This window comes from Ictalurus furcatus, chromosome 25, assembly GCF_023375685.1.
Source record: "Ictalurus furcatus strain D&B chromosome 25, Billie_1.0, whole genome shotgun sequence".
In the NCBI taxonomy this organism is placed as follows: Eukaryota; Metazoa; Chordata; class Actinopteri; order Siluriformes; family Ictaluridae; genus Ictalurus; species Ictalurus furcatus.
This window is the reverse complement of record NC_071279.1, coordinates 7653927-7775822: the sequence shown is the minus strand read 5'-3', so window position 1 is coordinate 7775822 and position 121896 is coordinate 7653927. Positions and strand designations below refer to the sequence as shown.

Below are 121896 nucleotides of genomic sequence, written 5' to 3'. Positions count from 1 at the left end.
ATGTCTATATTTGGTTTTGCCTGACTGCACACAGTGTATAGACTATGGGTGTTACATAACAAGTTTTTTAACACTACAGCAGTAAAACAGCCGAGAGGAGGAGTGTGTGTGTGTGTGTGTGTGTGTGTGTGTGTGTGTGTGGTGTGTAAGAGAGAGAAAAGAGGGGAATGGGTTCAGTTTTGCAGTACAATGGAGAGTTGCTTTGCTCAGTGGGGTGGGTTAAGTAATCTGGGACAGCCAAACCATGTGATTGTCGCCATGGCAATGGCGACGGCTAGAAGGAGAAGAGGCTATGTGTGTGTGTGTGTGTGTTTGCGCATGTTTTGCTTGCTGTGATAAGTAGACACGCCACATTTCATTGACGATGTAAATTTGCGTAATGGCAAATAGCATCGCTACACTGTGCCAGGAAATTCAGTGTTAGAGTTCAGTGATATAATGGCATGGTTGCTAGTTTTCTGTCTTAGTAATTAGTTTAGTATGGTTAAAAAGTGCAAAGTGCTTATGAGGCTGTGTTTGTTATAATGATATCCATAACTGAGACATAGCATCAACGATATAAAGCTCAGCTCTTACAGATCGTTGAAATATATAGATTTGGCCAACATATATACAGTGCTGCCTTCATCCTGATTTCTTCTGTTTTTGTGTATATCTCATAATAAATAGTTTTAGATCTTCAAACGAAATACAACATAAAACAAAGGCAACCTGAGTAAACACATGGTACAATTTTTCTTTTTTTCTTTTTTATTGAAGCAAAAGAAAGTTATCCAACACTTATCAGCAATTTGAAGAACTAATTGCTCCCTTAAACTTAAAACCTGGTTGTGGCACCTTTAGTAGTAATAACTGCAACCAAACGCTTCTGATAACTGGAGCTCAGTCTTTCACTCACTTCCAGGACTAGGACTTACTCCTATGCTTTGGATCATTGTCTTGTTGCATACTCCAGTTGCGCTTGAGTTTCAACTTAGGGATTGAAGACCAGACATTCTCCTTTAGGATTTTCCTGGTGGAGTTATATGAAAAAAAATCTGAAAATAATAATCCCCAAAGTTTATATAAACAGGATGTCTTTCAGTTGTCTTTGAGAAGGGTGTATTAGTCAGGAGTTAGTTTTTATTAGCCAGTTTCCTCTTCACCTCTGAAGCCTAAAAAGGAGCAAACGACAAGCAAAGTACTCACTTTTAATTGTTGTTCATGTTTATCACACAAAACAAAATCTCTCATGTATATCTACACAACACAGCTGTTAGATTGGCAGCTGCTACCTACAACAGTCCATCATGAGGTCCATCCTCACTGTCCACCCACAACAAAATGCAGGATCAGGGAGAGGACGGATCCTTTATGACCTCAATACAGGACCATTGGAATGTAATAGTCGTTTTTTTCTTGTACTTGAGTGATTTATTATTTCCTAGAACATGAACATTTCAATGATAAAACTCTGATACGCAGTCTAACACTATTGTAATTTACGGCCTGCTCTGTCTGCTGGCTGGGTTCCGGGGGCACCATGTCCCCAAATACAAGTGACACTTGACGGTTGTGGTATCCATCAAACCATCATTGAGTTGCCGGATCTGTCTATCCATCTCAGCAATTATGCAGGAAGAAACAAACAACCTGTTTACAGCAGATAATCGATGACATCCGGCTCTAGTTTGGATAAATACCGTGAATAAAGCGCATAGAAACAGAGCGCCCTCTGCTGGTCAGCATTAAATACATTGTAGCACATTTTGATGCAGGGGTATACTGTAGGGGGTGCATTGCTAACAATAAAATCCTATCAGGCAGAAAGAAAAGAATCATTTTACCACTAAAAGCATAGTGTCTCCGCACGCCTTCCAACAATACCAACAGTATCGTAAAATTTCAGTGGTGCTTGAAAGTTTTCGAATTTTCTAAATTATATCTGCATAAATACGACCTAAAACATCATCAGATTTTCACACAAGTGTATCATGGCATGAACAAAGGAGATTTCTGAGGACCGCGGAAAAAGAGCTGTTGATGCTCATCAGGCTGGAAAAGGTTACGAAACCATCTCTAAAGAGTTCTCAACTTAAAGACGACTCCACCAACCCACAGTCAGACAGATTGTGTACAAATGAAGGAAATGTAAGACCATTGTTACCCTCCCCAGGAGTGGTCCACCAACAAAGATCACTCCAAGAGCAAGACATGTTTTAGTCCGTGAGGCCACAAAGGAACTCAGGGTAACTTCTAAGCAATTAAAGGCCTCTCTCACATTGGCTAATGTTAATGTTCATGAATCCACCATTAGGAGAAAACTGAACAACAATAGTGTGCATGGCAGAGTTGCAAGGAGATAGTCACTGCTCTCCAAAAAGAACATTGCTGCCCCTCTGTAGTTTACTAAATATCACATGGACAAGACAGAAGGCTACTGGGAAAATGGTTAGTGGACGGATAAGACCGAAATAAAACCAGGGTTGGGAGGTTACTTTAGAATTTTATTCTGTTACAATTACAAATTACTTCATAAAAACTGTAATCAGTAACATAATCCAAGAATCACAACATGAAAGTAATGTAAGCTGATTACTTTTGGATTACTTCAGTGTCACGTATGTAAATAAAGTCAAGAGAAAAGCAATAGCATCTAAAATACTTTTATTAAGAGCTTATTTTAGAGCTTAAAAACAGGTTCAGTGTTTGGATTCGTTTTAATAAAATGAATAAAAGATCACTGTCCCTGATGCGGGAAACATTACATCAGAAAAGTTAGCGCGACCATATTCCGGTTTTCCAAAAAGAAGACTTAATAGCGTTTAAACTGTGTTACTATGAATGCAGACTTTAATACACTGAAAAAGACAAACCGTTAGCATCACATAAATATATATGAATAAAATTGGTTTCACTCTGCCCATGTTTTATATTTGTTCCTACATTCTTCTGAATGTCCATGGAATAAAATAAAATATCAGACGCCACGAGTGTACCTTCTGCCATTATTTATACATTTAAATGAACATGCAATACGAAGCAATGTGGTAATATGAAATTTAAAATGACCTTATATGGCCATGGGCATTGTTTCGACTCAGGAAGCTTCAGTTGTTGCTATTGTCAAGCAACTGTACACAACAACACTTTACCTTCGCGCACTCGCTGAGAGTAGACTAATGGTTGAGAGGAAGGAATTTAGTTGCGCGACCAATTGTTGTGCGAGAAGGCGGGAATTACGGAGAGGGGTTAAAGCAATGCAAATATGCGCACACGTGATGCAGTATTAGACCATAAGCACATCAAAATGAAACTAAAGCCGAATCCCTGACATTTTCTCAAATTTAGACACTTTTTTAAGGTCAGAGAAAGAGGACATGTCCGGGGGAAAAAGAGGGCGTATGGTCACCCTAACAAAAACATTTCAAAGAACAATTTGTGTTCATTTCTACCAAATTAACTTTGTACAAAATTTATTGCATGCACCAGAAGGTTGCTCATGTGAGTCACGACTGGCCAGAGAGAACCAGAACTATAATCAAGCAACTGTCTATATTGTGTGATGTCAAAAGATTAATTTCTTGGGCGTTAAATGAAAATAAAAAATTTAATCCTGGTAGTATTCCAATTTTTTTTACAAAATGTACCTGCAATCTGATTACTTGTTATTATTTGATGTAACTGTAAGGGATTACAGTTACCAGTTACTTGTATCCTGATTACGTAACAACATTACCTGTATTCCGTTACTCCCCAAGCCTGAATATAACTTTTTGGTTTAAATGAGAAGCGTTTTGTTTGGAGAAAGGAAAACCCTGCATTCCAGCATAAGAGCCCTATCCCATCTGTGAAACCTAGTGGTGGTAGTATTATGGTTTGGGTTTGTTTTGCTGCATCTGGGTCAGGACGACTTGCCATCATTGATGGAACAATGAATTCTGAATTATACCAGTGATTTCTAAAGCGAAATGTCACAACATCTGTTCTTGAAGTTTATCTCAAGAGAAAGTGCATCATGCAGCAAGACAATGATCCTAAACACACAAGTCGTTCTACCAAAGAATGGTTAAAGAAGAATAAATTTAATGTTTTGGAATGGCCTGACCTTAATCCAACAGAAGTGGTATGGAAGGACCTAAAGCAAGCAGTTCATGTGAGGAAACCCACCAACATCCCAGAGTTGACGCTGTTCTGTACTGAGGAACGGGCTAAAATTCCTCCAAGCCGATGTGCAGGACTGATCAACAGTTACCGGACATGTTTAGCTGCAGTTATTGCTGCACAAAGGGGTCACACCACATACTGAAGGCAAAGGTTCACATACTTTTGCCACTCACAGATATGTAATATTGGATCATTTAACTCAATAAATAAACGACCAAGTATGATTTTTTAGAATTGGGTTCTTGTTGTCTACTTTTAGGAGTTTCATGCAAATCTGATGATGTTTTAAGTCATATTTATGGAGAAATATAGAAAATTCTAAGGGTTCACAAACTTTCAAGCACCACTGTATGACTATCTCTTACAGTATCTCGAATTTATTACTTTTTATTATTACACTGAAGATTGTGACTTTTTTATCTCACAGTTATTACTTATCTCATAATTATGAAATTTACTTTTTTATATATAGATTTTATTTCAAAATTATGACATCTCAAAATTGGCTTGCTATAATTATGACTTATATCTCGTAGTTATGACTTTATCTAAGAATTTTGACTTGGTATCTGGGATTTTTTTCAAGTGGAGGAGATTTGCTTCTGCAGTATATGGGCTTTTCTGTCAGGCACATTTTATTTGCTTCGTCTGACCATTTATTTCTTGGAATAAAAAAACAGGAAAGTGTAGTTTCAGTATCAAACATCCACACTGTACAGCTAAACCATGGATTTTGGCACCTCTGTCGATGTAACATGTTTAGTTCTCTACAGAACTTTATGCTTTCATTTTCTGGTGTGTTTCTTTTTACTGTGCTTTCTTGTTTTATTTATACATGATCTTTTGGACAAAAAGAAGCCATTTTGAGGTAATTCACTGGAATTCCCCCTGGTCTGCTCCTACACTGACCCTCTGGAACAAACCCGGGACACACTGGAGGGATTAGATCTCACAGTTGGCATGGGAATGTCCGGCGATCCCCAAGGAGAAGCTGGAATATGTTCGTGGATTTAATGTTTGGACTCACCTTGGACTCACTGTTGCCAACATGATCCTCACCAGAAGGAGTGAACAGAAATTGAACCGATTAACGAATATTCAGTGGTGCTTGAACGTTCGTATACTGAGCAACGGGTTAAAATTCCTCCAAGCCGACGTGCAGTACTGATCAACGCATACCCGAAATGTTTAGTTTCAGTTATTGATGCACGAGGGGGACACACCAGATACTGAGAGCAAAGGTTCACATGCTTTTCCCACTAACAGATATGTAATATTGGATCATTTTCCTCAATAAATAAATAACCAAGTATAATATTTCTGCCTTATTTGGGTTCTCTTGGTCTACTTTTAAGACTTGTGTGAAAATCTGGCAATGTTTTAGGTTTAATGCAGATATTCGAAAGGGTGCACAAACTTTCAAACACCACTATATTTTTCAGTTTTTTAATCCTTTGTGAAGCTGCTTCGTGAATTTTAAGTGTGATTAAAATTGGATTTTACTGGATTAGTACTCAGACAGGAGTTTAATGAAATATAATAACAACTATTAAAATAAAGTATAATTTACTGACAAAATCAAAGATACACATAGACAAAAACATTGAGTTTACTTATTCTATTTGTATTCTACTGGTGCAATAAAACACCACAGATTTGTGTAATTATTTGAATATTTCTCCTCAGATAATGGAGTCCATCACCGCCTGAGAATCTCTCATTCTTTGCTCTAATCCTTTGTTTAAGTTGACACCGCCTGAGACTATTCGACGACTCCTTCTCGGGCTATTCCTTTAACTCCTTCTTCCCAGACTCCACACAGGCAGCTCGCCCGAGCCAGATGAGGAGCAAAAACCACCTCTAATTCGCGAGCAGCGCTGGTCTGCTCCCCTGATCTCAAACAGCGTTCCTGTCTCCTCAGCATGAGACGCACCATCACCTGATTGGCCCAAATAATACCCAGAGCAGGGAGCACCTTACTTTCCACCAGGCTGAAGGGGGCATAAACAAACAGGCATGTTACACAAACACAGGTCTTTTAGCTTACACTTAAGGGAAATCAACAAGAGGACAGATAGAATGTATTTCCACACACAAAACACTCACCCATAATCACAGCGGCTTGGGTTTGGGCCGTCCACAACATCTGACACCTAGTAAATGAGAGTAACGGTTACAATTTCTCTAAGCCAATATTGTGTCTTTGATGTGCTGTACAAGATGTAGTTTAAAATCTAATAACTGAACAAATATTTAGTATTTGAAAAACGCCATACATATACATATTAAATTTTAGCAGTAGTGTGGACACAATATGATTTCCTTATAAACTTTAATGTCTCTGATTTTTTTTTTTTAATTTAAAACTTCCACTCTTCATCCTGCAGGAATCTTTTTTAAAGCCCCTTCAACACAGTTATGTAAAATCCCATATAGAATCCTGTACACTATATATGCTTACTACATGGGGTGTCATCCAAGTGACTTTTGGAAACAGTTTTAGGATCAATGTTAGGACACTTTACTGTTTTTTTTTTCTTCATTTAATTAGAGAATCGATACATAATTTAAAAATATATATATGTGTGAAAACAAATCACATGCATTTATTCAAACATTAGATCAGTTAAAAACATCTAGAAATTGCATGTGTAGATAAATTTTGTAAATAAAAGTAGAACATGCAATCTCGCACATCAGATTGTGGATTTCAATATGTAAATACTATACGAATCTGTGTGTGTGTGTGTGTGTGTGTGTGTGTGTGTGTGTGTGAGAGAGAGAGAGACACCTGGTTAATGCAGAAAACAGGTGTGCTGTATGTATGGCTGAGTCGATGTAGTGTGGCAGAGAAGGCCAGTAGGTGACGTGCTCTCTCTATGGCCTCATCAGCCTGGAACTCACTACGAAACAGAGCAGCCACTGAGTCCACCACGATGAGGCGTACTAGACCTCGCTCCAGCAGCGTGCGCAATCGCTGTGTCACACACCTCTGCAGGGCTTCCTGTAGACACACACACACACACACACACACACACACACACACACACACACACACATCACTGTGATCAGAAATATTAGTGCTTATTTATTTGCACATGCTTTCATATCTTCTGCAGAAATATCTTTATTATTGTATTGTCTGTATTATTGTTTGTTTATGATCATTATTATTGTTGTACATACTGTACAGCTGTACATACAGTAGAACATGCACAACCAGGATCACGGTTTTTACACCAAATCGGATTACTTTTGTAACAAGTTTGTGGGTGGAGTTTTCGACTAGTTCAAAAATACTCCATGCCTGGCATGATCATGTTTTATTACAGATATTCAGAATGAAATGTAATATATTTCTGTAAACAAAGGCAATGTGTAAGTGCAGACAGTGTGCAGATGATGTACAGAAATATTTCTATTCTGAGATATATTTAAAAGAGGGAGAAGTGGATTATGGAGTGGGTAAGGCCTGGACATCAAAATTCCACATGCCCCATGGTGACCTTGTTTCCCACGCAAAGGCTGAGAAAAAAATGTACTCCATTTTCCAATGCCTGATTTTTTTAGGCTAATTTTAGAGATGTACTTGAGGAACCCTAGCAACCCGGGACAGCTCTTCTTACCAGGTCTGCAGTGTGTTCAATATAGATGTTGTCACTGAAGCGGATGCTGCGGATCAGAGCCGGTGGAACATCTGGGCGAAGCCGAGACTGCTGGGTAATTAGCTGCCTCAACCGTTTGATGGGAAAAGGATCTTCAGTGCAGATGTATACAGCTCCTGTTCATGGATTGCAATCAAAGATATTTGTCAAATTGTCCACTGATAAATCAACATAAGAATGATTTACAGAAACATGACCAGGCCTGAGAAATGAATCATGACCAACATGTTTGATTTCCTCAACTAATTATGCATAATTAATAGTGACATTGCTGAGCTGAGCAAAAGACATTGCTGTCTTTGCTGACTCTGTCTGTGTGGATGCAGTTGTTTTAAGGTATACTTTTGTTTATATTCAATGTATGTACACACTGATAAGGCATCTTATTTTGATGACATTTTAGATTCTGGTCTACAGGTTTGAAAGAAGACAGGCAATTTTCTAAGATTTCAATATTAAGTAAACATTCCAGGTAAATGATTAGTGATTACTAGACTAGCCATTATTATTATTCAGTCCTATGAAAGACCAAGTAAACGCTACATTTTATCCTCAGCCTCAGTTCTCACAGCACAGCCTTACCTGCCCCGAGTCCCCCATGCTCGCGTGAGTACTGGACGGACAAAGAGAGCTGCAGACCGAACTGGGTCTTTCCAGCAGCACTCTCGCCTGCTAACTCCGTTATCCCATGCAGTGGAAGGCCACCATGCAAGAGACCATCCAAAACAGGACAAGCAAATGAAAGCCTATGTCCAGGCTCCAACGATGGGAATTCTCCACGTATCAGCTGTAAAGCTGTAAAGAGCATGTGAGAATATGTACTTCAGAAGAAGAATATTTTGCAAGAGCCTGTATGGTAAGTCAAGTAAATGTATGGCTTCGTGTTATTTAACTGCATTCAGAAATGTATTTCTCCTAAATGTGCTGCATGAAACCACATGAGATTATAATAGTTATTTACCCTTCTTCAACTTTCTTCAAGACATTCAACCATTTGTAACGGCTGCCAAGAGTAGAGTATCACTAACAAACACTGAATCAAACACCTCGTTTGTTGTGTTTCTTATATCTTAAATGGGTCATTCCATCTCAAGTGGTCCAATACGGGTCGCTCGACCAATTTAAAGTTTCCTAATTTTTTTTTTTACTTCTATGTATTGGCATAGCAACATCATTAGTTTTTATTTTATTTTTATTTTACTTGGCTTAATTACGACGGCCATCTTTGTGTCATGGCACACAACAAATTTTGGTTATACAGCTGTTTACAGAAACCTCAATATCTCATATATAACAATTGCCAATCATAAACATAATTACTGTAAAATACTGTTTCTTTCAATCTGTTCATTTCTCAAAATAAAGTGGGCTTTTCCCTAGATTTCTACTAGCCCTAAATTTGTAACCAGTGGAATCTCAAAATTTTAACAGCAGAATGCTACTATAGAGGACTTATTTCTGTGAAAATTTCAGGACTGTATCTGGTCCCCCACCAGAGATATTCAACCCAAAAATTAGGGTAATTTTTTTAAATTGCAGTTTCTCACGCCCATTTAAAAAAAAAAGAAAAAAAAAAAGATAAGTCTCAAACCTGAAATGTTCTGCATGCGCACTATACTTACCTATTCTTACCTACCACTATACTTTTGTGCTGAGCTGGTCTCTACTTTCTTATACCTTCGCAATTTTATTTTATAGAACATAATATTTTATACACACACACACATAGACAGTTTCACTTCTAGTTAGATGCTAACTGCATTTCATTGGCTCTGTACTTGTTCTCTGCATAGTGACAGTAAAGTTGAATCTAATCTAATCTACTGTCAGAGCTGCTGTTATAGAAAATGCATCCTGCATCAGAAGATTAAAAGTGACAGCTTTGTTACAAAGCTTTGACGTGATATCCATAACTTATTAGAACGAGGGCAGTAATATGAACCTGTGATTTGCCTGGCTGTCAGCACTACCATCAGAGCTGCCTTTATAGCAAATACATCAGCTGACCAATCAGATTCGTATAACGTGCTTGAGGTAGAAGGGGATGTAGCTCAGTGGTAGAGCGCATGCTTCGCATGTATGAGGTCCAGGGTTCAATCCCCTGCATCTCCATGTGGGACCTTTTTAAAGGTCACTCCATAATTAAGGCTTTGACCTGTTGATCGTTGTGAATTCAAATACAAACACCGCAAAGCTGCCATGAATTTTAACCTTCGACTGCTCAGTTGTAGCCGGTCTCGATTGTAAGTCAGGTAATGAAATGAGGTAAAAATAAAAGTACAACAGTTAGCTGTGTGGTATAATTTGACCCTACAGTGTTATTTTATCACTCATGCTTTAAATAAATACACAACAAAGCACTACTATCAGAGCTGCTATATACGTATAGTATGACAAATAATTAACCGTACTTAAAGCCTTCGTAAAAAAAAAAAATTAAAATAAAAACACCCAAAACTGCATACAGTACCATAACGAAGACGAACTGTATGTTGATACGTGAAATTCTGGAGGGACGTCGGACGGCGTGGTGACGTAATGACGCTGGTTGTTAATCTAATTATGTTCTATAACATGTAAAACGGGTACATGAAAGGAGTATTCTAAAAGCGACTCATGTAAACACCTTAATCACAATATTATCTTACTCAGAGTAAGGTCAATAATTAGATTAGTGCTGTCCATGTAAACGTAGTCAGTGTGTTTACCTGTAACAGGTGGGACTGAGCGGTAAAGAGCTGCTACTGCAGTGTGCACCAGCTGGACCTCAGAGTCAGACAGGTGAAGGAGTCTCTGCAGATCAGGAGCCGGAAGACTCAGAATCTTTTCTGCTGAGTTCACATTGGCTGAGAAGATTCAAACCATATTAATCAACTCAAAAAGCATTGCCTCTCCCTAAAGTTAATCACAGAAGCTACTTCATTTCATCTCATTTGTCTAGCTGGACATGTGGTCACCTCTTTTTAAAGCAGCAATAATCTTTGGATTCAGTTCAAGTTTCTCCCAGTCCATTGTATCTCATGACTCTCCCTTAAAGTCTGCTGTTCCGCATATTTACAGTCACAAACCTTAGAGAAATATGTTACATTATTATAATATTTTAACAGCTGAAAGAAATTGCCGCGGTTGGTTGGTAATGTTTACTATTTCCAGGTTTAGAATTAACCTTACAACACCCGCCAAAATAAAAGCGCCAATAAGTCTTAACTTTAAACGCACTAAGTTTAAAAATATATATATAATTCTACTAACCAAATAAGATTTATTAAAACGTATTTGGGAAAAATATATTTTTTTCAAAATATTCATAAGTTTCCCTTGAGTACTGATGTACTCAATCAATCTTAAAAAGAGCGCGGTTTACAATTACGACGAAGAAGTGCTCTGGCAATGGTACACGCCGGTATAGGGGTGTGCCTTCCTGTTAATTAATTACATCGCCACTTAGGAGCACATCCATATTAAAGAAGTAATGTTTTTACAAACAGTAGTTATTAATGTCAATAAATAACGATGTGAAATGAATGAAAAAACGATTCCATGTAACTGAAAAAGTCCTCCTATTTCCTTGTACACCCCTACTAAGGCAAATTTCGAGCACTCCTTCTTTATCTGTATAGCGGTTGAGAGTCAAAACAACCTACTGTTAATAAAACAAAACGTTCCAACGACCCAGAGTTGTTTTGTTTTGAGTTTATGCAGGATGGAGTAGCATTGAGGATAACTTGCTTATCAATAAAGTCTCTCGAAGACACCGCTTTGTAGCCTTTACTTCTGTGCTTGGTGAGTGACTAACTAGTGAGAAGAGCATCACGACATATAATGTTAGCAGGCTAGGAGGAGAAGCTAACCGGCAGCCAGGTGAGCCTTGGCTGGGGTGAGATGTGTGCACTGCGCGCCAGGGTGATCAATAATAGAGGATACGAGCAGATAAGACCAACGGAGCGGAATAAGGTGGAGTTTCGGAATAGGATTAAATTAGCTAAGGTTAAAATAAATTCCAGCTAGCTTCAACTATGGCTATGTTTCCAAACACTGCTAATAGTAAAGCACACGCACAATGGTCAGAAACAAACATTATAAAGGGCTCCTAATATTCACCAATAAACCATACTAACGGACATGAAGTGTGTGGGTGTATACACTGGGGTCAGGACTAGTCATACCACTTCAGTGTAGCAGATAGACTGTTACCCAGAAGTCCTGTAGCGGAGCGGGACAGGACAGTTCAGTTTCCGGTATAGTTAGAAAGCGGCAAGTCGCGGGTTCGAGCCTCAGGCGCTGCATGTTCGGATAACAACTAATGCTTTACAAGAAAAAATGCTTTGTTAGGTATCAGTATGTCTTTGATTCTGTTACTCTTAAATGCTTTTAGTTGACATGCTTTCTGTTTGTGAAAGGAAAAGCAAAGGATGCAGCAAGTATATAGTACTGGTATTGGATATCAGTATCGATATATATAGTACTGTTATTGGATAGCAGTATTGATATATAGTACTGGTATTGGATATCAGTATCGATATATAGTACTGTTATTGGATAGCAGTATCGATATAAAGTACTGGTATTGGATATCAGTATCGATATATAGTACTGTTATTGGATAGCAGTATCAATATATAGTACTGGTATTGGGTATCAGTGTTGGATTATTATGGGTATTTTCCACTACCTAGCTTTTGACATTAATCAGATATAACATTTAAACTGTCCCATGTGTTTCAAACATTATCCATCATTTCTATACTTACATATGAAGTGTAGCGTGTAACTTTTACATGTGTTTATAAATCTATAATAATCATATTTTGTCAAATATCCCACCTACAGTGATAGATTTTCAGCGATTCAAAAGTACATGTATTATATATACTTTGCTTCTTTCTCAGGTGTACCAGCGTCTCCACCGGAGTCAGGATGAGTGCTAGGCAGTGTAAGAGCTGTGGTGGAGCGGATATAGATATCGACCAGGCGCGTGGAAGTGCTGTGTGCACCGCCTGTGGATCTGTGCTCGAGGATAACATCATCGTGTCTGAGGTGCAGTTCGTAGAGAACAGCGGAGGAGGAGCATCTGCTATCGGACAGTTTGTGTCCGCTGATGGTACGTCACTGCTCTATGTCTTGGAATAAAACATGCTGTTGTAGGAAAATAATCAACGACGTGGTGCTGTGATGTACAGTACCTCAGTGCGAACGGCTTGTTACCACACTGAAGATGATTATTCCCCAATAACAGAAGGTCCTTCCGTACGATTAGAATTTTTTTAAATTAATCAGCGAACACCACATAATACTTTTTATTCATTTATGATGATTTTTAATGTTGTGGAACGTTTGCAGATCAAATGAGTTCCTTTTACAACGTATATTTTATTTGCTCTAAACAGTCATTCCCGCTCCAGCATCTCTTTTTTTCTCTCTCACGAAAGAGAAAAGATGCAGTTTGTCATGTTACCAAAACACTGCAAAGCCGTCTGGCATGAAGACTTTCCCGTGTCAGAAGATTAAAAGTGACAGCTTTATTTCTGACTGTTACAAAGCTTTGACGTGATAACCGTAACGTATTAAAACGAGGGCATTAATATGAACCTGTGATTTGCCTTGCATTCAGCACTACTATCACAGCTGTGTTTATTGAGAATAGATTAGCTGACCAATCAGATTCGTATAAAGTACTTGCAATAGATGGGGATGTAGCTCAGTGGTAGAGCGCATGCTTCGCATGTATGAGGTCCAGGGTTCAATCCCCTGCATCTCCATGTTTGTTTTTTTTAAAGGGTATCTCGGTGGTTAAGGCTTTGACCTGCTGATCAGAAGGTCGTGAATTCAAATCCCAACACCACTGTTGGCTCTTTGGCCAAGACCTTTAACTTTCAATTCGGTCTCGATTATAAGTCAGGTAATGAAATGAGGTAAATGTACAACAGTTAGATGTATGACATAAATTGACCTTACTGTGTTATTTTATCGCTCATACTTTAAATAAAAAAAACAATAAAGCACTACTCTCAGAGCTGCTATTATAATGCACACATGAACTGACCAATCAGATTTGAGCACACAGCACTGAGGTTTATAGGATTTCTGACAGTTGGGGATGTAGCTCAGTGGTAGAGCGCATGCTTTGCATGTATGAGGTCCAGGGTTCAATCCCCTGCATCTCCATGTATGGATTTTAATCAGGTAATGAAGTAAGTGTACATCTGTTATTTTTGTCATTTTATCGCTCGTGCTTTAAATACATACGCAATTAAGCACTACTATAAGAGCTGCCTTTATAGAAAATGCATCAGCTGTCCAATCAGATCTGAGAATTCAACAACTCTGCAGTATGATGTCTGTCAGGCAGATGGGGATGTAGCTCAGTGTTGGAGTGACTGCTTTGCATGTATGAGGTCCTGGGTTCAATCCCCGGTATCTCCATGTGTGACCTTTTTAAGGGTATCTTGGTGGTTAAGGCTTTGACCTGCTGATCAGAAGGTCATGAATTCAAATCCTAACACCACAAAGCTGCCACTGTTGTATCTTTGGCCAAGACCTTTAATCTTCAACTCCTAATTTGTATCCGGTCTCAATTGTAAGTCAGGTAATCAGAATCAGAATGAGCTTTATTGCCACGTGTGCTTACACACACAAGGAACTTGTCTTGGCAACAGGAGCTTCTAGGGCAGAAAAAAATGGAACATCATACAATATATATATATATATATATATATATATATATATATATATATATATATAAAATAAAGCAATAAAAATTTAATATGAGACAGTACTAAAGACATAGCAAAAATAGACAGGATTATGTGTGCACAGATATGCTATTTACAGATGTACAGTTATGTGCAAATGGAAGTATAGAATGAGTATATAATATAATAATAATGTAGCACTGACCAGAGGGCAGTAGTTCAAAGAGAAAGTGGGCTGGGTGCGAGCGTCTAACGTCATGTTCTTAGCCCTTTTTCTCACTCTGGAGGTGTAAAGTTCTTGGAGGTTGGGCAGTGGGGCACCAATACTTGTCTCAGCAGTCCTGACTGTCCGTTGTAGTTTCTTTCTGTCAGATTTGGCGGCTTAACCAAACCAGAAAGTTATAGAAGTACACAGGACAGACTCAATGACGGCTGAGTAAAACTGTATCAGCAGCTCCTGGCAGTACAGCCTCTGATGGGCGTTTTTCAAAATGGAGTCTATGTGATCGTCCCACTTCAGGTCCTGAGAGATGGTAGTGCCCAGGAACCTGAATGACTCCACTGCTGTTACAGTGCTGTTCATGATGGTGAGTGGGGGGAGTGCAGCGGGGTACCGTCTGAAGTCTACTGTCGTCTCCACTGTTTTGAGTGTGTTAAGGCTGTTGTGACCGCACCAGGCACCAGCCGTTCAACCTCCCGTCTGTACGCAGACTCGTCACCGTCGTGGATCAGGCAGATGACTGTGGTGTCATCTGCACTTTTCAGGAGTTTAACAGAGGGGTCCTTAGCAGTGCAGTCGTTTGTATACAGGGAGAAGAGCAGAGGAGACAGAACGCTTCCCTGAGGAGCACCAGTGCTGACAGTGTGAGGGTCCCGGATGAGAGTTTCCCCAGTCTCACTTGCTGTCGTATGTCTGTCAGGAAGCTGGTGATCCAATGACAGAGACGGGTGGGCATGGAGAGTTGGGTCAGTTTGTTTGAGGTTGAAAGCTGAATTGAAGTCCACAAATAGAAGCATTGAATATGTCTCTGGTCTGTCGAGGTGTTGCAGGATATAACGTATCCTGTGTCCCATGTTGACTGCATAATCCACAAACCTGTTGGCTCTGTAAGCAAACTGAACAGGGTCCAGCAGGGGTCCAGTGATGTCCTTCAGGTGGGCCAATACCAGTCTCTCATATGACTTCATGACCACAGACGTGAGGGCGACAGGTCTAGTCGCTCAGACCAGTGATTTAGTTTTTTTTGGGGACCGGAATGATAGTGGAGCATTTGAAGCAGTTGGGAACTTCAGACTGCTCCAGTGATCTGTTTAAGATCTGTGTCAAGATGGGGGCCAGCTGGTCAGCACAGGCTTTCAGACAGATAGGTGAAACACCATCTGGGCCTGAAGCTTTCCTAGTCTTCTGTTTTTTAAAGACACAGCCCACATCTTCCTCACAGACCAGAAGTGCAGGTTGAACAGCAGGAGGGGGGAGGAGGGTGGCTGCAGGAGGTGTTGATGGCTGCATGAAGTGCAGATCAGAGTGGGGGAGGGGTGTGAGACCGGGCTTTTCAAACCTGGTGTAAAACAGATTCAGTTACTCAGCCAAATGCTGATTCTCCACAGAGCAGAGTGATGGTGTCTTGTACTTGGTGATGTTCCTCAAGCCTTCCCACACAGACACAGGGTCGTTAGCCAAAAACTGGTTTCCCAGCGTATCCGGGGAGCTCCTTTTAGCCACTCTGATCTCCTTTATTAGTGTGTTACTGGCCTTATTGTACTAGACTTTATCCCCACTTCTGTAAGCATCCTCTTTGGCATGACGAAGCTTTCTGAGTTTAGCTGTAAACCATGGTTTATCTTTATTGTATGATAAGAATGTCTTAGTAGGGATGCACATATCATCACAGAAACTGATATATGATGTTACAGTATCTGTGAGCTCATCCAGGTCTGTGGCTGTAGCTTCAGAAACACTCCAATCAGTGCAGTCGAAGCAGGCTTGTAGATCCTGCTCTGCTTCGTTAGTCCATCTTTTTACAGTCCTTATTACAGGTTTAGCTGATTTCAGTTTTTGCCTGTAGGTCGGTATAAGATGAACTAAACAATGATCACAGAGCCCGAAAGCTGTGCATGGGACAGATTGATATGCATCTTTTACTGTGGTGTAGCAGTGATCCAGTATATTACCGCCTCTGACGGGACATGTAACGTGCTGTCTGTATTTTGGCAGTTCATGGGAGAGATTAAAATTCAACTTAAATTAATTTACTCTGCTACACTTATAAACCTGCAATGTACTACATAACTTCTTGTCTCAGACCTCAAGCTCCATGTAACACCGATTTTTTAAATTATTTTTTATTACAATACAGTCATTAGCTTCTTATTAGACTGCTGGTGTTCCCTAACAAAAGTCAGGTTTCTCACAGGACCTCGGATGTCCTCAGCCTCACGCTGGCTCTAAGACCCAGAAGCTTCACACAAAGCCAAACGGGACTAAGCCATGGCAGTGGTGGACAATGGAAGCCTATCAGGCCTCTTTTGTGTAATGGCATACACTCAAACAGAATAATGAGGGCCCCTTTGTTCCACTTGATTCCCTTTATTAAAATCCCCAAGAATGAACCAAGGTAATGAAATGAAGTAAATGTAAAAGTATAACAGTTAGCTGTAGGACATAATTTGACCTTACTGTGTTATAATAAAGCACTACTATCAGAGCTGCTATTATAGTGCATACATCAGCTGACCAATCAGATTTGAGCACACAGCACTGAGGTGTAATGTCTCGCAGATAGTTGGGGATGTAGCTCAGTGGTAGAGTGCATGCTTTGCATGTATGAGGTCCAGGGTTCAATCCCCTGCATCTCCATGTGTGGATTTTAATCAGGTAATGAAATTAAGTAAATGTACATCTGTTAGTTTTGGTCCACTAATTTGATTGGATAATAAGCAGTGTTACGAGAGTGCTGATTATTTAGTATAACAGTACTGGGACATCTCACTGTCTGTATCACTCCACTTGTCTGTGTTTGCTGCATAAAATTACAATTTCAGCAACAGCTGGAAAATTACAATTCCAGCAACAGTATGTTACATTGTTATGTTACTATACTTACTACAGGCTGTCAGTCGGTCTCTGTGTTGGCATGGCAACACACAGTGCTCTATTCTGCAGTGGAGTCTTTGGGGACTATTTTCACAGATGGAGCAAAAAAAAAAAATTGGCTGTTGTATAAAAGTAATATCACACATGCAATCGTGTTGTTGTAGTCAATGTCAGCACGGCTATGATTACCTGCAGCACTCGTGCTTATGGCCGAATTACAGCTCGTTTCATATTGCTTAATTATAAAACCAGTCTAATAAACCAGTCCTTAGCTAAAACGAATTACATTTAATTAAGCTTACATGTGGTAACCAATATTCATTATGCTTTTGAAAACCAGATATACCTGATACATCAGTGTAATAACAGTATATATTTGCATATTGGAACACGATAGGCTCTTATAATTTATGATGCAATAACACTTGCCTATTACATGTTTAATGCGCGCTGCTCAGTTGTTTTTGCTATACCATTTCTTAAACAAACTCTTAAACAAAAATGACTGATTAGGTGGGAAGATCATGTCCCACTTATATTCTATATAATACCCTTTAAACTTAGTAATAAAAACTGTGGCTTTGGTTGAGCTAGCGCAAAGAGAGAGAGAGAGAGAGAGAGAATGAATTAAAAGCCAAAAACAGTCTTGGTTTTTAATATTTATTTATTTATTATTTTAACAAATTATTCAGAAGCATTGCAACGTGTAATTTTGTCTGGTTAAAGATCGCAGTGACAGCATATACCAATTTTGCTTACAGAATATTTGGATAGTTTCATAAATATCAGAACCCTAACCCTCAACTAGTCCGGCACTGGAGCTGTTCCTTTAGCATCATGACATCCCATACATTATTATTCAGAAGCTTAGACACACCTGATTGAATGTATTTGGTACGATCTTAAAAACATTTGGATCTTATTCATAAGATTTGGGTGGCATTAACACATTTTCATGAGTATATAAGATCCAATTGCAGCCAGGCTGGTTCTATATAGCAGAACTAGCTTCATTATATATTATACTAACTTTATTTCACTGTGTTGTTCCAGGTCTACACAATTATCATTAATTGGCATATTGGAGTAAAGCCAGTTACTTGCATAGCATCTCTTGTTGTACAGCATATTGATCCACATTAAATATCACTTAGGTAAACAATTATGTATGTATGTATGTAACGATGTATATGTATTTGGTGTTGTTAATGAAAATATCACTAATAGAGTAAGCAGAGAGTAAGAGACTCCCTTTTCTCTTGGGCAAAGTGTTTTTCTGCCTCTTTAACATTATTATTATTATTATTATTATTATTATTATTATTATTATTATTATTATTGTGATTACAATAAAACACCAATTACCTTATGTAGCAGCCTTATCATACCTTATCATATTAACCTTGGCTAATATGAGTGTTTTTAGCACTTCCACGAGATTTTTGTTTGCTGTTTTAACCATATCTTGTGTTTCTTTTAATCTACGTTTTTGGTATTTTCTGTAAATCCTTGCACTCATATAAAGATTGAGAAAATAACTTAATGCTCAGCATCAGAATAATCAGCTTTAGGCATTAATATAAGCACATTAAGGCAATTTGTCAATTTGTTGTAATGTCAAACACATCAAAGCTAAAATGAAAAGCCCCAACAACAACAACCAACAGTTCTTTTGAAGTAAGAAAGACTTTTCTGGTCTCCAGCTTGTTAAGCAGAGTGGCTGATTTGTCCATTAGTAAATTACCCATATCTTCAGTCATGTCTTTATGTACTGACATTTTTTTCTGTAAGTAGCTGGTTTCCTTGTGAACACTGTTCACATTATGCTCTCCCAATGTAATTATCCACCATGGCTTCAGTACTAGATTACTGTGTTGAAGGTTGGGGTAGCTATTCATTTTGCACAGTAACAGACACATATTGTATAAAATGTATAAAACTATTACTACTATTACTACTACTACTGTTAGTACTACTACTATTACTACTACTTCTATTACTACTGTACTACTACTACTATTACTACTACTACTATTACTACTATTACTACTGTTACTACTATTACTACTACTACTTCTACTTCTATTACTACGACTACTAGTATTACCACTATTACTACTACTACTACTACTACCACCACCATTACTGCTACTGTTACTACTACTACTATTATTACTACTACTGCTACTACTGTTACTACTATTACTACTACTACTATTAATACTACTACTATTACTACTACTTCTACATCTATTACTATGACTCCTAGTATTACGACTATTATTACTACTATTACTACTATTAATACTACTTCTACTTATATTACTACGACTACTAGTATTACCGCTATTATTAGTACTACTACTACTACTAGTACTACTTCTATTACTACTACTACTACTACTACTATTACTGCTACTGTTACTACTACTACTATTACTACTACTACTTCTATTACTACTATTATTACTACTATTGTTACTACTAATACTACTATTACTACTACTACTACTGTTACTACTACTACTATTACTACTACCACTACTACTACTACTACTACTACTACTACTACTGTTACTGATACTACTACTGTTACTACTATAATTATTACTACTACTACTACTACTACTGTTACTACTGTTATTACTACTATTGCTAGTATTGTTACTACTATTACTACTACTCCTACTACTACTACGATTACTGCTACTGTTACTGATACTACTACTATTACTATTACTACTATTGCTAGTATTGTTACTACTATTACTACTACTACTGTTACTACTATTACTACTACTACTACTGTTACTACTATTACTACTACTACTGCTGCTGAAACAATATTTGAGCCAGAACACAAAGGGATTGTACTTTATTAATGCTATATGTTTTTTAAACTGAACAACATCTCCTGTTTTTCTCTGCCATTATTGTTCACTGATGAATTGTCAATAAGGGTATGTTAATTTAAGTTACTGTATTCAAAATGGATGCCTTATGTCTATGCCAATGATCAATATGTATAAATCAATGTTCTGCTACGCATACAAAAACTTTTTGGATTTCAGTGAGAGAGAAAACAGGCTCCTTGACAGTGTAACCTCTCTGGAGCTGGAGCTGGAATGGTCACAGTAATGGGTGTCGGAGATTTGAGATCGAAATATCTGCAGATTTGTTCAGTAACCATTAGGAAGCAGAGTTTGTTATATCTCACCGCTTTTCCTGCTGAGAGCCACCAGATGGAGTCAGTGCAAAAGCACAGCCCAGTTAACTCTATATGTTCAAGTTCAAGGTCACTTTATTGTCATTTCAGCCATATACAGCTGGTACAGTACACAGTGAAACAAAACAACGTTCCTCCAGGACCATGGTGCTACATAAAACAACACACTAACCACATGAGATGACACAGAACTAAATAAGAACTACACATTTTTACATAAAGTGCCCGTGCTCGTATTGTAGTGAATGAAAACCTACATAGTAAATAATGACAGGCAGGTGGCCCTGCTTCTGGAAGTGGCTTGGATTGCTCTCTTATAAAATATGTTTTTGTGCAAATTTCCGCTGCAGGTCCTGTGAAGGCCCCAGTGCTTGGAACCGGCTTCCACACAAGTCTTGGGAAGGAGTCACGAGCTCAGACACTTCAGAATGGTGAGCAGTTAGTCCTTTATTACTCAGGCCCGATGTTCTTACTGTTTTTGATTGGATTTTTACCTTATTATACAGGTTTCATGTTGATTTCTTGCTATACATTACATATTTCCTACTATATTATTCTGCACTACAATAATGTACTTATCTACAGTACTGTGCAGAAGTATTCACCCCTTTCTGCATTTTGTAGTGTTTCAACCTGGACCTGAAATGAGTTTAATTATGATTATATGCTCATTAATACAGCCCATCATATTGAAGTTAGTGTGAGCAAATCGAAAACATAAAACTTATGACTGAACAAGTATTCATGTGTGTTGCTGTGAGACCTTTATATTAGCTATTTTACAACCAATTGCCAGAAGTCACCTAATAAGTTAAATGGAATTCACTTCTGTGCAATGAAAGTGTCACATGATTTCAATACAAATACATCCGTTACCTTGGGTAGGCCATTCACCAAAAGTCATTGACCAGGTAAGGAGGACATCAGTCAGAGAAGCAACCAAGAGGTCAAGGGTAACTCTGCAGGAGCTGGAGAGATCCACAGCTCAGATGGGAGAAGCTGTTTACGGAACAACCATAGTCCTGACACACCACAAAGCTGGGCTTGATGGGAGAATGGTGAAAGGAAAGCTATTATTAAAAAAAAGAAGAATACTAATTAGAGTTTGCCAAAAGGTGTGTTGGACACTCAGAAAAAAAAAGTTCTCTTGTCTGATGAGACAAAAATGGAACTTTTTGTCCTTGGAAACCCAACACTGCCCATCACCCTGAGAACACCATCCCCATTGTGCCCTTTTCTTAAACAGGGCCTGTATTTGGATTAAGCCAAATACAATACAATCCTAGTAGAAGACCTGTTCCAGTCTGCAAGACTTGGGCAGAGATTCACCTTCCAACAGGACAGCAAAATATACACTGGAGTGCTTCAGAAAAGACTTTGAATGTGTTAGAAAGGTATTTATGTAAACATACATATTGACTGGGCTTTTCTAAGTCATTCAAATATTAATGAAAACCTTTCAATTCTTTCCCCCAGGTGCATGCTAAATTCACAGCTGTTATTTATTACATAAGATTTAAGTTATATTTAGTTGAATGACTGAGAATTTTGTTCCACTTAGAAAGTCAGAGTGAGAGTGCAAGAGAGAGAGAGAGAGAGAGAGAGAGAGAGAGAGCAATGGCCAGGGTCCAGACAGAAATCCAAATTTACTCCATTGTGGTGATGTAATCCTCCTGCTACATTCACATGTGTCCAGGTTGCAGCGGTCGAGTCCGCTAATCCTGTGGCACGTGCAGCATGAAAATCACTCCGTGCTCTGGCTGGCCCGAGAAGTGTGAACACATGAGAGGATGGGGTCAGCAAATAGAGGCTGCAGAATAGAGGGATTACGCTCTTCAAAGCATTCTGGGTTATTTTTGGTGTTTGGCACGTTGATGCTACACTGGGGAGCTGAGGCATGGATTCCACCTCTTCATCTGTCTCTGTCTATTTCACATCTGCTTTAAAGCTCGGGTATGATACCTGGTTCCTACTACCAGGGACAGATGCTTTAGAGGCCTAGCACCACAGTGCTTATGTGTTGGTTTTTTTTTTTGGAAGAAGCATATGCAAATCAAATTACTGACCAGATTGTACACCATACGTTTAAATGCTAATTTCAATAAACTAAACACACACCACCATACTGTGGGATTACTGTGGACTGATATGTTAGACGTGTCAAATGAATTACAGCCTGGTGTGGTGAGTGTGAGAGCAATCGCGTGAATATCTTGAGAGAAAGCGAGACAAGGTTGCAGATGGTCTCACTCCAGGGACTAAAACAGCTGTCTCTCCGCCCAGAGAAGCTCAGGGAGCCTGTCTAGATGTGCGCCATTCTCATGACATCAGTGCTACTGGAAAACTAAACACCTGCATGTGAAGTCATGCGTCAATGTGTATGTGTGTGTGCACGCTCATGTGTTTGACTAAACTCATGTACACGCGTGTGTCCTGTCTCTAGGGAAACGGCAAATACACAGCCTGGGCAGCCAGCTGCAGCTGAACCAGCACTGCCTTGACACAGCCTTCAACTTCTTCAAGATGGTGGTGAGCAAGCATCTGACAAGAGGGCGCAAGATGGCCCATGTCATAGCTGCCTGCCTCTATCTGGTGTGCCGGACAGAGGGCACTCCTCGTATCCTTATTAAATGTCATGTCGTGGTTTTTATTTTCCATTCGAATCATATTTCATGAGCATAATTGCATTCGTAGCTACCATGTTTCGAGCAAGAGGTTCACATGCATCCATTTCAGCCTTATCATCAAAAACGACACCAGGAAATGGATACACCACTCAAAGTGCGTTTCAACCTAAACACTGCATCTGTAGTGTATGACCTGATAATCCACTGAACAGAAACCTACTTATTGTGTACTGTGAAAATGAATTAATGAGACATGAGAGAATCTGTGCGCGAGAAATCTCATATTGTGACAGTACCTACTGCATTCGATTCAGAACCTACCGCTCGTCTGTTGATACAGTACTTAGGCTACTGATCAGTATATGCATGTAGTATGACATACTACATCTTCCATGCTGGAATTGCCATGTGACCTTCGACAAGTTAACAATTTACTCGGGTGTTGTTAGACAAGTATGGGAACAACGTTGAATACCTATAGCACTTACACTTGAAAAGAGCTGACATGCTGCCTTCCACCGTTTTTTATTTTATTTTGACAGGTCTTCCATGCCAGTCCCGTTGCCTTATGGGATAGCGCAGTGTGCACTGGTTTCCTCATGTATAACCTCGGCTGAAACATCTGGGTATTTCTCACCTACTGTTGTAAGAATACTGAGAATTCGGTCATACTACTCCTTCGGCGTACTGTTTTTTGCCTACTGTATAGTAGTAGTAGGGTAGTAGGGACACAGCTGATGTCCTACCCAAGCTGCTCTTATGTATTTTTATCAAACTTACAAACCCTGTAACACAGGGGTATCAAACTCAAATTCTGCCCAGACCACATCAGTCTATTCATTTTGGAACAATTTATATATTCTATTAAATAACATCAATAACCTAGTTTCTGAGAGTAGAATAGGATGTTTCTAGGAAAAAGACGGGCTACCGGAAACTGTTCTGTAGGCCTATGCACTATTAGGACTTAGCTAATGACGTTTGTTAAACTGACTACAAAATATATAACATTGAACATGTATAACAATAAGAAAGAGATTTAAAATCTCACAAGGGCTTATTTTAATAAAAACACACACTATATGGCCAAAAGTATATGGACAACTGACCATCATACCTATATGTGGTTCTTCATCAGACTGTTGCTACAAAGCTGGAAGAACACAATTGTCTAGAATGTCTTATATGGTGTAGCATTACAATTTCCCTAAATTGCAACAAAGAGGCCCAAACATATTCCAGAATGACAATGCCCCTGTACAAAGTGAAGTCTGTGAAGACCGTTTGCCAAGTTTGGAGTGGAAGAACTTGAATGGCCTGCACAGAGCCCTGACCTCAACCCCCACTGAACACCACTGTGTTGGATGAACTGGAATGCTGAGTGCACACCAGTGCCAGTAGGTGGGAACAAGCACATATGGGTGTGATGGTCAGGCATCCACAAACCTTTGGCCATAGTGTAACCTGTCTTTCTTGTCCTCAAACTTTTTTGGTCTCTACACCAAATGATACATTTTGGAATTTTGAGTCGGTCATTGAATCACACTAAAGGCCAACACCTTTGAATCTTTTATTAGCTCAAGATCTGTCTTGCATCAAATGCAGCAGATAGGTGCTTGTTTTTCGTTTACCAGCATTTCATCCCCATGAAACGTGAGCCCACATTGGTGTTCACTACCATGTGGGTCTGGTGTAAATTCTAGATAATGTGAAAATGTTCCAATATGATTTTATTTGCAAGTTTGAGCAGGCTAAATGAAACGAGGCACTGGGGCGTGTTTAGCCTACAGGCCCCGAGTTTGACTGACACCTGTGCTGTAGCATTGCAATAGCAATTCCTAACATTTTGTTGCATCCATGCGCAATCAGGTGGAAAACAAAACACTTCCATGTATAATTTGATCCGCGTTGACTATGTTGATAATCCATAACAGCCAATTCTTTCCTCTTAGATTAGATGAAACTAGATTTAGAGCTTAATTTACCAATAAATTTGATGGATATATGAGTGTTGTATAATAAATTGTTTTAACAATTCATTGACTGCACCGTCTGCCCTTAGGCTTTCATTGTAATTGAGTTGCAAGTAAGCAGGTTTATCTTTCTTTTATCGGTACATGGAAACGTCAAAATTATTGTCCGTGGTAATTAGAAAAAATAGAGATTAGTTTGAAAAACACCGGTACTTTCCTCGAATGATATATGAAGGCGTGCTGTTGAGTAAACTATGGCGCACAGACCATCTGCTCAGTTTCAGAACTCTCTTTCCTCTCAGGAATGATCACAGTGGTGGTCTTCTCTCTGATGCACCACAGGGTTACAACAACCAGAGTTTACCAAGAAACTGCAAAGTCCTGACTATACTGTGTCAGAAAACTCATAGTTACAGTTTGACCTGTCTGTTAAAAAGCACTGATACTGGAAACTCCTTCTGAAAATATGGACAATTACGCATGTTTTGAAATCCATTCATGTGGAGGGTCCACTGTAGAACTCCCTGTGTATCTGTACTATAGAAACGATAACATATTAGAAACAGTGCATTAATATAAGCCTACGAATACATCTGCAGAAGCACTGTCTGAACCATGCTGGTAAAGAAAATGAATCTACTTCTGCTGACTAATCAGAATCAAGACTTCAACTATGCTGCACTGTATCTTTGGTCTGTGGTATTCTGTTGGAACAGTTTGTCTTCATTGGCCAGATCATTTAGCAGAGTGCTTCCATGTGTTCTGTCAGTCACTAGCTAATTACTATACCCTTCAGAAATAGAATCAGGTGTAATGGTGCAGGTAAAACATTGAAGTCTAAGATATTAATGAATGATTTATTCTTGTTTTTGTTTTTGCACCAAACATATACCCACAATATATGTGGTATGGGATGTTGCTTGTTCATGAAAAAAAGGCCTTACAAGAACAATACGAGAAATTGTAGTCACATGTAGAAAGTGATGAGTACTTGCCAGATATTTCTGCCGCTCCTTTAATATTAGGCTAGGTCTCTTGGTAGCCTCGTTGATACCTTTTCATCTTGTCCTCGATGACAGTCGTATGATAATTAATTTTGAACGTGTTTGAATGTGATGGGTTAATTCTGAGCACAGTCACATGACCCTTTATAAAAGGATGTGCATACTTATGCAACCAGGTTATTGTAATCTTTTTCTTTTTTTCCCCCCTAAAATATTATTATTATTATTATTATTATTATTATTATTATTTTTGCGCTTGAATTTTGTTGGTTGCTATGTCACATGGAGGGTAGAAAAAGATATGCTGTATCTTGGATTCAGATTTTAACAGCTGTGTGTAGACCTTTTTATGCATTGTGTATAGCATATGTATCTTATATACTATACTACACATATATACACTTTCTATATTAACCCTGGACTTGGGTAAATTGCATTGATTAATCTAAAAATAGATCTTTTAATGGGCATTCCTAGTCAAAAGGAAAAGTTATTTGAAAGGGATATTGTATGTAACCAAAATTGTTTTTAATATCGTGAATTATAGTACAAAGTAGAGAATAATGTATAACTGATGGCTTCTAGTCAGGAAGATCATCCTCCGTTTATCCGGTTTGCTTCATTTTCTATAGCAGAACTGCTTTTCTTTTTTTATGGAAAGCCTTTCAGTTGTTTCACAATGCCAACAAGCCTTTCTATTATTCCGCTGCACACCTGCTCAGTGTTGCATCACACACGTGCACATGCTCATATGCACGCAATGCCCTGTATCTCTGTCCCACCCTGGTCCCTGAACTGTTGTGATGAAGCAGAGAGCTGGATTTGTTTACATCAGGGTGAGGCTGCCTGCCCCTGAGGCCTGGGCAGGACTCATTCAAGAGAATGGCTTAACCTCAGCTAAACGCAGCTTTAGCATACGCCACGGTTGCATAACTCATATCTAAAGTTATCAAACTCGCTGTATTTGCTTAAACATTATGCAAAGTTCCATTGATAGCTCTAAACAGCACCCTAGTGAAGTAGTGTGTTATCCTTATCAAGATCACAGTGGTATTACAGCCCTTAGGCTGATCGCCTTCACTATTTCTCGATAAGACAGGATTAGCCTTTCGCTTTCACTGGTACTAATCTCTCGCTAATGTCCTTAGAGGGCATTAGTCACCATGGAGACATGCCACAGGTGTATGTATGATTTTGTGTATGCAGGTCAGGTGAGCTGTGGCAGATGGACAGGAACAATCCTTCCTCACTGTAAGAATCAAATTTTGCCTCAGGCCTCAGTGGGTGCGGTGGCGATTTAGAAAAGATTAAACTAAATTACAACTTAAGCTAATGTGACAGTTAACAAAATCAGTTAATTGTCACAGATTTGCATTAATGACTGGGTAAAGACAGGCAGTGAAGACATTTGAAAGGAATGAAACTTGTCAGCCCTGTCTCTTAATCAAGAGCACTGCATGTCTCCTCATGTCTGTAGTAGTTTTTAAAATTTTTTTATTCCTTCCTTAATTCATCTGCAGACATGCTCCTGGACCTGAGCGATCTCTTACAGGTTGGCATTCACATTTTTATAAGCCTTTGATGAACCAAATTAAAATAAGACTAGACTCAGGGATATAGTCATGCAGCTTATACATCTTCTGGTATTTTAACACGCATTACAATATTATGAAGTATCTTTTCATAAATTTCTTTTTGTCTTATTATTAAGACCACTTTTAGTCAGATCTTGCTATTTAAATGACAATGGGTACTGCTTTATACACACACACACACACACACACACACACACCAGTCACTAACAGGTGAAGTAATTGATCTGTGTATATAGTGATGAGTGACAGATTGCTGCATCTGTGCACACACGCATAAAATGTTTTCTTTATTTTCAAAATCGCTTTACTTTCTATATTGAATTTTAGAACAGTAGTCGAGACATCACACTAAAAAAAAGGGAACATGGAATTAATCTGCAACCAAAAAGAAATAAAAACTGTTTTTGATGACAGCTATGCACACTGTAGTCACCTGGGGAGCTTTTACAAAAGCTCCCACATATGTTGAGTGCTCGTTCACTTCTTTTCCTGAGTTTTAGCAGAAAACAATTTTCGAGGAGCAGTATTTAAAAAAAAATAATAATTCAATATTTCATCTGCTGCTAAGGCTGTGCAGTGAATGGTGCACACAGGATTGATTTGGCAAGCAACTATTTGATATTGCAGTTTGTTTTCAGACTATAAATAAACTATAATAGTAATAGCAAATGGCTGTTTGCCGAATCAGTCCTGCGTGCACTCGACCCTGCATAGCCCGGCACTGGTTCCAGGGGGAGGCATTTCAGGGCTACACGGCTGGTGTTGCACTTATTTTTACTCCTCCAGCTGTCGTAGGAGTATGGACCCTTCAACCCTGTCTGGCAGTGAAGAGACGTTATAAGGGTGGGTTACAGCAAGGATGAAATATGCAATGAATCTTAAGCAAGTGCAACCACACCCCGGCCTTGAGAGCACCACACCCTGCTGGGCCTGCCAAGCTAACTAGAGACCTGCTGCTAAGGGTTTGACCTCTGTACTTTACTGCGTTGCCCAAAGTGCTCTAAACATACTGTATAACTGGTCATAGCCAGACAAAGCGAACATAATTCTTAGTGTGCATATCATGGACTATAGTGCAATAAAGACCTACTTACAGCGTAAATGATATCAATTGGAACATGGCACAAGACGCTACCATGTTCATATCACAGTCATGCATACTTAGATCTCTGAAATAAATGTACAGGTATATTATCTAAAACCTTGGTAATTATGTCCGTAAAGGCTCATATGCTCCATATATCGTCCTCAGGTGAATGTGTATATCCTGGGAAAGACTTTTCTGCTGTTGGCCAGGGAACTCTGCATCAATGCACCTGCTGTCGGTAAAGTTGGATTTTATTTTACTCACTGCAGAAGAGGTGGTTCTTTTAATAAATAAATCATATATCCAGTATTACAGTGAGATAAATCTTATATACTGTATGTCCATGATTGTGTATAAGAATATAAAATATATATCCTGACCTGTTAGGGAGTTTTTGCTGCTAACTGCCTGGAACATGTTATACTAACGTGACTTGTAGTTGTAGTCATATTCTCTGCATGGATCATTGCACAGACCTTTATACAATTCCTTTAACTCCAGCATATTAGGCTAATGACTGAAAATTAATTACCATTCTGTTTAAAAAGATTACATACACAGAGCTGCAGTCTGGCTTGAGGTACATAGGGGGCACCATCATGTCTAAAATCAATTCAGTTCCATCACGCAATCATTCTAAACCAAGGTTTTTTTTTTTTTTTTTGCTTCGCTTCTCTTCTTACAGATGAGATAAAACATGTCTTTTATTCCTTAGATACAATCAAAGTAAGCACAGCGAAATTTTATCCAAATATCAACCTTCATATTAATGCGCATGGTGAAATTTCAGGCACGGGACTGATTAAACGCTTTCCATGTGTTCCGATTTCATATTCAGCTGCTCGTCTGTCAGAAAAATCTGCCATTTTATCATCTTGCATCTGCTGCATGTTCACCAAATCCTCACTTAGAATGCAAACGACAGCGCAGCAAATTCTTTGGGCTCAATTCAAACAATCTCCCTATTCAGTTGCCCCTGCAGCCTGGCAAGGAAAACGGTTTCCTAATGTGGGCTATGAAGATATTTCTGCACTACACAGCAATCATTATCTTACAAATACAGTTCAAGTTTGCTGTGGAAGTTTTTTTTTGTGTGCGTGCGTGTGTGTTTTTTTTTTTTTTACAAGGAGTTCATACACCAGTGTCAAAACCCAAATGTTTGTCTTCTTAACCCTAAAAAGACAACGGAGATCTTTTATGCTAATGTGTCTGCATCTGTTTTCAGACTCTTTCAGTACAGACTGGTGGGGTTTTTTTTTTTTTGCATTCCAGTTATTAGACAACACAAGTCAAACAATAAGGAGGTCGACCATTTAGCAGTTTAAGTGACAAAAATTTATGATCTGCAGTTTAGTAAGCTGCACACTAATACAAGACATTTCATCAAGCTGTAAACAAATTAGACTCAGGTTATTTACAACAACAAAAAAAAAAAAAAAACACTAGTGGTAACACACCACCAGGAGTGCAATACATCGATTTCTTTTGTTTATATATATATAGATTTATTTATTTCTATATTTATGTATAGGTCTGCATGCCGCAGCAGCAATAATTAAATCAAATATACTTTTCTCAATAAATAAAGCAGAGGAGCATTCTTTCACTCAAGCTTCGTCAGAGAAGAGTCTGTTTTATAAACAGGCTGTCATTCGATTGTCCTCCACTGCTATACTGAAAAGAAGGCAAAAGTGTCTCGGGACCCTGTACTCCCCCATGTGTTCACTGCATCTAAATACAGTGGGCGGAATGCACTACAGTATCGCTGTCCTCACACCTTTCATGCGTAGAAGACCAGCTCTGGGATCTGACCCCCCTGCACACCAGTGCCATTCGTACTGTCTGAAGAGCACTGAAACTGAAAGGTCACTTTCCCACACTGCACTTCTGTCATTCCCTCTTGCCCAAAGTAGCTGAGCTCATTCCCATCCAGCACAGCACTGACTGTGTAGAAAGCATCTTGCTCCACCTGAACTGGGTGCTCAAACCACACTGAGAAGGTGCTGCTGGAACCATCTGAAACAAACTTAGTCAGATTCTGGGCCAGGATGACTCCTTGGCGCTTCAGTTCAATCTTAACACTGTACTCAGCCTTTCCGCCACTGGAGCCATACAGGCCGAGCCCAGCGATGAAGATTCGCTTGTCCACGGCAAACTGGATGCTGTCACAGCGTCCACGGTAGCGCCACTGGTTGCTGCGGTAAGCCGAGGACTGGAAGCGGTGGCAGCGCTGCGGCGTCAGTCCTTTCCTCTGCGCTAAAGGAAAGTCCAACGTTGGCTTATTGGCCGCTGTGTACCAGAGAAAAATGTCATGAGTCTCTTCCAGTGTCAGCACGTCCGACTGCGCCGCTCCATCTGCAAACTCCTCTAGGGTCATGGTAGGGATGCGCACCAAATACAGGATCTTGCCCAGTACCGACCTCTTGTTGCGAGCTGTTGGCCCAAGTCCTTGTCGTTTACATTCGGCCACGGCCCATTCCAGGACAGCCTGGAAGACCACAGCCTCCCTGGTGTTGAGTGTCTCCCGCTTCAGGATGATCTCCAGGGTCTGCAAGTCAATTTCACAGAAGCCTTCTGAGCGGAGAGCCAGCTCAGCCTGGGCATCAATGACTTCCCAGCAGCGCTGGGTGAGCTCTGGCTCCTCAAAAAGCCGGCTCTGAGACAGCAGTACGCAGGCGTTCTTGGCCTCCAGGCTGGTCTCCAAAAAGTTGACGCAGGCCTTGGCAAGCGCAGGCACAATATACTTCTTGGCAGCATACAGAGTGGCCAGCACTGTGTCCGCCTCCAGTTCAATCTCATCGCTATACAGGTATCTGCAGGGAGAAGATTTGGAAGGAAACAGGTTTGATCAAAGCTACAGAAATGATCGTCTGGCTTATCACTTAAGCTCAAAGAGCAAACTTTCTAGAAGGATTTCATATTCATTAAAAGGGCTTACTTTAACAGGATTAAAAAAGCAGCAGGCTCCACATCAGGGATATGAATCTCAGATTTGCCCTCAGCGAGATCCCCGTAAAACATAGCACCGAACACAGAACTCCCCACCGCCAGTACATACTGAAAGAACAAAAATATCGAATTAAATCACGCAGACAGAAAATACTTTGCTTGTTTTTAGTCCCGAATCAAGTATGCCACATTCACCTTGTGCGCAGGAACTTTCTGGGACTCTCCAGGGCGACCCACAATAAAATGAACATCTGCCATGAGTTCGTTATTGAACATCAGAGCGTTCCTGGAAAAAGACATTATGTTGTTAGAAAGGTCCGTTTATTAGGCTGGATAAACGTGACACTTTTGAGGCAGGAACAGGTCATAAGAAGTCAGCCGAGCTGCTGGGGGTGGATTTACCTCTCTCGAAGTGTGGGATGAGTGGATTGCCAGCTGGCAGTTTCGACGTTGTTATTGTTGATGTTTTGCTGTGCGGCGGTGGCCGTTGGCGTGGTTGCAGTCTGGGTCACTTGGACGATGGTCTTCTTGTTGGCAGGTGACACCGCCGTGCTGTTACTGTTCGGTAGGTTGGTGTTTATGCTGGCAGGGTACAGCTCTGCAGCCATCTTCTTCTTTAAGGACAAAGTCACGATTTCATAGCATGCTGGCAACTTGCCCGGCTGCTTCCCACTTTTTCTAGTCCTTTTGAGGCTCTCTGGAAGCAAAAGAAAAAACGTCAACAACTTCATGATCCGGCCATACAGGCAGTCCGGGGGTGTTGGCATCAGCGGGCAAATCCACGAGTGTGTGGAGTCACTGAAAGGCAGGTGTAGTGTAGGTGCAGCCCTGTAATTTAACACACCCGTGTCTCAGTGTGCATGAAGCCCAGGCGCTGCCATAACACCAGGATGATGTAAATGCATTAATCCAACCCGAGTACTGTTCCCTCTCTCATCACTTCCTCGACCACTGAGCAAACACGCCTTCACTAAGTCCACCTCCATGCCGTGTTGATCGTGCTGCCAGCGCGCAGCCTCACTCCAAGTCATCAGTCATTACACATCTGCTGAGATAAACACACGCCTGTTCCTGATCTGAATGAGAGCTGCTCCGGCTCTCTCTGAACGCTCCCTCACTTATTTGTGTAGTAAACCTCGTTTTGTGTCGCGAAAGCGCACGCCCAGTTCTGCCTCGACCAATGAGATTCTCAGAGGCGAATCACGTCAGCACCTCCGAAGCTCCGCCCACACCCTAAGCGCCCGCCCTCTTTCGCCATAATATTCTCCAAGCGCAACCCTTTAATTTAACCCTTGCAGGATTGTTGACAATATAGGTGCACGTCACCATTTACACCGAGGTTATCATTAAAAAAAAACAAAAAAACAAACCAAAAACAACAATAATAATAGTAATAAAAACATCAGAAATACACTGGATTATATACACAAATGCGTAAACAGATCCACAAACATACAGAGCAGAGCAAGAGTCACATTTAACCAGCTCGCAAGCTCCAGTTTTTGTTCCAGGTTAGAAGACAAGTTACTTTTAAACTATTCAAAACGCACTGCAGTGACAGTGTAAGAGCAGACCTTCGCTCCAGTTGGAGTTTAACAACACATTTAATTGTTTAGTTTGCTCTCCTTGCCTGTGAAGTCCCGACATTCAGTCAGCCGCGGCGTTGTTGTGTGGACTGGGATGCACGGAGAAGTGCACTCCAACTATCAGACAAAACAAGCTCCTATTGATTCTATAGACACATCAGAGTAATGCGGAAAAACACACGGCGTGGGGGAAAAACAGGATAAAGTGTGAGCACAGAGATGAGCTGGCTTTTCTCTCTCTCCTCCACTAACACAGACTGTAGCCGGAACTCAGAGCGAGAGATTGAACACAACAACAACAGCCCGAGAGAAACTATGCTGGTGTAGAGTTTGGAATTCGTTACCTTAGAAAGCAGAGCAAAGCCCAGGTGATGAGGGAATGCATTCAGGTTTGGTCTGTGGACGCCCGATCGCAACCAGGAGCCATGTTAAATCCGGAGCTTGCTGTGGGAGAGGGGGTTGGGCTTCCGTCCTGTTCCCACTTCGCTTTCCCGGCTTTCCAACAGAGGGCCCCGGCGTTACAAAATGGATCATCAGGAGCGCTTTATCCAAACATGGCTAGGGTTAAGCGGCTTTTACAGATCATATCATGTCTCACATCGTATCATATCTCATTTCATATCATATCTCATATCATATCTCATATCATATCACAGCATATCTCATATCTCATATCGTATCATATCATATCTCATATCATATCATAGCATATATCATATCATAGCATATCTCATATCGTATCATATCATATCATATCTCATGTCATATCACAGCATATCTCATATCATATCTCATCATATCACAGCATATCTCATATTTCATATCGTATCATAGCATATCTCATATCGTATCATAGCATATCTCATATCGTATCATATCATATCTCATCATATCACAGCATATCTCATATTTCATATCGTATCATAGCATATCTCATATTGTATCATAGCATATCTCATATCGTATCATATCTCATAGCATATCTCATAGCATATCTCATATCGTATCATATCATATCTCATATCATATCATAGCATATCTCATATAGTATCATATCACAGCATATCTCATATCTCATATCATATATCATATCACAGCATATCTCATATCATATCTCATATATCACAGCATATCTCATATTTCATATCATAGCATATCTCATATTGTATCATAGCATATCTCATATCGTATCATATCTCATATCATATCTCATATCTCATCATATCTCATTTCATATCTCATATCATATCATATCATATCTCATATCATATCATATTTTGCCAGACAGACTTATAGATTCAATTTAATTTATTTGTATAGCGCTTTTTACAACAGTCATTGACTACGTTTACATGGAGAGCAGGAATCTAATTATTGACCTTATTCTGAATAAGACAGTATTGTGATTAAGGTGTTTACATGAGTCGCTTTTAGAATATTCCTTTCATGTTCCCATTTTACATGTTATAGAACATGGATCGATTAACGGCACACGTCATTACCATGGGCGTAACGATGCATTCTTTGGGGGGGGGGGTTGTGTCCCCCCAGTGTTGAGGAAATACCAATGTGTCCCCCCTAATATACAGTACAAAATATTTTCTATATGTCCCCCTTTAATGAACCCTGCCAACGGATCTGTCTTTTCCTCATCTATTCTATTTATTTATGTCTATTCCTTTTTAATATATTTCCGTTTGTTAAGGAAAATAGGTGTGTGCCCCCCCTCTAATTGTACACTTGATTGCGCCCATACTCAACGTAAGTTCGTTGATATATTTTAGCAGCTCAGTCTGTAAGCAATGGAGACAGAAGCCAAGCGTAGAAAAGTGCAGCAGAACATACGAGCTTTTTTTCAGACAGTAAGTAACTAGATACCTAAATAGTAGGTAACCTTAGCTTAGTATAGAAGTCATCATACCATGGCTTGGTTTGTTCTTAAGAACGTCAATTAACTGTTGATATTTGCACACCCATGAAGTAGGCTAGGCTAACGTCAGTTACAGTTTTTGACTATTAACGTTACATTCACTTGCATATCCTCCCGCCAAGTTCGTTGGACCCCCCCCCAATGTTCATACCATGGTTACGCCCTTGGTCATTACGTCCCCACGCCATGCCGTTCGATGTTCCCGCCAGAATTTCACGTATCAACATACAGTCTGTCTTCGTTGTGGTACCGTATACAGTTTTGAGTGTTTCATTTTTAATTTTTTTACGAAAGCTTCAAGTGCGGTTTGTCATGCTATACGTACAGATAGACGACTGCTTGAAGCCGTGGGCTGCGTCCCAAACCGCGTACTTACCTGCTAAATAGTAGCTGAGATACATGTATTTTGCCTACTATATAGTAGGTAAGTACGCGGTTTGGGACGCAGCCGTGCTCTCTTGTTTGCCGTCAAATAGTTGAGCACTGCCGTGTGTGATCGTATCCTGTCGCAAAATGCGGTGAAAACTCCCACACGACGTTAATAGTGTGATTAAGGTGTGTACATGTCTATAACACACATCGATAATGCGATTAAAACAGGGATACTGCACGTCTTAATTCCATTTGTGTTTACTTACCAGATTAATGTCATCAGTAATCGCTGTTTACGTGTTAGTTTCTTAATCAGAGTATCATCTTAATCGGGTTAATATCGGATTATTGTTGTCCATGTAAACATATTGATTGTCTCAAAGCAGCTTTACAGAAAGATATAAACACAGGATACAGATTTTAATTGTGGGGATTAATCCCAATTGAGCAAGCCAGTGTCAACGGTGGCAAGGAAAAACTCCCTGATGATATGAGGAAGAAATCTTGAGAGGAACCAGACTCAGAAGGCAACCCATCCTGATCTGGGTAACAATGGATAGTGTGAAAGTAAAAGAAAGTTCATTATGGTTTGTTCATGAAGTCTTTGTTGAACTAGGCCAGTGTTCAGTAAAGGCAACCCGAGTGCAAAACTGCATGTGGTAATTGCAGTCCCAAGACCATAGCAGCAACCGTAGTCCCAGCAACCACAGTGAGAATGTCCATGTGGAATTGGGAGTTGATGAGAGCGCCATCCAGAGGTAGGGCATCCGAACGGGTCAGGCAGGTCCGGAGAGCAGAAAGGGTCAGGATCACTAGCATCTCCATAAAATCATGTGTGGCTCAACAGAAGGAGATCATGCCCTTATCTTCAAAAACAGTCTCAAGAAATCATACATGTATTTGCATTTATTTAATTACTTATTCATTTATTTAAATAACAATAATAATAATAATAACAATCTTTTAAAAATAAAGAGTCATTATGTGGCAGTCCCTCCAGGATTTTGTGATCACAGACATTAACGCAAAATCATGCAAACTCCACAATATTCGGAGGAGCTTGTAATTTTTCAAAATTACCGCAGATTTGGGCCAACATGCATCATCGCAACCCGCATTCATTCAAAGCCCTCTTCGATTTATGTGCGTCGAACACGAGTACAGCTAAAACTTCTCATTTACCAACAAACACCACTGCGAAAGACTGTGCAAAATTTCCTGCAATTTCACAGATTCAAGTATCGCAAATTTCAGGGAAAAAAACGCAGCAAAATCAAGCATTTCCCAAAAATCTCTTAGCGAAATCCTGAACAGACTGACAAGGTGGTTAGCATGTTTGCCTAGCACCAATGGTATGTTATGGTCTGCACTTATATAGCACTTTTATCCAAAGCGCTTTACACTGGTTCTCATTCACTCATAAACATACACACTCACGGTAACAGAGCTGCCATGCAAGGCGCTAACTTGCCATCGGGAGCAAATTGGGGTTCAGTGTCTTGCCCAAGGACACTTCAGCATGTGGAGTCATGTGGCCCGGGAATCGAACCACCAACACTACGATCAGTGGACAACCTGCTCTGCCACCTGAGCCACAGCCGCCCCGTGTTGGGGGTTCGAATCCTGCCACGAGCTTGTGTGCCTTGTGGCTTTCCTCCAGGTATTCCGGTGTCCTCCTCCAGTCCAGAGACATGTTTTGTATTGTCTGTAGTATGGGTGTCCCCTGCCCCTGAGTTCCCTGGCACAGGCTCCCCGTGGCCCTGTGTATGATAAGCAGAATGGAAAATGGATGGATGGAGTCATTATATCAACGAGAGTCATTATATCAACGATAGTAGCCTACAGGAAAAGGGCGGTGCACCAGGCAAACTGGTCATGATTATTTGGATTGACAAGAGCCATTGTAGTTATTTATAAAAGTAGCACTTTTCATAGCCTTGTTTGAATACTAGATTCACATAAGTCAGGAGAAAAACATGATATGGTGCTACAGGAAAATGATCAACAACAGGATGGTGTAATGCGGATGATAGTTCCTGTTACCACCCTGAAGTTGTTTTCCCTGTAACTGTACGACCCTTCATGTTTTGTTTCTTATATTCCACAGCAATTTGCAAACAATTATGTTTTTATCAATTAAGGAAAATGTCATGCATTTTACTAATTTATAGTTACATTTACTGTTCTGAAACATCAGCAAAACAAGATTGTTCCTGTTATTACTTAGATTATATGAGCTATAAACACTTGTTATCCCACCAGTTGCAATCAAAATGATTCAACCCTCATTGCAAATCAGGTTTATTGTCAAAATGTACAGACTTTCAGCTGTTTGCAATGAACAAATCAAACAAAAGTAATTGAAATAGTTCAACACAACGAATGCTTCAAGTGTTTTCCCCAAATTCAACTGAAAATGCAACTTATAATGATTTCTCCAGTTTCAAAATTATTCAACCCCTTCATGACAAACATCTTTAGTACTTAGTAGAGCACCCTTTTGCTGTTATGACCTGCTTCAAACGAGATACATATCTTTTGGCAGCGTTCCTGAGGAATCTTAGCCCATTCCTCATGAGCAATGTCCTCCAGTTCAGTAATATCAGTAATTGGGTTTGTGTGCTGTAACCACCTTCTTCAAATCCCACCAGAGATTTTCTATGGGGTTCAAGTCAGGTGACTGTGATGGCCTTGTAGAATCTTCCAGGACTTCTTCTGCAAACAAGCCTTGGTGGAATTTGAGGAATTTGGGATCATTGTCCTGTTGGAAGATCCAATAACGCACAAGCTTCAGCTTCCTCACAGACGGCATGAAGTTTTCTCCTAGGATTTCCTGATACTTAAATGAATCCATCTTGCCTTCCACACGCTGCAGGTTTCCAGTGCCAGAGGATGCAAAGCAGCCCCAGAGCATCACCGAGCCACCACCATGCTTGACTGTGGACAGAGTGCTCTTTCTTCATTCTTCCTCCTCCAGACATACTGCTGATCCATCGTGTTGAAAAAGTCCAGTTTTGTTTCATTGCTCCAAAGAACAGAATCCCCAAATGTCTGTGAGTTATTTGTATGATTTTGAGTCGACTTTTCTTGTGCTTTTGGGTCAGTAGTGGTGTACATCTAGGAGTTCTGGCATGGAAACCTTCTGCATTGAGTACACGCCTTACTGTGCTCATTGAAACCTCAGTGCCTGTTGTCACCAAGTCTTGCTGCAGGTCTTTTGCAGTCACTCGAGGGTTTTTCACAACCTGCCTTCTCAGAAATCTGCTTGCAGCCATTCATAGCTTACTTTTTCTGCCCGGTCCAGGTATTTCATATATTTTCAACCCCTATCCAATTCAGGTATTTCATTTGTTCCAGCTCAAGCACACCTGGTGCAGCTAATGAAGCCCTTGATTAGTTGCATCACATGTGCTTGAGACAACACCTGTTTTGCATATTTGTGCTGTTGTGAGGGATTCTATTCAGGGGGTTGAACAATTTTGAGACTGGTGAAATCATTACAAGTTGCATTTTCAGTTGAATTTGTGAAAACCACTTGAAGCATTCGTTGTGTTGAATTATTTTAATTGGTTTTGTTTGATTTGTTCATCGCAAACAGCTGAAAGTCTGTACATTTTGATAATAAACCTGATTTGCAATGGGGGTTGAATCATATTGATTGCAACTGTACAGTGGTATAAATATGTGGTATAAATTTATACCACTGTAGTATAAATCTGATTAATCAAGGTGCATCCACATGGAGCATAATAATAGCATTCAATTTTTCCTGTTTTCCTAAGGCATAAGGGGACAACGCCCTGGATATTTTACACAGTTTACACTCATGTTTAGTAGAATCTCTTGCATAATCCTTTGAACATAACCAGTATTTTAATTAGGGTAATTTTAGATTGAGATACCCTGATCTTATACTTAGAATTGGTATTGGCTTGAAATCGGATTGGATTTGAAATAATTTCCAATCTGTTTGACATGAATGCAAGTGACTTTGACTGACGCGATCATGCACGTGAACGTAGGACACAAATTTCATGCCATAATCAAGCTTTACCATAATCTACCTTTAACTAATTTAACAACATAAGCTTGCAGAGAGCAGTCAGGATGTCAGGAATTTACTCCATACTGAGTATTGCTCAACACTAAACAGCCTGGATATCAGTGTTTTTCCAAACATGGAAAAACTGGGATTGGTATATCCCTAATTTGAGAGAATCATGTTACTACGTAAGGTTAAATTATGTTATGTTCTTATCTGCGCAGTTTAACAAACAGGAATGTGTTGTTATTTTGGGTAGAGTAGAGTAGAATGATAACTGGGTCCATGTGCAGGAAATATAATACACTTTGCTGTTTATTGATGTTTTGCATCCCGCACTGTAATAATGTCAGGCATACTAATTTATTTGTTTTTGTTGAAGATCAGTTATGCTTTTACTGCAGGAGGTATGCGTGCTTTTTTTGTGATTTGAATAATTAATAGATAAAGAGCAGACTTTTCCCAAAGCTACACTGTGCCTCTGTGAGATCTGGAGTAGTAGCGATAGAAATTGTGAGACTTTCAGGACTCCCTTTCAGCCTGAATCTCGGCTGGCCTCTTCTTCACAACTCTGAACAAGACTCATAAGCGTATTTTTACTTCTGTCAGGACATTCCGGCTGTTCAGCTTAAACTTCCCATTTCTTTTAACGCTACAGTCCCTTCTGTCTGTTCACACTGATTTATCACCTGTCATACAAATCAAACAATCCCAGAAGTCCACATGAAATAAAGAAGTTCAAATCCTGTCACCAGTTTCAATTTTTTATCTTATCGCAGTACAAAATGTTGTCAGTGAGTTGGTAGATGTGGAGAACAATTCTCCTGAAACTGTAGTTCTCTGTTATACAGATGGTGCGGAAAGGTCAGCCCCCTCACTGTTGGATTTCGGTTTATTAATATGATAATTTAGTATAAAATTGTCCATATGACTCAGACAAGGCTCCTGACATACGCAGTCCTGGGGGATTTTTGTGTGATTTTTTTATTTCCTTCGTGCGCAGGTGGAGTACATATATTATTTCCTTAGACAGTGCCTGCTTGGTTCTGTGAGCTGAACTCCTTTCCCTGTTATTAGGACAGCAGTGACGTGTACTTTACTGGGGCAGCAGAGTGAGTTAATTCAAAGACTTTGAAGTAGGTAGAAGTTAGGGATGTTTGCTTCCACAGAGTGACTCAGAGCCAAGCCACATTGAGAACTCCCTATAGAGAAGCAATTTTGAAGTTCAAAATGATTCTATGTCAAGGAGATCCTTCAAGAAGAGTCCTTTGTGACCTATAAAACCCTCTGTAAGAGGAGCTATAGAATATACTCTTACTGTCTATTCGGATGGGATTTCTGGACATATGTCTGTTTGCTAATGTTTGATGTCTGTAAGCGCTAGTGATGAAAAATTATGCCCTGTACCTGTGCTAGAAACTCAATATCTTACCTAAAACCTCCAGAAGCATTGCTTCTCTGACGAGTCCTTATAAACGGTGTATGCATTTGATAGTTCTGTGTTTTAAACTCAGACAGTGCAATTTAATTTATTTCTGCCAGAGAGGATAGAAAAGAGCACTTCCTGGAGCATCGTCTTTTACCATGATATATAATGGAACATACATACATTATATATATATATATATATATATATATATATATATATACTCCAGTAATAATTACATTACACCACATCCCCATGTAAAACTAGTCCAATCTGAATAGGGCTTAAGAAAATTTACTTTAAATGCTAGTACTAGACTTAAACTGCTTTATACACTAGTACTTACAGCGTTGTTGTTTATTAGGGATGACTACGGCACTTTTTGTCAGCCTCAATATGAAGTACTGATATTGTTGATTTGTGTTTTTGTGTGTATGTGTGTGTGTGTGTGTGTGTGTGTAGATCCATGTCTGTATATTCCACGCTTTGCACACATGTTGGAGTTTGGAGAGAAAACCCATGAAGTGTCCATGACTGCACTGAGACTGCTGCAGAGGATGAAGAGAGACTGGATGCACACAGGACGCAGACCATCTGGACTCTGTGGCGCAGGTACTGAATGATTCTAGCACTGGTGACAGATTTTACTACATATATGTGAAGGAAGGGTCCACCCTGGAGCACATTAAATATGTCATATTGGAATTTTTTTAGTAGTAGCGTTTTAAAACCTGAGTCATTTCTCACCAGAGTACTTGTGAGAAGGAAATGGCTTTTTGCTATTCGCTGGGATGAGGATGAGTATTTTAAAAGGCAGCATGTGCATTTCAAAGAATCTACTCGAAAAGCACTGGTCGTAAACACCTAAAACATAGGACTATACCCCATGGACAGAACTAACATGTGGTGTCTCAGAAATTTCAAATGAACTACGCAGTTGTTCCCCCTTTAAAGTGAAACTAGACTAACATCTGGATGAAATAAGTTTAACCTGAAAAGGCCAACTCAAAATTTCATTACATATTAAATCTTGGATGCCACAGAAGATCACAGGTTAATTATAAAGATTAAATATGAAAGTCATTCAGGGTGGATTTTTCCTCAGGCACTGTAATGTTTAGCATTTCCTCATACTGTTCAAAACAGGTTGTCCTTGTTGCCAGGTTCATGAGGAAAGGATCAAATGCTTCTTTCGGTGTCTGAAATATACGATACGCCATATCAAGTGGTTTACTAGTGAGAATGGGAAAATTTTAACAATAATAAAAAAAACAAACCCACAAATTAGATTGATTACAAGGTAGGTTAAACAAAGTTTGCAATATAAAATGCGTCACACAAATCAGAACCTAAATTTCAAGTGATCAAGATATATCGAACGTTTTTACCAAACCATGAAGCAGACCCATACTGCGCTTGGGAACTTAGATGAGTTGCTGTGTTGCATAACACGCCTAAACTTGAAGCTCTGCACATCCTGTTTTGCTGCACAAACCCCTTGGCTATCCATGAAGCCCAGCGTTTAAGCTCTGTACTCTGCCGCCAGCAAGATGCCCTCAGCACAGAACAGGAAACAAACCATTTCCATACATCTCTAGTTCTGTTGTCTGTCTTTCAGTGTCTTACTTTCCATTCTATATCTGCTTGTGCAACATCTGAAGAAACAGTAATTTATCATTCATCATTCACAGTATTCAGGGAAACATGGTAAGTTTCGATGGAGGATCCTGATATCAAAGGCGATCTTTTCAAGTCAAAGTTATAGAGTTAATGTCAAGGTTAAAATAAAAACAATCAACAGTGTAAATGACCCACTCCTTTTACACTGTTATCCACACCATCTGTGTCACTGGCCACTGACCCACAGAAAGGCACTCCATGTTACTTTGCTTGCTGGTAGAAGCTGTGTAATTGGGTGTATTTTTTTTTTAACAGCCAGGGGCTGATCACGACTTTATAAAAACTGTTGAGTTTATTCCCTTGGCCAAATTTAAAGTGCACCTATTATGGTTTTTCAAATATGACCTTTCATGTAGTGTGTTATGTGAATGTAAAAAGTCATCAAAGTTTCAAAAATCAAAGCGCACGACAAACTGAGTAATTGATTCCCAAAAGAAAGAACCGATTCTGAACAGCTGAAACGAGTCGTTCGTAATTCCAGACTTTACGTCCTGTACTAACCTACATAGTTTTGTAACTAAAAGCCCTGCCTCTGGTCTTCATCGGCTGCTCGCAAACAGACGGAGCTGAAACTCGTTATGTCAGTGGGCGTTTCCTTTTTGAAACACGCTGACAGAGGTAGACCAATCACAACAGACTGGGACATCTGACCAATCAGAGCAGAGTATGCTCTCTGAAAGGAGGAATTTAGAATGAATCCTTTAGAATGGATCCTTGAACTGGGGGGGGAAAAGGTGCTGCTGCAGTTTAAATTATGAGCACATTGAAGTGTTTTTTGACCTTGGATGCATGTAACTATATTGTATGAGAGCTTTAAAACAAAATTAGGCACGTTTCAAAACCACAATAGGTGCGCTTTAATGGCAGAAAGTCGTTGGCTGTTCTATAACCTCCATCACACTTCTTTGTGTTCGCTCGGCGTGTGTTTATATGCAAGGCCGTGGAAAGCTGAAAAGAGTTAAAAGCTCACTGAATTGTTATAACAGCACCACTTCAATAAATAAATAAATTAATAAAAAATAAACCCAATGTGAAGAAAGTAGCTTCACCCACAAAGCTTGTCTTTTTCGAGCTAGTTAAACCTTATTTGGTCATCTACAATGATAATACAAATCGTATTTATAATACTATAATGGTATTATATAGAATACAGAAAATGTACATTCGTGAGAACGCGCCTAAAGGAAGCTCCAATAAATTAATGATATCCCGGTCAGTATGAGGTGAAGGGTATAAGTCATTAGCAGCGCAAGTTAACAGGCTAGATTTTCACAATAATTAGTCATCGAATTCAATTTATTTATTTATTTATTTTGTTTGTTTTTGTTTTTGTGGTGCTGAAGTTCAGTTGATGTGTTCGGTACTTTATGCCGAAACATACTTCTGGATTCTGTCTGCCACTTTAAGGAAACACATAAACCTATAGAAAACATTGAAAGAGAAGTGAAAAACAAATAAAGACAGTTCAGAAGTTCATAACAGAGTTCATGTGTAATATTGTACAATGTATATATATGTGCATGTGTATTATTGTATATATAACGTTGTGTTTAATTGTTTTGTGAATTGTATTTGCTTGTCGTATTTGTGACCTTGAGTGTCGTGAAAGGCACGTTTTAAAAATAAAATGCATTATTATTATTATAAGTCACAGCCTCATGTGCAGCTTTGCAAGAAGCTTTAAGCATTAAGATAAGACGTTTTATTTCATAAGAAATCAGTGTGCTTTGTAGCTTTTCACCAAAGCCTTAAATACAGAATTCTCATTTATATTTTCAGTGATTTCTCACGAGTGTTGGGTAGTCGAATGTCTGATACACCAGCACAAAGGCGTGTTTTGGCAGCACGTGAATGAAATAAGCCCTGCTTCACAGTCCTCGGGTTACATCTAAAGTCACCGCACTGTTTGTTTTGTAAATACTCTAGTAATGAAAAATTCCTTATGTTCAAATATTACTTTTGTCTAAAATGCTCTGGATTTGCTGTTCTAAAATCAAAGCTTGCTGTCACAAAGCTAGTTATTCTACCTCTGAAAATGTGGGCTGGTTGCATAAAGTAGGCCATAAAACTTTTATTGACTGAATTCAGGCTCATGTGTTTGCGTAATGCTGCATAAAGCAGTTGTGGGCACTGAGCTATAATGTTAGCAGGAGAACCAAGTAGATTTGTGCAGGTTTGCCTTTGTGTTCATGTGCTCAACATTATTGCCACGTAAAGGTTCTGCAGCCCTTAGAAATGTCTTCTTATTACACGAGTAGAATTATTATAGGAAACGAATGACATTTCAATCTTCCAGCTCTGCTGGTGGCGGCCCGCATGCATGAATTCCGCCGCACGGTGAAGGAGGTCATTGGCGTGGTGAAAGTATGCGAGGCGACTCTCAGAAAGAGGTAGGTGCCTCAGCTTTATACGTGAGTGTGGTTTCTTTTAGACTATCTGTTGCACGTTTTGGAGTATGTGTAATAAGATGTACGCAAGCAAGAGGGCTGTGGCTTTTTGGATTTGCTCCCTTTTGTTTTTTTGTTGGCTTTCAAGCTGACTTACGCCGATGGTTTTGGTTTTGGCCTGGCCATTGACATAGGAATGTTTCGTGGTGCAGGTGCCACATGAGCACTAACTGTAGTACAACAAAGAGTAAAATAAGAAAAAATATAATGAAAGCATCTCATTAATACAAGTTATACGTGTACATATAATAGAATATTTAAATGTTGATATGTTCAGTGAGTGAGGAATGAATGTTCTAGGAACTTTTGGTGATTTGGTGAGAAATTCAAGAAGTATTGAAGACACTAGGTTGTACTTAACTCCCGCTGTTATTGTATTAGGCCCAGTATTAGTAATGAGAGAGGTAAAGCGGTCTGACAGCTGACAGTGTGTGGCCATCTGAGTAGTGAGTTAGGAGTAAGTCCAAACTAAGACAAAAGAAGGTAAAACAGCAAAGTTGTATATAGTGGTTAGCTTTAATAAATAAAATGTTACATTTCTTACAGTCACTTTAAAAGACAAATTATCAAAAACCAAAGCAGCAGAAATTGTTCGAGTTTTTCTGACAGCCACTGCTGCCAGGTTGCACCCAATCCGCATTCCTGCACCAATAGCACTGTGGTTTAGGGTGTTTTCTTCCTCCAGGCAGTCGTGCATATTCAGAAAACATACTATAGTTTTAATATAAATGCAGCACACATAGGAACAGGTAACAAGTCATTTGGGAAGACTGGTAGCCTGTCATTTTATCATAATCTACATAATCTCTTCTTAGGCTGACAGAATTCGAGGACACGCCCACCAGTCATTTGACTATTGATGAGTTCATGCGAGTGGACCTGGAGGAGGAGTGTGATCCCCCTTCTTTCATTGCTGGTCAAAAGAAGTTAAAGATCCAGCAGGTTGGTATTGCATGGCTCATGGTGTACGTTATGCCCTTACGTCGTCATGTCACGGTCATGTCTCTTATAACTTCTTTAAATTTTCCCAGCGAAGTTTCTTTTTTTAAAATAGAACATTCATTTGTTTATTTCAGCTGGAACAGGAGCTGGCCAGGAAGCTCGATGAATATCAAGGTTTGTCTTGTGAAAAACTGGAAAAAGACGTAGGTGTTTGAATGTCTTCTGAAGTCCGCCGTGTTTTCAGCCTGTTCTCAGCAGTGTCAGTGGTCCGTTTCATTTTTGTGCTTGAACTGGCATTTTAATACTCTGTCGGAACAATGTGGAGAAAAACAAAACAAAACGGGACATCAGTTTTAAGGGCAATATTCAGAGTTATGTGTGCTATGAAGATTTAATATAAAAGCATCGGTATTCATCTCAAATATAAATGACAGACTTCAAGTTGCACAAGAGATGCGCACATAGGGGCGATTCTGACTCTGGCCTTTTTCACGCGTTTCTCATGCACAAGTGAGGCGCAGTATTAAGTCGAGCGCTACTGTCTTGACAGTTTATGTCACGTCACTCAAAAAAATTATAGAATGCCGACATAAAAAATGTCGACATTGTTTTAATAAATTGACCTAACTCAACCCAAAATAGCAAATTAAAATAAAGTCATGATAAAACAGACTACATTCTGCACATGCGTTACGGTTTTATGACCTAGGTTTTGTATCGCTTGGCTTCATTAACGTGTGCACACAAGCAGCTGTTGGAGCATAATATAAAACGCCGAATAAAATGCAAAATAATAGGCTGTGCTGGATCAAGTGCTATTTTGTGGATCATGTGCTATGCGTTCTCCTGTTAGATTTTTATTTCAATACTCGCCGTCTTCTCCTTCATATATCATCACAGTAGTCTTTTTTAAATAGTTTCTTGCTTTTATGTTACATAGTATTAGATTATATATCCAAAAGTATGTGGACACCTTACCCCATTTGCTATTTCTTTCTTCAGTCTGCATTTTCTATCCCTGGTTAAAGGCAAATGCTTATGTTTAAAGACAGTGGTCCAGATGCTAATGAAAACACAGACTCAAATCAAGAAATATCTGGCAAACTTGGAGGCGAGAATTACACGTGGGCAATTTGCTTAATCGGAAAATGGACCTAAGCAGGCGCGTATCGCATTTCTGAATGCGCTCAACTTTCCCTGCGTAAATATTGACATAACTTTGGAAATGAACTCTGAATATGGCCCGTAGTCCTTACCTAAATGCTCCATACAGCATTCATAGTATGACATTGCCTATGCGTGTAAGCTCATGTTTAAAAATGGGGGAAAGTACAATACTGTGGTGTGCCTGTTAAGTCAGAGAAACAGTGTAGTTTGCCAGAGGCTGTGTTGTGATTGAGATGCAGTGCTTGTCTCTGTAGGTGAGATCAGCTCCTATCAGGATGAGATTGAGACAGAACTGGAGAACAGCAGGCCTAAACTGAGAGGAATTTATGCCATGTATGCAAGAGAAGGTACCGTACAGCCGATGTGCTTGTTCACTTCTGGTGTTTATTTCTATAAATGTGCATTTTTATGCATTATTACAGTGTTTTTATTTTAACTAGAGTACAAAGTTTGTTTGTTAAAACTAGCGTTTGTTTGTTTATTTATTTTTTTTGGTTGTAATTAGTGTTTAATTTGGTCGCCACATTAGAAGAATCTTACATGCGCTTAGTTTTAAATTAACACGGAGAGGAAATATATCCGCTCTCGATGATTACATTTACAAATCCCTCCTGTCTCTCTGTTAGACACCAATGATGGCAGTCTGTCTCTGGTGTCGGACCTCGCGGGAAATGAGGACATAGAAGATGAGGAGATGGAGGCTGCAGCTCAGCACCTCAATGAGGACTTCATCAAGCAGGTGTTACCTGAACTGGAGCAGGGCCCTAAGAAGGGCACAGAGGCACAGACCCAGGGTAAAGGGGCAGCAGAGCTGCCTAGTGGCTCCACCCATGTGCCACTGACTTCACTGCTTGGCCCTCTTCCCAGCGCTGCCAGCCTCGGCCTCACAGACTCGATCCGCCATTGCATGACTGAGGAAGGGGAAGTCGGTGAGTGGCTGTAGTATTATTGTCCTTCATGTGGTTCCTTTATGTGATGTTGCTAACTCAGTTGTTTGTTTTTTTTAAGCCTAATTTGATTATAATGATAATGAGTCTTTATTGGTCACATATACATTAGAACACAGCGAAATTATTTTCTTCGCATAAAATAATAGTCAGAGCGCAGGGTCAGCCATGATGCCGCGCCCCTAGCAGAGAGGGTTAAGGGCCTTGCTCAAGGGCCTAACAGTGGCAGTTCAGCAGTGCTGGGGCTTGAACCCCCGACCTTCCGATCAGTAACCCAGAGCCTTAAACGCTAAGCCACCACTGCCCCACTTATGGGGATTATGATGAAAAGACAAACTACAGCTGCACTAGTCACAAAATAGTCTGTTTTTTTTCTCTGTTGCCCCAGCTGTATGCTTCACATTAAGAAGAGACCCCTGAGATCAGAGAAGCCTCTTTGCCTATACACAATATAGTGTTATATATTATAGCTCAGAATCTGTCCTTCGTTATGCCTATGTTTAACTTTGCACAATGGTACTTTACTTTCGATAAACAAATGATTTAATAGGCTAGTTTTATTGCTACACTGTTGAGGGGTACTTCTTCTGGATCTAGTCTGGTAGCCATGGCTGCGTTTAATTGCACTACCTTTGTTTCAATTTAGTTGCACCATTTAATTCTAATTTAATCTATTTAATCACACACTATCACTTACTGATGGACTCTCAACGTGTTTTCCATGTTACCTAGTGCTTCAGCTTTCATTCAGTCGTAATTTCAGGCAGTTCTTTTGAAAAAAAGGTTCATGAAAACAATCAGAGTTCGTTTTACAGTCCTTCACAGTGTGGGAAAGTCAAAACCGGTGGAAGCAGTGGAATTAGCCTCATCAATACAGCTAATCAATGAAATCTCTCCTGATAGCCAATATTCTTCAGTTAGGACTCTCAGGGCTCACATGTAGTGTTTTGTTCTCAAGCACTACCACATATTCCTTCTGTGCTATATGAATGTTTTAGAACGATCCAAAATTAGTCAACATTTTATATCAGTAATGCTTTACTGAATTAGAAAAAGCATGGGCTATGCTAATGTTCCAGATGTAGTTAGCAGCAATGATTGTTATATGCTTGATTTAAAAATTGTGTTGGTTTGATACTAATTTTAATCAACTGAACATACAGTCGTTTACGATAAACATTCATGTTCATATAAAACATATTTTCCAACTTTTTCAAATGAGATGTTTGCTGTTTGCGCTGCTATTATAGGGATAAAGAGCCCATAATAACTCAATTTGTACGTTGAGTTTCGATACATTTGTTATTAGAATTGGCTAGAAATGGATGTCCCCCATAGTATCTCAACGCCTAAATCTCATTTATCACCATAAGCCTTCCTGTCACGATATTGACTTAGAGGCAGATGCAATTGCAGAATCTCAGTGAAACATTTAATAAATTATCAAACAAAACACCACACAAGACTTCCATGACCCCAGGACAAGCGTAACGTGACACATAAGGACAGAACAAACAACGCAAGACAACAGTGCAGCACCGAACGTGACTATATACACACACCAGTGCTAATGAGCTAAACGTGAAACAGGTGAATGAGACGTGTGACATGGTGCAGTGGCTGATGGGAAACATAGTTTCTAGTTCTTTTCCGATATCACATGACACTTCCTAAAACAGCACCACTGAATTCCCTATACTACATCAAGTAGTTTAGGATCTTCGGCTGCAGTTTCAAAGTTTTTGTCGAGCTTTGTTCTTTGTCTTGAGGTGGCTTGAAGGAGTACATTTCAGAAACACTCAGACAATGTTGCATTGATGTTTGAAAAAAGCAGTCACTCAGTCATTCGCCTAATCGCTCAGATTATAGTTTACAGGATCTAGAGGAAACGTTAAATACAAAATAGCATCTTTTCTGATAGTACTGTCCATATGTATTTGTTTTATGAAACATCTGTAATTCTAAAAGTGCGGCAGGGAAAAATAATCGTTGAAAATATTGTTGTCAATGATTTCACAGGAACTCAAGAGCAGGATGAGTGCATGGTGCTGGAGGCGTAAAGGTTTAACACATCATACAGGTCTTTTGCTTTGCAGTAATGATGGTCTCGTGGGCATCGGGTGTGATTAGACAAGAGGAAATCAATACATAAACGAGTAGTATTTAATTATCATATGTTTTCAGTACACTAATAGGTACAACACATTAGCTAGTATTGATACACAAAACATCAATGAAATTGATCTTGACTTAGTTAGGATTGTAATTAAAAGCATGAGCCACTCAAAGAACATTAACCTTGAGGTAATATGCCTCTGACTGATGTGATGTTTGGTAAGAGGCTTCTGAAGTGTTGATTTATCCATCATTTATTAATGCTCTCTTTACTAACACCACAAAGTCCTATCCAGTCTGCTTAGCCAAGCGTTTTTGTGTTGGACTCAGCATTCAGCACCTGCTGGCTGTTTGATTTCACGCCATTCCCTTTTGCCCTTTGACCCTCATCTTTGCCCTGTCATTGACCTGGGTTTTGTTACTGACTTTTTTGTCGATCGGGGCTAGCTGCAGCAGCAGAGTCGTCCCCGGGGCAGCCAGGAGAGCCGTGATGAAGGTGCACAGCTGCGATACAGACTGGAACTAACTGCTGATAGCGGTGACAAGGGAGTTTATGGGTTTTTCACTGAGTGGCTGTGAGCCAATATTATTCTCCATCATCTCCGTCCTTTTGTGCAGGGGAGGCCGATGACTCTGCAGTAGCAAAAGCCTCTTAGAGTCTCGCAGCCAAACACAGCTTTATTGCCATCTCCTCCACAGGAACGAATCCACCTCCTCGCAACAATAATAACAAAATGCGCAGCAGACTGCAAAATCTCAGCTCTTGCAGACACTTGCATAATGATTTGTGTGGATTATCATGAAGAGATGGGGAAAAGAGGGTTTACCTGCAAAGTGTGGATAAGGATTGTAAAAAAAAAAAAAAAAAAATTGTCAGGAAATAGAGACTGTCACATTGTTGAGATGGGAGAAAGTGAAAGTGTTAGAGAGACACAGGGGGAGAAAGTGTGAGCTGAGGATTGGGAAAGGGAGTGTTTAAGAATGTGTGCTTGTGTGCATTTTTGAAAGAGGGGGAGCAAGAGAGTGAGAGAGTGACAGACCAAGCAGCAGTGTGTGGCATCCCACTATCTCTCTCTCTCTCTCTCTCTCTCTCTCTGTCTTTCACACCCTTCGTCACAGGCACAGCAAGGAAATAAAGCACTTTTAGTCCCACAGCCTCCTTCCCTTCTTCTCATCAGTGTCTATTTAAAGCAGCTCTATTTCTGACTGTCAGGCCACTTTTAGCCCAGAAAGGGGTTGTATGTAGTTCAACACCAGACACTCTTTGGCATATGAATGAGATGATGTATAATGGGTCTAAATGAGGCATCGTCATGCATGAATGTGTCCAAAACCCCAGTAAGAATTGACTAGGTAAGCCTTCTATTCCACGGTTCCATGAACCTCGATTGAACCCTGCCGTTTAAAAGGCAGCACAGACTGAGACTGATAGAGAGAGAAATGATCCTTTAAAGAAAAAACTCTGGCATGAATATCAAACTCTTGACAAATAATTGAAATCCGAGGCCATTTGGATATCGAGAGTGTGTAAAGACGGTAATCCTCGAACACATTTTAGACCGCAGAACGCATTCAAAGTGCATTATCTGTTCATCAGATCAGCATTTACCAGAAGCAACCAAGCTGCTAGAGTCATTTCGGCATTCGCATCGATTTTACATTATTATTCCAGCGTCGGTCTATTGTTTCCGTATGGGAATTGTAGCTGCAGCTCTCTCTCAGACGCTGAAGTGCTTGCATCTGACAGGTTTCACAAGTAGTAACGCTGTGCAGTTTCATTCTTCTGCTGAGAGAGCCTGTGCTCCCTCCCACCCTGTCTCACCTCCCTGGGTGGACACTCTCTGCTGCCAAAAGCCTGTGCTACCTCCACCCATGCCACTGTGGGCAAAAAAAAACCAAAACCCAAACCTGTTTAATGGCTGCCATGAGCGCTGGCAGCTGTGCATGATTTAGAATGATGGACCCATGGCCTGAAGTAAAGGAAGAGGCAGAAAGAGAAGGAAGAGGGAACGTGTCACTGCAGATGACAGCTAGGCTCCGTAAACGTTCAGTGGATGACATTCAGCATGAGGATTTTATTATTTTTTTAAAGGAAAAAAAAAGAGCCAAACCCTCAATAGTCCTCCGCAGTTCTTAACCTTTCTGGCAGAGGTAGATTGAAATGATTGACAAGATGAAAATATGCTGAGGGATTCTGGGAGAATAGCTTCTTTTTTTTTTTTCCTTCTGATCCCAAAATACCAGGAATCTGACGTATCCACATGTAGCTTCTATCTAGCATACTAATGTCAGAAAGGTGCTGCTTTGTTTAAAAGCATGTTCCCGGTATGGCTGAATCAGTTGCATCAATGAAATAAGAAGGTATAAAATCTCACCAGTATTCATAATTTCCATAATATCCCTCATCGTGCATATTTAACTCTCTTGTAGGGCCGGGCAGAATATGCACCCACAGCGATGCGTCAAATTGGCCTGTTTGAGCAGCCAATGGTGCCAGACATGCGCTAGAATAACTGACAGATATTAAAATGTGTTAGCCGGCAGTTTTCTGCTACAGTGGAGAAGTGTTGTAAAAAAAAAAAAAAAAAAAAAAAAAAAGCAGAGTGTGTGCTAATAGTTCCTCTTATTCATAGGAGTAGAGTGTGTGTGCATGTGTGTTTTCTGAGTATGTGTGCCAGCATTGGCTTTTTCTCAGAGGATGGATTCTGATAAACAGTACGCAGTACAGTAGCTGAGCCGTGACATTTACAGGTATTTAATCTCATATACCCCATTGGCTCTGCAGCACAAACAGTGGGAACAAGCGGCGAGGTTATAAAGAGGTTTGGGAGGTTGTACTGCCATATTGCATTGACACTTTCCTTGTGCGGGTATGAACGTGTATGAGCACAGAATCCCAAACCAGCGCCTTTTCTTTAACTACAGACAACGTGATCCGTGTTGATTTGAGTCTGAGACTTTTCCTGTATTTATACCACTCCATCGCTGTTTATAAATAGTGTCTATCTGAGTAGGCTAATTTCTATGTATCATCATCAGCGATTACCCTAAATGACTTTAGTGTACTTTCAGTGCTAGTTCATCTCCGTGGCATTTCGCATCAAACCTATCTATTTATTTGCATAATGATTCACACGACTCATTATGCAATTTGAATTATGTTAACTCAAGTTCACAGGCATGTTAGAGTCTCTATAAAACATGCTCCATTCCCAGCGTTCAGGCTTCAGCTTCTGTGTCTTGTCATGCATGCATATTTAAAGATATCCTACGGCTACGAGTAGCGGTTTTCTGGCTCTTCTTGTGCCACTCTGTATTACATGCGATACAAAAACATCTCAAATAAGAAATTACATGGTTCTGAGCCGAACCCAGCCTTCCCCACTGCTTGTTATGATGATGCCTGCATTTCTCCAGGTTGCTCTCGCTCCACCGGGTTGCTCAGCTTGTGCGTGACCTTCAGGTCCCTATGTATGGAGAGCTACGTGGTAACCCCGGTTAACTCTAATCCGCTGCAGAAAAGAAGCCTAATCGCACCATGCTGCTTTTTTTTCCCCCCTTTATTCAAACATCTGTGGCTGTGCGCTTGCTGTACGGAGCTGCCGTGATTTGCTCCGCTGAGTTTGATATGTGACAGCCACTGCAAGCCCCATCGCGTACTCCAGTGTGCATGCGCCAGGCCACGCTTGGGTGAGGTTGCCACTGACAGCTTGTCAAAGAGATCTTATTAAAATATATGAGAAATTTGCTTACCTACAAAGAAAATTGGACGTGTTAGTAAGGAATGGAAGGAATTAGCTAGCCTAACTGGGAACGTAAAAGCTCCAATGTGCTGCCCAGTCCCGTTTTTTTTTTTTTTTTGATTGCCTAGAAACTGACTAGGCTTAAAAGTGGTAGATAATCTAATTTAATAACATCCATCCATCCATTTTCCATACCGCTTATCCGACACATGGTCGCTGGGAACCTGGAGCCTATCCCAGGGAACTGGGATATGTATGCAGGGTACGAGGCGAGGGACACCCTGGACAGAGAGCCAATCCATCGCAGCGCACAATCACACACACCCATTCATACACTACGGACAGTTTACAGATGCCAATTAGCCTACAACGTATGTCTTGTAGGAAACCCCCAAAGCACGGGGAGAACATGCAAACTCTGTGCACACAGGGCGGAGGCGGGAATCGAACCCCCGACCCTGGAGGTACGAGGCAAACATGCTAACCACTAAGTCACCGTACCCAATAATTTAATAACATATAGCTAGTAATTTAATAACATATACCAAGCATATGCACATTATCTTCTTCTAACAAAGTTAGCACATTATGTTTGCATAGCACTTAGCACATCGTGTTTGCGCCATCAGTCACTGAGCAAAGTTTCACCTATGAGGTGTCGTGTTCTGTCCTCACATTTCACATCAAAGATATTACTGGAGTCACTTTTTGTTGACATGTTTAAGCAGAAGGTTCCTTATAGCTGGAGAGTTTGAAGACGGCTTTGAAGCAAAAATTATGCTCGGGTTCTTCAGTGTATCCGCAGGTTCCTGATTCTGAACAGACCATATGTCATCCAGTTGCTTATAGCTGGAGAGTTTGAAGTCGGCTTTGCAGCAAAAATTATGCTCGGGTTCTTCAGTGTATCCGCAGGTTCCTGATTCTGAACAGACCATATGTCATCCATGCATGCTAATTAATCCCTGTGAAAAGATTTCTACTGTCAAACTTAATTGCACGTCGGCACTGATGTGTATAGTGCAGCAGGCGGTGGGATTCGGAGCGAGTAGTGTGCGCTTTAGTTACAGCTTAAACATATGTTACATCAGCGTGACGCAAACTAGGTGAAACCAAACGAAAACCTCTTTATACAAACATCTATATGGAGTAGTCCCCCCCCCCCTCCCCCCTTTTCTGGTTGTTAACTGATAGCCTAGATACAACATCTTCTTGTCCCAGGAGCCCGGACCACCAGTTTGTCCACCGGTGTAATGGGTTTATTGTCCTGGTTTGAATAATAAGGTCAAAATGATCACCTGAATCATCACAGGTCAGTGAGCATCTTGTTTGTTAAAATATGATTACAATAATCATTCCTTCACCCTTGACCTTTAGAGGCTCTAGCAGCATCTGATAATGACTCTTTGTACTGTGTCAGAGAAGCTGTAGTGACTGATAACATTGCACAGTGCTGATCATGTTCCAAAAGTGGAAATGTATGCAGTCAGTATGGTGTGGAATGGATCTGCATTGACTGATAGCTTTAGACAAGCACAAGAGCAGGACCTTCAGCTAACAGTGGTGGATTTCCACTGAGCTATTCATGATAGTGGCAGTTCCAGGCTGTTTTATTATAATTGTAAGATTTTCATCGTGCGCTTGCTATCACGGACCAACGGTAGGCTTTTGGAAGCTTTTATTTTTTTTGCGTCTCTGAATCGGAAATGTCTCTGACGCCACACAGGCAAGAAAGGGAATGTAAGCTGTCTGACAGACTGTGACCCAATTTCCTTTCTCATCCCACATGTAAAATGAGTTCTTCTTTGGAGTGGCTGCTTTCTTCTAGCTGTTCTTTTTGAGTTCTTGTGTGTGTGTGTGTGTGGTGTCGGTCATAGTGAAAGCACCACTCAGTTTCGATAATGAACATCTGCGGAGATCCTGATCTGCAAAGGCTCGTCTAATTCACAGCAATATCGCAGGTCGACCCCTTCTTGCTCCTCTCGCCGCTCTTAATTATCAGGGAAGGAGCTTATTCTGTCACATAAGACTCGCGTGCTGAAACTGAATGCGCCGTGCTATCCCGAACGGATGATTTTGCATTGGAGTTTAGCTCTGTATCTGTATTTAGACTTCAGCTAGAGATATATTTATAGGAATTATTTTCTTATTCCGCGTGCAGGTAGCAAAATGATTCACTATGATTCATCTGTAGGTGTAAATGCACCGCTGTATGTTAAGTACAGGTGCACCGATTTAATTACATACCGTCGGTGTTTGATAGATGCTGGCTCGATATCAGATCGACGTCCGATTAGGGCTACGCGATTCGACGTGATCGTACAGGGATCATCGATTTTCGGTTTCCTCAATCGATTAAATATAAACGTTCTACTGGTAATCTAAAATGAGCTAAATGAGTACATTCTGGTCGTTCAGATGCATTCAATAAAGGCAACGTTTTTCAGCTACACCTTTAAGCATGGTAAATAATAGGATCAGTGCATCCATAATTTTGAGAGTCAGTATTTTTAGTTGCTTGTTTGGCATTGTGTGTTTCTTCACCCCCTTTGTACTGAAATGAACACATCCCTCACTGTAAATGCTAACTGTGTAGAAACAGACTGGTGTGTGCTCTGAATAGGTCGCACTAGTCTATAATTTCCAGAACAGGATCGTTTTCTAATGGCCCAAGTGTGTAAATGGAGCACAGATACAGCTTACAGTTTGGATAATTAAAAAAAAACTATATTTAATTGGGAGAATATACTATTTACATAGAATATAACATTTTATATTGCTTTTTTTCTCCCTTCGTATTCCGGGTAATTACTGCACAGAGATGGCAGGGGCATGTGTTATTGACAGAGATGCACATAAGTGACGCTGCTCCTTAATGAAATGGAAGTCTAATTAGGATTGGAATTCTGTGACTTCCCCCCACTTTTGTCGTCGTCCCCCCGGCCTCCAGTCAAGCAGGCGGATGATTCTGTTTCATTTAAAAATTAGGTACGAGGCTAAATTATCTCCCTGCTAGTGTGGCCTGGTGATAATCACTAAATCATGCTCCAGGGTATTTGCTGGGTTAATGGAAAAGCTTGCCCAGAAGACCAGATAAACAGACGCTGCCTGCTTTATTTATTTATTTATTTATTTATTAAATGTCATCTGTCATCTGCCCAGTGACACTTTTCACTTGTGCCTTCCAAAAGGGTAAAGTCGCTACTGTTTTAAAGGATGAAGGTTAGCCCATGTTCTATCCTCTTTATGCTCGCTGAACATAAACTGACAGTCAGCTAACCTCTAGCTAAATTCAGTTCACCCGAGGTACATTCCAAAGCTAGAGGTTTTATTGAATAAAGAAAGATGAAACTAAACAAGCTATTATTCATGTGTAGTAATTGAAACAGCAGTTTACAGTTTAAAGTAAGGAATGAAACAAGCTGGGGTGTGCCGTTAAAGGAAAATAATCCTGAAGATTATTTTCCAGTAGTCTTAAAATGTTTTGTCCTAAAATCCTATACCACAGCAAACTCTCATTATGAAAAAAAATGAAAGTAGTCTTTTGATATGAAATAAACCCTGCTGTTATTAAATAACGAACTGTGAAATGAGACAGTTGTTGATAAAATGAGTATGATGAAATAATATTGTACAATAAATCAGAGTACTAATAATAATACTGAATGACTTCAGTATTATGTAATTTGTTGACTCGTTTATATATTTATTGTTGCATTTACTCATTATTTATATCATTGTCATATTTGTGTCATTTGGATTAAAATGGCATTCCATAGTAAAGATGCAGTTGGCTGGCTTCCTGTGTTACAGAGGAAGCATGTGTTAGCCTTCACACTGCCTGGTTGGTAATGGTAAATGGTCTGCACTTATATAGCACTTTTATCCAACATGCTTTACACTGGTTCTCATTCACACACACACACACCATCAGGAGCACCTTCAGTGTCTTGCCCAAGGACACTTCGGCATGTGAAGTCATGTGGGCCGGGAATCGAACCGCCAATCCTACGGTTAGTGGGCAACCCGCGCTACCACCTGAGCCACGGCCGCCCCAGGTAGCAGTTGTCTGATAGGGGAGAGCGGGTTAGTGGGTATGAATCGGCAGGTGACCAAATTGGGGAGAAAATGAGGGGAAAGGAAAAAAAAAGTTGCTATTTTTCGGGTAAGGTCATAAGAGATCATGAGGAATTGCATCATTAGGTACGTTTACATGCAGCCAAATAATCGGTTAGTAATCGGATTGATAGCTCAGTCGGATTGAAAGTGTTAGTGAAGATCTGAAATAATCCGGTATGAGCCATGAAAACGCTTGAATCCACTTATTTACTCAATCAGATTCCAAAATACCTTGCACACATGCGCAGTGCAGAGAAATGCGACGACAGACGCTCTGCTCTAGTGCAGAAGTTTTGTTCGGAATATGTGTAATGCGCATGTAAAACAAATATGAATGGGATTTGAATCGGATTGCAACGTTTAGGGTACATATAAAAAGTACTTCCAGAATCTGGGGTAGGATTGAATTCATTCGGATTGACAAAAATGTCCGCACGTAAAAATACTGATTGTTAGGGATGCTGATTCTAAAACAGCAAATGAAGTCGGATAACAAATCAGCGCATGTCTCTTTAGGACGTTAATTAATACATGCCTTTGTTTCTTTGTGTCTACAGAGGACAAGTCAGATAACGGCGAGCTTGACCTGGAAGGCATAGAAGAGGATGAGATCGAAAAGGTTTGTGTCTTCTGAAGATAAGAAAGATGAAAGAGATCTATTCAGTATTACACGAAACTTCCTTAATGTCTCTTAGCTCTTATGTGCTGTAATGCATGTTCACAATCCTGCTTGCCTGAACACTCTGTGGGTTAATCAGCTCATTAGAGAACAGTTTGAGAGCTTGCAGTCTTGATGTGTAGCATTTTACCCCTTATCAACACCGCTCTCCCCTGTGCAGTACATTCTCAATGAGAAGGAGGTGCAGGCTAAGACGGAGCTGTGGATGAAGCAAAATGAGGAGTATCTAAGGGAGCAGAAAGGTAAGGGAACAGAGAGATGAGCGTAACGCACTCATTACCACGCACTTGGTTCTCGCAGTACAGATGGCTATCAACCCAGCAGGTGTGAAGCCCAGAGAAGCGGAACGTCTGGGATGAAAATAGAGCTTAATGAAGTGAAGGGATTTGTTGTTTTAAAAACCCATTTGATAAAGTGAGCTAGTACCTCAGAGCGAATTTCAAATCAAATTTCAGGATATTTACCTTCCTCAAGTATTCAAATAGGAATAAATCTGAGACAAAGCATGCTTCATTATGCTTAAGTTTAATTTCTTACATCACTGTAGATGTAGCAGGAAGCCTATTTATACAATTCAATTCAATTTTATTTGTATAGCGCTTTTTAAAATAGACATTGTCTCAAAGCAGCTTTACAAAAATATATAAACGTACAAAGTGCATTGAAGAGTGCAAAAAATGGTTCTATTCGGTTATATATGGCTGATTATATTGGGGATATATACCCCTCGCGTCCCTGTACACCTTGCAGAGTATTATAGTTGATATAGTATAGTTAGATACGTTGTTAATGTTATGTTCCTTGATAGATTTAGTTAGTTTAAACTATAGATTAGTTCATTTAGTCCCTGCTGGTTTTTCCGCTCCCAGTCCGTAGTACTAGTTCATGTTTCTTGTTTTGTGTTTTGACCCTGTTTTCTGTGACCGCGACTTTGATTCCTGCTTTGCCCCGTTTATGCCTGTTTGCCGATCGCCCGACCCTTTGCCTGTCTTGACTACGTTATTTGGATTACGATTTGGATTTGTCTGCCTGCCCTTAAATAAATACGTCTTTAACTGCTTCCGTACTCTACTCCCTTACGTCTTGCGACGTGACAGAATACCCCGCGAGGTGTACAGGGACCCGAGCGGTATATAGCCCGAATATAATCGGCACTAAGCGCTGGCAGCTGAAAACAATAACAACCAATGACAAAACAGGGAGGAGACAGAACAGAAACAAAACAAACGCACGTGTCCACAGTAAACAATGTCACGGTTGTCAACATCCGAAGAGCATGCGCTCGCTGAGCACTCGTGCACGTAGCTCGTGCACGCGCGCGCCCCCTCATCTCTCCGCGTCTCACTCTGGTTGCTAGGCTATTTGGTCGCGTCATCAAACACGTCATTGTTCGGTCAAATCTAATCTGCCTTTTTTTGCTATTTTCGGCCGAATAATTTCAGTTGCCGAACATTCGGTGCATCCCTAGTTTTATTCCTAGTTAATTTTTGCTACTGTGTTGAATAGAAATCTTGAATTGTTTTTGTTATCTCCTATTAAGGTGGAGAGATAGACTTTTCTAGCATCACTAAGAGATTTTCTATAGTTCAGTATGCTCTCCTTCCATGCTGTTTGAAATATTACCAGTTTGGTTTGACGCCATTTACGTTCTAATTGTCGAGTGGTCTGTTTTAAGGTACGTGTTTTATCGTTATACCAGGGTGCTAGCTTTTTCTCTCTAATTAATTTTCTTTTGAGTGGAGCCACTCTATCTAGCGTGTAGCGGAGTGTTGACTCTAAGCATTCAGTCGCCTGATCGAGTTCTGTCGGATCAGACGGTGATCCAAATCTAATTGATGTCTCTGGGAGGTTGTTTATGAAGCTCGGTGCAGTAGCTGACGTGAAAGTACGTCTTACGCGGTAGCGAGGCGAGGTGGAAATATTATGATCAAAACGGATTATGAACGAGATAAGATAATGGGCTGAGACAACTTCAGACTGTGGAAAAATTACAGTATTTTCTATATTTAATCCGTATGTTAGTATGAGGTCAAAAGTGTGACCACCATTATGAGTAGGTCCGATTACGCTCTGATTAATCCCTACTGAATCTAAGATGGACATAACCGCTGTTCTCAGAGGGTCTTCCGGGTTATCAACATGAATATTAAAATCACAGACGATTAATGCTTTATCTACAGACACAACCAGGTCTGAGATAAAGTCTGCAAATTTACTAAGAAATTCAGTATATGGCCCTGGGGGTCTGTAAATAATAATTAGAGGTTTCTGTTAAACACATTAAATTACATTCCTGATCAGTAATGATTTCGTTAACAATAACAGCCTTAGACCCAAGAGATCTAATGTTTAATAGTCCTAGCTTCAGATTAAAGGTGCTGGATGTGCATTCAGTATGATCTAATTTTATGTTAATTGGGTTACTAAAACGAACGTTCTGAAATTTTCTATGTATTTGTATAGCTCGGGGAACAGACACAGTCTCTATACTATGTACTACAAGTGTTGAACTATTAATTTAACATTTTATGCCGCTATTGTTTGTAACCGGCTGTCAAGCCTAGTGCTAATCACTGTGTATTAGACAAATACAATCAAAAAATTGTAATAGTTAATTAAAGTAAATTCATTATAAAGGGAAAATGCATTAAAAATGTCTTTTCTAACAAAATGACATGTATCACAGATATTGAAACCCCTAGAAATTCTTATAAACATATCTGAAGCACGTTCCCGTTTATATTTTATTCTTCTTAAGTCCACCTGAATGTTTAGCGACTCTTAATTGGTCGTCCATGATATCCTGTTTCACTGGCGTATAAATATGAGGCGACGCAGAAGCCAAATTCTCTTAGTCGTTCATCAGCGTGATGACAATTAAAGAATACACAAACGAAATGAACCAAAAAGTGTGCCGACCTTCATACATAATTCAGTGGCTATAAAAATGTCTTCATACCTGAAAATGTTCACATGCACTGATTAATGAAGAAGTTCAAAACAGCTGGACCTACAGGATAATGAACGGACGTGGATAGGACGCGAGTCTCTTTTGCCCCCACGCACAGCGAGAAGGATAGTTAGGGAGGAAAAAAACCTTCTCCAACGATCATAGTTGGAGATTTACAGAAGACGGTAGCATTTAGGGGTCACCAAGCCTGAAATTAGACATGCCAACAGACTATTAAGAAGACGTGCTAGAAGAAACAAACCATAAACACCTGGAGTTTGCAACACGCTATCGGAACTTGGTTTTATGGTCAGAAAAAAGAAAAAAAAACACATCCAAGGTGTAAAAACAAGGATAGTTGTACAGAAAGGGTGATCCTAAACATGATCCTGTTCACAGAAAAGGTTTATTAATGCCAGAATCAAGGTTTTGACATGGCCATCCCTGTCCCCTGACCTAAACCCCATGGAAAACTTATGTGTGCTGAAAAGGAGTCTAAATGAGTGGACCTAGGACATCAGAGGATCTAGAGAGATTGTGTGGTATCAGATTCTTTCCTTTGTATTCTCTGATCTCATCCAGGAGAAAATCCAATTATGTTGGCAAAGAGAGGTTGCATGAAGTACACAGCGGTGCCAATTATTGTGACGCGTGTGGTTTTATTAAAACATATACATGTAATTCTTTAAAGGTTTTTTTAAAAAATTTGCTTCAGAATAAATGTGCTTATATTAAAGGTTAAATTTCTCTCATATTTTCATTGAGAGAGCGTAGCTAATTAATTAGACCTTTTTATAACCCTCTTTTAACCATCTATATTAAGGCTGCTAACAATTCTATATACATATTTCATATCTTATCATAATTAAGCGATGCCAAGCCTGCTGGGCGAGCGCCGTAGATAATCACGGCCGTGCTGACATTCAGTATAACCTCACGACTGCGAGTGCAATATTGCTTTTATACAGCAGTTCTATAAACAAGAAATGAATATAGGGTAAGTGACATGTTCTGTTTATTTCTGCTCCGCTCAGAAAAAGAAGAGAGGATAGCTAAGGAGAAAGAGCAAGGGATCTATAAGGAGAAGGTGAGTATATCACGTTTGTGACAGCACTAAGCTGGGGTCCTGGCCGCTGCCCTGCTCCTGCGCTAGTGTTCTCAAACACATCGGTCTCCCTGGTATACATACACTTTCCATTTGAACTAAACGGCACCTCTGGTTTCAGCCCACACTCTCTGTGCTGTGTGAACCTAACCTCTTTATGTTGGCATCTGCTCCGCTGGACCTCTAGTAAGATGCTGAGAAACTAGTCCACATAGCACGTACAGACGTCAGGGCTGTCATGCTGGGATTTGCTCCACTCTGAAACATAAACTCTGGCTTAGCAGATCACTCATGATCATACGATAATATAATATGCCGATATCTATGGGGTTTACATAATTTGACATAATTTTCTGCTGGCTCAAACAGGGACAGTGTGCAGTTCATTTCTGTGAATAAATATGTAATATGTTTTATCTCGACGCTGCAGTTTCAGTAAGTCGCAGGATTGTCTGCAGTGCGGAGCAGCTAATCAGTACCGATTCTTTATGTATTTTCCAGTACAGAGCTTTGTCCTTCCTTCCGGCTCATCTAATTCTCTCTCTCTTTGTGACTGTGCAGCCCAAAAAAACATCCAAAAGGCGGGAGCCCATTCGGGCCAGCACCGCAGGAGAGGCAATAGAGAAGATGTTGGAACAGAAGAAGATTTCGAGCAAAATCAATTACGATGTACTGCGAGATCTGAACAGCAAAGGTAGCAGCAGCCCAGCACATAAGACTGAGGAAGTGTCTGGTATTGTCCCTGGACGTAAGAAGCTCACCCGCCGCAAGAAACAACCCAATAAGAGCAATCTGGGTCTGGCCAAGCCTGCGAGCCTCATGGGGAAAAGGTGAGAATTAACAAAGAGAGTTTCCTTTCAGCAGAGCAAGCTGTTTAGTGACTGCTGTTTTATGGAATAATGGGTTCATTTGCACTGAAGGCGCTTTCCTTCATTCTGTAGTAATGCCGCTTTTACTGCGAGTGTTGAAATACTTCTTTTGTACCTCTGACAAAAGACTAGATTGAAAGGATCTCGCTGTCCTTGATAGAGTACTTTTCCCCTTGTCCGTCTCTATAAATTTGTCTTGCTTTGGCTGACCTTCAGAATCGTTTCCACCAGGAGAGACCTCGTCATCAATTTTGTGCCAGTCTTTTCTGTTTGCTGTCACCTGGAACCCTGCGGTGCTTTCTCTGAACTTGCCCCGTCTCCAATTAATAGTCCTCTAGGGCTCCGAATGTCTGTGTAAGAAAAGTAATGAATCTGTGCTTCACTTAAGGTTCTCATTGTGTGACTTTTCCTCCTTGGTTTGTTTCACAAATAACATTTACTCATTTCATTTTTCTCAAGAAGAATCAGACATATGAACTGCAGTGGAGGTCTTGTATTCCAGACTTAGCAAAAGCAATTAAATGATCGTTTCATTCTACACTTTATGCTCGCATACAATAAACAATATGTAGAACAAAGGCGGTAGACTCCTTTATGCACGCCCTTCAAATATTCTTAAGCGGTAAAATGATAAAACATGGCCTTTTTCTTTTTTGTCAGGGGCTTAAGCTGTAAAGTAAAACAGTTTTGCTATTAAAAACAGATGTAATGCAAAATCACTTTAGCTCCCTGCTAGGGCTTATTAAAAGGTATTAAATTATGTCACGGATGGCACGTGGAACAAATTTGACAATAAACTCTAATTTAGTTACAGCTTTGGTTGAGAGAAAACGTTTCGTTTCCCTCCTGCTGGAGCATGGGAAAACATTTAATGAACTGTTGTGGGAGGACAATTCGGCCTTAGCGCCTTAATTTCTTATACCAGTCAAACTTCTCCGTGGCCTGTTGACAAAAATGAACAAATATTTTCTTCCCTTTTGCCTGTGCAAGAATTAAGTGTTGAAAGACCTAAAAACTATCTGCCACTCACTCTCACTGAAGGATCTCATTTGCATCAGCTTCATGTTAATGCATTACATTTCTTAACCTCTGCATATTTACCCAGCAGACTAAGAGCAGAGAGACCAAATCTGTTTTTGTATATACAAGCCTGCTCCTTACACGGTTCCTTAAACTGAATGACACACTGTTTCAACTCCACCATCCCACCCCCCACCCCTGCAAAAACAAGCCTACTGCATGATCTCCATACTAACGGAGATGGAAAAGCACTTCTCCTGGAAGAGTATGACATAAAGAGTATGCCATACAGTACCTTTCTTTTGCTCTCTTTTTTTGTCTTTCATAACTCCCTGGATGCACTACTGCATGTTTTTAAATGTTCTTTATGAGGCTTTAGTTCTCACAGAGTTCAGGTTTTGAAGTGCAAATCTGAACTTGTTGAGGCAGGAGGACCTGCTTATAAATCCTCTATGCACATAACTCAAAGAGAGTGACAACACATCCAGACTTGTCTCCTCCCAGTGTGCTATGTGATGCTTGTCTGATCTTCATGTTATAGCACCTCCTCCTGCTTTGAAATCACAGCCGGTGTTTTGCCGTGTAACACAGCTGAGAATTTTGACAATAGAACTGTGTTATATCTGTGTGGCTTTCTTGCATAATGACAACATGGCTTGAGATTTGGATATATTAGAGTAAGGTGAGAAAATATGGGTAAGAGTTGATGTGTGTGTGTGTGTGTGTGTGTGTGTGTTTCAACAGGGGGCGTTAAGTAAGCTTTGCATCACATTCTCATGGCATTGATGTTGTTAGACATAGCTCCAAATGACCCAAGTACAGAGTTAGCCTGATGCATTTCACAGACTGTTACAAGGCTATTTACTCCCAGTGGAAATGCAACATTTACCACAGCTAATGTCATTGTTTCCAGTCAACTCTAGCTTTGCATCCAGCATTGCTCATCCTGCATTATGGGTTTGGCTACTCATCCCCCACAACAGCAGATTCAGCACAGAGCTTTCAGCCATTGAACGCAGACATCATTTCCAAGCAACCAATAGTGGAGCATGCCACATGGTTAATATTGGTGGAGCCCCATGTCACCAAATCCCTGAAGCAACCCCCTCCTAGTAACCAGAGCGGAAAGGGTACTGGGTTTTCTTATAGTAATAAGACTATAAGACACATTGAGACTGTGACAGATTATGTCTCTGAAGGTTTTGCCCTCCCCTCGACAAAGCCTCTGCAGCCATGCTCGCCAACATGAAAGGGATGATACACAAGAAAATTCCTCTTGGAAGGGGCGGGAGAAGTCCAGATTAGCATGGATTACAAAGAAGAAGAGGCACAAATAGAGCATAAAAGGAAGCTTGGGATTGTGTCCAACAGTTTAACTAGCTAAACTTCACTTTGTGGCCACTGGCCAGGCCTTATTCTGTGGGTCATTTCACACCTCACCTATGACCCAAAATGCTTCAGACCAGATTTCACCACGTAGAGTTTCCTATTGTTTAGGGATGTGATTTATCAGTGGGCTGTGGTCTTCTAGTCTGGAGGATGCATGGTAGTAGGAGTCAGGGAGCCACTTCCTGCTGATGGGAACGACATTCTTATAACAGCTGGATATTGCCATTTTTATACACAGTTTTCTCAGGGGAACATAAACATGTAGATTGCAAATTGTTTTCTATGGTGACTGATGACCCCATTGCCAACAAGCTTATCAAGTAATGAAAGCAACGTATATATAAGCAACTTCACAAGCCCCTAAATGAATTAGCAGTGACTAAGTGAATTACATTGAAACAATAAATTCCGGCTAATGAGGACCATAAAGATTTATTTCAGTAACGCTAACTGGGATCCCCAAGCTTTCATTTATAATCATCTTTTTTTTTTTTGCTTCCACTTATGTGATTCAATTTCAAGCACGTATTCCTCCTCTGCACAGCAGAAATTAAATGGCTCGGTTCAACAGCAGGTTAGGCGCATGGTGAACAGTTAGCACTGTAGCACCGACAGGCCGTCTTGTAAACCCTTTGAGCTTTCTCGCCTTGCTTTTCCATCTGCTCTTTAGGTGCTGAGGGAGGTTGAGTCAGTCACATTTCACATTGCTCAAGCTGTCTCAGCAGGAGCCCTCTCCCACTCGCTTCTCCACTAAGCCAGACTAGACCTTGTCTGTTAATGGAGGCTTATGTCTCCTGGTGGCATCAAGAATGTGTACGCTCGCTGACATGTGCGGAGGTGGCAAGAAAGATCCTCTGAACTCTCCCACTCTTTGGGTTCCGTTGTCGTTCTGACCGGATGCAACAAAGTGCATCATGATGACAGCGAGAGCTGTTACCAAGCTGCACAGCCACACACGAAGAGAAAATTGGTACTTCCTTTACAGCCACCCTGCACCATGTCAGATTCTTTGTGTGATCAGTTTAGGGCATATTTACTCCCCCACACTGTTTTGTTCACTAGAAGGCAGGGGGGTTCAAACAACCTCCACAGTACATGCTTGTGAATATACAGTCTGTGTGTCAGTGAGTGATTGAGGAGCGGTGGTTCTCAGTCTTTTTTGGCAGGGGAAGCCATTTTCAGGGTCCAGATTTCTAACGATCCAACTTTTACCATGCTTCAAAGAGGAAAAGATAGTACATGGGTTCATTTTTTACACATTGAACAATGCCTCTATGAATCACTGTGTAAGATTAGGCGGTCTACACTCACAACGCCTGCTTAGAAGGTTTGGTTTGTGTCACACTGCAGCTTATCGAAGTCTGGGTAATGAAAGTGTGCATCTTGGCTGTAATATACAACCTAGATTGGTACTTTGATTTGATTCAAGTGCAAATCGTGCCAACGGTTAACATTGTCAGTTTAGTCAAGTGTAAAGCACTACACCAGATGCAGTCTGCACGCTTGAAGTGCACATGATGTGGTGCGTTCATTCATCTCACGCCAACAGAGTGGCGCAAACAGAGCTCAAGCAAAAATAATACACTTTGGTCAGCACATGTCAAATTTACATGTCAAATATCACTTTGATTCATCTGGGAACATGTCGGATGCTGTGCCAGCCGAAAATGGACGGAAATTGGATAAATAGATTAGGTTAATGAAATGTGCCCTGTGATGGCAGTGGTGCCAGGGTATATCCCCACCTTGTGCCCAGTGTTCCTGGGCTAGGCTCCGGATTTCCTACGTTCATAACCAGGATGCAGAAGTTACCGAAGATGAATGAAATAACGAAATGTTGGTAAGATTTAGAATTTAGAGTCGTAGTTATTATTTTTAAATATTCCATAAGTATATATCTTGCTCTAAACCATGTCTTACTTCATAATGTCCATGCCTGTATGGTGAGGTTGGCACCATAGGGTCACAGTCTGCCCATTTCACACAGAAGGCATCCTTTAAGAAAATTGAGTTTGCAGAGGTATGAACCAAGCACAGTCATAACAGTGGAGGACAACCCCCTGTACTTCCTTCCTGCTGAACCACTGGAGAGGAAGATAGCAGGAGGATAATCACTTCTTCCCTCTCTGCCCTGGATCCCGCCCGCCAAGCATCCCCCTTCAGCCTCCAGGCCCTGGGGGGGGTTTCCTCAGTGGTCTGCAGGACGTGTGATAAGCTGTCTTTACACCAGGAGGTGTGGAACTCACCCAACTCTTAATGTATGCGTCCTTCCAGTATCTTTTTTCATCTCACAGGAACTGAGGGTGCGAGCTGAATGTTTAATGACTTCATGCTATGTAAGCGAGCTTTCTTTGGTCCGCTTAGGTGCTTTAAGCTCCCATCTCCTTCTCTATGTGTGTGTGGTGTGAGTGTGATCAGTGATCTATGTCTGAAGACTGTCCCATCCAGTCCTACTATTTCCACAGTGCAAAGTACAGTACCTTTTGACTTACTCATGATTGACCTTTATTATGTTTTAGTCAAGCCAGACGACTCTTGCTGTGGGAAAGATATGATGGCTGCGTTCGCTTGCTATATCGCATATATCACATGGGTGTGTCCTGAGCAGGGGCTCATGGGAATTCCATTATATCCTGCTCTGCTTATCTGAAAGAGCCTTCCTGTAGCATGCAAAACATGGCGTTACTGGTCTCTGCTGGGTTCTCCTGAAATGCTCAGTCAGATATGTTTGATGTGTTATTATTATTATTCTGCATTCACACCAGCAGCGACGTGACAATACGGCCAGAAAGCATTCATTGTAATAAGATTTGGAGAGCTATAGCCACAGGAGGCCAAGCGTTTATCACGATGCGAAGTTGAAGCACAGACATTTACCTCCATGCATGTGAGAAGTGGAGTGATGTGACCAGTGATGGGAGTGAGAAAGGATGATATGACACCCCACCAACTCCAACCTTCAAAACCTATTTTCTGAACTTCTGCATATTTTAGTACCGTATATTTGTTCCTACTTTCGGCTGATGGTATTCTCGAAGCTGCTAGAGGGTTTGAAGTGCTAGATATGCTGTTGATATTCGGTGTTGTCTTTTGGTATGTTGAACACTTCAAGCCTGTTCAGTAAACAGCAGAAATTGTGAAGAACTTTGTTTTCAGCTCAACACTGGTAGTGATGCACTGCATGAAAACAATATATGAGTATACACACATATTCACCCATTAGTACAATTCTAATATATGTTAGCATGAATACATTAGAATTGTAATCTAAGATTACAATGAGCGAGATATCCCATTTGTGCAGGGAGACGTCTGAATTGTGGTCAAACTAGGTGTTTAGCATACATTTTGTTCTAGCTATGGTGTTTATGGGGCTTTATGGCACTAGCTTGTTGAATAGCAGGGAAACCATAGCAACCAGCAGCTAACAAAAGATAGAAACACATACTACGGATCAAGCTAGAGCAATAGCACATGTGATTTAATATATTCTTATCAGTTGGGGTTCCAGCCTAGTCATTTATTTGATTGAAGCCTCATGTTTCAGAATGGTCCGCTACTATCGCTTAAACACTGTCCCCCTTAAGGAAATAAGATCTGCTATTTTAGGTTCTCCTTCAGTCTGCATTTAGTATTTTGTATTCTGTATTCATGCAGTCTCAACTGACATGCAATATTGGATCAACAGAATTATTACTTCCCCTTGTCAGGGTTCATTGACATGCCTTATTGACTGGCTGGCAAAATGGGCCCTGCAGGAGTACAGAGCTCATCCACAAAAACCGTTGCAGCTGTGTCAAGCTTTCTCAGCTCACAGCGAGAGCCACTTAAAAGTGTTTGTCTACCTACAAAGCCCACAAGTTCAGAAGAGTTTGATCTTGAATCTTCCCTCTACAACGACCATGAACTTCTATATTACTATAGAGTTGGCTGAGTGACTGAAATATTAATGTCTGCTTTGGGGCTAATGTGACACAAGACTGGCAAAGAGGATGTAGAAGGAAGATGTTATTTCATTTATACTGAACTTCAATTAAACTTTCTTTGCTGCATGGAGAAAATATGGAGGCGCCTACTCATTTGTAAGTCTATATTCTGTAAGATGGTTGTATACAGAGCTAATAAATGATTGCTTAGTGTGTTTAGTTCTTTGTCATTTTGCTTTCTCTCGCTGTGTCTCACTGTATCTGGCGCCGTATGGAACATTATTGATGATATGGCAACATGGGGATTGATTGTTAAGTGGATAAATATATCTTGCGTGATTTCCATTCCATTAACCAGCTCATTTGCCATCTGTCTTGGGGTGGGAGCAGGCAGGCAGCCTGGCATCAGGTTGGTCCACCCCCACCTCCTCCCCCCTCCCCTCACCAGGGCGGCCCAGCAAGCAAGCAAGCATTCAGCACTGTCTGTGGCTAACCCGATGCAACACAGACTAAGTCATGGACCCGACACATAAGATATTCTCTTTGTGAATAGTATAGGCTCTCAATCTGGTCACTGTAATTTGTCATTGGTGAAGTTGTTTTTATTTTTACTCACATTTTATGTTTTATCGGTTGCATGTGATGTCTTATGCTGCATAATGTTTTTAGTGTGGGGCTTTCCTGGCATTACATTGGATAACATGTGAGTGTTTAGCGGACCCATGTGGAATTCTCACCGACTTTGTTGAGCAAAGATAATCCATTAGATCTTCGTGGTCTTTTATGTGAAAAGTGGATTGAACCCTCTCCCTATAGTAGAGACCGTCTTTGAACTGAAATCGATGTCGACCTGCTAATTATCTAATGAATATAATACTTTATAAAAGTGCAGTGCGAGACTTAGAAGTTGAATTAAACAAGGTTTTCCTTTAGCGTGACCTTTGCATGCTTCACAAGAACATTCTGACAAACTCTGATTTGCCAAGGTGTCCTTCACACTCCACTGTCATTCACACCTAGCTCAAATGTTGTTAATGCATCCACACTGACAAAAAAAAAAAAAATACACATAGCAGACCGCCGCATGGGAGCTGGCAAAGGGTGCTATATGGGATGTCACTCCTAGTTGGCTCTGTTTTGTGTGAGCTGCCAGCCCACAGGGATTGTGGGAGCTCACGTGCGGATGTGCTCAGCCCTAGCCAAACCCTGCCGGCACAAGACAATAAAAAACCACAACAATAGAAAGCGTGTACGGTGAAGGGTCAGAGTTCAGTAGTCACATTTAGAGCCTCACCTCAAGATGCCATCTAAACACAACTCTTTTATTTCTCAAGAATTATGATGGCTTTGTGCTCCCCGAACAAACATATTGCTTCTGTGGCCTCGCTCCATTAAGCACATAAAAGAACATTTGCTGGATACTGGGTGGTTGCTGTGGTTTTTTTTTGTTTGTTTGTTTGTTTTACTGAGCTCACCAGCCATGTCTATTCCTCAATTTAATTCTTAAAATAATTCTGGCTATTTTACATCATGTTATCAAGTCTCTGTCCTTGGAAATGGTAGGTCCTTTGTGACTTGCGGCGCCTCCACAGAGGCGCTAGTGGCTTTGCCGTATAAGGTAATCACCGCTTGAGGCAGGTCATAATTGGCAATGAGAATACCTTTAGTTAACTCCAACGCTTTACTTTTATATAGAGCGTAGCATTATAACGATCCTGCTATTATCAGCAGACATACATCGGCCAAATCCCTGTTTGTCAATCCCAGTGCTCGCAGGCCAACTCCTGACGGCTCATATGGAAGACCCCTACTTGACAGGATGATAGGTTTAAGGTATAAACTAGAGGTTTAAGGTACATTCACTGGTGTTGCGTGTTTTATACATTTTCTTAAGAGGAATGTAATTCTAAAGGAACACCACTAAGGTATATAACGAGACCTTAAGGACCACTATTGTATCCGTTGAACTGATTTTCACTTCAGATAATTTTCCTTTTGAAACAAAAGGCCTTTTTTTTTTTATGACAGTGCGCTTCTTTAAAAGCGACGTTCTGGTCGAATGAAAGATTAACACACTACATAGATGTCATTGTATATGAAGTTATTCTCGGTAACCACAGATGTGTTTGGAGAATTTAATTTTAAAATGAGGTAAATTACAGTAATCAGAGTTTGAGTGCATTGGCAGATGCTCTCACTGATTTTCAAGCTTTTTCAGATCCCATTATGAATCTGTGGATTGTTGTCGATTCTTCCTTCATTGCCTTGCTCTATGGAATGGAAGGTCACTAGAAAAATGATTAAAAGCAATCTCTTAGCCTTTCCACTCCTTTGTAATGCCCAGTGCATTTGAGTGATACTCCCATTTACTTCTTCATGGGCTATCTCACAAGCCCAGTGCTAAGAGACTGTATACACTTCTGACTCCCTCTGAGCAGAAGCAGTCGATAGCTATTCTCCACATTCTGCCCAGAGGCCAACTGCCTGCTGTCGCTCGCTCACGCTGGTAATTGTGTTAGTCGCAGCCCGCTATAGGGTCCAGATCCTCAGTCTGAGAGTTTTGCGGTATTGTGTTGGGTAACCTTAAAGCCACCGTTACTGTAGGGATCAGTGCCAGAGTTCCACACACCAGTAGCACTTCACAGAGTAGCCTTGGCCAAAGCAGGCCAGACTTAGCTTGCCTTGTATCTGGCAGATGGCTGGTGCGAGCTGCCTCGCTTAATGAATCACAAGGAAATGGAAGGCCCTCTGCTCGGCAAGCAGCAAGCCCTCAGTCTACATCTCGTCATCCTCCTCCTCTCCTTAAGCTGATTAATTACTGGCACTTTCGTTTATCAGCCAGGAAAGCACTCTCGCAAGTCTTCTGGGAGAGCTCAGCAGGGAGGCCCAGTCACCGCCCAGGCTTACGCTGTTGTTGGGACGTGAGTAAATGAAGAGAGATGGATATGGCATGTGGCCATTTTTTATTTTGACACTCCAAATCAGGAAAATTGTTGGTATACTGCTAATGTTTGGGCTTTGTGTTATCCCGTTACATAGGATGCTGGCTATAACAAATCCTGCATACAATGCTTTTAATGGGCTAGCATATCTCCTGTGGTTTTTCTATAATTACGCCATTCGCTATGAGTCTGCAGGTGACTGACTCATAAATGACTGCATTGTGTACTGTGTTGTTCATTTGCCAGACAAATATTGTCCTGAAATTTCTCAATCCATACAGGATTTCGCAGTTTATTTTGTGCTTTTTTTGTGGCAAACTACTCGAATCCATTCACCCATTCACACACACACTCACACACTCACACACACACCAATGGTAGCAGAGTTGCCATGCAAGGCGCTAACGTGCCATCGGGAGCAACTTGGGGTTCAGCGTCTTTCCCAAGGACACTTCGGCATGTGGAGTCACGTGGACCAGGAATCGAACCGCTAACCCTATGGTTAGTGGACAACCCGCTCTACCACCTGAGCCACAGCCGCCCGTGTACAGTACTTTTAACTGTACTCATGTTAGACGCACGTGAATTAAAGAGGGTTTTGGCTGAACGCGCGTTGTGATGACATCACATGACGCATCTTGGCAGAGGAATCTTCGCAAAATCTGTGGTAATGTTGAAAAATTGCAAGCTCCACCGAATATTCTGGAGTTTCCTTGAGTTTGCGTTCATTTCTGCACTCGCAAAATCCTGGACGGACTGATTTATTTCTTCACCAGGAGGTGGTGGAGGCATGTTTTGGTTGTCTGTCCATCCGTCCGTCCATCTATCCGCGAGCTCAAGAACGAGTGCTTGAGTGTTTGTATGATGTATATGAAATTGCCATTGTAACCAGCAGATGGTTACTGGTAACCAAACTGGTTAGCGTTTGGAATTGACCCAAACAGGGTCGAAGACACGGCAAGGTCAGATGACTGAAATATATCTTTTTTTCTCAATAGCTTCCTTCCTGTTTGAAGTATATTTTTAGGATATTTCATGAATACAAATTAGTAACCTGAAGGACGAGACTTGATGGCGGCAGAGGCATCCCTTTCCCCTTCATTGTTGATTTTAGGCTTATCCTCCGTCTCTTGCTACAAGCTAATGTTTTTAATCAGTTGTATTAAAATGTATCAGTGTGTCATCGGATAACTAGTAACCAACATGCCATCCTTTTCCCAGTAATGCATCAGGCATCATTCTGCTTGCATCATAATTTTTCAGAAACTGGTACGAGGTCAAAGTGCGGCTGATTGCCCCATCGCAGGAGTTCAGTTCTCACTTCCATTCACATTTGACCCCTTCGTAGTTAATGACTGTTTCATTTCCATTGGTTTTGTTTCATGTGTGAAAGGGACATGTGTGTAGATGACGGTGGTGTGTATTCCTTAATTATGCGTGACATTTAAACATATATTAAATTGGTCCAGGGGCACTTTACACTTCTCTTTCATTTAAATGTAAATTTTCTGAAGTTCACAGTACGATTCTTTCCACCACTGCTGCTTTAAATTCGATTTTCAGACTTGCACTACCGACTACTATTGTTTTGCTCTACAAATCTAGTCTACTTCTATTTAGGCTTCATGTATTTGGACTGTTCCAAATGAGACGTAAATTGTACGTTCTCTTCTGGAGCCTCTCAAGATCTCTCCGCTCTGCACACACACAGGAGCAGCACAGGCACACATCAAGGTCATTTTCTCCAGATTGTTCCGTCATTTCCTGCTTCTCTTCTCCCTCAGGGCTAATTAACTTTTCAAAACAGTCTCTTTAATATTAACCTTAAATAGAGCAGGATGTTTGATGTCGAAATCCGATTCCTGGCAGATGTAAGCTAAGTATTTCATCAGTGCTGGGGGTGTCTTTTCACCCAGTGGTGCAGCTCTTGGGCTTAACAAAGTGCCAGGCTTGAATAATCTGCAGTGCAGGAGGAGGCGAGGGATGAGACGGAATGCTTAACTTAGTTTTGAAGAGGAGTGCACTCCCGGTGATGAGAAACTGAATCCACCGTGGCTCTGGTTATTTCATGCATTCAGTCCGAAGTGGGACGGAATCTGGAAGTTTCTACCGGGGTTATCTGTTTCCGTGGGATGTTTCGCAGTTATTATCTCTTTGCAAAACGTGTGTGCAGCTGTGTGATTGTGATTTGAAATATGTACTTCTACCTGTGACAGAGTGGATGGAACAGGTGGAGCAGAGTGGTTTTAAACTGAAACAAATTTAACCCTGTAGATGTGAATCTCACTCTGTAAGAATGTGTTAACGATACGTTTTTATCTTTGCACTTTTTCAGGCTCCGCCCCCTTATATCGTCAAATCCCAAGAAGAAAAGAGCAGCGACACAGGTGAGGAACTATTCAGACTGCTAGTACGGACATGAGGTTTAATCAGTTTCACTATACAATACAAAGCAAATACTAAATTGTCAATTCGTTTATAAGGACATGTCCTATATTCTGTTATAGAGGTAGTTTATTTTTATTTTAGCAGCTAATCACGGAATTAAAATGATAACCAACACCCATAGCCCCAGAGTCCTGTGCAGCATCGCTCTCAGTAATCATGTGGCACTTTATTTGGAATTCATATTTATTCCGAAGCCAGGATCTACTGTCGTGGTTTGATTGATTGATTGATTGATTGAACGATTTGCTGTTTTGACACTTTTAGTGCATCTGAGCACAGTCAGATTAGGATCTGCTTAACCTGTATTTAAGTCTGACGCTGTGCTGTGAGAGAGATAGAATGAGAGGGAGAAATGGGGGAGAGGTTTGTGCAGGCATAGAGAAAGAGCACACACACACACACACACACACACACACACACACACACATACACAGAATGCTGGCGGGGGTCAACTGGGCCGTCGCTAGGCAACCTCCTGGTCCTGTCCTGGTTGCTGTGGAGTGGCTGCTCTGATTGGCGGAAGAGAGACAGCAAAATGAATTGGTGTTACATAACTGCATGTGTTCCTGTGAGGGAATTGGAAAGGAGTCACCATCAACAAACAATCATGAGCATTTATCTGACTGCTCTTTCCTTCACAAGGAAAGGTCTAGGGGGAAAATGTAAATGCAGTGTGACTCACTATGAGAAGCTCTCAAAGATATTTATTACAGTGTTTCTTGAAGTTGTCATGTCAACTTTGTCACAGCGATATGCCTGTACACAATGGGAGAAAATGTCAGCAGGGCCATGCTGCAACATATAAGAGTACATGTAGTGCAGAGTTTACACTTTCACATTTGTTTCATTTTAGTGTCTAAATTATTTACCTAGATTATTTGCCATGCACATTCTTTTCATGTTCGATTTAACGAGTCCCAGAGATTCCATAGCTGCCAAGCTTCTCTGTTTGATTGATCCAAGTTAGGGTTAACTCAGTCGGGGTCGGACCCGTTGCAGAGCGACATGCTCTCTTTGAGGTCAGCGGAGGGGCCGCTTCTGAAGCAGAACCCTGCTGTCGCTACCAATCCTATAGAGAGACTGCCTAGAGACAACCCTCATATCATATATGCCAGCTATAATTAGCTTATACTTCACCACTCATCTTTACTGTTCTACAACATTATTCATTAATTAGGTCTCTCGCATCCCCAGGCAGTGATTCCTCTCTCACAAATACTTTTTTTTTTTCTTTCTATAACTTTCTCTCTGTTTTTTTTTTTTCCCCTACCCTGTCTCTGTGTTTTTCTCTACTGTCCCTTATGGATATTGAAGTAGTCAATAATGAATACATATATACCACATAATTGGCAGCGATCCAGTTTCCCCTCATTCGTTTCTTTTCTACACAATTGCTGACTTGCTTGCCATCATTGATTTTAGTGAATGTTTTCTCAGAGCGCCGAATAAAATTGGCCTCAGCCCATCATTGATTAATGCAAGGTTTGTTGAAGGTCAATACAAGCATGTCAAAAAATCAACATACTGTAAGTTATTCTCTTTCCTGTAATTTTTAGATTGTACCCAATGCTGTGATGCTGCCTCCAGTGACCCCTGAGACTCCCCCTGCCCCTACTTCTCCTCTAGTCATAGAGAGTGGCCCGGTGACGTATGAGGAGCCCACTGAGGAAGAGGAGGACGAAGAGGTGGAAGAGCCCTGTGTCAGTGCTATGAAGCTTATGGGAGGGAACGGTAAGTATAAGCAACAAAGGGTTCAGCAGTGATGAAGTTACAGTTAATGATCAAAATGGCTGTTAGTTCAATTTCCAGATTGAATGAAATATTTAAGGTAGTTTCTATGTATATAAGTCAGTGTTGGTGGATTGTTTAAATAGATTTAAATGATAGAAATACATTTTAAACAAACAACTGACTGTATGTATAATCAGTAGATTATGTGAGTACTTATGAAGATCTTCACCATTTATGATAGCAGGCAGCGTCGTCTTTATTTCACTTGCCACACATTGTCTTTAATGCATAGATCCCAGGGCTGTAGTCAAGACCACCTTTGTTGAGTCCAAGACAAATTGATAGACAAAGCCAAGGTCAAAGGTTCAAGAAGTCTAAATAAAAACCAAGATCAAGGCAAGATTAAGGACTCCCTTGGTTGGTTTCCGTCATAATTTCTCTAACAGAGACATTTGACAGTCAACTATACGCCTGCAAACTCACTTTGGCCAGTGGATTTAAATAGGCAAAAGCACATCACCAGTTCTTGAATAGGGAGCATATAGAGCACGGTTATTAATCTGTAAATCTGAAAAGAAAATAAGAGAACATTCGATGCCATTTACAGTATGTAAACCCTTTTCTAATTTGGGTAACACATTCTGAGGAAAATGCTCATTTGAGTTCAATTCACTTTATTGACACGTGGGAAATTATATTTGCAACTCAGTATGAAAGCAACACATAATAAAACAACACACAATTTATAAAAGCCAAAGAACAATAAATACTTTATTTTAAAGTGAAATTGCAGTTTTAATGCCAAGTTGTTTTTTGTGCAAATGAAGCATATTTATTGCACATACTAAAAAAATGTATTATATGTTTATAATTAATGCTATCTGCCACCTTCCACATACAATTTCCACAATTGCTAGTGCCACTGTGATTGGCAGCAGAGACAGAGCATGCCATCCGTGTCACCCAGAAAGCACTGCCAATTTTTAAATCTTATATTATAAACCTTTTTTTTTTTATTAATTCCAATATCTCAAATTCGCGCACGGTGGCTTAGTGGTTAGCACGTTCGCCTCACACCTCCAGGGTCGGGGGTTCGATTCCCACCGTGGCCCTGTGTGTGCGGAGTTTGCATGTTCTCCCCGTGCTGCAGGGGTTTCCTCCTGGTACTCCGGTTTCCTCCCCCAGTCCAAAGACATGCATGGTAGGCTGATTGGCATGTCTAAAGTGTCCGTAATGTATGAATGTGTGTGTGAATGTGAGTGTGCCCTGTGATGGATTGGCACCCTGTCCAGGGTGTACCCCGCCTTGTGCCCGATGCTCCCTGGGATAGGCTCCAGGTTTCCCCGTGACCCTGAAAAGGATAAAGCAGTATAGAAGATGGATGGATGGATGGAATATCTCAAATTCAATTCTGGAGTTTTGCTTATTTTTCCAGAATATGGCTGTGAAGCCGAAGAGGAGGAAGTTTTTTAGCGCGCAGTGTTTGTCATCCCACAAGCAAGCCATGATTTCATCAGCCTCTGAACGATGTCTTCTTCCCGTGTAGAGACAGCCGGGAGAGAAAAGCAGGACTTGGGCATGTGTGCTATTGTCATTACCATGAAGGAACATTCATGCGTCATTGAACTTGTTCAACTCTTGCAGCATCTGAGACAGTAGGTCTGAGGGTGTGTGTGTGTGTGTGACGTGGGAAACACATGACTGAAGATTTTGTGTACTTGGACTATTAGACACATGCTAATCCAGCAGATGTGCTTGACTGAAATTACTTATGGGGAAACTGATTAACAAACCATACACATGCTAAGAGGAAACCCAATGAACTGGTGAGCATCTAGTTATGTCAGCGATGCAGCTTTAAAATCCGCCAGTGTAGCATTTAGGAATTAAACCCACTCAGGTGATGTTTGTATGACCAGTTATGGATTTTATTACCATCCTCATTTTATTCACATTTCTGAATAATATAATAGTTGTTTCTGATGTGTCCAGTTTGACAGCAGTCATTTTTAAAAATGCTCGAAAGTGGATGGATTTATTTTTGTGTTGTTTTAGCTGGCCCTCATGTTAGCATGTGAGTGCACATACAGTATGTATAAATATGTATAAATGTACATAGTGTCTATTGATGTAACGTCACTTGCTTCATTTCAACGAAAATGTAATGTTTCCTTTTTAATTCTTAATGACATACATTGATGTAATGTATTATGCATCACTGTGTTTGTTACTGTGATATTCTGCTGTTTTGTTTTTTACTGTTAGCTTTGAAACCCTTTAGATCACTATTAAATTTCATAAGAAAAACCTCACAGGGCTCAGTGATGAACAGCTGGTAGCCTGAACACATTCCTAGGTGTAATTAAATTTACAATTTCCATGTGGGAAAAAAAAAAAACCACTGTGTATTCACCCACTTGTTAAGATTTTATTATTCATGTATAAAAGAAAAAACAAACCTATAATGGAATATTTGTTACAGTAACAAGTTCAGTTCCTCATTATTATGTTTGATATTTGATGATGTGGCGGCTATTTTCTTTTCTCTTCCAAATCCTTTTGTTTGTCTTAAGCATTTCAGACGTCATATAAAGAGTCTTTTTGTTCTACATGAGCCATAGTCCGTTTTATGACGGCTGCCTTTTAATGCTGGTCTCGCATTTCTCGGTTCTTCATCTGGAAGACACGCAACCGCTGACAAATCTGTCAGTGTGTAACGTGAGATCACCCACAGACCCTCAGGTGTGCACGTGCATGAGTGTGTGCGTTTGTGAAAGGGCAGCAGATGGCGAGCACTCTGTTCTCCTTGTGATATCACCGTCAGCTCGCATCACTTGCTTCATGAGTCACATTCGCAGTCCCTTAGACTTCCATACATCATTCCCATTTTATTATCAGGGTGTACACCTGGGGGCCCGAAACAAAGAGCTCATCTCGTGAAAATACACCTGGTAAGTGTTGCAAAACACATTGATTTCTCTTTTAATCGCTAGGTTCAAATTAGCTCCATGAATATGGATAAGGTAAAAGTATTCTTATATTGCATATACAGAATACTGAAAGTTTGTGTTCTTTGTGTTTTGTCCAGGTGTCGTCTATCTCTCTGGTGCTGGAGTATGTAGCATTATGATGGTGTAAACCCTTTCATTCCCTCATAGTGCAGGTGCTCATGGAGTAGATGCAGTCAATCCGCCTGTCTCCAAGCATGAGACCGCTGGTAATATGACACTCTAATGGTTTGGCGCTGCAGCACTGCTGCCTGCCAATCATGTCTGATTTTATTTGTTAGCAGATGCTGACTCTTTCACACTTCAACTGTATCAAGTTTTTCAAAGACTGGGTTAAACAACACAGCACGTTCTGCTCCGCTTCCCCTCCCTCTGACTGACTGAAGACCAGGCTCCGGTTTCGACCCATAATTCCCATGCAACACTCTAAGCAAGGTCATCTCAGTCACTTCACTAACTTTAAGTCTTGGATCAGGGGATTCTTCCTAATTAATAGACCTAATTGATTTACTTGGTTGTGTCGTTTCAATGTCAGAATGTAGTTGAGTATATGAGCAAGTTAGCTTTTCATATTATACATAAAGTATATTTTTTCACAAGGAAAAATTGTATCTTTTGTTTTGGAAATGTTTATAACAACAAAAGGCCATTTTGATTATACCAATAGCATCAGCGTGAGCAAATCTCTCCACATAACAGACCTCATCGTTTTTTTAGTAAAGTTGTGTGTAAATATTTGCCAAACTGAACTAAATATTTCTGCCAGATTTGCAAAAGTTTCGGAAAAGCTGATTGTGTGTGTATGCCGATTACCCGTAAAGTGCAAAGCGTGTTCCCCGACACAGCTCATTTGAATTTAATGACGCTCACAAAAGCGCACTGAAGGCTGGAAATATGAAAGAAAAGCCAGAAATGTAGAAGTACCAGTTATTTCAATTCTATGCTAAAAATATTTAGCAGTGTGGCAGCACCTGAAAAGGTCAAACTCTAGAGACAAATTAGAGAAAAGATGATTTAGGTGTGAATTAAGGAAGGTGTAAAAAAAAAAAAAATAATGGTTTGACATGAAAATGGAGAGGAAAAAAAGATCTACACTGTACCCAGGTGATCATATGAATGTCAGACAGGGAAACCGTATTTTACGATCTGAAGTCGATCAGTTACATTAAGTAGTCTTCTTATGCTTAAATTTACACGCTCAGGAGCACGAGTAGGATATGAACGTTTTTCCGAAAGGAAGGGATTTTCATGAAAACCAAATTTCTTGTGTAAGTGCTCCTACTAGATAAATGAGGCCATTGTCTCTATCATTACCTATTCATGCATTATGAGTGTCATACAGTAGAGCAAGGATTCTCTTTTGAGTCTGGTTCCTCTGAAGTTTTCCTCTTCATGTCATCTCAGGGAGGTTGTCCTTGTCACTGTCACCTTTAGCTTGCTGATTAGGGAGGTACAGTCCCCTCTGAAACTATTAGAACGGCAAGGCCAAATTCATATGTTTGTGCTATTCACCAAAGACAATTGGGTTTGAGATCAAAAGAGGGATATGAGAGGAGAGTTTAGGATTTCAGCTGTTATTTCCTGGTATTTACATCTAGATTTGTTAAACAACATGAAACAGAGAACCTTTTGTATCAGACCACCCAATTTTGAGGTGAGCAAAAGTATAGTCTTGAAGTAAATGAAAGGAAATAACATTTAAAAATTCACTTTTAAATGGTGTTTGAATGTAAATGGGTGTCGACAGAGTGTGTACACAGCCATCCTATAATGGTAAAAATCCACCCACTCCTTTTTTTTATATTCCCAATAAATCATAAACAGGGTCTCAAAATGAGCCGTTTTCATTTTCGCCCTAACGTGACGTCATGTTGGATTAAGCCCCGCCCAGTGACTCTGCCCTATTTGCATAGCTCCTTCCCTGAGTGAGCTGCACACAGTCCACAGTGTTCCCCCACCATGAGCCGCTACATTGATAAGAAGAAGGTCTCAGCTTCGTAAGTTGTTTGTTCTGTTGTTGGCTGTAAGAAGGAAATGTCCCCCCTCCCCCCCACACCAAAAACAAAAATTTAATTATTTTACACCACACTATTTTTGTGAATGAGGGTCAGTACAAGGTAGGATTTGCTAAAAACTTGATTCTCAAGCATGGATCAGCAACAACTGTTCATGATCTAGCTTCATATCCAGAAGAAGTAAGTATCGCACTTTATATTTTGTGAATGTTTACAAATCGCTTTTCCGAATGAGCTTGTTAGCAAATTAGCAAATTTATCCGCTAATGCGGCTAAATTTACCATTGTGTCTGATTGTATTCATGGAGACCAGAGCTATGTCCTCATTTTTATTATTATTTTTTATTTGGCAGTGTGTTTTGGATCCTTGCTGCATGATGAAGTTCCTCCTGATTAATTTGGATGCATTTCTCTGTAAATTGGCAGACAAAATGTTCCTGTAAACTGCTGAATTAATTCTGCTGCTGCTGCGATTATGAGTTCCATCATCATTAAAGATTAGTGAACCTGTACCAGAAGCAGCGGTGCAAGCCCAAGCCATGACACTACCTCCACCATGTTTCACAGATGAGCTTGTATGTTTTGGATCATGAGCAGATCCTTTCTTTCTCCACACTTTGGCCTTTCCATCACTTTGGTAGAGGTTAATCTTGGTTACAGAACTTTTGTGGCTCGTCTCTGTATTTCTTTGCAAATTCCAGTCTGGCTTTCTGATTCGTACTGCCGATGAGGGGTGTGCATCTTGTGGTATGGCCTCTTTATTTCTGCTCTCAGTCTTCTTTGAATGGTGGATTGTGATACCTTCACCCCTGCCCTGTGGAGGTTGTTGGTGATGTAACTGACTGTTGTTTTTGGGTTTTTCTTCGCAGCTCTCACAGTGTTTCTGTCATCAGCTGTTGTTGTTTTCCTTGGTCAACCCATTCGGTGTCTATTGCTCAGTACACCAGTGGTTTCTTTCTTTATCAGGACATTCCAAATTGTTGTATGGGTTATGCCTAATGTTTGTGCAATGGCTTGATTGATTTTCGCTCTTTTCTCAGTTTCAAAATGGCTTGCTTTTCTCCCTTAGACAGCTCTCTGTTCTTCATGTTGGCTTATCCTTTTCAACAACAAATGCAGTCTTTTCAGGTGAAACTGAAGGCTTAAACCAAGAGTAGATGTTCAGAGCCATTTATTGATTAAACAATCAATCTAACAGGTCACACCTGGGTAACAAGAAACACCTGTCAGTTACATGTTCCAATATTTTTGCTTGTCTACAAATCGGGTGGTCTGATACAAAATGTCATGTGTTCCATGTCGTTTAATTAACACATCTACATATAAATACCAGGAAATAAAAACTCTCTAAACTCTAAACTCTCTTCTCATATTCATCTTTTGATCTCAAATCCAAATCTATCAAGAAGAGAGGTCATCATTACATTATAGACCACATCCAGACCAGATCCTCCATCAAAATTTTGCCCTATGACACACCGGATGGGATAATGAGGCTATGAAACAAAAACAAATAAAGCTTGGAAAGAAGCAGCACAGGTTATTGGTGCCTCTGGTGAATGTTTGGAGCTAGTACAGTTAGCTTGCTTTGTTAATTTGCAAATCCACAGCATGGTGCACTGCCACAATAGACAAAAGTATGAGTTACACATCCACAAGAGACAAACTACAAGCGACACGGGCGACTTGTCACTTGCTAGTGTGAGCGCAGGGTTATTGTGAGGTCAGCTCCAACTTCTTTCTCACTTGGCCACATTGCATAAAGGCATCTGCCAAATGAATAAATGTAATCTGCCCTGATTCTACACACATACATAGCCGTACACATGGAAGATTTATCGGTGACTAGCTTTGTGACAAGCATTTGGCTGCTTTGTGGCAATTTTTTTTTTGTAACACTTCTCAATACCAGCACACACTGAAACTTCAGTTGTTGCGCTCTCTTTCTTTTACACAACTGTCTTGTGCTTGCAGCGCTGTCACTGTCAACTTCTTTAACAGCTACATGCTTGGATTGTATTCTTCCTCACGTCATCACTTTGGATAAAAGCACCTGCCAAATGAATGAATGTAAATATAACATATTAAACCTCACAGCTGCTGTGATTCCACACACATGCACAGTCCTTCACACAGAGAAATGATTGGTGCATAGCTTCGTGACAATATTTCGTAGCATTCCCGAATACCAGCACCTATCCCAACCTGTGAATTCAGTTACAGCTCACTCTCTTCTTCACACAACTGTGTGTTTTTTTCACTTGTGTTCGTTAAATTGGTGGAAATTATATCTCGCAGCACTGTCACTGTCCACTCTTTTAACAGCGACATGCTTGGATGGTATTCTTCCTCATTTGGTCACTTTGGATAAAAGCATCTGCCGAATGAATAAATGTAAATATAAACACACTAAACCTCACGGCTGCTTTGATTCCACACGCGTTCACATGGAGAGTTTGTTGGACTCTTCACTGTCTGTTCAGCATATGGAGTTTTCTCTAGATCTCTCTAGGGATTAGGCGGTTTCTTGCTGTGTGTTCAATGCTACCTCAACAGTAAGATCTGTTTGGATGCAGAACATACACACCACCTAATGCACACAATGTCTGTGGACATGTAACACACAGGTGAGAAGAAGGGATGTGCATAACGAAAGGCAAAGCGTAGCGGATTCATTAAGAGATGAGCATCGGGAGGGTTGTGAAGCAGCTCGCTGGGGCTCCATCTGAATGATCTATTGGAATGCCGACAGAGCCTCTGAGAAGGGTAGACTCTCACTACCCACAACCCCCTCTGTCCCTGAGCCATCTGCTGCTGCGCCGTTCCCTCTGCCACCTCTCTCCTGTCTCCAATACGAGCGCTCTTGTGACAGGCGGTACCCGCATGCAGTGGAAAGCTGGCATGTGCACGTACGCTGATCTGACATTCTTTCCACTCCAGAGTTTTTTTGCGAGGTGTTTGAAGGGGCTTCTATGTATAAATATGGAGGCAGTGTATATTTATAGGGATTGTAAATTGAACTCATTTTCTACATGATTGTATAGCCTGGCACTGATGATGATGATGCTGTTTAAATGTCTATTTTTATCCTAGCTCATGATGTTCCAGGGTATTTAAATCTCCCTCTCTCTCTCTCTCTCTCTCTCTCTCTCTCTCACTCTCTCTCTCTCTCTGTAATGTGGGCATGGCCTATAAGAATGTTCCAATCTTGAGTAATTATCCAGCTATAATTCCATGAGAAATGACCCACTTTCTTAACCTAGCTGTCTGTGGCCTACAGGCAGTGCCATCATGCCCATCATAAACACCCACACCTGAAAGATTTACTACACATGTTCCCTTCTTCAGTCCTCTCAGATGTTCTCCTCAAACAGAGAGCAGCATGTATACACTGTATTTGTGATGGACGCAACCAAACACATGCTTATGTTCTTCCGATTGTAAATTGCCATAGATCTTGTGAAGATCTACGTTGGATCTTGTGCGCAAAAAAAGAAAACAGTCGAAACAGCTGTTATCCAGCTGTTATAACCAGGAAATGTTTTTAAATCGGTCACACCCAGCTTGAACTTCTTTTTTTGTGTGTGTTGTAGGTGTGTTATTGTTTCATTCGGTTGGAGTTGAGATAAACCCTGATATCAGTGTTTGTGGAAAACGATAACTCTCACCTACGTAGGCGTTCTCCATGCAAGAATGAGCGAGAGCGTATGTTTTAATACGTTACTAGTTTGCTTTATGGAACAGTCTCAACATGTACAACACTGCACCAGCTGTTCTTCTTGCATATGTCAATCTGCAGAGAATATGACTCAGAGAGCAAGAGAAAGACAGAGGGTAATGTAGAAGAGACGGGAGTGAGATGCTGCAGACAGATTTATTCAGACCACACAAAATGGAAGCGTTGATGCTGTGATAAATGGCCACCTAAAATCTCATCGACACATCAACACGGTATGGAGCTGCATGAAGTCTTCTCTGTCTGGAGCCATTTTACAGCAACAGCGCAGTACAAAAACTGGTACATCCAGCACTATAAAGGGTTCCATGATTGATCCTTTTACTACGTTTGTTTGTTTTCTTTTGTTTAGTTTTTCTAAACCACATTCCAGAAAGTTGGAAAGTGGGTGTATACTGGATCAAGGTCACTATCAAAAACATAATTAAAGAGGAGTACAAGTTATTGGGAAAGATTTATGTGTTGCTGCCTCAGAAAACCCTTCACACTGAGGATTTTTTTGTAATGTGTAATGTTTTGAAAACATTATTTTGCAATATCTGAAACAGAAGTAAAGCTACAGTATTCATTGCCTACAGCTATGGTGTTATCTTTGCAGAAAGCTTAGGCATTTACATCCAGATCGTGCATTTTTCCAGAGCACCTTACATTTATCTAATTTATACAGCTGAGCAGTTGAGGGTTAAGGGCCTTGCTCAAGGGCTCAAGGCCTTGTTGATGAGAGAGGTCAACGGCGCATGGCCTGACTGGTTCAAGCTGACAGAAAGGCTACAGTAACTCAGATAACCACTCTGTACAATTGTGGTGAGCAGAAAAACATCTCCGAATATACAAGACATTGAACCTTGAGGCAGATGGGCTACAACAGCAGAAGATCACAATGGGTTCCACTTCTGTCAGCCAAGAACAGAAAGCCAACCAACACTGGACATTTGAAGAATGGAAAAATGTTGCCTGGTCTCATGAATCTTGATTTCTGCTGAGGCACACATAATTCGGCACCAACAGCGTGAATCCATGGACCCAACGTGCCTTGTGTCAACAGTCCAGGCTGGTGGAGGTGGTGTAATGTCGTGGGGAATGTTTTCTTGGCACACTTTGGGCCCATTACTACCAATCAATCATCTCTTGAATGCCACATCCTATTTGAGTATTGTTGCTGACCATGTGCATCCCTTCATGGCCACAATTGACCCATCTCCTAATGGCTACTTCCAGCAGGATAATGCACCATGTCACAAAGCAAATGTCTCAAACTGGTTTCATGAACATGACAGTGAGTTCAGTGTTCTTCAGTGGCCTTCCCAGTCACCAGATATGAATCCAATAGAACACCTTTGGGATGTGGTAGAACCGGAGAGTCACAGCATGAAAGTGCACCTAAAAATCTGCAGGAATTGTGTGATGCAATCATGTCAACATGGACCACAATCTCAAAGGAATGTTTCCAACATCTTGTGGAATCCATGTCATGAAGAATTGAGGTTGTTTTGAGAGCAAAGGGAGGCCCTACCCTGTATTAGTATAGTGTTCCTAATGTGTTTGGCGAGTGTATATTTGTTTTCATAAATCAAAGGTGTCAAAGTATGTTGTAGGCAGAAATCCCTGAAAGTCCCTAAAAAAGGAACACTGTTGTACAGTTCTACATACTATCTTAAAGGATGGACAATTTTAACAATTCCATTACCATAGCATACTGTTATGTACAATTATTTACTCGGAGTCTCGGATGACGCTGTAGCTGAATTCTAGAAAATATTGGCACCCTTGGTAAATTTGAGCAAAGAAGGCTGGGAAAATTTGTCTTTTATTGTTTAACCTTTTGAACTTTTGTTAAAAAAAATTAACAAAATACTCTGCTCTCATGGAGATCAAATAATTTTAAACACAACACAGGTTTATGAAAAAATATATCTTTGTTAAATATGTGTGCCACAATTATTGGCACCCTTTTAGTCAATACTTTGTGCTTCCTCCCTTTGCCAAGATAACAGCTCTGAGTCTTCTCCAGTAATGCCTGATGAGGTTGGAGAATACATGGCAAGGAATCTGAGACCGTTCATCCATACAGAATCTCTCCAGATCCTTCAAACACTGGTGGACTCTCCTCTTCGGTTCACCCCACAGGTTTTCTATGGGTTTCAAGTCAGGGGACTGGGATGACCATGGCATTGATTTTGTGGTCAGTAAACCATTTTTGTGTTGATTTTGATGTATGTTTTGGATCATTGTCCTGCTAGAAGATCCAACTATGGGCCACTTTAAGCTTTCTGGCAGAGGCAGTCAGGTTTTTATTTAATATCTGTTGATATTTGATAGAGTCTGTGATGCCATGTATCCTAACAAAATGACCAATCAGAGCAGAGTATGCTCTCTGAAAGGAGGAGTGAAATGAATCCTTTAGAACAGATCATTGAATGAGTCGTTTTTGACACTGGGGAAAAAAGGTAACGCTGCAATTTAAATTATGAGCACATTAAAGTGTTTTTTGATCTTGGATGCATGTAAATCTATTGTATGAGACCTTTAAAACAAACTTTGGCACGTTTCAAAACCATAATGGGTGCATTTTAAGGGTTACTCTAAAAATTCACTACATATAGACTATTGCATAAGTCAAGTGTGATAGGCTCTCGATTTGTTTTTATTTGAGGCTATGTCCTTCCCCACCAAAATCTGTGGTCAGGAGCCATTGATAGGGATATGCATTATTGCATACTGTCCTAGTGTTCTTTAGGGGGTGGGGACCTGGTGGCACTCTGTGAGGAGACAATGCTGGAAGATGCCATATCGAGAGGCACAATCGAACCATCCATGCAACATCCGTTTCTGTGGAAAACATCCATGTGGCACTACTTCCTGTCTGTGTTTACAGTGCCAGACACACTTGATTTAACCTCCAATTACATTTTTTTTGTCAGACAGTCAGAGCCAGTTGTGTTTCTCCTATTCAAGTGTGCAGTTCCTTTGACCTTGTCAGACTGAGGTGCTTGGGAAAATAAAATAAATCGTACGGTGTGAAAATATCTCTGAAAAAAACGCTGTAAAGCCAACAGGTCAGAGATAGACAGGTCAGGGTGCATCAAAGCTCATTCTAGTGTTGGCTTAACACTCTCAGCCTCTTGATTGCGTAGAGCCAACATGTGTCTTGCTCAATTTAGGACATGTCAATAAATCAATGGTTAGGAAGGCTAAGGTGTCTGCTGCTGTCTGAGGAGCAGTGGCTGAGGATGTTGGACTGTGTGTGTGTGTGTGTGTGTGTGTGTGTGTGCGCGCTCTGTGTACCATTTGCAGGTCTCTGAGCTCTCTGTGCTAGTCATTTGTTAGTTTTCCTCAGACAGGTAAACATAGGCATTCGAGATGCCTGCTCAAATAGTCAAATAATCATTTTATTGAAGGAAGGTCTGCTGTGTAATGCTGCACATGACATGATCATCGGGATTTCAGGCTGATCTGTCAGTGAGGTTGGAAGAAGACCCTGCCTAGGCACACGCACACGGCCATGCACATGTTCTAGTGCGAGTGCAGATCCGTATACATAGAAGTCTGCAGCATGTTTAAATCTGAATGGGAAAGTGAGATACTTTTTCCTTAAAAGCAAACATTTTCAACCAGAGACACTAATGAGAAACATTTCATTTTAAAGGCTATGCAAGGCACATAAGCTTCCAGCTAGGTTTGATAAAGCACTGTCTGAAATATTTGGGCTTTAAAAAAAAATGATCCAGAATGTTCTGGTGAAGGCTAATTTCCACGAAACTTGTATGATAATTTGAAAACGTAGTCAGTTGAATGAGTTTAATATTTTTATATGCACTGGCAATTGAATGCAATCAAACAGGAACAGACTGTGAAAAAACAAAGACCTTACTCTTTTACACACAGTAAATGCAACCACCCACCCACCTACACACACACACACACAAAAAAAACACACACACTTACACACACACATACACACACACAAGGGAATCAAATGCTGATAGATGATTATAAGTGTGGGCCATAAGGGTGCCATTTTTACCTGTCAGGGGACCTTTTAGACGTGATTACACATGATTAATACCTTTCTCCATCATAGCTATTCATTACCCTCCTCTCTGTCCCTGAGGAGCCCGATCACACTGGAACAAATCACTCATGGCCTATTTCAATTTTGGTCTCAGCAAAAGGCATCCGTAACGGCCCCCGTATGCTGCGATTTAATGACTTTTATGTCTGTCCGCTCAAATATGTTGTGATGAGTGCAAATAGCCCTTTTGTGACGGTTCATTCTGCCGTGTTTCGCCACGGCTCGGCTTTTTCACGCTCAGATGATGAGCACAGTCTGATAGCCATAAAGCCGAGACAGTGGACTGTGGCAGCAGATGGCCGCTTTGAGCATGTCGGGTTTGTGCATTTCTGTAAGACTGCAATTTAAAGCTGCTCCCAAACACAGAAAGGACAAAACATGTCAATCATAGATTGCATTGATTACACTAGAGTTTGTGTTTGGGACTGGGGAAAGCCTGTCAGAGACTTTTTTCTTTTGTTTTATATCAGACCTTTGGATTTATCCTACATTTCATTTTAGGATATGGTTATAGTTATAGTGAAGTATGTGAGAAGTACAACATTAAAGAGGCACGCTGTTAAAGGAAAATCCATCCATCCATCCATCCATCCATTTTCTGTACCGCGTATCCTTGGAAGGGTCACGGGGAGCCTGGAGCCTAACTCAGGGCACAAGGTGGGGGACACCCTGGGTGGGGTGCCAACACATCGCAGGGAACAATTGCAACCCCCAACTCTGGAGGTGTGAGGAAAACGTGCTAACCACTGAGCCACCGTGCCCCGTTAAACAAAAATAATCAATGTAATCAGGGTTAGAATTACGGGGGTCTCAGTGATTTGAACAAAAATAGCCTTTTTCATTATTCCCATGACTGTATTTCATATAATCGTTCTCAATCACTGTTTCAGATGACAGCAACAATATCATCCCAAAAGGAGTTCAGATCCAGTGGCATTTCACTGGGTGCAATCAACTGACATGACTATCACTGATAGAATTCTTAAATCTGTAATCTGGGCTAGAAGCAATCAGGCCCAGCCTCACAACTTTACACTTTTCTGTTTATTGTTGGGGGTTGCGATTGTTCCCTGTTGGCGCTGTTGTGCTTGGTTCCACAAAAATTGACAATAACCTTAATAGTTTCAGCAAATAATCTGATGGGGATGCCAAAAATCAAACTTTATGTTGATTTATAACCAACACTGTCTGGCTGGTGTATTCTTACAATATGGCAGATTACAGTCCAATAGGTGCTCAGAGATAAATCATTAGTCTCTGTGGTAGACCAGGCTCTGTATACTAGAGAAAAAAAACAAATGAGCTGAACCACCATCACCCAACAGGACATGGAGGTGTGTCTACTTACCTGTCAATCATATTTTGTGCACATGGCTTTAGTGGAAAACTGCTAACCTCAGCATAACTTGAGTTATGCCAAAATCGCTAACTAATGCATCTAAATAATAAACAACTGCAGCACATGTACTCTTTCCCAGTTATGCAAGTGGCTCACTACTATCTGCCAGCTCCTGGCCTGTGCTGTCCCTCCCTGCAGGCTCAGAGCTCAAGGCTGGGTTTGCAGTCTGGAGGGGAGTTGAAAATCTAAGGGCAGAACTTGGATCCAGGTCCCCCTGAGCAATGAGGAGTGCTATAAAGCTGCATCTTACCTGCAGTGCAAGGGAGAATCAATGTTTGGTGTTCTGGAGCATTCAGGTGTGTGTCTACATTATGCCAAGAATAAAGGACTTCAGCCATGACAAAGAAACAATTGTTGCTGCTCATCAATCTAGGAAGGGTTACAAGGCCATCTGCAAACAATGTGAAATTTACCATTCTACAGTGAGGAGTATTGTTTACAAATGGAGAGCCTTCAAGACAGCTGTCAATCTTCCCAGGAGTGGGCGTCCCAGCAAATTCACTCCAAGGTCAAACCATTTAATGCTCAGAGATATAAAGAAAAACCCAAGAGCTACGTCATGTGACCTACAGGCCTCTGAAAGCACATTACATGTTTATGTTCATGACAGCATCTGAACAAGTCTGGCTTTCACAGAAGGGTGACTAGTAAAAAGCTCCTTCTCTCCAAAAAGAATATGGCAGCACAACTTAGGTTTGCAAAATTGCATCTGAACAAAACACAAACATTCTGAAACAATATCCTTTGGACTGATAAGGCCAATGTGGAGATGCAAGCACACCATCATATCAACATCTGAATGGCTAAAGAAGAAAAGGTAAATGGCACACTTATATAGTGCTTTTATCCAAAGCACTTTACACTGTGTCTCATTCACCCATACCAATAGTAGCAGAGTGGCCATGCAAACTGCTAACTTGCCATCAGGAGCAACTTGGGGTTCAGTGTCTTGCCCAAGGACACTTCGGCATGTGGAGTCACGTGGGCCAGGAATCAAACCACCAACCCTACGATTAGTGGGCAACCCGCTCTACCAACTGAGCCACAGCCACCCAGTCAAGGTCAAAGTGTTGGAAGTCAAAATCCAGACCACAACCCCATTGAGATGCTGTTGTGGGATCTTAAGAGAGCTGTGCATAAACGAATTTCCTTCAACATCAATGAACTGATGCAATGTTGTACAGAAGAGTGGGCCAAAATTTATCTAAAAATATGTGAGAGATTTACTTCAAGTTATTGTTGCTAAATGTGGTTCTACATGTTACTGAATTATAGGGTGTACTTATTTTGTCCCACCTGGTTTCTGAATGAAAGGAAAAATTACTACATTGAAATTGGTTGTGGTTCTTTTTTTATTGTCATTACCTGAGGTTATTTGTGTGTTTATAGAAGTTGGTGAGGACCACACAATTGTTATTTAGGCCCTGGTAAATTAAACATAGAATTGAAAGAGGGTGTACCTTCTTTTTTCCCATGACTACACCCTGGCTTCAGCATAATTTTTTCACGTCAGTGGAAACCGACATCCATTATCCACCTACAGGCTCTCATTTTTATTTCCAGTACTGAGCAAATTCCATTCCATATGCAGTGAGAATGACCTCTCCCTAGATAAATGCTAGGTAACACAGAGAGAAATTGGTACTCACTTAAACATCCTACTAATAAAAGAGTGGCTGAAATGATAAATTAAAATAATTCCAAACTTCGCAATCCTCCAAGATGATATTGTAACTGCGTCCCTTTAAAAAAAAAAAAAAAAAAACAACCTCCACTCACATCTCCTACAGATCTGACAAAAACATCAAAAACATGCTTGTCAGGAGTGAATTAAGTAATCACCCTAATAAATACGGTGATACTTACGCATTCAACCCCTCAAGATGTTCCAAAACATGTATTAACACAGCCACTAAAATCACAGGCCTTAAATGATCCGTTTTGTCAATCACGTCTCTTGCATAATCTCAGGAGTTATTTATTGTCTTTCCTTGAAGATCAGTTGTACAATGGAGAAGCCAAGAGGAGATCGTTTTGTGGTGCACCTTCACACCATCAGAATGAAGGATTTGAGCAAGACAGCTCACCAACAATGGGCATTAATGATTACTCCATTTGCATTGTTTGCTGTTTTGTTTCCCTGAAAACTTTGTATAATACACTGAACTGTATATGTAAGGAGTAAAACACAGTGGGGTGCGCTATTACAGGAAATTGACAAAGGAAAATGACAATTGTGTGGTGTGATATAGCCCAACACGAAGTGTCGATTACTTTCTTATAGCATTATGTCCCAAAGTGTTTTATTTCCAATACTAACAATTTCTTATATATTGGAAATTTTATTAATTTATAGTTATGTGGAATGGCCACAAAATAAGTTATTCTCTAGTCTCGTTATTATATTATGTTTAAGAGGGTGAAACCTTTGTAGTTTTCACACTAAACCTAGCTGTGTTTGCAGTCTTTGTCCAGCCCTTGACTTGTTTTCTCATGCAAGTTGCTTGTGGACAGTGTGTGGGGGTTGCTGATTGTTTTCTTGTCTTTCAGGACAAAAAGTCCTGTCACTATTGGACATCACTCAGACTTCTATGCCAGAGGCTGCCACTGCTCTAATTGAATTCATTAATGGATTAAGGGGCCTGGACAGGAACACCCCCCGAGGCAGGTGGCTCCACGCTAGTTTCTTTGTCACTTGATCCTGTGGAGGAGGACAAGCTACAACGGAGTCCGTATTCCCTCCCCAGAGCTTCTGGGCATTTGGTTGCCTTGCTCAGTGTCTGGCTCTCTTGATCTTCATCATTTAGCTCCATGGCAACACCATGTGGGGCCCATCATACTCTGTCCAAATTGTCCAAGCAACAAGAAGGTCATGACCTTGCTTGAACTTTGTCTTTGGGCTCTCTGTTGACATGAAGTTGGGTAATAAAAATCAGATCACTTGCCTTTATGAAGTGCAGGTGGAGAGACACGCTGCTTAATCAAAGGAGCGCACATCAGGGAGTAGGGAGTAGAGGGCTTGGAGAGGGCTGGACAAGACAGATGGACACAATCAGAAAGAGAGCGAGACCTAGACTATATACTCAGATGTGCCCTGGACTGAAACCAAATAAATAGAGATAATTGATAATGTGTATTTAACTACAGTGCTGTGAAAAAGTATTTCCTGATTTCTTGTTTTTGTGTATATCTCATACAAAATAGTTTTAGATCTTCACATGAAATACAACATAAAACAAAGGCAACCTGAGTGTCACGTAATGGAGTCTGAGACGGAAGCAAGTGCAGGTATGGCAGTTTAATTAAAAAAAAAGTCCAAAGGATTAGGCAGAAATCAAGGTACAAGGCTGGCTAGGGTCAAACGATCAGGCAAACAGGCAAAACTAGGCAGGGCAGCGGATCAAGGTCAACAGAATAAACAAAGGTCAATGATCAGAAAAGCAAACACAATAAAAGGCTTGGACATACAACAGAGACTAGGCAACTGAACATAATGTGTCACAAAGTCATAGTATTAGAACAGTCTCTTATATACTGTGGTTGTGAGTGTGTGTGAGATTGGATGCAGGTGTGTGTGATTAGAATGAGTGTGAGTGTTGTGTGTGTGTGTTCTGGGAATTGCAGTCCATGGTGGCCATGTTTGTAGGCCGCAGTGCAGTACGGGAGATGTAGTCACTGGTTTGTGACTACAAACCCCCCAACCTCCATCTCCCCAATAGATCTCCCATCTCTATCTCCCTCCCCCGGCAGTCCTAGCCCTTTGGGCAAAATGTTCACACAGCCCCTCAGGTTCCAATGCAGGCATTGTCCAACAAGTAGCAAGTTTCTCAAGGAACAGACATGAGGCTGGGGCTGGTTTGCCAGGGTCATTAGGCAAAATCCAGGCTTTCTAAGTTGCATCGTCTGCTTTAGACGGGGGCTTGACTTGGTGGGCCGTCTCGTCTGCCTTTCTTGAGTGTGGGGTGACTTCCTCAGTGGAGCACGAAGGCAGAGCGACGTCCTCAGCGGAGCAGGAAGGCAGAGCAACATCCTCAGCGGAGCAGGAAGGTAGAGCGATGTCCTTAGTGGCGCAGGAAGTCAGAGTGACGTCCTCAGTGGCATGGGAAAATATATAGAACCCTGGCATAGTGGCATCTACGGCAGAGTAGGAAAGCAAAGCGGAGCTCTTGGCTGCAACGGGAGGCGGAGAAACTTCCTCAGTACAACAGGGTGGCTGAGTGGCATCCTCGGCTGTTTAGGGATGCTGAGCAGCATCCTCACTCACGCAGAGAGTCTGAGCGTCGTTCTCCATCGACTTTGCAGGGTGAACTTTGTTGGCTGTATCAGCAGACTCAGGTGTACGTAGAGCTTGGTTGGCTGTGTCTTCAGTCTCAGGCATGAAGAGAACTCGGTTGGTCATGACGTCTGATTCAGGCATGAGTAGGATTTGGCTGTCCGTGTCAGCAGAGTCAGGCATGAGCAGAACTTGGTTGTCCTTGTCCGCAGACTCGGGCGTGAGCAGAACTTGGTTGTTCATGTCAGCAGACTCCGGTGTCAGTATCACATAGTTGGTCATGACGTCAGCTTCAGGCATAAGGAGAACTTGGATTGCCATGTTAACAGACTCTGGTGTGAGAATAACTTGGTTGGTCGTAACGTCGGTCTCAGACTGGAACGTGGCGTGGAAGGTCACATCATCGATCTCAGACTGGAACGTTACATGAGAGGTCACCTCGTTGACCTTTAGCTGGAACTTGGCGTGGGAGATTACCTCTTCGACCTTTAACTGGAACTTGGCGTGGGGGGTCGTCTCGTCAACCTTTAGCTGGAACTTGGCGTGGTGGGTCACCTCATCGACCTCAGACAGGAACGTGTCTTGGGAGGCCATTTCTTCAACCTCAGACAGTATCTTGGCGTGAGAGGCCGCCTCTTCGACCTCAGACAGAAACTGGACTTAAGAGGCCCTCTTTTCGACCTCGGACAGGAACGTAGCTTGAGAAGTTGCCTCTTCGACCTCGGACAGGAACTTGGCATGAGAGTTCGCCTCTTCGACCTTGGACAGGAACTTGGCTTGCGAGGTCATCTCTTCGACCTCGGCCAGGAACATGGCTTGGGAGGTTGCCACGTTGACCTCTGGCTGGGGCTCTGCAGCGGAAACCACCTCGTGGATCTCAGGTTGTACCTCGGGATCAGAGGTCACCACGTTGACCTCTGGCTGGAGCTCTGTATATGAGACCACCTCATGGGTCTCTGCGGAGGAGGTCACCACGTTGACCTCCAGCTGGAGCTCGGCAGGTGAGACAACCTTGTGGGTCTCGAGCTGGAGCTCTGGAGATGAGGTCACCATGTTGATCCCTGGCTGGAGCTCTGCAGGTGAGACCGGCAGGAGCTCTAGAGCCGAGGTCGCCACGTAGACCTCCGGCTGGAGATCTGGGGAGGAGGTCACCACGTGGACCTCCAGCTGGTGTTCTGGAGCTGAGACTACCTCGTGGGTCTCAGGTTGGAGCTCTGGAGAGGAGGTCGCCAAGTTGACCTCCAGCTGGAGCTCCACTGGAGCTCCGCAGGTGCTGTCTTGTGGAGCCGTTTGTGAGCACGCCAGCTGCTCTTGAAACATCCCTGAGAGCAGAAATATGAGCCATGGATCCCAAGTTTCCTGCATGTGGGACATTATAGCTGGGCTTCTTTACAGCAGCCCTCGGTCTTGCAGGTCTGTGTCACCCCACCACTGCCCTGTCAGCCGGGGCCTGAAGCTGAGCTGCAGAGACTCCCCTGTCGGCTAGCTCCCTCTCATAATATGAGGTGAAAGTCTGAGAGGGTTCATCAGCTAGACTGTGTCTTCCTAACATTTTTTCAAGGTCAGGTTTGTGCCCTGGACGTCCAAACACCTGAACTAAAAGTTTAACCAACTGGCTTATTTGGCTAAGCTCACCGGCCCCCCTAGTATTCAGGAACTCTGCACAACTGTGGGCTGGTCCAGTGAGTCGAGACAGCATGAATCCCAGCCACTGCTCCTCTCTGGGCCTGGGGTCTTCCAGGCTTGTGAAATAAAACTGGCATTGGAGTATATAACTTTCAGAATATACCTCAAAACCATCGGAGGAAGCTGGTACTTCCAGGGGGAACCACTGGGGAAAACGCACAGAATCAAAGGCTGGTATAGAGATCCCGGCGTGATGCTCTCCTGCTGCTTCCATGTTGTTGGCAACGTATTCTGTCACGTAATACAACAATTTTCATTACAAATTATATTATATAACAACTTGAAAAGTAGAATCTTTGAAATATTTACATGAATTTCAGAGTTTCTTAATATTTGGTAAGTCCCCTTTTTGCTTTAATGACCATGTGTACTCGAGATGTCATGGACTCCACAAGTTTGTGTAAAAGCTTATGATCCATTTTAGATCAAATCGATCAGAGAGTGTCTGAACACATGTTTCAGTAGAAGAGATTAGATATGAGGAAAATCTGACCTTTTGAACAAAGCAGTTAACATGGTCAATACCACACATTTGCTTACATTTAAATAGGGACCTAGAAATAGTGCGGAATCGTGAATATTAAATATTTAAAGTATTGAACATTTACTGCCTTTGTTTTAAATATTTAATAATTCTAAAACCTTCTGTTTATTTCCAATTATAAATGGGGGGAAAATAAAGAAATAAATCCCAGATTTTCAATGTGGCTTCAGACTTTTGGACCCCACTATACTGTATGTTATTAGAAATGTATACAGTAAATAACCATTCATTTAATTTAGAATGCAAAAAAAGACCTGCAAAGAGTCATATACCATGTTAATCTTATCCTATCTAACCATGAGACTTACACATATACAGTATCCTATTAATATGCTTATCTATATTCATCAGTTGTGGTCTATTATTCATGAGACCTCACACTCTGTGGACATTTATCTAAAATCCATATAAGATGCAGGATGCATGCTAACATCATACCAGAGTAATATGACATCAAAACATAGATGGAATTTCAAACATTTTAAATACTGATTAAAAGTTGTATGTTAATGAAATGCAGATTACATTCATTTTAAAGATAGCATTACTATGTGGTGTAGACTATAGATGAAAAAAGTCTTTTGTAGTAACCTAATGGCTGTTTAATTATTGAGACCGCTATCAGAGCAGAAGCTAATTATCTGAAAATATGAAGTACACCATAATGGATTAGACACTTCACAACAATGTGAGCCTATTTGTAGCCATGGACAGATAGTGAGTGTTTTATGTGACTTGTGTTTACTGTTTCACATACATTTGCTAGCTGTTCTGTCAATCCAGTGAAACAATGTTCTTTTTTCTTTTTTTTCCCTTGTTGTTCCACTTGGCACTAATGGCATGCATTAGAGTGATAAACAGAGAAAGCAGTTTGGAGTCAATTTTGAAGGCTACGCACATTCACAGCACAGCTCAATGCATGCACAGTTGTTTCATATATACTGTATATATGTATATATATATATATATATATATATATATATATATAGAGAGAGAGAGAGAGAGAGAGAGAGAGAGAGAGAGAGATACACACACACATTTTTTTAAGAATCAAAGACACATTTGTGTTCAGGACTTAGTTTCATCTCATTCTAAATGACTGTAGCACATACATTATGAACACTGTAATATCTGCACACAGTTACTTTCATATTGCTTATGAGTGTAATTGCTTGCCAGAGTGGGTGTTTGTTGATCTCTGGGTAGTTCTGCACGCCTCAGAGTAATTAGGAACGCTGAAAGCTAGTATTTAAGCATTTTGATTGCGAGGGATATTCCAGGTGTTTGTAGGTCCAGGCTGTGAAGAGACATCATACTTGTGTTCAAAAGCAGTGTGAAATGTTACTGCACCTGGGTGAGGATGCAGCACATGCTGTAAAGGTTTGTTGTGCCTCAATTTACGTGCTTCGGAAGCTCCACTCCTAGGTGGCATTTACTGGATGGATTTTATTTGGGTAGAAATATAGCAGGGTGACTTCAGGAGAATAGCTCTGAGGCTGTGATTCATGCTGAGGCGAGAAAGTGTTCACGATGATGACCTCTTTTTTTTAGCTTTAAAAACAGGTGTGCAATTGCAATTTTCTTTATTTGCCTTGATAAATGTAGCAGGTTGCTCAGTCTGACTTTTCCCAATGGCACATGCCATGTGTCAGTAGTATTGAGCACACATACTGTACATGCATGAAAAAAAACCCAGAAGTTAAACTTGATCATGCAATCATACACAAAAATGATTTCATATCACCATGAGGCCCTGTCACCTGCATTTCCTTCCTTTGGCTCAGTTTATATTTACACAATGTAATACTTCAGTTGAGCTAGCCACAGCTAAACAGCACTGCACTAACGTATTAGTTAGCTTGCTAATGTTAACCCCTCCAGCGGTTGGTATGTAATATTAGTAGCTAGCGAGTTTGTCCACTAACTATAATCTAGTCACTCTATTATATTGTATAATTAAAAACTGCAGCCTAATTTGCTTTCAAGATGAGCTAACATAACCCTAACTATTATATTGTGTAAATAAACAAGAGCCAAGATAGCTAGCAAGCTAACAAACTAGGCTGACTATTATAGTGAAATCAAAAGCTGTAGCCAAGTTGGTTAGCAAATCAACTAACATTAGGTATTACAGGGTGTCCCAAAAGTCTCCATATATCGGGGAAATTAACACTTTTTTAGCAAAATGTCTTCCAAAATATTTTCATATTTAGTTTATATTATATGTATTTTTTTTTTTCAGATATCCTTTAAGAAGGCCTTTGACAAAAGAAGAACGTATTGCAGTCATTCTCATGGCTGGATCGACTTTAACAGGAAACATGGCAAGCACATCACACAACACTGTTGCCAAACTTATTAAATTCAAAAAGACTGGAAGTGTTGCGGACCAACCAAGAAGTGGACGTCCACGAACATCCACTCACCAACTTGGTCCTGGCAAACACTGTCCCCTGTCTATGGAGACTTGGGATACCCTGTGGATTTGGAACAACTAAACTGGCTGCAAATAAGACACATTTCTTTTTTTTCCCCCGATGGTAATAGCCATCGTTTTTCCATATAGAAGCTATGATCTTGTGCTATAGTCAACTAACTTTTGTTCTGTTCTTATTTGTTTTTACATTTTTGTTTTTCCATATTCATCCACAGAAATATTACACCAGTGGGATGAAGACACAAATGTGTTTTTGTTTTCACAGGAACTTATGGATCTGTCCGTGTCCCTTGTGCCTCCAGTACTACAGAACTGTGTTTTCAGCTACCATCTGGCTCTCCGGTATTGTGCAGCACAAGCACAGAATAAGAGCGAGAATGAGAGCACTAGCTCATGTTAACATTTTTCACTGTTATTCTGCCCATAGTTCCCAGCTTCCAAAATCAGTTTGGTTCCAGTACCAAAATGGTCTGGAGTCAAGGAACCATGACATTAGAGTTTGGGAGTGGTGTCCTTTTATATAAAGATAACCCCTTACGTTATTTATAGTGCTTCCATATCACGTCATACTAATTATGAGATTCTACTCTGAGCTATTCATTTTCTTGCTATGTCCTTGGAAACAGGCAAACAATATATAATAATAATAATAATAATAATAATAATAATAGCTATGATGGCTATATGGTGGAAAATGAAGCTTTTTAACCTTTTAAAAAATAATCTACATAAAATAATTAATTGTTTAAATAATTAATTAATTTAAAATCCCCCCAGAAAGTACTAAAAATGGACAAGGGTCATCGCTACACTTTTGCCTTAGTTACAAATGCCAGGATTTATGAGGGATCACATTCTCCTGTGATCCCAAATAGCTAGTCAGCTAATTAACCCCCAGTAACTAGCTTGCACTTGTCCCAGCAAAAATTAACAGGATTTCAGGCTCTCTATTCACATTATCCAGCCATCCATTTTCTGTACCGCTTATCCTACACAGGGTCGTGGGGAGCCTGGAACTCGTCCCAGGGGACTTGGTGCACAATGTGGGTTCACAATCGCAGGGCACAATCACACAAACACACACACACACACACACACACATACATTATGGGCAATTTAGAGATGCCAATCAGCCTACAATGCATATCTTTGGACTGGGGGAGGAAACTGGAGTACTTGGAGGAAACCCCCCCAAAGCACGGGGAGAACATGCAAACTGCGTGCACATAGGGTGGCGGCAGGACTCGAACCCCCAACCCCAGGGGTGTAAGACAAACATGCTAAAGACTAAGCCAGCACACCCCCTTCTATTATTATTGTCATATTTTTATTTCATTTTCCAGTAGCCAAACCTTCCAAAATACACACAGACATAACACTCAAGATGTTCATAACTAATATTTGCTAAGTTAACTAGCCATCAAGGTAACTGCTAGTAAACTTCTCATTTGTTACAATTTGACACGAGTGGGATTTCAGTATAGCAGTCTCTATATGTATTGGCCTATTCTCAGGAATTTCCTTATTTACCAGTAGCCAAACTTACTACATAAATCTATTTTTTCATCACCTTACCATCACATCCATATACAATGTATTACATCAAAGCTGGAATCGGCATCACACTACATTTCCCAGAACATAATGTGGCCTACAGACATGCCTGCTGTGAACTACAACACCCAACAATCACAAACTCTGACCGTTTCTCAATTCTAAGAACGAACCTGCGTTCTCGTGAAGAACGGTCTTGCTAGGCTACCTTGAAAATAACAAACTCAGAAGGACAGGAGGATATATATATATATATATATATATATATATATATATATATATATATATATATATATATATATATAAATCATGGATCAAATCATTCTTTTTAGATGCATATTTTGATTTATTTAGATTATTGTCATGAAAAAGATGTTTAAACTACATGTATGGGTCAGGCTTCCGTCATCTGCTATTGTTTTGCTGCAGTGACTTCTGGGACTTCGGTGCGCGCAAGTCTGCATCCGATGCATCCTCGATATCAAGAACACATCCGGGTAATTTCATGCGTCCCCGGTACTTGTGTTCTTGAGTATTGTTATTCAATTTCAGCAGTGGGTGATGACGTGGAACAAGTTCACAAGAACGCGAGATTGAATAAGAACACGTATTGAGAAACAGCCTCCATCACGTTCACAGCCACCATCATACTGATCACCTGCACCTGTATTCAATCCCCGCCACACTACTTAAGGATGTCCTCACCAACACCTTATTGTGAAGTATATACTTATTGCCTCGTTTATGTTGTTTGCTGATCGGCTGACTGTTTCCTGTTCCTGATTTTTGCTCAGCATATTGGATTGCAAGCTTTTAAATAAAGCTTTAAAATACCTGCATTTGTGTCCATCCCTGCTACCTGAAAATATGCTCGTTGAACATCCCATTCCAGATTTAGACCCATTTTTACTCTTATAATAACCTCGAATCATTTGGGAAGGCTTTCTACTAGATTTTGGAACCTGGCTGTGGGGATTTGCGATCACTCAGCATTAGTGAAGTCAGGCACTGATGTTGGATGTGGAAGCCTGGGGTGAAGTCAGTGTTTCGATTCATCTCAATAGTGTTTAATGAGTTTGAAGTCAGGGATCTGTGCAGGCCACTTGAGTTCTTCCACATCAACCTTGGAAACCGTGTCTTTATAAACTTTGCTTTGTGCACAGGGGCATTGTCTTTCTGGCACAGATTAATCAACTGGTAATTATGAGAGACAAACAGATTGTCCATGACGGAAAGTCATATTTCCATTTTAATGACGTGTGTGCACTATTATATGACTGTGATTAAAAAAAAAAAAAAAAAAACGGCATTAGAAGTGAAGACTGGGGGAAACCTCCCCCGCAAACAATATTTACAATCATGAATATTCTTTACGATTATTTGACTGGAAGCTGAAATGAACTGCATGTGGTGGAAATCATTATAAAAGCTTTTATATTAATGATTGTGTTATTATGATTGTTAACCTGTTTGACTGGTCACTTCAGTTGAATGCATTTAATCCAAACTGCAATGACTCTAAAACAAGTAGGCCTATAAATAACAGCAACTTGGACCTAATGTCTTCTACTGGTGGAAAACTTCAGAATTAAAGTATGCTGTATGGTTCCAAAGAATTGGCAACAAATATCATCACCCACAATTAAAATAATGAAACTAATATTTGAACAGCAGGATTATGTTTCTAGAATAGACCTACGTAAGGGTGTCTGTGGAACTTATTTTACAGTTGAATGGGTCTCTGAGTGCGAAACTTTTTTGAACCCCTGGTCTAAAGTGATAAAGATGGTGAAGGATTTAACTTTGGTTGTTAAATACTATTCCCAAACCAAGCGGTGGAGTCATAAACGGTTCTAATATCTTTTACATACTGTGTTTAGAAACTCCCACGTTAGATTATATAAAAACCTCGCTCTTAAACACGTGGAAATGTGGGCTAGTTATTTATAAGTTATTTATAATGAGCCAACACTGTCTCTTTTTCACCATCGTTAAAAAATTGGTTTTATGTATGTAATATGAACATGCAGAGTCAGGGAGGTCATTTTAGTCTTTAGTCAAAGTGAGTCTCCAGGTAGCTGATGGGACTCATTAATGCTGTGAGTAGCTGATGGGAATCACATAGTGACCGACTGACTGACATCAGTAATTGTGCTGAACTGTGTCGCTGTTGGGGTCAGTGGTTTCCAAATTTTCTCTGCTGTCAGTAAAGGTGTTTATTGGCAGAGGGCGATTAATTGGGGCTGCTGGAGGACAGCAGCAGCAGATGGTCTCTCCCCTGCAGTGGTGTCATTGCAGCTCAGACAGTGGAGACTGGGAATTCACTGCCAGAGACAGACAAGGCTGTGTACAGGTTTGAGAGGAGAACAGAAAGCCATTTTCATCGCAGGTGGCGAGCTGTCAGGTGGCAGTTTGATTTGTTTTGTGCTGCTCTCCGCAAAAGGTCCTATTGCTCTGTCACCAGGGAGACAGCAACTCAGGTGCTGGGTAAATGATATCAGAACAAATCAAAAGGTAGCAAGGGAGCATGTTTATTACATCAACACAATCATGTGGATTTGCTATAAATTGTGGCTTGCATTTCCTGTTATCTCCTATCTCCACTTCTGTCTTTCCTGAGTGATGGATGTAATTCTCATTGAGAAAATAATGGGGAAATGTTTCCTTTTTTTTTTTTTATTTATTTTTTTTTTTAGAGATTTAATGATGTAAACAAGATTTGTGAATTACTTACAGTAGATTTATATTCACATTAAAGCACAATAACTGGTTATATTTTCCTTTTGGTGCTGATTTATTAAAAGTACATACATTATGGCATATTCTTTACTACGGTATTTCATGAATTTGGGAGTCAAATTAAGGACAGCAATATTAAATGCTCTAAATCTTTAAGAGAAAAGTAAGCTGTCCATTCATCCCAGCGATTTCCATCAGTGTTTGGCTGCAGTGGTCAGCAGTGGAGCGCTAAACAGCCTAAAGCACAGCAACACTGATAAATGACTGTATGTTTCTGAGGGTTCCCCTCTTAATATCCGTCTGTATTTTCCCTATGTATCTGCCAGATCATAATCCATATCCTTCATTATTATTCCTCACGATAATGAAGACATCTGCCTGCTTTGAGTGGAGTGGCGAGTGTGTTTGCATGCTGCCGTCTGCTGCTGAGACACTGCCAGGCAGCAATATGGGGTTGCTTTCAGGCACGGGGCCTGGCAAGAAGCCGTCAGACTAATGCCAGCAGTTCCCTACAGCTCCACCCACTAATCCTGCTGCCCGCTGGCACGACCTCCCCACAACCCCTGTCCTCTACTCTATTTAGAGCCTTTCATAGGACCAGGAAGTAAGGAACAGCGGCCTCACACAGTGATGTATATATCCTGCAAGGTGCTGACTGGTGTCTTCTCTTACTGTAGTACTGTTTATTCAGCTTGTGTTGCAGGTTTGTTTTCTCTGCTGTTGGGAGTCACTGTGAACTTCCTTTTAAGATTTTTATTTCTTCCTCCTTTCCACCTAAAATTTTCTTCATTGTATGTACCTACTACATCAGACTGTATTGTATGAAAATATTAGGCAGTGTTTGTTGTTTAATTCGGTATTCACTACAAAAGTATCCTAAACAAGTGAAAATTTTTAATATACAGTGCCCTCCACTAATATTGGCACTCTTGGTAAATATGAACAAAAAAGTCTGTGAAAAATAGTTTTTATCGTTTAACCTTTTGAAATTTTGTTCAAAGAATTCACAAAAGTAATCTGCTCTCATGGATATCAAACAACTGCAAACACAGCACAGGTTTATCCCAAACATCTTTGTTAAATATATGTGTGCAACCACATAGCACCCCTATGAATTCATATGAGGAAACATATATTTGAAGTATAAATGATCCTTAAAATGCCATGATAATGAGAGAGGAAATGCTCATTTTACGCTTCTGTTATAAATAATATTCAGAAATTGCAAGTGATGGGATGTAGCCATATATTGGTGTGAGTCATCCTAACACTGCCTATGCATATAATATATAAAATATATCAGCACTTATCAAGAACAGTTAAAAAAAAAAAAAGATACATACACTGAGTATAGACTTTGCCGTTTATATGTTATAGAAATTCTGTTATGACTGCAACCTTACCTAAAGGTCTTTATATGATTTTCAATATTTTTCATGTAAATAATTTTTTTTCATCATTCTGCCAAATAAACAGTTGTTTATCGCAATGCACAAAAGTCATGATTACTTTTTGAACTTTCATATATTTATTTATTTATTCATTGAAAAAGGTTTTTCAAGCTTCAATCAGTTGTCATATAAATAAATGATTCTGTTTTTGACTGGGCTTATGCATGATGCATGTTGTTCTACTTAAAGTCATTTGTATTGTAGGTACTGCCCGAAAATGACTCAAGCCCAGGGGCCCCCTTCTCCCTAAGTCTGGGCCTTCATATTAGTTGTGTTTCATATTTAAGCCCTCTTATGACCTTCATTCTTTGAAGGTAACTGCCTCACTGGGAAGCTTTTTAACCAAAAATAAACACTGGCAGGCAATGCACACATTATCATCCTATGTCATCACCAGAGTTGGGTATATTACTGTATTCTATGACTTGTTCTGATAATGCAGTAATGTAATGCATTACATTTTAAATGCATGTAATTTGATTACAGTTACTGATGTGAATAAAATTACGTTACTTGCATTACAAATTTATTGTTAAGAAAACAATATTAAGTGAAATGCATTTTTAAAATAAATCAGGTTTTGCACGGCTGCCAGGGGCGTAACCTGACCTGGGAATTCTGGGCTGTAGCCCTGAAGATTTTTATTCAGCCCTGAATAATTCTCCACTTGGAGCAGTTTGTCACTACGTAACTGAATGTCACTAAAAGAAGACGGTGGTGTTGTAATTTTATATCTTCAGTGAAGGGAAGCGAGACAATAAAATACATGGAAACACTCGTGTCTTATTGGCTGAACGGGTCTCAGTTCTGCCAAACGCTAGCTCACAGTCAGTGTGAAGAAAAATGGATATAAGGCGATTTTTTTTTTTTAAACCAGTAACATCCTGTGATGCTGAGCGTTAAAACAATGAGTGTAACTGTCTACATGAGTTCCCGTTTACGTGAACATGATATGAGCAGAGATAATGTACTTTGCATGGCACTGTAGCAGCTAAACCCGTACAGTGATAGCTTAATTGTGCCTCCACACGGCTAACGACACCAAACTAGCCTAGTTAGAAAAGTTTGAAATTTTATTGGTCTGATAGTTCTACAAACAGTGACAACACCTGAGGCAAGTTTTATGATAAATCCAACTTTTTCTGATCCTGTCATACATTGACACATGCTAAAATTACTGAAAGAACTACGAGTTTCACTTTGTAGTGTATTTTTGTAGCTTTGTAGTAATGTGAAAGTAAAGTAATTAGTAATCTGATTCATTTTTACATGCAGGAAACAATAATGTAATCAGATTACAATTTTAAAGTAGTAATTAGTAATCTGCAGTGGATTACTTTTTTTTTGAGTAACTTACCCAACACTGGTCATCACTTTTAAACCATGCGACAGCAGAAGTTTGATCTACAATGTTAGTTGAAACTCCAGCCTTGTGAACAAAATGATGGGACTGCATACACTTGTAGTATTGCCTTCAAATTGGACCTAAATAAGGCACCTCAGTTAGCAGCAGCTAAATGTCTCTGGGAATCACGTTAGAGGTTAGACTGATTGAATGTTTTTTTTTTTTTAAATTAGGATTTAGCTCTACCTATAAGAGGATTATATTATAGCATAAATCATAGTATAGTGTACAATAGTGACTCCACAAGTAACTCCATCACTCCACAGAGCAGTGAGCACTGGACCAATTACACCTGCTTATAATGAATTTAGTTCATTCTATTTCCCAAAATAAAAATAAATATGTAATTTTAACTATAACACTGCTGACCAGGATAAAGCATTTACTGAAGATGCATGAATGGGTAAAGGTCATTTTACACTAGATGCAGTAACGTCGTACAGCACCACACAAACACCACGCCAGATCCAGTACATGCCCATGTTTCTCAGTGTAATCCTTCTTTGTTTTGTGAGCTTCATATCTGATCACCAGCTCCGGCACACGAGAGTAAAAACTGCTTACTCCTGCGACATTTTTGTTGGGATCCACTTCCAATACACACTTCTACTGCACACTCATTCACTTCAGAAGGAACCGTTCCTTCTCTGCCTCACATTATAAGGTCACTTAATCATGTATTGGTGATATACCCTATGTAGCCAGAATTAGAACCACCAAGAACATTTTTTATTTCCATCTGTTTATACAACAACAGGAACTGTTCAATCAGATACTGTTGCTTTTTTTCATAAACTTTCAAACCTGTGTAACATAATGAGCTTAATAATCATCTTGACAATGTATCATACACTATAAAAGACTCATGCAGCATAAACAAGACAGGGGAAATGTCTTGTAGATCAGGAAGAAGTAAATACTATTTCAAACAAAGCTCTTAAACCACTGCCACTTGCTGCTGTAAAGTAGCTTTAGCTATAGAATGCTACACATGCTCCAACCTAAACAGTATGTCTAATGTCTAAAGCACATGGCTTTCCAGCTCATTCAAATCTACATTGGACTACATTTGCAAGTAAATGACTACATGCATGTTGGGTGTTTAGCTCCTATGGAGGATATCCTGTATATTGTGTGTAGACATACATCCTAAGTTTTGCTGTCCAAGGAAAAAAACAGCTAGATCTGTTGGTCAGTGTGTGGCCAGTCTTTTTCTTCCTTCCTGCTCCTTCTCCACAACTGACAGCGCTTCCTTTCCCCAAGGAGAAATAGACCGACCTTGTCCAGCCCAGCGCTGATGGATCTGCTGCTCCATCTGGCCTGCAGTGGGGACATCACATCTCCCACGTGTGTATCCTATAAAGCCCCTGGCTCCAGTGGGACTGACTGTCACTCTAATCAGATCAGCTCTCCCCAAGACAAGAATGTCCACCTACCCTCTGTCTGTCTTCTTTTGTTCCCAAATCCCCTGTATGGCCAGAGTCACAGGAGACATACAGGCACCAGGAATAATCTGTCACCATGCTGAATAAGACCGCATTGTGATTTTTAGTGACAACAAATCTGATTCTGCCAACTAGGGACAATAGAAAGGAAAGAAATACAAAAAACCCTAATACAATTCTATAGTATATCAATGAGAATATAGCAAGCATTCAAATAAACATCTATTAATAGTATATTGCCTGGATAATGCTACATGAATAGCCCTAATCGAAATGTTAGAATATTTTAATCAAATTTTGTTTAATTTATTCTATATATCATCCACAATTATTAGTTTTGCAGATTATAAAATCAATTTACATCACATCAATTTGATGTGGCCACAAGATTTTAACTCACTAAATCGAGAAATTGTATCGTATGTGTAGTTGAAGTTGGCATGGCCGACACTTCATTTACTTATTTCTTTTTTGGCCAAGGAAACACTGGAACACACTGAAGAAAAAAACAAAGCTGCTGGAAAATTGACAAAATATAACAACAAATAGCAATTTGCAGAACATAACTTTACTCAGATTCTTCACTCTCATAAGTTTCTCGGCCTCAAGGTAATTGGTCTCAGCCAGACTGCATGTAGAACTTTCTGGCAAGATTTCTGTCTCATGTCATTACTTGGTTTTGGGTTTGTTACATTCCAGAAAGATCAGACAAGTTTGTTGGACATGTTATCAGAATCTACTATGCAGTTTACAAGTCAAAATCCCTGTATAATTTTCCAGCAATATTTTCAATAGTAAGCAATACAGAGCGCTTCACTAATATTGGCACCGTTGGTAAATATGAGCAAAGAAGGCTGTTGTCACGTAAATGAAGGTTAGGACGGATGCAAGTACAGATAATTAAAGAGAGGCAGGCAGATAAATCCAAATCTGAAACACTAGCGTGGTCAAAACAGGTAAAGGGTGTGAGAGATGAGAGACAAAACCATACGCCAAGGATTGAGGAACAAAATACAAAGGCTTGGTGCGGTGGTAAAACTCACGCAATACTTCGCGCTGAACAATGAGACAGGACGGGTGACAGGATACTAAACATAATCAGGGTGAAACACAAAACAGACTAATGACACATACAGGAAACAAGCGATGACAATACAGGAGCAGACACAGGACAGAAATCACAACACAGCACACGTGTCAGAAGTAAACAAAATCAATGTCACTGGCAAAACCGGAAGCATCGGGTTTCAGAGCGCGCCCCGTGCTCCAGCGTGCTCCAGCTGTCAATCGTGACAGCTGTGAAAAATTGTCTGTATTGTTTAAATGTTTGATCTTTTGTTAAAAAAACAAACCAAAACAAAAATACTCTGCTCTTATAGATATCAAACAATTGCAAACAAAACACAGGTTTATCCAAAAAAAAATCTTTGTTAAATATTGGTGTGCCACAATTATTGGCACCTATGAATTCATATAAGAAAAATATATTTGAAGTATATTCCCATTGATATTTTACATTTCTTTTAGTACACCAGGGTGACTAGGAACAGGAAATTGTTCAACCATGACTTCCTGTTTCACAGGGGTATAAATATGAGGTAACAGGTAATAGGCCAAATTCTCTTAGTCATTCATAACAATGGGTAAGACCAAGGAATATAGCTGTGATGTGCAGCAAAAGGTTGTTGAGCTTCACAAAATGGGAAGTGACTATAAGAAAATAGCACACACACTGAAAATGCCCATTTACACCAGCAGGGCAATAGTTAAGAATTTCCAGTCAACTGGAAATGTTATGAATCAACATTCTTTGCTCATCTCTACCAAGGGTGCCAATATTAGCCGAGGGCACTCTATTTATTTTTGCCTCAACAATCTCTAGATCAGTCCTGTCATGTCCATGAAAGAATTCCATTACAAAATAAATCTTGAATGCCATTGAACATCACATATTAATTATAAATATTGATGTACAAGACAATACAGCTTGATTTTTCTTTTATGGATTGGCACATGGCTCACATGTGACTCTTCCGTGTGTGTGTGTGATAAGGTCATATGTAAGGTGATGCTGGGTGGAGAGCTAAGTTGTGGGTTCAGATGGTGGTGGTGGTGGGGGGAGGGGTGACTGATAGCTGGACTAATCGAGTGGCTGAAAGGCCTCAGGGTAAGAACAGCTAAAGGTGGACAAATGCATCAGAAATAAATAAAAAATCGAGCTATTGATGGCTTGGGAGATACAGACAGAGCTTCTAAACACTGAGGACTGTCAGGTTTCATTGCATGATGTGCTTCATAGAAAGACAAAAAGAGGACCTATGTGGGTAGACAAAGTGTTTGATGCACAAACTCTCCTGCATTCATGGTTTAGGCAACGCCCAGTCTGCAACTGAATACTAATTTATGTGCTATGATTAAAACTGCCAGGGTCATCTCCAGCATGAATATGACTGATTTCCTGCACTTGACAGTTAATGATGTAAGATTTATTTCCGGACTCATCTACAACTGGAGGGATGGCTTATTGGGTTTGCTTTGCTTTCACTTTGAATCCTTGTAGTTCACTTTATGAATTCAACTCATACTATAATACTACGACATGTTCAACTCAGCATCTTAAGTCAAGTTTAATGGTAACTCTTACATCTTTATTTTCTCTCGATATGTTTAACATCAACGTGACTGCCTTTAAACTTGTTTTTGGAATGTTTATGCTAATTGCTATGAAGCGCCGTTGTAGGTGTAATGAACTACTGAATTAAGAATTATTTCCATAAAGCTTTCACATTGTGGATAAAATAATCATTAAGTCAATTTAACATTCTAAAACCTACAGTAGTTGATCTGTGTGTGTGTGTGTGTTTGGATATAGGTAGATGATATCATACACTAATTACAGACCATCTGGTACTCCCAGCCTTATAAATAGCATGGATCAATATTGACTCATCAGAAAATGGCTTATAAATTATAAGCAAGGGAAAACACAATGATATTTCTAATCATTTGAGTGAGACATCATGTAGGAGAAAACCTGTTCATAATTAATGCCTTTTACTTCACAGACCAAATGAAAAACTTATGTATCGACCAATGAGTGGGGGAGCCCATGACAAAGCAATCAAGCAGGAAGTACACAGATCACACACAGGGAGAAGGGTGAAGTGCAGTCGCAACCAACCAGAGCCAAGTCCACTCCATTAATAACACTGCTGCATGCTCTTCAGTTGTCTGGATACAAATTCGCTTAGATCTTTGCTTGAGTGACCGGTAGTTATAGTGTAACACAGTTCAGATCTAGCACGCTTGCGTCATCAAGTTTCTCATATTAGTTTAACAGCTCCCTGATTTATAATCATGTGGCGTCTTGGAGGGCTGTATGCTTTGCTGATATTGTTAGCTGATGTAATTGTTCGGCCAGTTGGCCCAGCGAACATTTTCTCCTGCCAGCCCACTATATTGGATTGCTTTGATAATTAAATGAGTTCAGCAAAAGACGTGAGTCATTTCCCTGAAACATGCATCATTTTAAAGTTTTTATCTTGATTTTGGTTAATATAAAAAACAAACAAACAAACAAACAAAAACCTTCGTTAGGGTAAGGTAAGCTTGCATTTAATATGAAAAGCTCTCAAAGAGGGAGGAAGAGGGTTTATGGCATGTCAGTATGTCAGAACTGAAGCATCATAACTGTTTGTGCTAACATACTGTGATTTAAGGGAGCATCTGTTGTAACGTGTCATGATAAATAATAAAGATGGATGACGTAAGCTAGCTACACAGATTCAGTCACCACTTGAGACACCTAGTGAGAGATGTATGGTGTTTTACCTAGCATAGTCTTATCTCTATTATGTTGCACATCTGAGAGTTGTTAGATTCAATATTAGAATAGCAGTCTTAAAAAAGTTTTAAGAAAACACGTTCACATTTTTACTTTTTTTTATTTTATTTATTTTTTTAAAAACTTTTTTAAGGGAACATCATTTGAGAGGAACAAACTACATTCTCAGAATCATTTAGACGTTGTTGGTATGTGAAAGTATAACTTTCATATGCTTGTCAGATGGTCTTGTTTCCCACTTGCAAAGTTACACAATGAATGTAAATGAAAGTTCTGTGTGAGAAGGTGAAAACACAACACTCTTATTATTTAAATCTTGAAAACACAGATTCTAGGAAACTGGGAAAAATGGAGTCTAAGCACAAGCTATGTAATAATTGCTGCTAACGGAACACAACAAAAATAACCAGGAAATGCATAATTTTCCACAGAAAATACTCGATTCGACTAAAGTTACACTAGGATTGTTCTCTCACTGAACATCCACGAGCTCCATCTTATTGAGAATCATGAATTTTAAAATTTTTAAACTTTTTTACATCTGATGTGGCAGAATACCACATGATTACCACATGAATACCACATGAATACCACATGTTTTTAACGTCGTGAATAATGAGTCAGCGGTGAGTCATCATTTCTTTATAAAACTCATCATCAGTGAATGGGCTTGCTTGGAAGGAAGGAACCCTGAAGGAAGCCTTGGTAGCAGTTTTAGCTCTCTCTCTTTAAATGGAAAGTCTTGAATTCTTTTCAGTCATATTTCGCTCTTGGGTGGGAATGAGTCTTTGATTTTCGGATGGTGAGTGGTGTGATGGCGCTCCAAATGACCCCTTTTCGACAATGCTAAAGCCTGGTGACATAACAAGCAGACAGTTTTTTCATTCACAAATTTGGTTTCCCATTAGGCATGGAAATTATAGATTTTTGCCTTCTTTTGTTGCTTGGTCATGGTTTCCTGAACTGGGCTCGCTCACTGACAGTACATAAAGGGAGATAATGTTAGCTAGCTATGTAGCTTCACAGCGTTTGATGTGATGGAGCCAGAAACAGTTACTTGCAAAGGTAACCAGATTCATAACTGTAATTAGCTGAAATTAATATTTTTAAAATTTCTAATCTTCACCAATACAGTTGCACCACCAATTAAATATGCAGCGGTATTCAAATGTAGCCAACCCAATTTTGTGCGATCATTGCCAGTAGATTGATGGTTGACTACTACAACTACTAAAATGCCTCGGAGATCAACAGGTGGAGGACCACTGTTCCAGAGGAACGAAAGATTTTCTACCATTCAGTAGTGAAATCATCCTTTCTTCCACCATGATGAAAAGGGTTCGGAATGTCAGGTATTAAAATGATTTTGGAAGCTCCCACGACTTAAAGTGATGTTCATGTGCAATAATGAGGCCAGGAATTCATATTGACCATAAATCCATGTGAATGCACATGAAGGCAGCACAAGCACATTCTCTATCACTTCCTATTCAAATAGAGTTCTTGCTACTGTCTTATAGACTTCTGATCCTGTCCATTATTTTCTGCAATGGACTGTACAGGTAAATAGAGATGTAAATGAGTGACAGGAATCAGGATGAAAGGTTGAGGATAGAGTCTGTATATTCCACCTTTCCCTCTGCTTCTCTGAATAAATAAATCATTTCTGTACTGAATAAAATAAGTGAATGATATGAGATGATATGAGATGAGGCTACTGATAGAGGACAAACAAATTAGCAGCAGTAAATGCATGCTGCCCACCTGTAATCTACTCTCCAGTAAATACTGTATTATTTTTGCATTATATATATATATATATATATATATATATATATATATATATATATATATATATATATATATATATTTTTTTTTTTTTTTTTTTTTCTGGGGTTTGCTAGCTGGGTCAGGGAGCTGGGTTGATGTGACTCATATTGGGTTGATCATGGGCAACCCAGCATGCTAAGATTGGAATGCAGACCTGAAAGAGAGCAGGCATGTTTAATCAAGATTCATTTTCTAGAATGTTCCCCTGGTTCACCTTTAACCTAATTTGTAATTTAGTTGAACCATTCGACATTATATTTCTGTAGTAACCAGACACTGCTTGCTTTTTTTTTTTTCTTTTTTTTTTTTTTGAAAGTCTAGTTTAGCTTGATAAACCGTATTAGCCTGTTGACAAAAATATGCTAGCTAATGTTATTTGAGGGGAAGTTAGGGCCGAAGTTGGCTTTTTGTAATCGATAAAAAATGTATTACAATTTCTATAATATTCTTACCTAATTGTCTTTACAAGTTAACATTAACTTGTACATAACTATTAAGACTCCTTCTAGTTACTTACAAATTATCTCACAGTTTCTCTGTAATATCTCAGATCATTGGATAGCACAATAGTCAAGTCAATTCTAATCCTCATGATGATTATCATCAATCTGGGTGTCTACAGCCAGGCAATGTCGTCATTTTACCCAGCACACAGGGTCAACATCCTAAATCTACCATGCTGGGTTAAAACAGCCCTTAATGGGTTGGTCCATGTTAGACCCAGTGCTGGGATTTTTAAATGAACCCAAATTGGGTTGTTTACACCTCAGCTATTAGAGTATAGATTCTTGCCCTGAGTCTGAAATGGCAATTCCTACACACTACAGGATGCATTGTTGGACACTGTATGGTGGGATTTTATGGCAGTGTTGTATATTCATCCCTATGCGTTCAGACATGTTTTATAAAAACTAGTGCACTATATAATGTGGTTTCTATGTTGGTACAAAATAAATACATCTCATTTAAATGGGTTACAGACTGAATTTTCAGTTCAAAGAGCAGTTTGAGTGGTAGAGGCGGGCAGCTCTAAATGCCTTGAGAGAAAAAAAAATAGTTTTTGTGTTTTTAGGCAGTGAGGACTAAATCAGTTTAAGGGCAGTGAAGTGAAGGATTGGCTCTACTCCTGAGGTTTCAGCTGATGTCTTGGGATCTGTTGTGGATATAAACAGTGCAGTTTACATAGGTCTTTTTTTTGTACTGTCTGACAGTTGATTTGTGTGCCACACTTCAGAGATGCTCTAGCCTTTTAATAAACTGGATCCTGAGCCCACCTAGTATTATGGCCAGTGTAAAATATAGAACATATATATCTTGTGCCTGGCAGAGATTTCCCACATGGGATCCATCTTTCCCAGTGAGCTCACTTTTCAGTGCTTTGACTTAGTTGTGGAACAGCCTTTCTGAAAATGGCCATGTATCTTGTCTGACATCTTAATTTTTGCCCTGCTGTGTATTCTGGAAGAAGCTTGTTATTGGTGCTATGGTGTCACCAAGAACCACTCGTGTGTGAGAAAGGTTGGTCTTATCGTTTTCATAATGCCACATGGTCAGAGAGGCTGCGGGCTATCGCTTTGCAGATGTACTGTTGGGGTGGAGCATGGCTGCATTGATTTCCTCCTGGCTGGTGAGCTGAGCTCCAATCCCACATAGCAACAGAGTTGCTCACACACCAACCTCCACACTTACCTGATGTTAATCTTCTTAATTGAGTGTGTGAGCCAGCTACAGTTTAATGAGGACGAGGGGAGAGGGGAGAGGAGTGGTGCTGAATTGATTAGGACTGTAGAGATCATGGTGGTTTCTCTGTTTACCTGAGGCCAGGTTTTCCTTGTCTGCTGCGCTGCTTTGTGTCTGATAAAGATCTTGATTCTCTCTTGAAGAGCATTGTTTTTCCTAATTCGAATCCTTGAGTTTGTGGTTTTGTGTCCCATGTTGATTATCTCTAAGAAAACTTGCCTGTACTGTTTACTGCATTGCTTAGCACTGCATTCATTAAATCGATACACTCTGACTGCTGACACAGAGCCAAAAACTAATGTAATAATACTCCACTATTATGCTATTATCACTAGACCAGTGATGATTTACCAAGTCAATATTTATTTATTTATTTATATTTTTGGGGGTAATTTTCGCTAGGTTGGTAAATGAAGGCTTACGCTTGACCTTTCTCTGAGTCTAGGGTCCACTCATAATGAGCAAAATTGACAAAACAGATTAATAGGTTTGTCTGGAGAATGGCCTTCTTCACGGTGGTTGGCCTTGGCTGTTGTTCATAGGGTCCTCTGTTATCCCAGTTCAGTCTTATTGCACTGACAGCCCCCTGTGAGAGGACCACATGCGGTTCAAGTAGAGAGTGAGAGGACTTGGTAATTAGAGTCTCTGCATCATAGCTGTCACCTCTCTGGTAGAACACAAGCAGTAAGTGCAACTCAATGCAAAGAGGCAGGGGGTGAAAAAAAAAAGAAAGAAGTTTCACAGAAGCATGACTGACTTCAATCTCCTGCTGCAGAGAATGTTTGAGCAAGATAAACATCCACCCCTGAGTGCAAGACACAAACATTTCTTTTATGTCACTCATTCCATTTCATCTTTGCTAACACGCACACATGCACGCATGCTCACACATCTCAATTTGGGGAAAAGATAGACCACACAGAGACCAAACTAAGGAAAAAGTTTGTGTTCTGCACATAATCAGGTATTTACCATGCTGCACCAGCAGCAGTTAGTATAAGGATCCCAGATGTGATAGCAGCTGTCTGAACCACACTATCTCTCTAGAGATATCAGGTGCCGTTCATTCTCATGTGATCTCAACTACTCACCACAATTTTCACAAAAAAATGAGGCATCTGAAGGGTATCTCTCTTTAGAAGCCAAAGGTTATGACTATCGGGAAACTTTGTCTTTTTTGAGAGACTAATATTTTATATTATTCTAATTGCTTACATGTAGACCTGTGTATTACGTCTGATTCTGTCGCCTAATTTAGGCCAATTTGCAAATGCAGTAGGTGTTTTATTGTGTATAATCATATAAACATTAGGCTTAATCAGTGCCTAATTTGTAAATCTGCAGGTCCTGGAACACTAGGAGTGTAGTGATCCGGCAGGCCGGCATGTCCTCGAACTTACAGACATGTAAAAGTGCTTCCAGTATCTCACGTAGTCAACGATACTTAATGCTGATAGGTAGGCCTATGTAATTGATCACACTGGTACAGCGACGTAAAAGCATAACGAACTTAATAGTAGTGAGTATTCTCACTAAAGATTTATGGATTGCACATTCTATCAGCTTATGTGTTGTCACCTCAGTTAGCTACAAAACACTTTTGCCCAAAGCCCTTCGGAAACAAAGCTACGTTTCATACAGTAGGCCTACTTACAACAAACATTAACTGCACAACATAATCCAGAAAAAAAATCATCTTAACTAAGACAAAATATTCCACAAAGCTGTCATGTCAGTGTTCCTCTACTCTTCCCTGTGTCCCTTACGTATCCACGAGTGCACAAATGGCTCAGGATTGAACTTTGTAAGCAATGGACCCACAATGCTTAAAAACATCAGAGGTCAGATGGTGGGGATGACAAGGGAGTCGCAATGTTAGTTACAAATGGCATTCATTTTGGAGAAACCCCACCCACGCTCCACTCGAGATCGGTGTGGTATTCACAATCCCCATCAACTGCCTCAGTCTGGAAGGTTTTGTCTGTTTGAGTCCCTGTACTCCCTAAAAGCACGAATGACTGTACGTGGGCGGTTAACTCTATTTAATTCTGGGCAGTTGATCTCACTTTCAAAGCTATGCACAGGTTGACAATGTTTAGCCTCGTAAGCGCTTTTAAAACCTTCCACAATCAGGTTAGCGTTTTCACCGCTAGTCGTGGGAACGGTCGCCAAACTGCTTCATCAGTGACCTGCTTCCACTCGCTCTCTTGGACGCTTGCCTTTTTAGTATTTTGTTTGTGTTCTTAAAGAAATGCTGGTAATGATAACTGCTTTCTTTTCGCCATGAAACACTCTACAACGCATGCTACGTGACTGTAGGCTTCGCTTCGTGACAACGAAATTCAGGTGACCTTTGAACTTGAAATGATTACGTTATGTGAAAGAGGCTATTGATTGGCTATTAGCGATATTTGAGCATTTCTGTTCAAAACTATTTGTTTTGATAATATTGCTGCAGGAGACTTTACATCCAGCTGCAGAGGTGCCGGATCCACATAAAAAGGTTCTGGAACGTGGGTGTGCTATATTTTAGAGGGGCCGGTTCCTGTCCCGGCAGGATCCGACTCAAATTATGCTCAGGGCTTAATACATTTTACTTTGTATGATGTGTGTCCATGTTTATTGCTTTTGTTGTGTCACCTTAGCTACATTATTATACCAGAATCGATGGGACTGCTCATGAGATACTGCATATTGAGCCGTTTTTTGCTGAATGGATAAATTACAATTTGTTACAATAAATTGTAACTTAAATGAACATAAAATGTCTGAAAGTGCTGCCGCTTATTGTATATCGTTACTCTGGTTTTCTGATCTTGCTCTCTACCTGGTTTTTGGATTTTGGATTTGCCCTGTTTAAGTGGTTTGCTCATCGCCTGATTCTCGCCTGTTTGTGATCACGTCTTTGCCTAACTATTTCCACAATAAACTCTTATTCTGCAATTGCATCCACTTTCACCTACCTTACATGCCACTTTTTGATGGACACTGCCTGACAAGTTTTTGAACACGTGGGGTTTCTTATAGTTTACAAACAAAATGATAGAGAACAGCTATTAAATAAGAAACCCCAAATCTTTGTGAAGCTTATTAAATGCTTTCAGATCCCAATAGGACTCTGAATGAGTGCCTTATTTTAAGCAGGTGAAGTTGGAGGGTAAACCTGTAAAGCCTATAGATAAAGATTTTGGCCTTTTCCAATAACTGCCAAATGAAACTTGTGGCAGTATGGCAAAATCTTTCACTTTCTTTATTCTGTTTGCAATAGTGTTGGTGTGTGCATCAGGATAACAGTGGCTTTGAAAATGATATTGAAGTGCAATAAGAATGGCCATTACATTCAGGGAACCCCTACTTTCTCACTATGCAGATGTGTGACCTTTGCAGGAATTATGGCTTAGTTGTTATCTCTTTAGAATTGACAACAGAAATAATTTGCCAGAGTTTTCTTAAAGGGACAAACCACCGAGTTCTAGATTTAACCTTATCTCTAAAAGTGTACTCTACAATGAAAAGGTCAGAATATTGGCTAAAACAGGAGGAGTAGAATTAAATTTTCCAGTAGATTGTCCTACTGCTGTATAGAATACATTAAATGTAGACTATTGTTAGTATGATTTGTACTTAAACTTGACCTATACTTGAAAATGTGAGTGTTGTTCAGTGTCCATCACTTGTTATCTTCAATAATGACAATTTAGAAGGGCCCTTAATACTTTTCAATGCTTACGTGGGAATCTAGTCCTTAGAAAATCCCTTCAGTAGGTTTCAGAATTTCAGAATGGTCTTGTATTGGTGTAGAGCTGAATAAATGGTAGAGCAGGGCACTAAAGCAGAGAGTTCCTGGCCTGGGAAATAAGATCTCCTCTCCAGCTCAGATTGAGAGTGCTGGAGGTCTGAAACCTGATAGCAAGGTCATATGCACATCAGCAGCTCCCAGAGTGTACGAATCTGGCTGTAAATGGTTGCCCAAGGTCGAACACTCTCAACTGTCATACTTCACTGTCAACATTGGCATTATACCCAGGGACTGCCCTGCGAGAGTGAGAGGAAATATAGATGTCTAATCGAAGAAGGTCAGAGCTATCACTAAGTGGAGGCTCTGCTGGCTGTCATGTAGACTCCCCTCTGTTTGCAAGATGAATAGGAACGACAGCCACAATCACGCATGACCTCCCCCCTGTGGCCTGCTTTTGTGTTATATATAGACTGGATTCAGGAGGATAGCATGAATCTCAGGGAGTGTGTGTCTAAGCATATTTGTGTATGTCATTTGTGTAAGTTCTTGAACAATGTGGTGACTTTTAAACAAAAAATATACAAGGAACATTTGTAAGGACTTAATTTATCCTCAGTATCTTTATCCTGGACATGCTGTGCATGGAACACTGGGCATGAGGCAAGAATAATCCCTGGATTGGACACCAGTCTATTGCAGTGCACCACACATTCGCACCACACATGGCCAATTTACTGTAGCCAGTCCACCTACAGTACATTTGTGTTTTTGGGAGGTGGGAGAAAACCGATGGAAAGGGAGAACATGTGAAACTCATTGTGGAGTTGTGTATTGATATTACTTTTCCTTGTTTACAAATGTGCTACACCATAATCAAGAATCAAGTCCAGAAATATGCTCTGTTCTGCTGTAAGCTGTGGAGTTTCTATTGACCTTTTTCTTTTAACGTGGAATGTCTTTTATGATCAGTGTAGTGCACTGAGAGATGAAGGAGATGAAGGAGTCATGCCTGCATAGTGACACAGTAGCTTTGTGTGTGGGTGGCTGTCACAGCAAAAGAGAGAGAGTGAGAGAGAGAGAGAGAGAGAGAGAGAGAGAGAGAGAGAGAGAGAGCGAGAGAGAGAGAGAGAAAGAGAGGGGAACAAGAAGAAGAAATCAAATAGTCATAGGAGCTGACAGCTGTGAGCAGAAACACATCTGCAGATGGAGGGTCTGCATGGGGGCTGGAGACGAGGTTGGAGGCAGGTAGATGGAGATGGTAGTGGGTGGAGTTAAACAGGCTGAGTAATAATAGGAAATCTATTCATATATATTAGTGCCATTAGAGAGATTGCAGTGGAAAAAGCACG

General features: G+C 40.4%; 3 protein-coding genes and 4 non-coding genes across 10 annotated transcripts; 5 read left to right on the top strand and 2 right to left on the bottom strand.

The window, feature by feature from the left end:
* Positions 1–5695: 5695 nt before the first annotated feature.
* On the bottom strand, positions 5696–10976 carry xrcc3 (X-ray repair complementing defective repair in Chinese hamster cells 3). Its single transcript, XM_053614817.1, has 7 exons — positions 10769–10976; positions 10520–10657; positions 8394–8606; positions 7773–7927; positions 6938–7150; positions 6253–6299; positions 5696–6137 (listed from the first exon to the last, which is right to left on the bottom strand). The coding sequence occupies exons 1-7, from the start codon at positions 10821–10823 to the stop codon at positions 5909–5911; spliced, it is 1050 nt and encodes a 349-aa protein (XP_053470792.1). The 5' UTR covers positions 10824–10976; the 3' UTR covers positions 5696–5908.
* trnaa-cgc (transfer RNA alanine (anticodon CGC)) lies at positions 9852–9923 on the top strand. Its single transcript has one exon. It is a non-coding gene; the product is annotated as a tRNA-Ala (tRNA).
* Positions 10977–11254: 278 nt separating the features above from the next.
* On the top strand, positions 11255–80220 carry brf1b (BRF1 RNA polymerase III transcription initiation factor subunit b). 2 transcript variants are annotated; one of them, XM_053613873.1, is made up of 19 exons: positions 11255–11594; positions 12701–12912; positions 21174–21254; positions 23267–23440; positions 27948–27979; positions 29275–29347; positions 41877–42026; positions 45391–45484; positions 46357–46483; positions 46618–46657; positions 47905–47997; positions 48277–48579; positions 59129–59190; positions 59411–59492; positions 63235–63287; positions 63867–64135; positions 75787–75838; positions 77456–77630; positions 79066–80220. In XM_053613873.1, exons 2-19 carry the CDS (start codon positions 12729–12731, stop codon positions 79101–79103), a joined length of 2082 nt encoding a protein of 693 aa, XP_053469848.1. In that variant the 5' UTR covers positions 11255–11594; positions 12701–12728; the 3' UTR covers positions 79104–80220. The 2 variants fall into 2 exon arrangements, with proteins under 2 accessions (XP_053469848.1, XP_053469849.1); XM_053613874.1 differs by having other exon boundaries at positions 11255–11672.
* trnaa-cgc (transfer RNA alanine (anticodon CGC)) lies at positions 13499–13570 on the top strand. The gene has a single exon. It is a non-coding gene; the product is annotated as a tRNA-Ala (tRNA).
* trnaa-ugc (transfer RNA alanine (anticodon UGC)) lies at positions 13905–13976 on the top strand. Its single transcript has one exon. It is a non-coding gene; the product is annotated as a tRNA-Ala (tRNA).
* Positions 17289–17360, top strand: trnaa-ugc (transfer RNA alanine (anticodon UGC)). The gene has a single exon. It is a non-coding gene; the product is annotated as a tRNA-Ala (tRNA).
* On the bottom strand, positions 30593–34690 carry btbd6b (BTB (POZ) domain containing 6b). 3 transcript variants are annotated; one of them, XM_053613876.1, is made up of 5 exons: positions 33989–34690; positions 32461–32755; positions 32254–32344; positions 32048–32166; positions 30593–31922 (listed from the first exon to the last, which is right to left on the bottom strand). In XM_053613876.1, the coding sequence occupies exons 2-5, from the start codon at positions 32664–32666 to the stop codon at positions 30890–30892; spliced, it is 1449 nt and encodes a 482-aa protein (XP_053469851.1). In that variant the 5' UTR covers positions 32667–32755; positions 33989–34690; the 3' UTR covers positions 30593–30889. The 3 variants fall into 3 exon arrangements, with proteins under 3 accessions (XP_053469851.1, XP_053469852.1, XP_053469850.1); XM_053613877.1 differs by lacking the exon at positions 33989–34690 and adding an exon at positions 32903–33948; XM_053613875.1 differs by lacking the exon at positions 33989–34690 and having other exon boundaries at positions 32461–33949.
* Positions 80221–121896: the final 41676 nt, after the last annotated feature.

Bases quoted from the DNA above. Each gene is read 5' to 3' on its own strand.
- xrcc3 (XM_053614817.1), bottom strand. From the start codon at position 10,823: ATGGACTGGGAGAAACTTGAACTGAATCCAAAGATTATTGCTGCTTTA. The intron at 10,658-10,768 runs GTGACCACATGT...GAATCTTCTCAG, and splicing joins TATTGCTGCTTTAAAAAGAG to CCAATGTGAACTCAGCAGAA. The intron at 6,300-6,937 runs GTGTCTCTCTCT...CTCATTTACTAG, and splicing joins CTGTTTTCTGCATTAACCAG to GTGTCAGATGTTGTGGACGG.
- btbd6b (XM_053613875.1), bottom strand. From the start codon at position 32,825: ATGCCAACACCCCCGGACTGCCTGTATGGCCGGATCATGAAGTTGTTG. The intron at 32,345-32,460 runs GTAAATCCACCC...GTCTTTTTCCAG, and splicing joins CATCCCACACTTCGAGAGAG to GAACGCTCTGATGTTCAATA. The intron at 32,167-32,253 runs GTGAATGTGGCA...TTGTTCTTTCAG, and splicing joins AGAAAGTTCCTGCGCACAAG to TATGTACTGGCGGTGGGGAG.
- brf1b (XM_053613873.1), top strand. From the start codon at position 12,729: ATGAGTGCTAGGCAGTGTAAGAGCTGTGGTGGAGCGGATATAGATATC. The intron at 59,493-63,234 runs GTAAGGGAACAG...TGCTCCGCTCAG, and splicing joins GTATCTAAGGGAGCAGAAAG to AAAAAGAAGAGAGGATAGCT. The intron at 63,288-63,866 runs GTGAGTATATCA...GTGACTGTGCAG, and splicing joins AAGGGATCTATAAGGAGAAG to CCCAAAAAAACATCCAAAAG.